At 40.1% G+C, this 130,088-nt stretch overlaps 1 protein-coding gene and 1 long non-coding RNA gene across 10 annotated transcripts; one reads left to right on the top strand and one right to left on the bottom strand.

The window, feature by feature from the left end:
• The first annotated feature begins 44,944 nt into the window (after positions 1-44,944).
• LOC108395872 (uncharacterized) lies at positions 44,945-69,176 on the top strand. Of its 2 annotated transcripts, XR_012127938.1 has the most exons (5): positions 44,945-52,379; positions 52,706-52,795; positions 55,217-55,297; positions 59,397-59,515; positions 68,977-69,176. It is a non-coding gene; the product is annotated as an uncharacterized lncRNA (long non-coding RNA). The 2 variants fall into 2 exon arrangements; XR_001852775.3 differs by having other exon boundaries at positions 44,949-52,795.
• Positions 69,177-69,383: 207 nt separating this feature from the next.
• Positions 69,384-124,435, bottom strand: MKX (mohawk homeobox). Of its 8 annotated transcripts, XR_005063563.2 has the most exons (8): positions 123,647-124,433; positions 121,346-121,612; positions 119,470-119,629; positions 111,863-112,016; positions 111,096-111,434; positions 80,058-80,114; positions 71,999-72,032; positions 71,790-71,893 (listed from the first exon to the last, which is right to left on the bottom strand). XR_005063563.2 is itself a non-coding variant. In XM_017658466.3 (7 exons), the coding sequence occupies exons 2-7, from the start codon at positions 121,531-121,533 to the stop codon at positions 71,707-71,709; spliced, it is 1,062 nt and encodes a 353-aa protein (XP_017513955.1). In that variant the 5' UTR covers positions 121,534-121,612; positions 123,647-124,430; the 3' UTR covers positions 69,384-71,706. The 8 variants fall into 8 exon arrangements, 7 of the variants coding, with proteins under 7 accessions (XP_017513955.1, XP_073085132.1, XP_073085133.1 ...); XM_017658466.3 differs by lacking the exon at positions 80,058-80,114 and having other exon boundaries at positions 69,384-71,893; positions 123,647-124,430; XM_073229031.1 differs by lacking the exons at positions 80,058-80,114; positions 123,647-124,433 and adding an exon at positions 123,146-123,168 and having other exon boundaries at positions 69,384-71,893.
• Between the last annotated feature and the right edge of the window lie 5,653 nt (positions 124,436-130,088).

Below are 130,088 nucleotides of genomic sequence, written 5' to 3'. Positions count from 1 at the left end.
ATGGTGAGTTCATCTCGTAAATCTATCAGCTTTTACCTTATACATTTTGATGCTGTTGTATATATTAGGCACATAGACATTAAGGATTGTTATGTCGTCTTAGAAAATTGACCCCTTTATCTAATGCCCCTATTTATCCATGATAATCTTCCTTGCTCTGAAGTCTGCTTTGTCTGAAATTAATATAGCTATTCTCACTTCTTTTGATTTGTGTGTTAGCATGGTATATGTTTCTCCATCTCTTTACTTTTAATCTGTATGTGTCTATATTTGAAGAGGTTACTTTTAGACAACATATTTTTGGTCTTGTTTTTGATTCTTTCTGACAATTCCTGTGTATTAGTACATTGAGGCCATAATACAAGGGATCACTTACTTCTTTTGACTTATTCATACAAAAGCATACATAATCAAATACATTATTGCTGCTATTATTTTGAACAAATTACCTGTTAGAATAAATAACAATAAGAAAAATCAAAGCCTTTATTTCACCTTCATTTACTCATTCTCTAATGCTCTTCCTTTTTTTTTGTAGATCTGATTTTGACCTGTATCATTTTCGTTCTCTTTAAAGAACTCCTTTTAACATTTCCTGTAAGGCATGTCTGCTGGCAACGAATTCCGTCAGTTTTTGTTTGAGAAAGTCTCTATTTCTCCCTCACTTCTGAGCGATAATTTTGCAGTATACCGAATTTTGGGTTGTTACAACTGAGTTTTGTATGTTTTATATTCTTCAGCTTTACTAAATGTGTTTGAGTTCTAACAGGGCTGTGTTCCTTCTGGAGGTTGTACACAAGAATTCATTTCCTTGCTTTTTCTCTGGCTTTGGGAGAATGCCTGCATTCCTTGGCTCATGGCCCCTTCTTGCATCTTCAGAGTCAACAGGACCAGTATCTTAAGTCTCTCTCTCTCTCTCCTTCTGACCTCTGCTTCTGTCATTACGTCTCCTTCTCTGAGTCAGATCTTCCTGCCTCTCTCTTACAAGGACCCTTGTGATTCCATTGGGCCCACTCAGATAATATAGGGTTCTTTCCCCATCTCAGATCCTTGAATAAATCATTTGCAAAGCCCCTTTTGCCATGTAAGGTGACATATTAGCTCATTCTAGGAGTTAAATGTGGGCATCTTTGGGGGACTATTCTACCTTCATCAAAAGGCTAAGAGGTTTGTGTGTTTGTCTTTGGGCTGGTAAGGCCCAAGAGATGGGTGGTCTCAGGAGCAGGTGAGGAGGAGGCATCCTCCGATGAGCTAGATTCTCTGTCCCTCTGCCGTTTCCCTGTTGGGCTTTCCCACTTGCTCCCCCTTCATACTCCCACCATCCCTACAGAGCCCATTTGTTCTCCTTCCTACTCCTTCCTTTCCTCATTCCTTCCTGATCCTCAACATTAATACTTGAGTCATCCAATGGGGATGCAGAAGCACACCACCCAGTTAGCACCAGTCAAAGGATAAATGTCAATATTTATACAAAGGAGTGTCAAAGAATATAAAAAGGGGGGAGGGTTCTTTATGGATCCTGTAAGGGCCTGTAAAAATCCAATTTATGTACCAGAAATGACTACATATGTTATATAATCGAAGTACCTCTACTAAATCTTCAAATGTATATGTGTTGGGCCTGCATTTAATCTTGGGTTGTCTCTCTAGATTATGATGTGAAATGCACTTTTGAGGTCTTTGATGAGAACCACATGGAAGAGTTGCCACTGAGCTGTAGAACGGGGTAGGCCCTGTGTGGCATTCAAGTGTGATGGATGACCTGCTTTTCTGTATATAACAGATGCATCTTTCTGAAACAGGGAAATCTGATGATAGAGCCCATATTTAAGATCCTCAACCCGAGCTGTTGATAGAATTAAACACTAGCTGAGGATATGATCCTTTCTCTTCATTTTAAACAATTTTTTGTTGTTAGATTTATTGATTTGGCCAATGTACTTTCTCAATACTGTGCTCCCAAAAACGGGCAGACAAGCAGAAGGACATAAAGAACAGAGCAGTAAGCAGTGGTGTCAAGTCCTAGTAAATGTCTTAAGCATTCATTTTGGATGGAGGCCAGCTAAAGTTTAATTTTGTGGTACTTCAGACAGTATATGACAAACAACTTAATGGAATAAACATTATTTCACCTAAGTTTCCAGTTGAAACAATTTTTTTCTGTCAAAGTATTTTTTAAATTAAAAAATACTTCAGACACAAAAAACAGAGCAAAATATCTCTGCATTTAAGATCCAGATTTACCAAATGTTCAGGTTTGCCTTGTTTACTTAAGGTCTTTTTTTAATAGAACAGATACAGTTAAAAGACCCCTCTATGTCTTTCCCTCATTCTCAGCCTCCCTACCTCCCTGCCTCCATAGAGCAAGCCACTCACCTCAAGCAGGTAAATATCTTTCTTATCCAGACTTGGTTCCTAGGAATTTTCTGTGTTGTCATAAAATTTTTATTTGATGTACTTGAAACTTTATATAAATGCTATATGATACTGCACCTGTAATTTTGCAACTTGATTTTGTCCCTTAACATTGCTTTAGGGATTTACTCGTGGGTGCATGTGGCTCCAGTTCCTTCATTTAAATGACAGCACTGCATTGTATTATCTTATCACATCTTATTTTCCCATTCTCTTATTGATAGGTATTGAAATTGTTTCCAATGTTTTGTTACTTCCAAAAAAAAAAAGCTGCCAGAAAACTAGTTTTTGCATATGTTTGCTTTCTTGTTTATTGATTTTTGCTAAGGTTTTCACCTTCCACCTTTTGTTTTTTTGTAGATTTGCTCTATCAGTCTTTTCCTAGCCCTTTGTATGGGGGAACTCCTCTATATCTCCTCTCAACTCTACGCACCCTGAACACTTCTGTGACCAGATATGGGGATGATTTTTTCCACCCCAAACCATTCTGTGACACCAGCTGGGTGTCCTACAATTCCATTCAGTTCTGACACTATTTACCTGGAGGTAGCATCAGACTCCTCAGGTTAAGGGCTTAGGCCCACAAGACTGCCTTCCTTCTCCCCCATCTTAGACGCCAATCACAAGTCAAGGTTGTGACCTATACATCTGATCATCCAGCTACCCATGAAGTTCCCATGACACCCCTCCTTGGGTTTGATTAATTTACCAGAGCAGCTCATAGACCCGAGTAAAACAGTTCGCTTACTAGATTACCAGTTTATTATAATAATAATAATTATTATTATTATTGATTTATTTATTTATTTTATTTAAGCTGGCACCTTTTATTAATGGTAGGTGACTAATAAATACATTACCAGTTTATTATTAAGGAATATAACCCAGGGATAGCCTGGCGGAAGTGATACACAGGGTAGGTTACATGAAAAAGGGCATGGAACCCTTCTCAGAGGGCAACACATCTCCATGTGTTAAGCAACCCAGAAGCTCTTTAAACCCTGTACTACTGTAGGGATTATTATGGAGGCTTCATTTCATAGACATGATTGATTATATCATTGGCCATTGGTGACTGATTCAACCTTTAGCCCTTCCCTGTTCCTGGAGATGGAGATTGGGGTGGGACTCAAAATGGTCCACATAGCTGATTTTCCTGACAACTACCCACATCCCAAGGCCATCTCAGTAACAAACTCAGGTGTGGTTTAAAGGGTTTGTCATGAAGAATAAAAGATGGTCCATCTCTAGGTAGAAGCAAAACACTGGAAATAAGTCAAATGACCATCAGTGGAGAACTGATTAAATAAAATATGGTTTAGCTATACATTACAGCAAGTGAAGCATCTCTATACTAATTATAGAAACTTGCAAGTGAGTTGTTAAATGAAGACAAGAAGCTGCAGCATAGTGTATGCTGGCATGTGTATAATGAACAGAATATACAGGTATGTATTTGAAAATGCATAGAACATTTGCAGAATATATGAGAAGTTGGTAACAGTGATTATAAAGAACTATGACTGCAAGAGAGGAAGAATGTATTCTTAGTCATCATATGGTATTTGGAGTGTATTCATTTCCAAATATCTAGAAATGATTTCTAGGTATATTTTTGTTATGTCTAATTATATTGTGGTCAGGGAAAATTTTGTGTAGAATTTCAATCTTTTGGAATTTGTTGAACTTTGTTTTATGTCTCAGCATGTATGCTCTATTTAGGAAACATCCCATGTATTGGAGTTGTACTCTGTAAATATCAATTTAGGGAAAGGTGATTAATAGTGTAGCTCAGGTATTTTTTATACCCCTTCGGGTTTTTGTCTACTTATTCTGTCAGGTAGAGAGGGATTAAATTTCCAATCAAAGATTTTGGATTTCTCTGTCTTTCCCTGTAATTCTATCAGTTTTTGCTTTGCTTAATCAGGGAGACAAAACCCTAACTGTGTATTTTGAAGTTACATGCATACACAGTTAGGATTTTGTCTCCCTGATTAATCAATGCTTTTAACATAATGAAATGTCTCACTTTATCTCTAGCAGTTCTCTTTTTCTTGATGTCTATTTTGATATGAGACACAGAGTCTTTTTATTACACAATATATTTTTCCATCCTTTTACTGTCAGTTTATCAGTGTCTCCATATTTAAAACGTGGCTCTTGTAGACTGCATATAATCAGGTTTTGCTTGTTTAAAAATAAAGTCTGACAATCTTTGCCTTTTAGTTAGAATATTTTGGTATATTCACATTTAACGCCATGGTTGATATATAGTTGTATACATCTCTGCCGTTTTGTGATACTATCATTTGTTGGGTTTGGGTTTTTTGTTGTTCTTTTGTTTCTCCTTTCCAGCCTAAGAGATAATCTCAGTTTCAGATTACTTCCTCAGGAAAAGGAGCCCAGATTGTATTCCTATGGTACAATCTCTTGAACATTTTATCGAAATACATAGGTATGACTGGCTCATCTTCATGGAATGGTCTAACATAAAGCAACTAGGTCCTTTTTCCTACTTCCTTTTCTTCATTCACATTACTGGACACCAGTCACCTTATCATTGGCATCATATCTTAATATTATAGTGTATTTCCTCTGCTTTTATTTACTTACTTTGGGCAAAATGGGACTAGATCCAGGATGCTTTTTTTGCATATCTACACTTTGAAGGATTTTAGTTTGAATCATATTGTGTAGTGCTAAGATCAAAATTGGTCTCTATTGAAATAATAAAGCCCCACCTTGGCTCCCTGAGTGCTGTTGCTATGCTGGTTATAGGTGGGCCTTAACTCCAGTCTCTCGAAAAGCATCTTGGGTTTATGTAACCTTTATTTTGCTCAGGTCTTTCTAAGTTTCAAGTGGAAGTATATTTGCTTTTTCCTTTTTCTTTTTAAACTTTTTCCCAAAGGTGCACTGAACTTCCCCCAGTTTTGGCAGCTCCTGTTTCTGCATGATTTAGTGAGATTTGACTTTTTTTGAATACCTATTCCTAAAAGAGAACTGTTGCTTGGGTGCACAATTTAAAAGAGCAAAATAAGACAAGATTTTCAGAGCAGTTGCCACAGTACTTTTCAGCTCTATAATCCCAGGAACACAAGATTGTCAAAGAAACACAAGGGATTTTTCTCTGGAAACCAATAACAGTAACAACAAAACCCCCTAAGATGCAAAAAAACTAAATAGATTATAATTAAGGAAGTATTTTTAACAAAATCCAGCTATCTAAATGCTGATGTTTTTGTTCTGTTTATAATAGCTCTGGATTGAAAAGGCTCAAAGGGAATGCTTCAGAGTAGAATCAAAACTTACTAATTACATCATTTTCACCTATATTCTGAACAGAGGTGCATCCCAGGTGGCTCATAAAATTCTCATACTAATAGTAAAAGGAACAAAAGAGGATCTATTTAAACAATTAGAACTTAGCTAAATGTCATCCTGTAACACTTTCTAAGCTCAAGTATTTGTTGCAAGAATTAATTGACTGGAAAATACTAGGATGAATTTAATAACATTTATTTTTCAGTAAGTTTAGGTGGAACTTATTTTTAAATTAAACAACATAACATCATTTTAGAAAAATTAGATAGTTGAGATAAACCAGGAATATGAACATATAAAAGCAGGCTTACATAGTACCGATTCCCATTTTTGGCCCCAAAATCATTACCAAAAGCAAGACTGAAAGTATAAAATTTTAGGGGTAAAATAAGACTTGAATTTCAGAAAATGCCAGCTACCATATGCAGGCATACATTATAGTTTGGATCAAGTGAAGTAAGATATATGTGGAGAGTCATAGATTTTTTCCTTTTCTGAGAAAACAGTGCAATGTTTTTGGAAGCAAGACAAGCCATTCTGGTGGTGGGGTGAACAACACTGGAAGGACCAGGTCTGAAAGCATTGGCAGGTCATCGGAGAGGCAGGCGCACTGTGGTCCTCTCTTCCTGCAGCAGATCATGAAGAAGTTTGAGTCTAGTAATGGTACCAATGGAAAGAAAAGCAAGTGGCTTTTTCTTACTATTTTCCAATCATCTGGCAGCTTCTTCGAAGGATGCAGACTCCCTACTACTTGGGGATGTCCCTAATATTCAGGGCTGAGTTAAGACAAATAATAGACCTGGAAAGAAACTGGGTCAACTTTACTTGAAGTTATTTCCTTACCTTTGGACCAACAATAGTAAGTGTGTAAGGAGAAAGCTCTGAACACTCATCAAATGGAAACTGATGCTCAATAAGAATTTTTTTTAACCATTAACATTCTTGGGAATATGGCTGGTTACCACTGCTGCTCAGACACAAATTAAAATCACAGCCTTTTCTCCCTGGTAGGCCATTCTGCACCACTAGGATGCTCTACTGCCACCAGGAGCATGGTTAGGAGAAACCAACCAAATGAAAAATAATAACATCAAAACCAGAAATAATGTTGCCAAGGGCAAAGTTCTGGGGCTCATTTGGCCCCTGATACCCACACTCCTACCATGCACTTGAGATTGCTGAATGCCATATATTACAACACAAATCTGCATCCTTCTGCTTGTTCCTCAGTATAAATGTTTTATTTTTGAACATGTAATACATTTATAAAGGTAATTTTACTGATCAGAAATAATCCATTTTCCTCCTTATTTTTAAATACAAAAATTAATACATGCTTCTTGAGAAAAACAGGGTTGATCAAAGTAAAAAGTGACAGGTAGGCTGTATTAGTTTCCTATGGCTACTATAACAAATTACCACACAAATGTTGTGGCTTAATACAACACAAATTTATTCATTTACAGTTTGGGTACCAGAAATCTGAAGTGAGTCTCACTGGGCCAAAATCAAAGTGACAGCATTGCAGCACCTCTTCCAGGGGTTATAGGGAAGAGCCCATTTCTTTGGCTCTTCCGTCTGCTAGAGGGTGTTCTCATTCCTTGGCTTGTGGTCACATCACATCACCTTTCCTACCTCCTATTGTCACCTGGCCTGTTCTGTGTCACATCTACCCCCTCCCTCTGTCTTAAAAGTTATGACACTGATTACTTATAAGGCCCGTGCAGGTGATTGGAGTAGTCTTCCCATCTTAAGATTCCCCAGAGATTCTGATTTAATTAGTCTGGGCTGTTGACCTGGACATTAGTATTATTAAAGTTTGCCAAGTGATTCTAACATGAAAAGTCTTGACCTGAAGGTGTTGCTGGGTGACAGATGGGGGTAATTAATTTCAGTTTTATGATGCCTGGGATTTTCCACATGAAGGCTCATCCCTGCTCCCTCCTTGCACTCACTCAGCATGATAGATCCAGGGTGTGGGCATCTGCAGGTTTTTGAACCCTTTCCTAACATCCATTATAAGATATCTCAGGAGGTGTATGATTTTGTTAGCCAAAATAATGATGTATTAATGGAGTGTAACTATCTCAAAAGAAAAATCAGAGATCCCTAGAAGTATTAGAACCAAACAGGCAAAGATAATTAAATAAATTTAAAACATTTATTAAAAGACATAAATGGCAGTCTATTTACAGACTAGAAAGTCAGATTCAAAGCATGAGAAGGATTTGACTGACATCCATTATTGGCTTGAAGATAGAGGGGGGCTACATGGTAAAGAAATGAGGACTTAAATCCTAGAACTTCAAGGAACTGATTACTGCCAACAACAAAAAAGCTTGGAAGCTGATTCTTTCCCAGGGCCTTGGATGAGAAGTCAGCCTGGCCCTCACTTTGATTTCAGACTTGTGATAGCCTCAGCAGAGAACCCTGTCCCCATGCTGGACTTCCGACACAGAACTGTGAGCTAATAAATGGATATTGTTTTAAGCAGCAAAGTTAGTGGTAATGTGCTACAGAGCAATAGGAATCTGACATGCATGGGTATTTATATTGTTGTATTTGTACCTTTCACATATGTTATACGTATTCATTAGTGTGACTTCATTACTTAAGGGTTTTTTGCTTCGTAGGATTTTTTTAAATTTATATAAACATAATTTTTATTGACATAAAACATTGTATAAGTTTAAGGTGTGCAATGTTTTGATTTGATACACAGATATTAAAGAAAAAACCAGCAATTTATTCTCCTAACTTAGTAGACTTTCTGAACAGGGCAGATAAGGAGTCAGGGGTGGTGGTGTGTGAAAAGAATGTCTAAATATGACTTGAATGGTGATGAGCGTGTGTATTAAAGATAAATCATGGGTTATGGGCCATGCTCAAGGTCTTTCTTATGATATGTCTTTTATTAGACTGCATAAAGCAGTCTAATAAACCAAGCAGAGATTCTAACATAGGGCCAAGAATGCAGACTACTATTTATGGAAACCCAGAATTTGGGAAATGATTCAGTCCCATCTATGTAATGATGTTATTGCTGCACCAAACATAGGGGTTGTAAGGTAAGTCTGTATGTTAATTTGAAATGTATAAACATTTCTGTTATGGCATTGTTATGTACACTGACCACAAATATTTTATTTTACGCTATGCTTAAATTAAATCCATTACAATCAAAGAAAACATTTGAACCTGGAGTGAAACTGGCATGGTTGCTAGTATCCTGAACCCACCAGGAGTGGAATTGCTACTAATAATACAAGTGATATAGGGACATAAACACTGGAGTTTTTAGGCAACTCCAACGACTCCAAAAAACATTTAACATATTTTAACAGATGTGAGATGAGTGGCATGAAATCAATGAAACCTAATGTGAATAATCAGCCACAAGATGGCATTTGAATACTGACATATTTAAAGTTTGGGACTGTACTGTAACTTAAACACATGCCTTATATCAACCTCTTCCCTTAACTGGTCACTTTCTTTCATATCACCAGGTGATAAGATTACAGATTTATTTTCTATGTAGCCTAACTATCATATAATACCTTATTTTAAAAAAAAATTTTTTTTTTTAAATCTTTTTTGATGGTTCATTTTATGTGTCAGCTTGACTGGGTCCCAGGTATTTGGTCGAACATTCTGGGTGTTTCTGTGAGGGTGTTTTTGGATGACATTAACATGTAAATTGGTGGATTGAGTAAAGAGAATTGCTTTCCATAGTGTAGATGGGCCTCATCCACTCAGGTGAAGGCCTGAAGAAGACTGAGAGAATTCTTCTGCATGACAGCCTTCAAATGGAATATCAGCTTTTCCTGGCTCTACAGCAGCCTACCGGTCTTCAGACTAAACAAGGACATTAGCTCTGCAGATCTTGGACTTGCCATACTCCATAATTGTGTGAGCCAATCGCTTATGATGAGCTTATGTATCATATCTCTCTCTCACCTATCTATTTATCCTGTTGGTTCTGTTTCTGTCTCCAGGGGAGTCCTGACTGCCCTATTTCTCAGTATTATTGACTAACTCCTCATCATAGTGAAGGTTCCATAAAGGCAAGAACTTTGTCTGCTTTGCTATTATATCCCCAGTGTCCTGTCTGGCCCATAATAGTTGTGCAAACAGTTAATTTGCTGGATGAAAGTGTCTCACTGGGGCAGCAGTGATGCGTTTAGATGTTTCCGGGGTGGCCCCAAAGGGAACCAAGATATCACCTTGAACAAACAGCACTGGGGTAAGTGGTGAAATAGTGTCACGTTGTTATGAGAAGTAAAATGGAAGACATTCTTAGAAAAGGACGTTTAAGTAAATCATGCTAAAAGGAAGATATAATCTAATCATGGGTTAAAGTTGTATGTAGGTATTTGGAAGTTACAGATGTTGATAAAAAAAATCTGAGACTCTCATTCTGAAGTTGAGACCTGCATTGAAATCTGCAGCCATAGGGTCCTGCTGGCCTGGAGAGCCTCAGTCTGGCCCACGACATTCAACTGAAAGCAGACCAGGAAGAAACTAGTGTTAATTCTGATTATAAACTTCAATTTCCTCTATTAGGAAGAGATGGAAGGTATAAAAATCAAGGTAGAGAATGAAAGGGAACTTTTAAAATACTCTGCTGCTGGTTGTCGGTCTATGAATGTGAGTTGAGATCTCATGTCTGTGAGCTCCAGATTCTATGGCAAATCACCATGTCTTAGCACCAGTGTTACTAAGGTAAAGTACATAGGTCTTTCATCGCATGCAGTCTTAACAAAGTTAAAAAAAAAAACAAAAAAACAACAACCAAATGGGAAATGTATCCTGTGTAGCTGACTTCTTCCGTGGGCTGAGCAGAGGGGTAGGGGTGCAGTCAGGAAACAGCATTCTTTTTCTGTCACCACCTGCCTTTAGTGATCTTCCTGATCTCTCTGTCCAGCCCTCGTTCACTTTCAGCTGTGTGAACCATCTCATTTTCAGATACAAGATTCCAGTCCAGTATAACACAAAACTCTTGCTCCAATTCCAAGTGTCTCTCCTTCTTGGGCCCCAAAGGCCATGGTCAGGTATCTGTTCTGGGTTCCAGGAGTGGATCTCGTCACTGGGCAACCTTCTGGGAGTTTCCAGGTGAAATCTGAAACTGCCCTCTAGGCGGAGGGCAGGGAAAGACAGAAAGAGAGGCAGGCCACTCTAAATTGGTAGGTGGCAGGTTTAATAGCAAGGGAACTCGCTTAGAAGTCTTCATCTTGGGCGGCCACAAGACGAGGATTTCTGTACCTGTCTGCCAGAATCTTAAAAGTTTATACAGAGACCTTCACTGGGTTCTGTCTTGTATCCAGTCCAGATATTCTGAACACCACACTTCTATTGCAAGGCTGTATCCTTGGAGCAGCTTCTGGGAGGAGGGAAGGCAAACAGAACACACACTCCTAGGACAGGGGAAGGGGTGGGAGCCTCCAGTTGCCCAGCTCCAGCTTTATCATATGATCCTGGCTTGGAGGGCTCCAGTTGATTGGGACATATATTTGGTTACAGTTTGGGAGAGTACTCCATCCTCATTACTCTAGATAATGCAGTGGTCACTGGGAACACATTTATCTATCAGTCTTATATAGTTGACTGTCACTGTAGATAATTTAAAAATGAAATGGGAATATACACACAATTCTTCAATTTCTTTTACTTGTTTAACATATTACAGACATTCCCTTGTCAATATGTAAATTTCTCTCATTCTGCTTATTTTAAGAGTGTACCGTAATTATTAGTTTCTATTAACTGACATTTAGGTTATTCTAGTTTTTACTCATTAAAAAACATACCTCTTTTATGCAGTTTTTGCTGTCCAGCAAGGCCATATGAGTTTGCAATCACCAAGACTCTCTGACAATACCCATTTTCTCACACCTTTGATAACACCAGGTGCTAGAAATCTTCCTAATTTTTAAAAAATCTTTTTATTTTAAGTTTAATATAAATTACACCAATTGTAAGTCCTTCCTTTAGTTTGAAAAAATAATTCAAAATAAAATTGAGGATTTTTATGTAGTATATTGACTATTTAACTCTTAGTCTATAGTGAATTGATCCTTTTTCCTCTACCACCGTTTAAGTCTGACTCTGAAAGTCCATGAGGTCAGTGTCAGTACAGGCTGGGTAGAATGTTTAAAGCTCCAGTTTCCTAAGAGCCTGCCATGTGGCATTACCCTGTGGCAGGTTCCTGACTTACAGGGGTGTTATCCACAAATAAGGGAGACTTCTATAGATAGGCAGTTGTGCAACATCTGTTAGGGGTGAGATTACCTAGTTCAAGTGGTGTGGGGGCCAGTGGGCCTGACCAGGCAGCAGGTGTGCAGGCTGCAGGGAGGGAACAGGTTCAAGATTAAGACTGTCCCAGCATGACCTTGATTGTCACTGCTCTGAGTCTTTAGGAAAGACTGAGGTAAACTTAGACTTCCTCAGGCATTGGTTGTTGGAACACTTTGCTGCCGTTAAATTGCTAGGAAGTTGAGTTCTGCCTACTCTACAGAGCACTGGTGAGGTTCTAGGTTAACACAGCTGTCTGGCCTAGATACACAGCAGCAGGTCAGTTGGGTCCAAGAGTCACTTTGCATTCAAGGCCAAGGAGGGAAACGTGGAGAAGCCGATCTTGAATTTAAGTGACTGTCCTCAGGCCGCAAAGTCACCTCACCATGTGGTTTCCAATGAGCTCTAGCTTGGGGATGCCAGATTGAGCAAATGAAAATACAGGATGCCCAATTACATTTAAATTTCAGATAAACAATGAAAATAATTGTTTGGTATTTAAGTATATTTTATGCATATTTGGGATACACTAAAAAGTATTTGTGTTCATCTGAAATTTGTATTTAACTGCGTATGCTGAGTTTTATTTGGCTATCCTATACTAGCTTGAGCAATTATTCATGCTTTTAATACAGCTTGAGATGCCCAGGACCCAAACTGTACAATGTTATATTAAGGAGCACCCAGAGTAGCAGAATGATTTCCCCTAGGGCTGTAGGAGCCCAAACTTCACAATTCTCAAGAGCAGCTTTGATCTTCCAGCTGAAACAGACTTAGGAAATAAAGGAGAAACCATCCCTGGAAGGCAAATTCCCCACACCTCAGGAGAAGAGCCACCATAGCACAGCACCAAAAATGCCTGTTTATCTGAGAGCGCTAAGTATGTTCTGGACAGAGACACTCATCACAGCACCAAGTGGACAGAAACACAGGGCCCTAAGTGAAAATTGGAAATTTAGACAATTGAGTATCCTGGCTGGGAATGAAGGCTCCTCAATTAGTGCCTGGAACTGCCTTGTTGCAGACACAGTAAGAATGCAGCATTTTAACAAATGCCACTTTCTGAAAGGGATGAATACCTATAGGTAGGTTTCTCCCTAGACATGTTAATGCATGGTGCCAAATTTAATGTCTTGATGGAAGATGTCTTTCAGTGGAGCTTAACAACTGATACAGATTCACTGGTGTACTGTTTGAACTGAATCAAGATTTCTCCACTCTCCTTTTTTCAGACATCAGTGAGTTTTTGCATGGACTTTGGCAATGGTAAGCCCCGGGTGCTGCAGACATAATTGTATCTGGAACAGTTGCACTTACGGTCTGCTAATTGGCTTACTTCCTAAATATGGTAGCTGTGAAACCAACGTTGTGAATTCTTAAGGTTCTTTGAACACATTGCACTTTTTAAAGGCAGCATGTATGAAGGGCTGGCTCAACTTCTCTGGTCTGGAATAAACTATACCCTCTACAGGTCAGCCTCGTCTCAGCTTCTGAGCAACACTCACCCCATCCCCACGCTGAGAACTGTCTAAGTGATATGGGTGTAAAATCAGGCATTAGGGTGGAGGCGGGATAGTCAACTCCTCTTTCTTTGGATTTTTAATTTATGAGAATGAAAGTTTTTGGATGTTGACATACTGTGACTTAAGATTTTGGATTTTGATCTCTAGAATTTAATCTTCAAATTTTAAGTTCTCAGGAGAAAATTCATAACATCGATGAAAAAGATTGTCCATGGAATTTTCTTTTAATGCAACGGCTCTTTCCCCAGATTGTACCCTTAAGATCTTGTGAGATCTTGCTCTAAGGGTCTAGAAATTCCTTTGGCTTTGCAGGGCTGGCTGAGCTTCAGTTAGGAGGAGGTTTATGTTCAAATTTGAGGCAACATTATATTGTTGAAATTTTATTACTTTACTTGAATAATAAAGGATTCATACAAACATGTTATTGGATTATCTCAGTATTGAAGAACCTCTGACAATGTGGCTGGATGTAACTGGGTTGGAAAATAGAATAGAGATCGAAGGTTTGGAGTTGATTACAGATTGACCCAAAGAAAGGAATTAAATGTATTTAAATGATGCCAGAGCATATTGAAGGATGCAAAATTTGCTAATTAATTTTATGAAGCTAGCATGATCTTAATATCAAAATCTGATATGAAGGTTGCAGATAAAGGTATGCAGCCAGTTATTGTTAATTGCAGTAGTTCCGTTCTCTAAGTAGCCACAAACACTGAATTAGTGAATAATGAACCATCAGTCTTAGGGAACATAGAAGGTTAGGTTCCTGCAAGCCTCTCTGGTCGTAACATTTTCATCAACACATCAATGCATTGCTTTGTTTTATGTGTGTTTCTGTTTAGAGGCATCTTGTTTAATGTCTATTGTTGATTGGTTAACATTGAATTCATGGCCAACTTGTGCCTGTAACTCATGCCTGAATGAAGCTCTTCTAATATTTTCTTGCTAAGGTACATCACAGTTTTTTTACACTCAGGCCCACTGGACATCTTAAACAGTGAAATCACCAACAAAAAGCACAGAAATGAAAAAACAGCTTTAAATATTATAAAAAGTAGATTAGTTTATGGTATGAAAACTGAAAAAAAGAATTACCTCTTAAACCTCAGCTGGGAACTTGCACATCAGATGACTCAGCTTTTTTGCCACTTTGCACATATCTGCAGCAAAAGAGCGGAGAGTATTGCTTTGGGGTTATAAATACATTTTTGTGAGTAGGTGAATTTGCAAACATGAAATCTACAAATAAGGATTGTGTACATGGCAAAATTTCCTTATTATTAGCAACCCAGTTCTAATTCTGGACTGAGAACTCAAATAAGGACAGTTATTAAATAGCACTAAAGAGCACTGGACAGGGCCTGAATAAATGGAGAGTCCCACCATGTTTCTGGATGAAAGAATCACATAAGATGCAATTCCAGTAGAATTCCAGTGGGTATCTTTTTTAATAGACAGTATTTTAAAGTTTTTTTTTTGTGTGAAAATAGATATGCTAGCCAAAGTTTTTTCAAAAAGGTAGAGAATATTAAAATTGACTATGAAAATACTGTAAGCAAAACAGGCAGAAGAATAAAACTAAAGAATTTAAGAATAGATCCATGGAAATGTAACATATGACCAGGTGGCATTTCAGTTCATGAGAGGATGGGGTATGTTTTATAGATGGCATTGTTGTGTTGTGATTGGCTTTACATATCAATCAAATACTGAGACTTGAACCTCACATAATATACACAAAAATTAATTTAAGATGAATGAGTTAAAGTTCTGGATTTTTTTTTAACTACAAATACTTTGAAAGAAAATTTAAGTATATACTTTATAGCTTTGGGTGGTATAAGTCTTTAGGAAAAGCAGAACCCATAAAGAGTCAACTACCTAAAAATAAAAATTTCTATATGTTAAAGGACAAGATTAAGAACAAAGTCAGAAGACAGACGAGTCTGAAAAAACATTATTAATACATATGAAAGACTGAGTGTTAATGGAATTCAGCTTCTACAAACTCATAAAGAAAAATAACCTAATATGACACAGGGTGTGAACAGGCATTCACCAAAGAGAAAATACCTATGAAATGACCAGGAAACATACACAAATATATGCAACCTGACATACAGAAATGCAAATAACAGTTAATTTTATGCCAATCAGAGTGGGAAAAAAGAGGAAACAAGTGCACCAGAAGTACGGGAAAACAGGCACTTGTATCTACTTGTAGGAATAAGCCTTGTTCATATAATTTTTGAAAATAACTTGGCAATATTTATTACATGTCCAGTGTCTGTGCTTGTAAATTCTCTTTGCCGATCAGTAGTAGCTGTAGGAACCCACCCTCCAAAAATCAAGGCACCACTTAAATATAAACATACATTTGTTGATTGATCACAGCGTTCTTTATTTTTGAAAAAAAAAGGAAACATCTTAAGTGCCTATCAATAAACAGTGAAGCATATCATGGAATAGTCTACATCGATGAAAAAGATTGTCCATGGAATTTTCTTTTAATGCAACGGCTCTTTCCCCAGATTGTACCCTTAAGATCTTGTGAGATCTTGCTCTAAGGGTCTAGAAATTCCTTTGGCTTTGCAGGGCTGGCTGAGCTTCAATTAGGATAGTATTACAGAAAAATTGTGTTTGTGATCTTGCATTTAGTAGCCAAACAGGTGTCCCTCTTGGGGGCCACCCACATGATCCTGCTTATGTACTTAATGGGTTCACAGCTTCTCCCCCTTTTCCTCCTGACAGGCAGAGGACATAGTATCATCCTTCCACTAAACCATTTTGGATTTCACTGGCCCTGGTGTGCATTGCTCCATACTCTTAGAAATATGACCACTTGAGTGGAACCATGTTAAAATGAAAAAAAAAAAAACACTATTTAAGAAAACCCTGGAGGCAGGGTAGATGGGGATTAAAAAACACAATATGGGTTTTTCAATAACATCTTGAACTTATAACTCTGAAACACTGTCGTTGAGCCATTAATGAAATCCACATGGCACCAGTGGCCTTGATGTTGGGCAGGGAGGAGGCAGGCTGCTGTACTTACTGTCCTTTGACTCTGCGCTTCTCCTCATGGTCTTGTGCCTTTCTGTAGCTGAAGATAACTTCTGGTGCTCCTGTTGCTCCCATTTGAGAACTGGTTTAGAAATTCAAATAACACTTGACTACATGTTCCATGCCTGCCACTGTCATCTGTGTAGCATTAGTGACTTTTGGGGTCCCTAACTCTGGCCTGCTCTCCCCAGTTTGGATTGATGAGAACTCCCTCAGAGCCTAAACCTTTAAAATCAGCCCGGAGGAACAGCAGTCTTAGGAATTACTGGAGACTTTAGAGGTTTTTTTTCTTTATTTTCCAGCTGCCCCATTTACAGACAGACTGGAAATATGAATTCAAGAAAGGAAGACTTTAAGCTTCAAATGGTTGCTGTAGACTTGGGCTCCCCTCAGCTAGCGCTTCTTGGAGTGTGGTCTGTGGACCAGTTGCTCCAAATCCCCTGGGAGCTTGTTAAAAATGCAGCTTTCATGGTTTTCAATTCATTAGGTCTGGGGTGGGACCCAGAAATCTTGATTTTAAACTTTTCTAGGTGATTTGTACACTGTGTACAATGTAAGAACAAATACACTAGGCTTCCTCTACCTGCTCAGAGGTTCTTCTCTGCGGATAAGACAGGCTAGCAAGTGCATTTGAAATGGTTACACAGCTGAAATTTAGAAATTGAGCTCTTGGGCCACCCAAGACATTTTCACTGAAAGGTGGGGTCATTCTTCCTGATCATTTAAAGGATTGTGACTTCCAGGACTGCTAAAATTAAAGCTCACACTTGTCTTATTTCTGTGCTTAAAGCAAATAGTGATTCTGCCTATGGGCTGAGAGGGTTAGATACTTTTGCACTGATGTGCTTCCCTCTGCCTGCCGAGGGTGCAGGATGCTGCCTGGCATCTGGCAAAGTAGGGAAAGCGCAGGTGAGAATGGTTGCTGTTTTTTGTGCTGGGCAGTAGATTGTACCTCCTGAATCTGATGGAAACCATGCATCTCCTACACAAAACCATTTATATATACAAGATTCATGTGCATACATTTCTGAAAATCCATGGACCCTCTGAACTCATAACTAAGAACACCTGCTGGAGAGAGAATCTTTCCTATTTTAAATGACTTATGAACTCATCAAAGGCATATTCTAGGGGATCTGGAATTTTAAATGTCTGATTTTCAAGAAAACAATGAGTAGGGTACAGTAACATTTTGAAAAATGCTGATAATTGTTGAAGCTCTGTGATGGTTATGAGGGTTCATTAATATACTTTCCTTTGGGTATTGACATTTCTGTAGTAAAATAGAAAAAAATAAACATCTAATTTTCTTCTATCCAGTTTACATTAGGTGTCTCAGTTTTTCAGGAAATCTGGGATGTCAACTGAATGTCAGTGAGTGACACTGATAAAATACAATTCCCAAATTTTGCAGCTGTAAAAAATCCTATCTCACACCAAATGTCAAACTTCCCCTCTAATTTATAACCTGTTCTACTTCCATGGGGACTACTTGCAGTCAGTTATTGCCACAAACTACTGCACTGTCCTAATGCGTGGTGGCATAAAAAAGTAAAATTTTATTCTGGACTTTGTGTCTGCTGGTCAGGTTGGCTTCCAACTGCAGGCCAACTGGGGTCACTGTGATGATTTCAGCAGTTCAGGAGTGCTCTAGTTTCTCATTTCCCTGGGGACTGTTTCCAGGGCATGTTCTTATGACACAGGCTCTAGAGAGCAAGCCTCTGCTTGCATCATCATGCTAAAATCCTGTCAGACAGAGCAAGTCACATGGTGGAGCTCAAATTCAAAGGGAGAACTTTCCACCTAGAAGGAGGAACTGTAAAGTCACAGGTCAGAGGGACTGGGTATGGAGTGGCCTAGCATCTCTACCATAGGGCAATTCCACTGGTTTTTCCACTTCTTAAAAAAGAAAGGTTACCTCCCATTGGTATGTAAGGTGGCCCAGGACTGTTCCAGGCATCTTCCCCACAGGAAGCTCCCTTAGTTTTGTCAGAACTGTGTCCAACTCTGGCTCTCAGTCTCCTAAAATTATGTCAGAAATTAGATGATTATACTATATAGTATCCAAAAAGCCTGTCAAATTGGATCCAGACATCTAAGGGATAAATAAGCATGTTAGTAGTGTGGATATATATATAAAACCCACCAAGTCTGTGTTATCAGGAAGCCATAGGAAATATGGCTGGTCCATATGAATGGACCAACTTATATTTACCAAGAAGCTCAGAAACTTGCCCTGTTAACAGATGTTGTGGGAAGTCCACTTTCCTCTGGTAAAGTTGCTTTTCTTTAAGGCTAGGCAGAAAAAGTACCAAAATTTGAAATTAAGGTGACAGATGTGACACACACACATATATAAAAAAATATATTTTTGGGTTCTACAAGCTGCCCCAGTTAATTAAAAGATTTGTAGTCACTAGGAGGCCAAATCTGAGAAAAGACCCTTAGGTGCTGCTAGTAGAAGCTTCTACACCTGATAAATTATGACCTAAGAGTTTAGACAGAACAAACACCTGGGCTAAGGCGTAGAAATGATGATTCTCTTCTAATGTAGTACATAAGGCTTGTTTGTGCCATCCATTTAGGGGAAAGGTGTGGTAGCCTAAAGATTAAAATGGCCCCAGGTCTCCACCTCTCCCTCGATCCATACCTTTGCAGTATGATTTAGAAGGGATTTCCTCCTACCAAGATGTGGAGCCTGTTTCTCCACCTGAATCTGGGCCAATCTTGCAATTTGAGTTGGCCTGTAGAATGCCCTGGAAAAATGATGTGCCAGTTACTAATCTAAGCCTATAGAGTCTTGGTGTGCTTCTGTTCTCATTCAGAACTCTTCTCAGCAGTCATGTGAACAAGCCCCAGCTAGCCTGCTGGAGGATTAGAGGCCCTGTGGACCGCCCTAACTGAAATCACCTAAGCCTGCCTTGATCAGAACTGCCCAGCGGACTCACCGAATTTGTGAACAACAACAAAAAGTCAATTTTCCTATGCCATTGAGGTTTTGTAGAAATGAATAGAGGATACGGGAAGAGTAAGAAAGCTCAATAAGAAATGAACCTGCTAAACAGAGGGAAAGATTTTCTCTTGCTGGTGAGATTAGGTGACAATGGGGACCAGCCTAAAGGGCAGGACATCAGCAGAAAGAAAATGAATTCATTAATTTTATCATGCCCCTGGATTGGTCAATGATTATATATTTCTGGACTAGCAGATTGTTTATACCACAGTATTTTACAGACTATAGTGTTGGGAATCTCAGATGAAATAAAACTGTTAAGCAGATGGGAGCTAAACTGGTTTAGGGACAGACAATGTGGAGGACAGGTGGTGAAATGGGGGAGAACTGGTTGCCACCTAAGTTCTTGAGTTACTGCACGCAGACCTCATTCCATCTACAAGAGACTGTCCAAGGGTTCAAGGGCATTCTTTCAGCTGATTCTTGATACTTGGGGGACTATTGATGGGAATCACAACGTAGCACGGCCAAGGAATGTTACAAGTGCCCATTCTTTATGGGCACTGGCATTCTAGGTAAGTCTTATATAAGTTGGCTTTGTGTTCTGAAATGACAAGTCTAGCAACATGAACAGGTGTTTTCCTCCCCAGAGAATAATTCTAAATGCTAGTTAACTTCTCTAGCTCTTGAACATAGAAGACAGAGGGTCTGGAAAGTAAAGCTGCAATTCTAGCAAGTCCAGCTTCCTCCGAGTTTTCTGTGTGGAAGAGACAGATGCTTTCAGGCAAGACCACGATACCTTTTCCACTGTGTACAAATCCAGACAGCATCCCCTGCTCCTTTCTCCACATACCACCTTACATCCCACACTGGCTTTTGAGAGAGACTGGTAAAGTTTATTACCCTGTGCACATAATTACTTGCCTTGTATCTCTACCTGGGCTGCCTAAAGTAATTTGGGAACAATATATTTCTTGTGTATTTAAGGCACTTGATGCTTTAAAAATGCTTTTAGGATCTTAACTCATTTTATCTTAAACATGAAAATGATTTACTAGGATAGAAAGGTCTTATTATTATTTCATATGCAAGGGAAACAGACACAAGAGCCCAGGAGTATCCCCAGGAGTCTGGTGACTAACCCCAGGCCTGATCCTCATACCATCGACAGACAGGCAGCTTGTATGTGTGATGTTAACTCAGCTGATAAACCTCTTAACGTTGCTGTAATGTCCAAAGATTGCTGCAGAAGACATGCAGCACCAGCATCTTCCTGGAGTGGCTCTATTTTATTTCGCTCATTCAAAGCTTCTGATTGGATGCCTTAAAGTGAGTGATAGCAGAAGGGAGGAGAAAAGCTTATTTTCATGCTGCTGAGTCTATTGACAAGTAATCAGCTCCACTGGTGGTGTTTTTGTTGACCTTTTTCCACATAGAGCTCTCAAGAAATCCCATTACTATTGATCTCCAGTTTTAATGCTATAATGATGATGTTCCTGTTCACAAGGGAAAGGATAATGTACGCTCTGAATTGTGTGAATACATATGAACATATTTATATACTTATCTTCGTTGTCCTAGCAAAGTTTTGATGCAGTTAAAATCGTTTGCTAATGTCTTGCCTAAACGTCCTCCAGATGAGTCAAATAACATACTGTAAATCAGACTTTGCTTTTGTTTGTTGGTTCGTATTTGGTTTTAATGTGCTAAGCATTTTGGATTAGACAAAAGAAATTACTACAGAAGAGGTTTGTTCTCTTTCTCTTTTCTCCCTTACCCGCTCCCCCTTCCAAAGAACTCTTTTTCAATGTAAGAAATCCAATGCTTCCTGTGTCATTGTTTGGATTTCTCTCCCTACGACATTCAAACCGTTGTCTGGCCCAGGAGAAGAGTCAAGGAGGCTCCCTCCAGACTGGCAGCCAGCTGTCAGTCTCCCCTTTCCAAACGGAGAAGTAAATTAAAGCTGACACTTGGAGTATGTGTACACCCGCTGCCTTTAGATTTGTGCTCCCGCGAACTTTTTTTTTTGCTCTGTTGCAAAAAGATTTATGACCCCCAATTATGAATTCTGACACTCTTGTGCTACTTAGATTGTTTTTCACTTTTTGATGGCTTTGAAAAACTTTCTTTTTCAACTCTAAACCCTCAAGGGCAACAAGGGTCCCTTTTGAAAGAGGGTTTGGCTTCTGCCACCCCCTACAAAGGCTGTGTTTGCATGGTTTGGGCTTAATCAGGGCCCGGGATTGATGTATGGATAGTAACCTCGGCTGCTGCTTTATTTACTCTTTCTTGGCCCTTTTCCAGAGAATTGAAATGAATATATAAAAAATGTGTTTCTAAATAAAAGCTGGCAAGCAGCGTGTCAGCCTGGAAATAACCTTTTCAAGACATTTCAGGAAAACAAGGGTATTTCATTATTTGAAGTTTATTTTAAAAAGATAACAGTTGATGAATGACTTGGCTGGTATCATGGCATTGGCTCAGCAAGTGAGAAATTGATTTTGCAAAACAGAAAACTGACATGAACTTCATGTACAATTCATCCAAACCGACATGGGCTGATGTGGGACCCTTTGGTTTTCTCCTACCAATGCACAGCTCATTGCATTTCTTTAGAAGAAAGGCAGAAGAGGGTATGGTCTCCTTGGTGGAGCAGCTGTAGAACTTGGAATCAGCTCAGGCCCCAAGTGTCCTGCAGGAAGCGTGGAGACAGGTGCTTTGCCTTAGAGAGAGGGATATAATGAAGGACTTGAACACCATCTGCCATCTAACTATCCAGGCATATTCTGAAACTTGGGCAAGATCCTCAGCTCTCTCCTTCCTGCCTCCTTCCCTCAGGCCCAGCCTCCATTTCCCATCTTTTCGGTGTGTGGACCCAAGTCTTGAGTTGTGGGGTGGTGGTGGTGGTAGTGATGGACCCAGAACCTCACCTGTCACCAGAAGGCAGGCACCCCTTGGGGTGGGCAGCAATGTGTCAGGTCACCAAGAACTCCTAGAGGGTTGGAATTTGTTTTTCTTCTTTTCCCCAGAAAATTGTGAGGGAAAAGTAAAATACTTATTGACAAAATATTTTCAAACATTAAAACCTCTAAATGTTAAACCTAGGCATATTATGGAATAGGAAGCTGAACTGATATAACACTTCACATAGCCCCCAAGGAACAGGCTGCTTTCCTGGGGGTCTCCCTCACTCCCCTGAGGTGTTAGAGGACTTGAGGGAGAACTTTGAGAAGCAGTAGTATATAACACTTGCTGTGGCTTCTCCCCCAGCCCTGTGGGGTGAACAGGGTTGAAGTAAATTTCCTTGCTGAAGAAAAGAAAATATTGGTAAATGAAGCCTTACAGGAAAGGGAGCAAATCAAACAACTCCCACCAAAGGAGCCACCTTCCCTCCCCTCCCCCTCTACTCCCGGTTTCTGTGCTAAGTTACTGTCAAGTCTCAGTGCAGAGCTGTCACTGCCGGGGCCATAGTCACTAAGTCTGGATTCCAGGTTCTGGAAGGATTGCTCTAACCAACAGGATCTCTGCCTAACTTGTTTCCAAGATGCCCCCAACTGAAGCAGTCACCATGAAGCACTGTTTCGAAAATCCCCACTAATCATACCAGGGCCCTTGAAGTTGTGACTTTCAGTCCATGCACTAGATGCCCCTCCTTTTCATTACACAGTCCCATAAAGCCCTGTATGCAAGAGTCCGTGATTTTTTCCAGGTGCCATCTTGCTTGCTTAAACCTCTCTGAGGAATTCCCCTGAGCCCAGGACAACATCCAAACTGCTTGCCATGGCCTGTGTGACCCACATGATTTGCCGTGCCTGTCTTCCCACCCATCCCCTGCCTGGCTCCCCAGGTCCCGCTAAGCAGACCAGAAGTTACCTCTCATTTTCTGTGATGTGCCCAGCTCCCTGTAATCTGAGGACATGTGCACTGTGTGTAAAGTTCAATACCCAAGATCTTTGCAATGCTGGCCACTTCCTGTCACTCCTGTCCCTGCTTGAGCATCACGTCCCCAGAATTCTGTTCTCCACCAGCTTCAGCTGCCTGCCTCTGACCTGCCCCACCCCGACTCTGGGGCTGTATTAGAAACATACCACCCTCTTTTACTGTCTTCATGGAACTCAGTATCTGAAGTTAGCTAGTTCACTGAATTGTTTACGTCTATTTTAGTCTCCCTTCTCCCACCTCAGCTCCCATCCCTGAGTTTAACACCATGAGGGCAAAGAGGCTTTTCTGGCTTATGTACACAGTATCCACAGGGCCAGGCACAGATCCTGTTACACAGAAGGAGCACAGTGAGTATCTGTTGAATGAATAAATGAGTGAATGAATGAATGAATGTGCCAGCAGGCACTGTGCTGGTGGCTGAGGATTGACAATGAACAAGAACTGTCACCCACCTACCTCTATGTGGCTTGCAGACCAGTGAAGGATACAGAAAATTGCATGCTCATGGCACACACTGTCCTATGGTAAGTGATTTGGAGGAAAAATCTTGGCATAGGACAGATTTTAACAGGACACCGGTCTAATGGCAGAATCTAGGGGGGCTTCCCTGGGGAAGTGATACAATCTGAAGCATAGGGAATTTTTCCACTTGATAACTCGATGTTAATTTGGTAATTAGCCTGGCTCCAAGAAGGTAACAGTGAGAGAAGGAAATCACAGGCAGTGAGCAGCCACCCAGAATAGCTGCTGCATCTCACCAGGTCCAGTGGTCATCAGTTTCAGCAAATGTTTGTACACGTGAATTCACAGATTTTTCTCCTTTTGTTTCCTTCTTTCTCTCTTTTTTATGTTTTTTGTAAAGTATTAAACTCTCCTCACCCAACGTACCGATTTTTTTCAACCTACATTTGCTTTCTGCCCCCCTCCCATTGTTTCCAACACTAGTACTTTAAAAAAGGTCTCTTCTTACACATTTCCATCTTTTCTATTTGTCAGATGCCCATGATTTCCTGCATGTGTTGTTGGAGGGTAGCTGCTTTTCCTTCGTCCAGTTTGGCTCAGCTCTGTGCGTCCTAGCTACACAGTTATACACATGCAGCCTTGTGTCAGGCTGGAGCACCGAGTGACCCCCAGCATCTGTCATTCAGGGAAACTGAGGCCAGTGCAGGCCTGAGCCATTCGCTTTTTTTTTTTTTTACAGTTTGCTTATTTTATTATTGCATACCTGAAGAACGTTGTGAATTTTTTTTTGAGAGGGCATCTCTCATATTTATCGATCAAATGGTTTTAACAACAATAAAATTCTGTATAGGGGAGTCACTGCTCAATGCACAATCATTAATCCACCCCCAGCCTAATTCTCGTCAGTCTCCAATCTTCTGAAGCATAACGAACAAGTTCTTACATGGTGAACAAATTCTTACATAGTGAATAAGTTCTTACAAGGTGAACAGTACAAGGGCAGTCATCACAGAAACTTTCGGTTTTGATCACGCATTATGAACTATAAACAATCAAGTCAAATATGAATATTCATTTGATTTTTTTTTTCCCAGAGTATCAGGTCCACTATGACCCCATATTTTTTTTTTTTTTTTGAGAGGGCATCTCTCATATTTATTGATCAAATGGTTGTTAACAACAATAAAATTCAGTATAGGGGGGTCAATGCTCAATGTACAATCATTAATCCATCTCAAGTCTAATTCTCATCAGTCTCTAATCTTCAGAAGCATAACGAACAAGTTCTTACATGGTGAACGAATTCTTACATAGTGAATAAATTCTTACATGGTGAACAGTACAAGGGCATTCATCACAGAAACTTTCGGTTTTGATCACGCATTATGACCTATAAACAATCAGATCAAATATGAATATTCGTTTGATTTTTGTACTTGATTTATATGTGGATCCTACATTTCTCCCTTTATTATTATTATTACTTTTATTTGTAATAAAATGCTGAAGTGGTAGGTAGATGCAAGATAAAGGTAGAAAACATAGTTTAGTGCTGTAAGAGGGCAAATGTAGATGATCAGATGATCAGGTGTGTGCCTATGGACTAAGTATTAATCCAGGTTAGACAAGGGCAGCAAAACATCCACGGATGCAGAAGATTTCTCTCAAAGAAGTTGGGGTGAGGTTCTGAGCCTCACCTCTGTTGATCCCCAAATTCTCACCTGATGGCCCCCCTGCGACTGTGCCTGTCTTAGGTTGTTCCTCCCTTGAGGAATCTTACCCGTCTCTGGCTAACCAGTCATCTTTCGGGGCCATACAGGGAAATGTAAAATTGGTAAGTGAGAGAGAAGCCATATTGTTTGAAAAGGTTAGCTTTTTACTTCTTTGCAGATTTATGCCCTGTGGCTTCTATGCCCAGCACTTGTCTCGAGGTATCTTTATCACCTGGAGGAATTATGATACTCGGTAAATTCGATATGAGGCACGAATTCTGTTTAAGGGTTGTAATTAGGAAGAAGGAAGAAAAGCTATAGATGTAGCATATGGAAGGAAACATGGGAGGATTGATTATTTCTTTGACATATCTTCTTGTAGAGTACCTTAAGTATGTATAGGTTTTAAACAACTAACTAATTTGCACACACATATAATAGGAATACGGTGACATAAACAAAGCAAATCTATAATTACCATCCATCTCCAGTGAAGCCAAGAAAACCATTTAGACACCCTAGGCATTTGTGAAAATTTGTCTATGATATGATGGATATTGTCCAACTGTACTTGAACAGTCTGAGAGAAATCAAACAAATTAAAGCAGCCCATTTCTGGGATCTGTTCACATCCCATATGTTCTTTTAACCGTAGATAGTCTATAGTCATAAGATTTTGGAGTGCTACAACTTGCACCCCTCCCAACTCCTGGTTGAGTTCCAACAGTACAGATCCGGTCAAATTTGTTGTCTCACTGTATGCACATGCCAGCCTAGACATCTCCCTCCTCATTCCTATGGCAAGTCCAGGAGACGGTGGGCTGGATGCAACCACAACCGCAGCATCGTCCGGATCCCTGTGAAGGCTTTTTGATGATCATCCCCCCGCACAAGTCCTCCAGAGAGTGGTGATGCTGGAAGCTCCTCCTCATATCGTATCTTAGTCATTTTCTGGGTATCCAAGCCAGGCCTTGATTTTCTGCATAGAAACAAACAGACCCTTTGCCCACACTTTGACATGCCCTCTATACCACTGTGCAGAACTCATTGGAGGTCAGCACACAGGGACTGCTTTTTTTTAATTTTTTTTTTTATTAAGAGAAAGGAATATTATCAGAAAAGAGTACCTCCATAGCTGATCATCTGACACCCTTTAAGTGATCAACATTAAGGATATTTAAAGCATGTGTTGATCTTTGATTTACCAATAGTTTTATCCTATCAAGGAGTAATCCCCCTTTTCTTTCTTTCTTTTTTTTTTTTTTAATTTTTAATCTACACTTACATGAAGAATACTATGTTTACTATGCTCTCCCCTATATCAGGCCCCCCCTAACAACCACATTACAGTTACTGTCCATCAGCTTAGCAAAATGTAGAGTCACTACTTGTCTTCTCTGTGTTGTGCAGCCCACCCTCCCCTTTCTCCCTCCCCCCCATGCATGCTAATCTTAATACCCCCTTCTTCTTACCCCCCCTTATCCCTCCCTGCCCACCCATCCTCCCCAGTTCCTTTCCCTTTGGTACCTGTTAGTCCATTTTTGGGTTCTGTAATTCCGCTGCTGTTTTGTTCCTTCAGTTTTTCCTTTGTTCCTATACTCCTCAGATGAGTGAAATCATTTGGTATTTCTCTTTCTTCGCTTGGCTTATTTCACTGAGCATAATACTGTCCAGCTCCATCCATGTTGCTGCAAATGGTTGGATTTTTCCACTTCTTATGGCTGAGTAGTATTCCATTGTGTATATGTACCACATCTTCTTTATCCATTCATCTACCGATGGACATTTAGGTTGCTTCCAATTCTTGGCTATTGTAAATAGTGCTGCGATAAACATAGGGGTGCATCTGTCTTTCACAAACTTGATTGCTGCGTTCTTAGGATAAATCCCTAGGAGTGGAATTCGTGGGTCAAATGGTAGGTCTGTTTTGAGCATTTTGATGAACCTCCATACTGCTTTCCACAATGGTTGAACTAATTTACATTCCCACCAGCAGTGTAGGAGGGTTCCCCTTTCTCCACAGCCTCGCCAACATTTGTTGTTGTTTGTCTTTTGGATGGCAGCTATCCTTACTGGTGTGAGGTGATACCTCATTGTAGTTTTAATTTGCATTTCTCTGATAATTAGCGATGTGGAGCATCTTTTCATATGTCTGTTGGCCATCTGTATTTCTTTTTTGGAGAACTGTCTGTTCAGTTCCTCTGCCCATTTTTTAATTGGGTTATTTGTTTTTTGTTTGTTGAGGCTTGTGAGCTCTTTATATATTCTGGACGTCAAGCCTTTATCGGATGTGTCATTTTCAAATATATTCTCCCATACTGTAGGGTTCCTTTTTGTTCTATTGATGGTGTCCTTCGCTGTACAGAAGCTTTTCAGCTTACTGTAGTCCCACTTGCTCATTTTTGCTGTTGTTTTCCTTGCCCGGGGAGATATGTTCAAGAAGAGGTCACTCATGTTTATGTCTAAGAGGTTTTTGCCTATGTTTTTTTCCAAGAGTTTAAAGGTTTCATGACTTACATTCAGGTCTTTGATCCATTTTGAGTTTACCTTTGTATATGGGGTTAGACAATGGTCCAGTTTCATTCTCCTACATGTAGCTGTCCAGTTTTGCCAGCACCATCTGTTGAAGAGACTGTCATTTTGCCATTGTATGTCCATGGCTCCTTTATCAAATATTAATTGACCATATATGTTTGGGTTAATTTGTGGAGTCTCTAATCTGTTCCACTGGTCTATGGCTCTGTTCTTGTGCCAGTACCAAATTGTCTTGATTACTATGGCTTTGTAGTAGAGCTTGAAGTTGGGGAGTGAGATCCCCCCTACTTTATTATTCTTTTTCAGGATTGCTTTGGCTATTCGGGGTCTTTGGTGTTTCCATATGAATTTTTGAATTATTTGTTCCAATTCATTGAAGAATGTGGCTGGTAATTTGAGAGGGATTGCATCAAGTCTGTATATTGCTTTGGGCAGGATAGCCATTTTGACGATATTAATTCTTCCTAGCCATGAGCATGGGATGAGTTTCCATTTATTAGTGTCCCCTTTAATTTCTCTTAAGAGTGACTTGTAGTTTTCAGAGTATGAGTCTTTCACTTCTTTGGTTAGGTTTATTCCTAGGTATTTTATTCTTTTTGATGCAATGGTGAATGGAATTGTTTTCCTGATTTCTCTTTCTATTGATTCGTTGTTAGTGTATAGGAAAGCTACAGATTTCTGTGTGTTAATTTTGTATCCTGCTGTATTCCAATATCAGTTCTAGTAGTTTTGGAGTGAAGTCTTTAGGGTTTTTTATGTACAGTATCATATCATCTGCAAATAGTGACAGTTTAACTTCTTCTTTACCAATCTGGATTCCTTGTATTTCTTTGTTTTGTCTGATTGCCGTGGCTAGGACCTCCAGTACTATGTTAAATAACAGTGGGGAGAGTGGGCATCCCTGTCTTGTTCCCGATCTCAGAGGAAATGCTTTCAGCTTCTCACTGTTCAGTATAATGCTGGCTGTGGGTTTATGATATATGGCCTTTATTATGTTGAGGTACTTGCCCTCTATTCCCATTTTGCTGAGAGTTTTTATCATGAATGAATGTTGAATTTTGTCAAATGCTTTTTCAGCATCTATGGAGATGATCATGTGGTTTTTGTCTTTCTTTTTGTTGATGTGGTGGATGATGTTGATGGATTTTCAAATGTTGTACCATCCTTGCATCCCTGGGATGAACCCTACTTGGTCATGGTGTATGATCCTTTTGATATACTGTTGAATTCTGTTTGCTAATACTTTATTGAGTATTTTTGCATCTACATTCATCAGGGATATTGGTCTGTAATTTTCTTTTTTGGTGGGGTCTTTGCCTGGTTTTGGTATTAGGGTGATGTTGGCTTCATAGAATGAGTTTGGGAGTATTCCCTCTTCTTCTATTTTTTGGAACACTTTAAGGAGAATGGGTATTATGTCTTCTCTGTGTGTCTGATAAAATTCCGAGGTAAATCCGTCTGGTCCCGGGGTTTTGTTCTTGGGTAGTTTTTTAATTACTGTTTCAATTTCTTTGCTCGTAATTGGTTTGTTTAACTTTTGTGTTTCTTCCTTGGTCAGTCTTGGGAGGTTGTATTTTTCTAGGAAGTTGTCCATTTCTTCTAGGTTTTCCAGCTTGTTGGCATATAGGTTTTCATAGTAGTGTTTAAAAATTCTTTGTATTTCTGTGGAGTGTTTCGTGATTTTTCCATTCTCATTTCTGATTATGTTGATTTGTGTTGATTCTCTTTTTCTCTTAATAAGTTGGGCTAGAGGCTTATCTATTTTGTTTATTTTCTCGAAGTACCAGCACTTGGTTTCGTTGATTTTTGCTATTGTTTTATTCTTCTCAATTTTGTTTATTTCTTCTCTGATCTTTATTATGTCCCTCCTTCTGCTGACTTTAGGCCTCATTTGTTCTTCTTTTTCCAGTTTTGATAATTGTGATGTTAGACTATTCATTTGGGATTGTTCTTCCTTCTTCAAGTGTGCCTGGATTGCTATATAGTTTCCTCTTAAGACTGCTTTTGCTGCATCCCACAGAAGTTGGGGCTTAGTGTTGTCGTTGTCATTTGTTTCTATATATTCCTTGATCTCTATTTTGATTTGTTCATTGATCCATTGATTATTTAGTAGCATGTTGTTAAGCCTCCATGTGTTTGTGAGCCTTTTTGTTTTCTTTGTAGAATTTATTTCTACTTTTATACCTTTGTGGTCTGAAAAATTGGTTGGTAGAATTTCAATATTTTGGAATTTACTGAGGCTCTTTTTGTGAGCTAGTATGTGGTCTATTCTGGAGAATGTTCCATGTGCACTTGAGAAGAATGTATATCCTGTTGCTTTTGGATGTAGAGTTCTATAGATGTCTATTAGGTCCATCTGTTCTAGGGTGTTGTTCAGTTCCTCTGTGTCCTTACTTATTTTCTGTCCCGTGGATCTATCCTTTGGGGTGAGTGGTGTGTTGAAGTCTCCTAAAATGAATGCATTGCAGTCAATTTCCCTCTTTAGTTCTGTTAGTATTTGCTTCACATATGCTGGTGCTCCTGTATTGGGTGCATATATATTTAGAATGGTTATATCCTCTTGTTGGACTGAGCCCTTTATCATTATGTAGTGTCCTTCTTTATCTCTTGTTACTTTCTTTGTTTTGAAGTCTATTTTGTCTGATATTAGTACTGCAACCCCTGCTTTCTTCTCACTGTTGTTTCCCTGAAATATGTTTTTCCATCCCTTGACTTTTAGTCTACGCTTGTCTTTGGGTTTAAGGTGAGTTTCTTGTAAGCAGCATATAGATGGGTCTTGCTTTTTTATCCATTCTATTACTCTGTGTCTTTTGATTGGTGCATTAAGTCCATTTACATTTAGGGTGACTATTGAGAGATATGTACTTATTGCCATTGCAGGCTTTAGATTCGTGGTTACCAAAGGTTCAAGGTTAGCTTCTTTAGTATCTTACTGCCTAACTTAGCTCGCTTATTGAGCTGTTATATACACTGTCTGGAGAGTCTTTTCTTCTCTCCCTTCTTATTCCTCCTCTTCCATTCTTCATATGTTGTGTGTTTTGTTCTGTGCTCTTTTTAGGGGTGCTCCCATTTAGAGCAGTCCCTGTAGGATGCCCTGTAGAGGTGCTTTGTGGGAAGCAAATTCCCTCAGCTTTTGCTTGTCTGGGAATTGTTTAACCCCGCCATCATATTTAAATGATAGTCGTGCTGGATATAGTATCCTTGGTTCAAGGCCCTTCTGTTTCATTGCATTAAGTATATCATGCCATTCTCTGCTGGCCTGTAGGGTTTCTGTCGAGAAGTCTGATGGGTTTTCCTTTATAGGTGACCTTTTTCTCTCTAGCTGCCTTTAAAACTCTTTCCTTTTCCTTGATCCTTGCCATTTTAATTACTATGTGTCTTGGTGTTTTTCTCCTTGGATCCTTTCTGTTGGGGGTTCTGTGTAATTCCATGGTCTGTTCGATTATTTCCTCCCCCAGTTTGGGGAAGTTTTCAGCAATTATTTCTTCAAAGAGACTTTGTATCCCTTTTCCTCTTTCTTCTTCTTCTGGTACCCCTATAATACGAATATTATTCCTTTTGGTTTGGTCACATAGTTCTCTTAGTGTTGTTTCATTCCTGGAGACCCTTTTATCTCTCTCTATGTCAGCTTCTATACCTTCCTGTTCTCTGGCTTCTATTCCTTCAATGGCCTCTTGCATCTTATCCATTCTGCTTATAAATCCTTCCAGGGATTGTTTCACTTCTGTGATCTCCTTCCTGACATCTGTGATCTCCCTCTGGACTTCATCCCACTGCTCTTGCATTTTTCTCTGCATCTCATCCCATTGCTCTTGCATTTTTCTCTGCATCTCTGTCAGCATGTTCATGATTTTTATTTTGAATTCTTTTTCAGGAGGACTGGTTAGGTCTGTCTCCTTCTCAGGTGTTGTCTCTGTGATCTTTGTCTGCCTGTAGTTTTGTCTTTTCATGGTGATAGAGATAGTGTGCAGAGCTGGTACAAGTGGCCGCTGGAAGAGCTTCCCTTGTCGGTTTGTGGCCTTCCTCACCTGGGAGAATTGCGACCTCTAGTGGCTTGTGCTGGGCAGCTGTGTGCAGACAGGGCTTCTGCTTTCTGCCTGGTTGCTATGGGGTTTATCTCCGCTGTTGCTGTGGGCGTGGCCTGGCTGGGGTTGCTCCTCCAAAATGGTGGAGCCCCATTGGAGGGGGAGCGGCTGGGAGGCTAATTATCTCCGTAAGGGGCCTCTGTGCTCCCTGCTGCCCAGGGGGTTAGAGTGCCCAGAGATCCCCAGATTCCCTGCCTCTGGTCTAAGTGACCTGTCCTGCCCCTTTAAGACTTCCAAAAAGCACTCTCCAAACCAAAACAACAACAGCAACAATTAGAGAGGGAACAGAAAAAAAAAAAAAAAGGAAAAAACACTTGATTTTTTTTTTTTTGTCCTCAGGTGCCGGTCCCAGGCACCCGCTCACTGGTCCTGCTGCCCTGCCTCCCTAGCACAAGGGTCCCTGTCCTTTCAAGGCTTCCAAAAAGCACCTGCCGACTGGTCCCGCTGGGAAAAACGCGCGATATTCTTTGTCCTCAGGCGCCGGTCCGAGGCACCCGCTCACCAGTCCCGCCGCCCTGCCTCCCTAGCACCAGGGTCCCTGTCCCTTTAAGGCTTCCAAAAAGCACTCGCCAAAAAGAGAAAAAAAAGGGGAAAAACACGCAATTTCCTCTATCCTCAGGTGCCGGTCTCAGGCACCCGCTCACCGGTCCCGCAGGGAAAAACGCGGGATATTCTTTGTCCTCAGGCGCCGGTCCCAGGCACCCGCTCACCAGTCCCGCTGCCCTGACTCCCTAGCACCAGGGTCCCTGTCCCTTTAAGGCTTCCAAAAAGCACTCACCAGAAAGAGAAAAAAAAAGGGGAAAAACGCGCGATTTCCTCCGTCCTCAAGTGCCGGTCCCAGGCACCCGCTCACCGGTCCCGCCACCCTGCCTCCCTAGCAACGGGGTCCCTGTCCCTTTGAGGCTTCCAAAAAGCACTCGCCAAAACAAAAAAAACCGCTCCGGTTTCTTTCCACCCGCCGGGAGCTGGGGGGAGGGGCGCTCGGGTCCCACCGGGCCGGGGCTTGTATCTTACCCCCTTTGCAAGGCGCTGGGTTCTTGCAGGTGTGGATGTTGTCTGGATGTTGTCCTGTGTCCTGTGGTCTCTATTTTAGGAAGATTTTTCTTTGTTATATTTTCATAGCTCTATGTGTTTTTGGGAGGAGATTTCCACTGCTCTGCTCATGCTGCCATCTTGGCTCCGCCCTGCCATTCACTTTTCAAAAAGATAATAGATAAATCAGAACCCAACCCTGCCCTGCCAGGTACATTTTTTTTTTCCTTAAATTTATGTGCACTTCAGAGGAAATTTCTTTTGTGACTCTCTTTTTAATGAAACCAGCTCCTGAGAATGGTGGTTCTAAGAGCCATTTGGAGCCCAGCAAGTTCTCTGTGCCTTTTTACCTTTCCCCGAGCAGGGCCTCATTGAAAGCAAATTCAGCAGAGCCTGGAGATTTAAGAGCTGCTTCGGGTTTCAGATGCTCCCACCTGGGGACACCCCTTGTTCCCTAACCCAATCTCAGGGTGCTGCAGCTCTGGGAGGCTTTTTCTGTTCAGCTGTCTCTATCTCAAAGTGAAGGAAGCACTGAAGACCTACTCCTGCCTTCCATGTACTGATTACCTGTACATCTAAGGAAAAGGACTCCCTGTCCCGAGTCAAAGACAGTCTCAATTATGGCCCATTAGAAAACCCTTGTTCTCTAGACCAACCGTTCAGCTTCCAGCTGCCAGACTGACACGTGTTCCTCCTCAGCCACCTGCCAGCCTCCAGCTGGAGGGAGGACAGTGCGCTGGATCCTGCATCTGAGGGGTGTGCTGTGTGCCATGTACCTGTGGTCCCAGGCTCTCAGGACACAGAGTAACCCCATACCTCTTCAATACAGAGAGTAAATGCCCCTTTTGGGGACTAAGTGGTCCATGCGAGGTGCTCTCACCCTCTACAGCAGAAAAGAAAGGAGGAAAATAATTATCTAAAGCCTGCATACTTTGAATAATTAAATATAAAATTGGTGTTAATCTGAAAAACTTAGATTTTCAGGTAAAAGGATCTGATCTTACAGGCAGTAATTATCACAAACCCAAAGATCCTGTTCTGTGAGTAAGGGTGCTTAGGAATCAAGAGAAAATGTTCTGCGATGAACAATTTTCCTGAGGTAGTCCCATGAGTAAAGATTGCTCCTTGCCTTAGGTAAAAGCTAAGATGGAAAGAAAAACATATGTAGGCAAACAAAAAGCTAAAAACAGGGTTTTGGAAATGAGGTCGTTTTAGACAGATGGATGTAGTTTTGAAATTGTTGTTTTGAAATTGTTTTTTAACAATTTTAACCTGAAATTGTGCTTAAAATTTTGCAGGTTAAAGAATCCTTTTGCTGTTGGTTGTGTAATGAACGACCTGTTAAGAATTCAGCATTTATTTTATCAAGAGATACATTTGATCAAGTAGGTTAGGAGTATTTTTTTTGCCTATAACAAATTCTTCAGACTGAGACTCTGAATTCAATCCAAATGAAAAGAAAAACGGGGTTCTCATCCTTTAGGGGACGGGACGTGGCTTGTTCAACAGCATAGGTATCCCCTGACTTATAGGAAGTTCAAATTACGCCACTGTGCTTTTTAAATAGACCTATGTTAGTACCTGTTTTCGCTAACGGAAAAAACGCAAAGAGCAAAAATTGTTTTCAGTGTTGGGTTTGCAGGGAGCATTACACCAGCAGCGTGCACCCCGAGTGGGGAGAGTGGCGCCACTTAGCACCTCCCTAGGGAACTACACTCAGCATCTCAGCCTCAAGTCCCAGTAGCCTGTGTCATGGAGCACCTGTGCTTTATCTTGATCTATTTCGTGCATCAGTTATCAAGATGTGTCCTAGGATTTCAGAAAAGCCTAAGACAGGTCATTTTCTGGGTTCAGGAATGCTCAAAAAATTTTCCATGTACATTAATGCTAACTGCTTGATCACCTTACAAAAGGTTTCATAGGGACATTCTACTTACAGATAGTGGGGAAAACCTGTCTCAGATCAAGAACTAAGGGTGCAGGCAAATAGGACAAAAGGGATGATACATGTTCTTCAGACTCTTGGTTCAAAGTGAAGTTATGTTCATAGCACTATGGATAAGCCTGCCATTCTTAGCTTTAGATCTTTGTAACATTTATAAAATGAATGGAAAGCAGGTATTTCTGAGCAGTTCAGTTTCCATTTTTAATGGATTATTAAAATTCTACTGAAGTTCTACCACACACTAGAGTTCTCAATATATGTTTCTTGTTAGATGGACTCAGTATGTTTTAGCTTGTTTTTGTTAAAGGTATTTACATGGCCTACAGTCAAATGGTGGTGGTTCACATTTTGCTTGATGGAAACATCACTGAACTCATTGTTTTTATGGCAAAAGATTGGTTTCGATGAGGTGGTAGAGAACTTCACTTCCAATGTGTCTGTTTAGCAATACATTTGCCAGGCACTCATATCTTCCGGAGAAGACATAAAACCCATAAAACCCTGAGGCCTGTATCTGGAGTGTCAGCGTGGTGGTTCCTGATCTAAGCTGGGCTGCTTCACACGTCGTCATGCTTGCACACCAGCGAGGGAGAAGGTCAAGCGTAACATTCTTTCCAACAGAGGCAATGGAGAGGTGGCTTTGCTTGCTGGAGGATTATGTAGGAAATCGAGATGTCTGGAGGTCATCGATGGTAACCGGAGGAGAAAATTGAAACGAACAGGCTGCTGCTTCCACTCAGTAAGCCTCCTCTAGGAGATTATTTACAAGTCTCAGAGTCCAGCTCTGCTAGAACTCAGCTTCATGGAGTCAGAGAAAAGCTGTAAAATAAGCTTAAATCAGCCCATCCAGCATTTGAAAAGGCAAGGGATTGTGGAGGGGGCAAGGGTTAGAGGAGGAGAGAAGAAAGAGGACTCATTCCAAAAGCCACCTAATTGATTCCTTTCCTCTTTGTCATCCTCTCCCTGGCTCTCATCCCTTTCACAAAGGCTGCAAGTAGAGCGAAGGGGGCTGAGTAGCCAAAATGGTCGCCACTCTGGACTTAGGCCGCCATTTTCCCTTGTATCAGGGATGTCCAAAGCCACATTCAAAATAATGTGCTCAGCAGCACATGCAAAATAATAACCATAAACCCAGAAATGTGCTGTGGAATTTTCTCCAGTTCTCTTAACGAGCTTTGCAAAGCTCCTCTGTCAAGGAGAGTGGAGAATGTGTAATTTCAAACACATTTTTAATAGTTTCTCTTGGCTCTCTCCAAAGAAGAGGGAGGCATGCTGACACAGCTCTAGGAGAGGCAGCAACTTTACTAAAGTAATGTTTAACAAATCACCCAAGTGCTGGTAGCACTTGGAAAGCATAGGGAGCTGCCTGGCAAATTGGGGCTCATTGGTCAGAGAGCAGCTCTGGAGTTGGATGTGTGGCTCTAGAAATCAAACCAACATGGCAGGTGGCAGGTACAAATGAAGACAGGCACCTTCACAGCTCTTCGTCCCAATCATTTTCAAGTTTACGCACTTTGCAGAGGAAACTCTTCACCCAAGCAGGATTTTATAAAACAGAGAAAAGATATAGGAAGAGTAGAAATGGTAGCAGGTGCGAGGCCACCAAGGAGCACCAGTTGGGACACCTGGAGCTCTGGGTTTGGGGCTGTAGCTGTACATAGATACCTGGTGCAGCTCATCGTCTCAGACACCTTGAAGATGACTCAGAACTCTTGGATGCCAGCAGGGAGGTGTGTGACTCCTGGGCTTCTCTTGCTCAAGAACCCCAACAAGACTTATCCAGAAGGATGTGAAGAACTGACCAGACAACCTTGTACTCAAAATAAAAACAGTGATGTGAAATAAGAATTCTACACCCTCCTGCCTCTTTCCATTTTCCCACCAGTATTTATAAATTTCTGACTGTGGTTTATTAGCTGAAAATCAGAACTCATGATAAGATAACAGGTCAGATTATTTGAAATCAAGACAATTTTGAAAAATCTGTGAGTATGGTTTCTGTAATAGTGGTTTTATTCAATGAATCTACTGATGGAATTATACTTTCCAAATTAGGAAATGCCACTCTGGTTGAGAAAAACCTTTTATCTTTTATCTGGTGACTGATAATGGAAAGTGTACTCTCATGCTCAATTTCACCATGTCATCTATTCTTTTTTTTTTTCTTTCATGTCATCTATTCTTAAGGGACAGTAGAATCAGGGACTAATTGAATCAGGGGGCCCAAAAAGTTGCTAGGGGTCATCTGTTCCAAGATGACAAGGCTGTGGCTTGAGATGACAAAATCAATGGCTGGGAAACCCAGGGCCCCCTTTCTAAGTTCTAAGTGTTATTTCTACCACATTCTGCAGCCTGTTGTGATCTGCTTTATTGGGCCAGCTCTGCCTTAAAGGGTTCTGCTCCCTGCCGTCTCCTGCCCCCAACGCAGTGTCTGCAGTATTGGGCAGCTAGCTTCTGCCTGAACTCATAGACTTAGCAGCACTGCTGTCCAAGTGGGCACCTCATGGTGAGTGGCAGGAGGAGCGGCAAGAAGCCACGAGCTCTCTGCAGCCCCATTCTTCTCCCTGCGCCCTGGGTTTATCCTCTCAGTCTGTTTTAGGTCATCTGTTTCTTCCCTGACAAAAACATCTGGTTGTTTCAAAACTGAAATTTTCATGCATTTCAGCTCATGCAGGAATGTTGAAAAGCTGTTCTGAAAAACATAGCTCTTCCCTGGGCCAAACCAGTTGGGCTGGAATGAAAATTGTTGTTATAAATCTCCACTCTGCCTCTTCAACAGCCCCAGAAGGTACAAAATAGAATGTTTCAGGAGGCCAGCCAGATGGCTGGAGGAAGACCTGTGCGTGAAGAGTATGGAAATACCCCTTTCTCTCCTCCCTCCTCCCACTCTTCTTTCCAACGATTTTGGTGACTCCTGGCAAGAGGACCGCATGTCAGGGTTCTCTGTGTTCACAACAAATTCTTTTGTGTCCTTAAGTGGAAAAATATTTTATGGCATGGCAGACCAACTGCTGGCTGTATGAGTGATTCACAAAGAAAACTTAGCAATCTAATGATGTGTGTCCTCGCTGAGACCCAGGCTAGGAGAGGGATTAAAAAAAGATGGCCCAGAATCCAAAGGCTAAGGAGGAGCTTTGGAAATCATTGAAGTTACTAGGCCACATTTTCACGGAGAACTTTCCATGGGGGACTGTGGGAGTTCCTCTTTGGCTTCCCATTTTTTCAAACCCATTACATGGGTGTACTTGTCCACAAGGTTCAACATCCACCCCCAAATTCTGCACACGAAACCTCCTGTCCACTTGGGCTCTGTTTACATGTTTTCTCACTAGTTCTAGGCATGTACATTCTCATCAAGATGGTTTATTATAACTCTTGGTCCTTGACATAATGAGGTGCTATAAATAAAGGCTCTCAGTGCTCCTAAAATCAGAGTACATGGACCAGAGGAGAACTGGGGAATCATCTAGTTCAATTTACCATCTATGCAGGGTTTCTTGCCCTAAAATACCCATTAGCAAATGTCTGATTTGGTTTTGCTGCCACATGGAGCTCACTACTTTTCAAGGCAGCCCATATCATTGTTAAAAGCTGTGGTTGCTAGAAAGTTCTTCAGAAAATTGATCAAGTCTCCCTGTCACTCCTGACTTCCTTCTGCAAAAACTCCTTCTTGATGGACTTTTAAATAATTTCCCCAAACTTTCTTTTCCAAGCAATAAATCTTATTTCTTCAGTCATCTATCATAGTTTCTAGAATTCTCCCCATTCAGGCTTCTATCTCTGCTTACCTTCCAGTTAGTCTTCATCCTCCAATCTTTTTCATATGAATTTATGCCAACCTGAGCCTGCTCCATTCCCATTCTCTGTGATCTATTTTTGACGACTGATGTTAAGACTTTACCTCTCTTCCATGTTGAGGTTCATTTTATCACATTAAGCCAGTATTTGAGACGGTTGATGGCGTTTTGAATCTTGAGTCTGTCATCTATGGCCCTGGCACTCTTGATTGTTTGTCACTTGCAACATTGATATTTTCTCTGTTCATGAAAGTCACAGATAAAAGAGTTCAGAAACAATTGGCTAGCTGTTAGCAGGCCACTAATCACTCTTCAGATTCAATTGTTCACCAATTTTGAACCCAGCTGGCCTTGATATTCCCCCGATTTTCTGTAAAAATCTTGTGGGTGTTTGGTCACATGTGGTACAATAATCACAGAACGTGTCCACTTCATTTTCCTGGTCTATAACCCGGAGATGCCATAAAAAATGGAACTAAACCTAGTGTAGGAACCTACATTGACATAACAGCATTATTACCTATAAGCCTGCCTCATGAACCTATTTGGTTAACCACCTTTGCTGCTGTCAGCCTCTTTGACTTCCCTCCTGGGCTCCATTGCTTTTTTGTTCAGAGTAGGAAGATGCCTTTTGTTGACCATCAAGGAGCTTACCTAACCCATTCCCTGAAGCCTTGCCAGGCTGCTCTTCAAGACCACATCTGCAATTTTACCTTCAGCCTTCCACACCTCGGCTCCAAAGAGCTAGGACGGGGAGTGTGGCGACACCAGGGGCTGGTGTGATTACCTCTCCTGGGAGGCTGCTTAGTCTGTGCCGCTGGCCTGCTCCTCACAGTCTTCTTGTTTGGGCCTCTGACAACTCTCCCTGTGCAACAAACTCGCCAAGCCCACAGCCCAGCGGCAGCAGGCTGGCTCTCCTGCTCCACTGAGTGGGAATCCCACAGGGCTCCCAGGCCAGGCCTCCTGCAGCCAGCACTGAGAATGTCTCAAGGGAGTTTTGCCTTCCAAGCCCTTTTCTAAACCATGCTAAGCCAAGTCAACCCAGCTGGGGTTTTAAAAACCTCCACTGCTTTCTTCTCATCTCCTTTCCCACCACTCTTCATTAGCAGTGGGCTGGAGGACTCAGTTATTTGCTCACTCAGCAAAGAGTCGTTAAGTACCTATTATGTGTCATCTGAGGGTTCAGAAGTGAGCAACACACCACAAACCTGCCTTCAGGGAGTCACTGGTTCAATTAGAAAAAAATAGAAACAGCAGCATGAAAAGGGTATTATGGGAAGGACAGGGCATCCCTCAGTTGGGAGGGCAGGGCAGTAACATGAAGGTGACGTAGGAAGGGTGATTACCCAAGTGCACCTAACAGACTAAGAGCAGTAAGCTGTCCCTGGGGACCATGCCAGAGTTATGGGCCCCAAAACTCTCCTGAACCCACCAAAGTTTTAGGGTCCTGTCTGTATCTGGGAAAGGGGTCTAACAAGATCTCATTTCATTAGCCCATCTCAATTTAAACTCTGGGGCTTTTTAGCTCAGGCTATCACAGGCCTTTTTTTTTTTATCTACAGAATATTTATCTAGCTGCAGGTGATCTATTTTTGTAGAAGAAAGGTCTGGAGAGCTCCTGTCTCATAGCCAGGGCACCGCTCTCCCCAAGTATTCCCTTTGTCTTCAAAACACCAGCTATGTCCAGACATGCCCTGAGGCCGCCTGTTAGAATTCCTGACTCTTCTGTCCCAAGGGCTTTGGATTTCAGGGAAATGTAAGCAAGGCTCTGTTTCTGTGGCCCAGCAGGATCAGTGGAGGGCACTGGCTTCTAACCCAGTTTCCTGGGGTGTCAAGTTCTGGACGGGCCCACCTTCTGGCACATGGACCCCCAGATACTGGAGAACCTGAGCAGCCAGGAAAAAGGAGGGTGAATGCCATGCTATGAGAAGCGCTTTTCTCAGCCTTGTGCCTTCTGAGTGCCAGCCTCTGCCCCTGCCTCAGTCCCCTCCCCCCACCAGACAAGATGCATTTTGGTGCCTGTGGCTGTGCGGCCCTTCACTCACCCTGCCAGGCGTCCCTTAACTGCCCTTCCCAGGCCACACCAGGACTCTTTTCTTCCAGAAGCACCTCGAAGGGGAGTGAGAGGCTTTGCACAGAAACTCAAGAGTGAATGCCATGGAATGCATCTGCAAAAGTGGAAAATTTCCCTTTTGTCTTCTCCCTAAACATTTGAGAAGAATTAACGTTTCCCCCAAGGGAACAAACTTCACATATTGAAACCAAACTTTTTTCCTTCTTGTAGTCTCCCTCTCTCAGTCTCGGATTCAAAAGGAATGATTTCCTCTAAAATAGAGCCACTTGTGCTCCTAGCACAAGGGCAGACACTGCCCACCTGGAGCCTTGGGTTTGAATTAGGGCGCTGCGGCCCCATGTGCCTCTACTGTTCTGAGCACATCTCTGGCCTGTCACAACCTGTATCCTCCTGTAGTGCCAAGGCCTGGGAAAGGCAGAACCTGTTTTCCCCAGAATATAAAATGAGGAGCCGGGTTCTTTGAAAATGTTTCTGTTTCACAATTCAAGTAGTTTTCTGTCAGGAAATGATTACCCATTAGGCCTTTCAGGTGGAGGAAGGGGGAGGGAGGTGGGAGAGAGGCTCAGACAGCCGAATTGAAGGGGCTGCTCTGTCCTCTGCCTGCATCAGGCTGCCTTGGGCAGAACTGCATCTCCACGCCTTTGGCTTGCTCCTCAGAGTCTGCCAGGATGGACCAACCAAGGCATGGCAGTGCCTACTCTCACAGTAGAGAGGCAGCTATGGCTCTGCTCTGGGTGGTAGGGCCATTTATGCCACCCGGGGTGGGGCTCCCTCAGAAGGGACAGGGTCCAGCCTAGCTAGGCAGAATACACATCTGTAATGAAGCCAAGCAGCCACTGGAAGTCAGCAGCTGGTGTCATTTTAGGACCACAGGGATGGGTGAAAACCCTGGGCGTCCCTAGGCAAGTCAGCCTCCAGAAAAACAGGAATGGAAATAGAGGGCATGGGGCTGGAGAGAGGCGGGACCCCCATACATATGCATGTCTGTGTGGCGTGTGGTTCAGCTTGAATGTTAACGCACATATGCAGGGTATATTGGAGATGTTTGCGAACATCCCCAAAGGGTGGAGAGCTCAAACACACATTTGGAATTTCCATTGGAAACACATGCACAATTAACAAAAATGAAAGCGTATCTTAGGAAAACTGAACTTGCACCTAAATAATTAGCAAGCTGGTTCATGTTGGTTTGCTCAGTTGCGGGGCTCATGTCACCAAACCCTAATGCTGAGGCGGTGGTGGAAGTCTTGAAGGCTTTCAGGTATTTAGCCCCATGGAAGGCTTCTCAGATTCATGCAATGGCTGGGGGGCAGAATGGAGGCTGGGCTTTTTATATTTAACACCATTCAATTCCCAAGGTGTCCAGTTTGGGAAAGGGGTTTAGGGAGAAAATACTCATCTTATTTAAAAATTTTTTACTGTATACACACAGAGAAGTGTGTCTCTCAGCTGAATGAATTTTCCCAAACTGAAGGCACCTGTGTTATCAGACCTAGATCACAGGAAAGCGGCCACACCCAGTAGCTTCCCTTCCACGGCTGCTCTCTCCCCTCATCATTTTATATATATATTTCATTCATAGTGTCATCATATTTATTGAGCTCTTACTGTATGCATAAAACAGTATCAGGTTCAGCAGAAGAAATAAGAGGTGAATTAAAACTCTTATTCCATAATCTAGGGCAGGCACACAAGGTGAACAACCATGTCATTTATTCAGCAAATATTTGTGAATGAGGCAGTCACTGGGAAGTACAATGAGAGAAGGACAGAGTTCTGGGGAGGCTGTCACAGGGGACTTTGGTGGCACAACAGGTGAATTTCCCAGTGGTCTAGGGTCCTCTGGAGCTGTCCTGGAAACAGTCAAGCACAGATATTGCAAAGACTTCTATTTTTTTAATTTTTTAATTTTGTTATCATTAATATACAATCACATGAGCAACACTGTGGTTACTAGATTCCCCCTTATCAAGTCCCCACCACATACCCCATTACAGTCACTGTCCTTTGTCACAGTAAGATGCTATAGAGCCACTACTTGTCTTCTCTGTGCTATACTGTCTTCCCCATGCCCCACCCCACATTATGTGTGCTAATCGTAATGTCCCTTTTCCCTTATCCCCCACTTCCCACCCATCCTCCCCAGTCCCTTTCCCTTTGCCAACTGTTAGTCCATTCTTGGGTTCTGTGAGTCTGCTGCTGTTTTTGGTCCTTCAGTTTTTTCTTTGTTCATATGCTCCACAAATGAGTGAAATCATTTGGTACTTGTCTTTCTCTGCCTGGCTTATTTCACTGAGCATAATACCCTCTAGCTCCATCTATGTTGTTGCAAATGGTAGGATTTGTTTTCTTCTTATGGCTGAATAATATTCCATTGTGTATATGTATCACATCTTCTTTAGCCATTCATCTACTGATGGGCAGTTAGGTTGCTTCCATTTCTTGGCTATTGTAAATAGTGCTGCGATAAACATAGGGGTGCATATGTCTTATTGAAACTTGGATCCTGCATTCTTAGGGTAAATTCCTAGGAGTGGAATTCCCGGGTCAAATGGTACTTGTATTTTTAGTTTTTTGAGGAACCTCCATATTGCTTTCCACAATGGTTGAACTAGTTTACATTCCCACCAGCAGTTTAGGAGGGTTCCCCTTTCTCCACATCCTCACCAGCATTTGTTGTTCCTACTCTTTTCTATGTTGGCCATCCTTACTGGTGTGAGGTGATATCTCATTATGGTTTTAATTTGCTTTTACCTGATAATTAGTGATGTGGAGCATCTTTTCATGTGCCTGTTGGCCATCTGAATTTCTTCTTTAGAGAAGTGTCTGTTCATATCCTCTGCCCATTTTTTAATCAGGTTATTTGCTTTTTGGGTGTTGAGTGTGAGTTCTTTATATATTTTGGATGTTAACCCCTTATCAGATATGTCATTTACAAATATATTCTCCCATACTGTAGGATGTCTTTTTGTTCTGCTGATGGTGTCCTTTGCTGTACAGAAGCTTTTTAGCATGATGTAGTCCCATTTGTTTATTTTTGTTTTTGTTTCCTTTGCCCAAGGAGATGCGTTCTGGAAAAAGTTGTTCATTTTATATTTAAGAGATCTTTGCCTATGTTTTCTTCTAAGAGTCTTATGGTTTCATGACTTACATTCAGGTCTTTGATCCATTTTGAGTTTACTTTTGTATATGGGGTTTCATTCTCTTGCATGTAGCTGTCCAGTTTTGCCAACACCAGCTGTTGAAGAGGCTGTCATTTCCCCATTTTATGTCCATGGCTCCTTTATCATATATTAATTGAGTATATTTGGTTGGGTTTATATCAGGGCTCTCTAGTCTGTTCCATTGGTCTATGGGTCTGTTCTTGTGCCAGTACCAAATTGTCTTGATTACTGTGGCTTTGTAGTAGAGCCTGAAGTTGGGGAGCATAATTCCCCCTGCTTTATTCTTCCTTCTCAGGATTGCTTTGGCTATTTGAGGTCTTTTGTGGTTCCATATGAATTTTAGGATGATTTTCTATAGTTTGTTGAAGAATGCTGTTGGTATTTTGATAGGAGTTGCATTAAATCTATAGATTGCTTTAGGCAGGATGGCCATTTTGACAATATTAATTCTTATCCATGAGCATGGAATGTGTTTCCATTTATTGGTATCTTCTTTAATTTCTTTCATGAATGTATTATAGTTTTCAGAGTACAGGTCTTTCACTTACTTGGTTAGGTTTATTCCTAGGTATTTTATTCTTTTTGATGCAATTATGAATGGAATTGTTTTCCTGATTTCTCCTTCTGCTAGTTCATCATTAGTGTATAGGAATGCAACAGATTTCTGCATATTAATTTTATATCCTATTACTTTGCTGAGTTCAGATATTAGATCTAGTAGTTTTGGAGTGGATTCTTTAGGGTTTTCTATGTATAATATCATGTCATCTGCAAACAGGGATAGTTTAACTTCTTCCTTGCCTTTCCCCATCATTATATTTTATATTACTTTTTTCTTTTCAGCCATTGCATATGATAATAATTTATCTTGTGCCACAACTTCAGGGTAAAGCAAGCCCAAATCAGAGAAGTTGCTGTGGTCCCCCATGCTCTCATCAGGCTCACCTGATTATGTCTCCACATCCCTCAGGTTCCCTACTACCACCCAGAGTCTGGATCAGATACCATCTTTTTGAAATCTCCCTAGATCTCTGCTGCTGCACTTCTAGTGGCCCTTGGGGTTCATAAATTCACTCATTATGTTGTCTCTGTCACTTCAGGCTGCTATAATGGAGTATCATAGACTGGGTAGTTTGTAAACAACAGAAATTTATTTCTCACAGTTCCAGAGGCTGGAAGTCAAAGATGAAGGTGCCAGCAGATTTGGTGTGTGGTGAGGACTTGATTCCTTGTTCACAGACAGTTGTCTTTCTGTGTCTTCACATGGTGGAGGCAGTAAAGGGATCTCTATGAAAAGGGCACTAATCCCAGTCATCAGGGCTCCACCCTCAAGACCTGTGTGCTTCCCAAAGACCCCACCTCCTAACACCACTACCTTGGGGGTTAGGATTTCAACATAGGAATTCTGGCAGGACACAAACATTCAGTCCATGCTGTACATATTCAGAGCCAACCAACACCAGGATCTCTGCTCACAGGGAGCTTAGCCATATCTGGGTGGAGAAAGACAAGTAGATAATAGGGTGTGGTCACTGCTAAGGCTGGAGCCAGCACGGGGGAAGAGAGAGTCCCCAAAGATAGTGCTTAGCTTGGACCTAAGAGGTCAGGGAAGGTCATAGAAATAGATCACACTGGCAGATTTTTATGTTTTGCCCAAGCAGGGACCTGAAAGACTGACTTGGCACCATCCAGATGAAGAGGTGGGTGGTAAGGAGAATGGGGTTCAAGTGAGAAATGCATGTGCTTAAATGGGAAAGGGTGGGAAGTGAGACAGGAAGGATTAGCTGGGATCAGCTCATGAAGGTACTTTATGCTCTGGGTGACATGTGGCCCCATGTGCTGGGGACATTCTCTACTACACCTGCTGGTCTGGCATCATAAATACCCTCTCCTCACCTTCTCTCAGTAGTGATGAGTTTGGACAAAACAATGATATGGTCACCCCACTGAAGCCATGCCAAAGAACCTGAACTCAATCCTGAAGGCCCGGGGAGCCGGCGACAGGAAGGGAAGACACACAGTCACATTTGCATTTTAGAAAATACTACTTTGGGTGCAGTAGAAGAATGTTTTGAAGAAAAGAATACTGGGGGCAAGAGAAGGTCAATGTGATAGTGGTGGATGAACCCCAGACAGGTGGGAAATACTGGGGGGAGGAACCGCAAGGACTTGGTGATTTTATTTACTCTGGGCTCATTAGTCATTCAGAGTGCCTTTGAAGACTTAACACTAACTTCTGCTGGCAGCCTGGTGCTCAGGCCCCAGCAACACAGAACCCTTTGAAGGGCAGGAAGAAGAGCTAGGGAGCCTCCCAGCCCAGTGTCCTCCCTGCCTGCAATGCAGAGCTTTCCTGCACTGAGCCGGGTCCCAGCAATGGCTTGGGTTGAGGCCAGGGACAAGGCTGGGTCAGGGTGGTGCTGGACTGGGGTGCTATACACAGCCTTGTGGGTGCAGGCTCTCTGCAGACTTCACCCTTTGACTGGAAGATGGGTTCACATCCTGTAGGGTTGGGGAATGTTATGGGCTTGTGAATAACATTTATAAATATATTTTGTCAACACATCTAAAGCAGAAAAACTTCAGTCAGTGCCACATGTGTTTCCATGTGTGTTGTGACTGTAGAGACAAACCAAACGACTCTGTATTGAACTTGTCAGAATATAACCAAAAATTCTGCTAATTACTTCAGCATGAAGCCTACTGAGAACTCTCCCTTAATCATAAGAAGCAGGTCCTATTAGCAAGCACTGCGGCTCAAACACTACTTTATTGTGTTTCTTGGACAACTGCAAAAGCTTATCTTTCACTGCAAGGTTTTCTCATTTTTGGAACCTCCATCCCCATAACAGTCATCATTATGAACTACATCAGGAGTGTGGTGCTAGGAAAATACTGTGTAAAGAGATTCCTGAAATGGGAATGGACATTCGTGTTGGAGTGGTGGTTCTTGCCAGAAAGTGAAATGCTAGCAAATGAATTGATTTTTCTAGGCCGCTGGCTTCATTGCCCAAGAAAGCAGCAAATGTAAAAATCTGCCAGTGTGATGGTGCTCTTTAGCATGTTTGTTTTATCTCTGAAAGGCTAATAGTAATGACAGAACAAAGTTAAAGGAGCTTTTAGCTCAGGAAGAAAAATTAAGAGGTTTGTAATGCTTACAAAGAAAAACATTATTTCTCTTTAGTCTTTTTTTGCTTCCCATATCAGCACCCTTAGGCATCTGCACAGTCTGGGGAAAAAAAAATCTGTTAAAAAAAAGTGAAAGCGATGAAAGAAAGTAAGTTCTCAGAAAGAGAGAATGTATAATTATTTATATGGATCTGAGAGAGCTTTCGTGTAGAGTCTGTAAATGTTTATATTTGGTTTTTAAATGAAGTATGGTAAACCCCATTTACTATTCAGAAATCCTAATTTAAGAGAGATTTTTTTTTTGTTTTGTTGTTAGTGGGAAAAGGAGGTAGAAATGGGTTGGGATAGGAGTTTATTCACATTGCATAAAAGTTCTTTCCTTTGCAAAATGATTCACTGAAAGCTTCCTTTAAATAACAGCTCTGCTGGTGCATTTAATGTACCAAAAAAATCAATTTTAAACAGAATTTTAGGAATAAAGTCTGTGTTATGCAGTGGAAATGTATAAGGCATTTAAAAATAAAAACAGACTGGGATGAATATTAGAATAAATTTGCATTCCTTGAATAAACTCTTACTAGGCAAGTATCAGGATGTGGCCCTAAGAGTGTGATGGGCAGATCAATGTGGGGGGAGAAAGTTAAAGGAGTAATTTAGGTAGGATTAAGGGAGGGGAGTACAGATTTATGTTTAAAAATTGGACTTGAAATAATCTAAGGAATGAATTTTTATAGGAGACCTTGCTTCAGTAAAAGCGAATTGATGGATTTCTAGTTTAGTTCAAGATACAGATAACCTTCCTTGCATTTAAGCTTGCAGGTAATTTCCTTACCACTTCCAAATTCCCATTGAAGTAAACAAACTAAATACATAGCAGAGAAATCTGCCCAGGTATTTACCTGGTTTCTGCAAAAGCAAGTAGGACAGAAAAGAGCAGTGAGGGGAGGAAAGGTTGCCCCTAATATTTTTAGGTTGCTACCCCTAAAGATTGCTAAGGTAATATATACATAATGTAAAAAAAGTATTATTAGTACTTTGGATCCAAAAGCTTAGATTATTTCAACAGTAATTTGGAGCTGAGGGCTATGAAGTAAAAAGATATTAAAATGTCTTGTTTGGGAGTGAGGGAAAGTGAACAGATACGATTTCTTGCTTGGTTGTGATCAATAATTTAGGTTCAAATGTTATTGAAAGAGAAGTTCCTATAGGTCAAGACTAGGAATATATATAGAGAAAAAAATCGTAGCATAAGTTATGTCAAAAGAAAAAAGGAAACCTCTGTCTTGGCCCTTTCAACACAGACACAGGAAGACTGGAACTCCCAGTTGCATGCGACTACTTTGGTGCTGGTAAGCGGAAGGTCCCGAAACCACACACACCTTTTCTAGCACAGCGTGTTCGTGAGTTGTAGACTGGAATACGGGTAGAGAACTAAAATGTGGCCTAAGACAAAGTCAAGATCCAATGAGAAAGAAGTCAACTTCATCTGGTGAAAGAATCATCTCCTGTGGAGAAAGGAGGCTCCTGAGAAATTTTTCATGTCAGGATGACCAAAGCTTTTTAAGAAGATGCCTCGTTTGATGCCATGTTTTCTTGCACTGCTATAATTTACAATCCTTTCTTCACCTTCAGGTTCAGTAAAAGCTTTGTAGAAGCTTTGTGGTGACTGAGGAGGTTGACAGAGAATAAAGGAAAAAGGAATCAGGAACACACTGGAGCCCTAGTGAAGCTGTGGGTATCACACAGCTGTGGCAAAGGCTGCGAGGGATAGTGAGAGGGTAAGATGCATAATCTAAGCAAAATCGACCATGAAAATGTAAGTCTTTATAAACTGGCCAACATGTTAGAGCAGATGTTAGATTTCTCATTGAGTGTGGTAGAGAGAGTCAGTGGTTTTTTTTCTTTGTTTTTAGATAGCAAAGAGCCAGTGACATCTGGGGTGCACAGTGTCTACGTCATTAGAAGTAAAGAGATAAGTCTATCAAAAAGTAAAATGAAAAATACCCACAGTTCAATCAAATAAAGCAGTTATCACAGGAACCATGACTAGTTAAGTGTGTTATTTAGTGACAAAGATTCAGAGACTTGTACTTCACGGCAGGATGGAGTGGGTCACAGTAGACCCATGTCCTTACTACAATAACTAGACAGATCCTGAAATTCTCCAAAGTGATATATTTAAAGACATAGGAGAGTCGTGGAAGCAAAGAGCACTAGATAGTTGGAATTCCAGTTCGGAGGTGATGTGACAATTACCAGCTACTTGCTTCACTGAGCCCATTTGCCAATTTGGTTAAAAAAAAAAAAAAGAGACTGACTACATGCTGTTTATGAGAGACACACTTTAAATAAAATACTGTTGGGGAGAGACTTGCTTTATTTATAAGGATATAGGAAAATGGAAAACTAGTAAGAAAAAAATATGCCATATATACACACCAACCAAGATAGCTGATATAGCTGTATTAATAGCAAACAATAGGACCTAAGGTAAGAAATGTTAATAGAGACAGGAGAATTTCCTTAATGATGAAGGAGCTGACTCATGAAGAAGACAATAATTTTAAATTTGTATACACCCAACAGTTATAAAAGATACAAAGCAGAAGTTGAAAGAACTGAATGAAGATAGAAATCAAAAATCCACAATTAGAGCTGGAGATTTTAATAGACCATTCTCAGTAACTGATTATAAGTGATGGAAATATGTAGCGAAAAAAATTAACAGAAACATGGAAGAACTGAACCTAACAAATATAAGACATCACAGCCAACAACTGCAGACCACACATTCTTTTCAAGTTCACATGGAACATTACCAAAGTAGACCATATGCTGAATCATAGATTAAGTCTTAAAAAAGCTCAAGGGCTAGGAACATATAGAAAACATTATTTAACCACACTAGAATTATACTTGAAATCAATAATAGAAAGATAAATAGGAAATCTCAACTTCAATAACACATGTACCAAAAGAAGAAATCACAATAGGAGTTATGAGATATTTTGAGCTCAATAATAATACAAATTTGGCATATCAAAACTTGAGAAATCGAGTTTCTGACTAAAGAGAAATTTATAGTTTTAAATAAATATAATAGAAAAAGAAAAGTTCAAAATCAATGATTTAAGCCTCCTAAGGAAATTAGAAAATAAACCCTAAGTATATGGAAGGAAAAAGAAAACAGCGTAGATAGCAAAGATATCTCGGAGATGAAATCAGCAAATTGGAAGTACAAACCACTTCAGAAAACTATTTAGCAATATCTACTAAAGCTAAACATTTGTATATCCTACCATCTAGCAATTTCACTCTTGGGATGTATACCAAGAAAAATGAGTTTTTATATTCTCCAAAATAGGATGTATAGGATATATATATGTATATCCTATTTTGTGTGTGTGTGTGTGTGTGTGTGTATACACACACACACACACACACACACACACAAGGCATGAAGGATGGATCTCTTCCCTAACCCTACATTGTCATGTCACTACTTCTCATTTTCTGCAGAAGACTGGAGGTTGTCTCTGGAGAGTGTGAATCTGCCAGGTTATGGATTTGGGCATGCCCAGCATAAACAGAAAAGTGGGAGTGAGATACCATATTGAAAATAAAGGCTTAGTGAAAGTCGATTTCCTCAGTGGTGAGATCTATGACTTTTCCTTCACTTGGGTCTCAGAAAACTAATGGGCAGCATGAAATCTTCTGGAAGAGAAGTTAGTTCCTTTCTGAGGACACTGACCAGCCTAAAGGAAAAGACTGCTCGTGTCCTTTCTTGCAAGAGCCCTATGTTCTTGAGGCTTTCAGGCAGTCAGCTGAAGAGCCCAAGGGATTGGTCTTCAACGATCTGCCCCTCACCTGGAGAGCTCACGACTGATAACCTGACCTCCTCCAGGGCCCACCACCTCTGGATTACCCCCTGTTTGAAGGAAACAGCAAACTTTTAAAAAAGACTATTTAAAAAGATAAAATTGCAATGATGTTAAGGGCACCCTAATTAAATAAATAAATCCTGATACAGGTTTTTTTTTTAACAAAATCAGATAATTCTGAATTTCACCCAGAATAATAAATATAAAAGACAATAATTTTTAAAGGGTAAGGGAAATAAGGGAAGTGGACTTACCATACAGGATATTAAAATTCATCATAAATTTACCAGAAGTGGCAATTTACATCAGTAGGGAAAGAGTAGATTGTCCAGTGAATTGTACTGATAAATCATTAGAAAAGGAAAAGGGAAGTGACTTTTATTTCTTTTTCAGTGGTTAATAAGCAAAGACTTCATGAGAGCCAGGCTCCCTGTGTCTGAGTTGGTGGCCCATGTGTGTTCTGTAGTCAGTCTAAACTAAGATGCTTGCTGCTTTTCTTTGTCTTTTTCAAAGCTCAACTGAACAGTGGCATTTGGTTAAAATAAAAAGACAAAAGTAAAAATAAACTTGTTTGTCCTTCTTTCTTGAAAGGAGAGCAAAGATGACTGAGATGGGTGCATTCTCACCTCAAGGGCCTGAGGGACACTTGGAGCTTTTTGACATGCACTGTTTGTTTTCAATGGGAAATTACTCAGAATATAATAAGGAAATATTTTGCTGAGTAAATAGATTCGTTTATGTCTTGCGGCATGGTGGTTAAGAAGAATCCTGGCCTTTTAGCTCATTTGGCTGAAATCCCTGGTCAAAGAGAGGGATTTCTCTTCTCACTAATATTTCTGTCTTGTCAGAGGGGTTCTTTCTCCTCCTCCTTTTGAAATCAGATATTTTAAGACACTTGAAATCCAGGGAGGGAAAAGAGACTTATTCCACTGTGATGGGGAAGAAAATTATGTTTTGTGGTCACAGCCTTTCCTGGACCTCCTCTACCGCTCTCCAGAGTATTCGAGTTTTGTCAGCTCAGAGCCTGGATTTGTGATGCAGAATTGAGGCAACAGGTAAGACAGACACACGACCAGGTGAGTGAGGATGTGGAGTGAAGTTGCAAAGGACAGGTTACCCGGGAGAAAGAAAGTTGGAGATGAAAGGAGGGCAGAGGGAGGATGGGGAGTAGCAGGACTTGGGCCATGGAGAGCATTTAGACTGGGAGCTGGAAGGGAAGGAGGAAGAGGTTTCTGAGCTCAGCTGTGCTTCCTGTGCTGAGTACTGAGAACAGACAGGACCCAGCATGACAGGCTGTGCCCTCAGTGTGTAGTTCTCTCCACATTTCATGGCAATTTTCCCCCAAGTAAAAGTTGGAACTGATTTCATTTATTTTTTTCAGCGGACTGTGATTCTTTGAGTCAAAACGTATGTGCTGAAGCTACGCCAAGTGGGTTCCAGTTATATTTGGGTTACGCCACAAAAGCCAAAGGTTGTATCACGCTTGGCCCCGAGTGCTGGCTTTTCTCTTGACTTGCCATGTCTTTTTCTCTCAAATAAGGGTTCTCCCATTCCTTGCTCATGCTTTCTGCTTCAGGCTGTCCTTCGCTGATTCCTTTAATCACACTGCAGGTAAAAATACGTTTTAAAAAAAATCAGTCTCGACTATGACCCGTGTCACCTCATCTTTTGTCCTCATTTTCTGCCTCTGAAAAAACGTTGAGTTTGGGAATGATTATGCCTTTCAAAATGACCGCAGCATGTTTGCTACCAAGTGGCTACCTATGGACATAGCAATATAATTCTGAATCACAAAACCCTCATCTGCAGTGGAAATGTTCAATACTGGGCCCTTGCTTCCTTACATATCCTTCCTCTGCCTCCAAAGACACAAGCACTCACTTCCTGGCAGTTATTAAGCCCTACACATTGTAGTCAAGCATTCATTCAACAGCCAGTTACTGAATGACTATTAAGTGTAGGGGCTTCAGCAACAATGCAAAAAGATGTAACAAAACAGACAAAAGAGAAATCCTGCTTTCATGGTGTTTACAAATCGAGTGGATATATATTAGATAGTGGCAAATGCTAAGATTTAAAATGAAAGCAGGGTTAGTAAGGATAGGAAATAATCAGGGTGGAGGAAGCTGAAAACTTCAATGGGATGGGCAGGGGCGTTTTCACTGGGAAGGAGGAAGCTTGGACACCTTTATCTAGATCATCCAGTTTGTTGTCAAACGTTTGTGCACAGTACTCTCTTATTAATCCTTTGTTTTTTTGTAGAGTTGGTAGTAATGTCCACACTTTCATTTCTGATTTTAGTAATTTCAGCCTTATTTCTTTTTTTTTTTCTTAGCTGTCTAGTTAAAATTTTGTCAATATTGTTGTTCTTTTCAAAGGGACAACTTTTTGTTTTGTTTATTTTCTCTACTGTTTTTCTAGCCTCTCTTTCATTTATCTCTGCTCTTTATTATTTTTTTCCTTCTGCTAGCTTTGGGTTTAGTTTGTTCTTCTTTTCTTAATAAATAAAGTCAGGTTGTTGATTTGAAAGCTTTCTTCTTTTTTAATGTCAGTGGTTACAGCTATAGATTTCCCTTTTAGCGCTGCTTTCACTGCATCCAACAAGTTTTGATATATGGTATTTTGTTTTCATTCATCTTTAAATATTTTCTAATTTCCTTGTGATTTTTTTCTTTGGCCCCCTTAGCTGTTTAAGAGTGTTACATAGTTTCCACACATTTGTGAACTTCCATTTTCCTTCTGTTACTGATTTCTAACTTCATCTTGTTGCAATTAGAGAAGACATTTTATGTAATGTCTGTCTTTTTGAATCTCTTGAGTCTTGTTTTGTGGACTAACATATGGTCTATTTTGCAAAATGTCCCATGTGCACTTGAGAAGAATGTGCATTCTGTTGCTGTTGGGTGAAATATTATGCATTGGCTGCCATAAGGCTGAGGACTGGGGACTCGGGGCTTGGGGCTGCACAGGCTCTGCCATGCTAATTGTTGATTGTGACAGAATTACCCTCAATTTAAAGGCCTAACCTTTGCCTGGAAGCTGCAAGCCTTCTAGTAGACTCCAAAGTTATAAAATAGTTGCATCATATTCTGATAGTACATTTGTTATCTAGGTGGAGAGATGGATTTCTGGAGATTCCTACTGCACCATCTTCCCTAATACCACTATCAGTTTTTATACTATTTCCAGCACTAGCATCCCCAAATCAGGCTAGGAATAATGCTTGATTACTGTCTGATTCAGCAAATAAATCACTCACATCATGAATGTTAGCTGATATTTTTGTTCATTTTGATTAAGAAGAAAGTGAAACAACATAGAAGTATGACAGATCGTCACTTGTTTGGTGATGATGTGAGAGATTTCTTTCTCGAATTGGATAATAGTTTTTGAATACTGGGAGAATATTTCTGTGATTTTTTTGTTATTCATAATGTAACATGAAAGACACAACACTCTCAATTTTAACATTTAGAATCTGCATTCTTAACATTTCCTTCTCATTTTCTTAAATCTAGAACAGATCAGAAAACTATTTCTGTAAAGAACCACATAGTAAACGTTTTGGCTTTGCAGGCCTTGCTGTCTCTGTTGAAATGACTCAACTTTGCCGTTACAGCCCAAGTCAATGGTAGACGATACATAAACAGGGCTGTGTTCCAATAAAGCTTTATTTATGGGTGCTCCAATTTGAATTTTATGTAATTTTCATGTCATGAAATATTATGACAGTGAAATGTTTGCACATTCCTGACCACTCTTCTAACTGCATGCCCCACCCTAACGTTTTTCCATGCCCCCTGTTTGTAGTTCTTCATACCACTCCACACAAGCTGAAATTAGTTTGCTCATTTATATGTTTTCTTGTTTACTCTCTTTCTCTTCACATTAGAATGTGGACTTGATGAGAAGACAAGAGACCTTATAATTCAGCTTCTTATCTCTGAGCACCTCTAACAGTTCCCGGCATCTAGTAAGTGCTCTTAACTATTTTTTTAAAGAAAGAATGGAATTTCAATAATAAATCCATGTCCACCTTACCATTACCTTCGTTCTGGTATTTTTATGAAACAGAGTCAAAGAATATTTCACATTACAAATGATGTGGAGAATTCCTCACTCCGTCTTACTCCTAGGAAAGAGCCATGCCCTGAGAGCATGTTCAGGTCAGCAGGAGGTCCTATAGCTCCTCACAGAGCTAAAGCAGTGTTTCAGGCAGGGCAGCTGTATAAGGCAACGCTCTGTTGGAAGTTGGTTGAAAAATATTTGCAAGAAATATTTTCCTTAGTGTTCATGGCTTAATGGAAAGTTGTTATTTTAAAGGTGCTGTACAAGGCCCGTCGTGTTCCTAGAACAGCTTCTCTATGAAACGGCTCTAAATGCGTTTCAGGCGCTCTGGGGACCTTTTTGATAGAGACCAAATTTCACAGTTCCTGACTTGACCATGTTTGCTCAGAGAGACAGCCTTGTTTGTCCTGCTTGGTAATTGTGAGGCATGGCACCCTGAGAAACCATCCAGGCCCGCGAAGGACTTCGGTGCGTGCAGGCGCAGGCTTCTGGTGCCCTCTCCGTGGGGTTTTAATCTGTCTGACTGTAGGTGGACCTGCTGACCTATAAAACTTTGAATAAGTGTCATTACAAGACACACTCTAATAAAAACAGTCCATTTAAAAGCTAACCTGTGTCCCAGGCAGGATCTTGGAAATAACATCTGGAAGATTTCCAAATGGAACATTTTCAGTGTCATACATGGCAGAGTTTATATAGGAATGTAGCACTGTTAATTGGACATTAATAGTACTTACATCAACAGCATTGTTACAGATGGTAGGTAGCAGCTGCACCCCAGAGACATGTAGTTGCTGATTTTCCGCAAGTGTCTCAAACTCATCCAGTTAAAAAAAGTAAAAGCAGATCTTCCCTGAAGCTCCTCTGAGCTGGTTTCCCTTCAGTGTCTGCTACCTTCCTCTGGTCACCCACACCAGGAAGGCCTCGGTTTCAGTTACCTCTGCCCCTGACACCCCACGCCCAACCGACGGCCCTGCCTGGCACTGTAATTTCTCCTGACCAGTCTGTTTCTCCCATCCCTTTGCTACCCTCGCTATGGGCTGCTTCGTCTCTAGCCTCGACCTTCTAACTGGCCCCCCAGTCTCTGGACTAATTCTCTTTGACTGGTTCCACTCACTGTAACCAGAGGGATTTCTTGCTGAGACTCACATATGATGCTGATACCTGTGTTCACTGGATGCCCATTTCCTGCAGCATAAGGGCTGAACACATTGGTGTGTAAGGCCCTTCCCAATCTATGCCACCTGGCTCAGATCTCAAAGCGTGCCCTCCCCGCTGCTCAGCCCTCCCCACCATTGTGCCCAGCTTCTTCTATTCCCAGGCTCTGGCCATGCTCCTCCCTCTGCCTTAAAGGCCCCCTTCCTCTGGGCCTCCCTTGGTCATCAGAGGCCTAACCCACTTCTGCAGTTTCCCTTGGCTCTCACTTCTGATGTCCCCACACTGGACAAGGGAGTCATTGGCGGCCACAGCTAGGGTGTGGGAGCCCAGCCTGTAGCACTGGGGGTCGAGGTCTCTGCAGAAGCAGTCAGGACCTTCCTTCAACAGTATCTTTAGGAGCTAGGTCAAGGTCTCCCTTGTGTGGCTTCAGGAGCCCTGCCAGGGGGTGGCTAGCGGTGGGCACTGTAAAATTTCTCAGGCAGCAGGATCAAGCAGAGGCCAAGGCATGAGCAGTTGGTTGGGCTGGGAGGCCACTGAGGTAGCCACGGCACACAGGGGCCCATAGTGGCAGAGCTGGGCCCTGATGATGCAGCTGCAGACCCGGAAGGAGGCTCAGACACGAGGGAGCTGGCCTGGTAGGGAGGCTTTGCAAAAGCAGACAGGATTTCTACTGCCAGGAGAGCCCCCAGATCCTTTCTTCTGTTTCCCCGTTAGTGGATCACACCAGTTAAGACATCAGATAGTTTCCAAGAGGAATCCTTTGGCACAAATGCTTGGCTTATACAGAACCCTCATTGTTCAAAAAAGAGTAGAAGGGAAACAAAAGTAGCCCACAATGCAGAGGTCGCTTGTTCTGCTTGCTTAGATCCAGGCCCTGTGATACTGCTCTGTATCAAAGGCTTTCTCATTCTCCGGAGGCCCAGATGAGGGACTGGAGAGGGTGGAAGGAAGAGGTCAGGATGTCCTCTCTCTACTTCAGAAGGCCCCCCACCCCCACCCCACAATGGCTGTGTCCGCCTGTGGCTCCAGCTCCCACTAGACACGACAGCCTCTTCCTGCACAGCCTCAGGCAGCGGAGGGCCCAGCCTCGCCAGGTAGCCTGGCTTTGTGCCCCCAGCACTGCGGCTCCCAGTCTCTCCAGTATCCCTGTGTGGCCCCTCGTCTCTTCTGTCATCTCTGCAGCCAATTTTCTGTATTTAACTTACCTGTTTAAAACATCCAGATTGTTTCTGTTTCCCTGATTGAACTCTGACCCATGCGGGAGAAACTCTTAATATAAGAAGAAAAATATAGTACTCAGAAGGCAGAGGGAACATAAACGTATAAAAGATTTGTTGCAGAAAAAGGAGACCGTTTAAGGCAGCATCTGCTATGGACTCAAAGATACGTAAGAAAACATGGACTTTACAAAATAAGACTGAAATCAGTCATGAAGCTAAGGTTTTCTTGAAAAGCTAAATGGGCTAAGAAAGGAATCCAGTTGGATAGAAGATGAAATAAAAGATCTGACTTGGTATGTCAGAATACTAAGTTAGTAAAATGGAACACAAGCTTAAGGAAACCTCCCAAAATAAAGAGAAAAGGAGGAAAAAGTATTCTGAGAAAGGAAAACAGTTTTAGAGGCCATCTTTGTAAACTTAGTAAAGAGTTTTATATTTTGGTAAAAACAAGATGGAAGATTTATTATAAAGCTGAGAGGGCTTTGGTTAAATTTTTTAAAAGTTGGATTTTTAAGCAAAATATAAATGTGTGTCACAGTTTGTGCCAGGAATTGTAACAATCAGTTGTGAATCGGAGTCACTCAAGGACTGTTAAACAAAAAGACAAAATTCATGACTCTGTCCTCAGAGATTTTATTGAGGAGGTCTGGGACAGGGCCTGAGAATCTGTATTTTAAATAAATGATCTCAGTTCATTTTGACACACTGGTCAGGACCAAGGTTTTAAAGTTACTGGTTTGAACGAAGAGTTAAATACTGCACCACCTGGTATACCCTAAGGGCATATTCTGTGGGGCTTGGGGGGGCGGTTGTGGGCTAGCACAGGGCATGATTTCTTTTAACTGAGTTAACTCTATTGAGCAAAAATTAGTAACTGGGTACAAATGTTTGGGGAAGAAAGAAGATCATTAAGAGAATTGAGCAGGAAAAGGCAAAGAAAGACCAACTTCCATAATGAATTAAGGCCAAATACTCATAAATTAGTGTTAAAAGGAGACTCTCCCAAGTCTGGCCCTGCCATAGACAACCTCTACAGGGTCATGGCCTCAGGGACTCATGGAATCCCTAAGACACTCAGACCTAAACATTGGCAAAGAGGTTCTTTCCTTCACACCCTTGAATCATGGATGGAGATAACCAAAGGGAAATTGGTGTCTAAGATACTGAGTATAGAGGTAATCTGCCTTGCAAAGTAGAGCATGCAGCCCAGAGGTCACAGTTGCATGAGGGATGCCCAGCGATTAAATCTAGCCCTGTTTGAGACTTTGTTTCTAAGTGTCAGTTTGAAATGCCATATTTAACAACCACTATTCAGGAGTGGTCCCTTAGACATTAGGTGCTGTGATGTCTAGACCAAGAAAAGCCATTTCACACCTACCTAGGTCCATGCACTTGGTTCCAATTTCCTGCTGTAAGTTCAAGCTTCTTTTCCAAATCACTCCATCTTTCCAGGGATACTCCACCTACCAACAAGGGTGCAATCCAACCTCTGTAGATTCTCTTGTAAAACCATATTAAAGCACACACACTCTCGTCGTTTTCACTCTATGAGCCCAAATACTGTAAAGAGGAGTTTCCAGAAAGGAGTGTTCACACTGTTTGTGTGTGTTTTATGTTCATTTTTAGTACCAGAACACCAACTTCAACTCAGAGACAAATGACCAAGTACCTACATAAAAGGAAAAAGGAGAGAGAAAAAAGGAAAAAGAAGAAGACAGGGCAGAGAGGTAAAGAGGCATTAATAAGTAAGTAAAATACAAGTGTGGGGCCCAAGAGAGAAATCGCACGCTCATGTCAGACATTGCTGGGGACAACAATGGCGGGAAAGAGAAGGGAATGGAATTCCAGGGATTTGTTGCAGCTTCACTCTTGAACTAAGAGCACAGCACAGGAAACTGTCAGCTCCGTTTTGCTTTAACATCATCAGAAGCCTTCCCTCTGGGTGAGATGCTCAGTCCCCTGGCCCCTTTCTCTAAGGCCTTAATGAGCCAGCTCCAAGGCTGTCTCTCCGCTGGTCAATGGCAAAGTATGGAAAATTCCAGACAGTGTGTAAACAAAAACCTTCCAGCGTATCTGGCTTCAGAGTGCATGATATATGATGGTAGAGTTTTCACTAGTAGTTTTCCTCCGTAATTATGTTTTTCTTAGACTAACAAGGCAGGCTCCTTTATGCTGCCGCACACTGTGGCTTCTGCAGCCCACCCTGCCTCAGAAGCTCGGCCACTGTGTTTCCTGCCAGCTTCACCTGCTCATGAGAAAGTTCCTCTCATGGTTATTAACATATTAAGCAGATAAATGCAATTCTTTATTTCCTGTGTCCCGTGGAACCTGGAATTATTTGTCATGAATAGGTCAGATAACTTTAATACGTATGTTGGTATGTTATCTCTCTCCTGCTGTTTCTATGTGACAAATATTGTTTCCTGAGAAATCTGAAAATGCACTTTATACGGACCAGGGTTGGTCAATTGGCAGTCAGTGGGCTGGACTCCAATCCTGAAAGCAAATTCACTAAACATGAATTCAGGTAATAACCAATTTCCTGAATTAATAGGAACTCCTCACACATTTCGATTTTGCCTTGGTTTCTGCAAGGCTCCCAACCCTGCCCGCTCCTTTCCTTGTTACTGCCATTTTGTATACAAATGGGTGGTTTTCCTGTGACTACACAAGATACTTACTGTCTTTTCTATCCTGGAAGATTTAGCACCTGGCCTGGGATTTGCTTTTTTAGCCTTATCTGTAACTGCTTCTATAGTATTTATAAAGAGGTGCTGTTCATTCTTCTTCAAACAATGTTTAGGGCCTTGGAGGGAAAACAGAAGTTCCCATTGCCAGGATCCTCACCTGATCCTAATCTACTCACCCACTGTGCACGTGCAGTGCAGTGATGTAGTACTTAGCTTACTGCACACCCTTTGCCAATGAGCCATCATTGTCTGTGTAGCTATATAAAGAGCTCCGCCCAGTGCTCCCCTTGGGCTGCCAGAGGCTGAGACAGATTCTGGACATGCCAGATGCAGATGTGATTCTAGCACTCAACCTGCCAAGGAATAAACCTTGGCATGAGACCTTTTACCCACAGTGTTCCTTTGTCTTTATTTGGTCTCACAGAATCCAAAGTGAACTGGCCCAGAGCTGAAGTCCTCCAGCATGACAGGCCTTCCTTATGTTTGCTTATGTACGCCCTACAGCTGCTCCATAGCCCTGTCCTTGCCATGTGCCTGGACCTGTGGTGGTGAAACTACAGCAAACTGGCCCACCTGGTTTAAGGGATTTAGAGTGCAGGCAGAAGTCACACTGGTTACCAGCCCAGTGGGTGATTTGGAACACTGTTTCCAGGTATCTGGCCTGCTTCCTAAGTGGACAGTGGGGCCAAGACTGTGGCTCTTCATGGCACTGCCACTCAGTAGGCTGACTACTCTGTCCAGGTGATCTTCTGTTTCCCCTGAGGGGCTGCAGAGGGACAGGAGCCATGGTGGTCTCTGCCCAGATGGTCTTCACACCAGCACAGGATTGGGGGAGTGTGTCCTATTAAACCTTAGCTGGTGGTGTTGAGAACTGTTATGCCCACCTTCCCACACTGAAGGGAGTGCCACACAGCCTTGGAAGTGACACAGAGGACTTGGGGGAGGGTGGGAGAGAGGCGCCAAGGTGTCCCCTCCAGGGGAAGCAGGGTGGAGAGACTTCAGAAGGTGATGGAGAGGAATCCCTCTAGACAGAGTCCAGGCACCTCTGCATTCTGAGTGAGGAGAAGGCTTCCGGGGCAGGACCCCAAGGATTTGCCTTTATTCACAATACTTTCAGAAGAGGTAAATGTGGAGGAAGTGAATGTCCTAAAGTTACTTCCCTGCATCTTTTTTTAAAGTACTATATGTCTTTTAAAAAAAACCATGTAAACCACTTTTAAGTGTACAGTTAAGTGGTATTAATTAGTCACTATGTGCATCCATCACTCCCGTCTATTTCCAAAACTTTATTACCACAAACAGAAACTCTGTCACCATTAAGCAATAACTAATCATTAACTTTGGGTATGGGGGTGACCTTTAATCTACTTTCTATCTCTGTGAATTCACCTACTCTAGGTACCTCACTTAACTGGAATTGTATAATATTTTTCCCTTAGCACTTGGCTTATGTTACTTAGCATAATGTCTTCAAGGTTCATCTATGTACTGTGTCAGAATTTCATTCTTTTTTATGGCTGAATAATATTTGAGGTTTCTTTTCTAACCACTGGATTTATCCTACTTTGGGTATCTTTGAAAAACACAGGACTGCCTGTAATGCATGAAGTCATGCATGTCATCAAAGCCTTTGTCTTAAGAAAAGACAGCAGGGCTGGTGGAGAAGCAGCCCCAGCAGCTCGGGCTGGGGACGGAAAGAGTTAATGCTCTAAGGAATCTATTCTTTGCACAGAAGTCTCTTTCCCAAGAGGAACTGACTGTATTCTGCCTTTTTGAGTTGGGTGAACTTGGAAGAATGACCCAGTAAGGAATTAACTATATGGAGAACAATGATTCAGAATCCATTTTAATCTTTGCCTACACCTTAAAGGAAAATGTTCCTCATTTGTGGTTATTTATAGTACTGTAAATCAAGCAAATGCCATGAAGTGCCAATAAAATTTTTAAAAAATCAGCCTTAAATAGCTAAACTCTCAACAGCAGCTCATAAAGTGAGGCTTGGCAGTTGTTAGGTAGTTATGGTTAAATTGACAGTCCTTTGGGGAGTTGAGATATCCAAAAGGCAGAGGTAGTTAAGAGGATAGTGATAAATGGTTGGGCTTGTTGGTTGGAGAGGTTTTATAGCTCACATTTAAGCTTAACCGCCTGTGAGAAAGTGAACAGGAAGTAGAGGTTATCACTTCTTCATAGCCACCCCACCGAGGGGGTCATGTGACAGACTAGGCAAGGCAACAGAATTTATTTAAAGGAGGGAATCTGTCTAGGTAACATGAAACTGTCAGGCAGAAAGAGAGCAAGAAAGAGCATGTGAGGGAGTTGTGCAAATCTAGCAAAGGTACAAAAAAGAAAGCAAAAAATTGAAATATCAGAACAGGAATTTTAAAGACCACAATAAAGAAAAACAGTAAGAGTGTAATTTCCCTGAGACTTCTGGTAGAAGATGGTAGTGCAAAATGACACCTACTCCACTCCCTCTGCCAGAGCCTCCCACAAATACCAACCTGAAGAAAAACAGGGCAAGCTTCCATCTTTGATGAAACTTGGTTTGGACCCAACCACAGGATATGAGGAATATCTGGAGTCAGTTGGACAAAGAAGTAATCTTGAGAGTGACTATATTTCACTGTGAGTCTCTCCAGTTCCCGCCTGGAAGTCCTGCCCATTCTGGAGATGGGAGTTATGCCCTCACACAGACAAAGGGTAGATCTGGAAGCAAATATGAGCACGGTGTGGTTCTGAAGCACATGCCTGGAGCTGCCAAAGACATTGCACTCTCCCCACTTCCACAACCATTCCAAAAAAGAGTAGTAATAAGTGTAAAGGACAAAAAGTGAGACCAGTGCATACTTTTCAAAAAGCCAACATAATAAGCAAAGAGCAAATGAAGAACGTGCGTGAGAAGAAATTTTCCAGGACCAGAATGTTCTTCAAAGATATTGTTCTATACAGTTGACCCTTGAATACTGCAGGGGTTAGGGGTGCCAAACCCCCATGCAATTGAAAATCATGTATAACTTTTGACTCCCCCAAACTTAATTACTAATAGCCTGCTGTTGACCAGAAGCCTTACTGATAACATAAACAGTTAACACATATTTTGTATATATATATATTCTTACAGTAAAGAAAGCTAGGGAAAAGAAAATGTCTTTTCCAAATTGTTGCAGTTCTCCAAAAATTTTTCCAATATATTTATTGAAAATAATCTATGCTTAAGTGGACCCAACACAGTTCAAACCTGTAATGTGCAAGGCTCATCTGTATACACAAGGAAGCTAAAAAGGAAAGACATTTTAACAAGCAAGCTCAAAGAGAATACGAATGATGTAACCATCACAGAGAGGAGAGAATAAAGACATGAAGAATTAGCCTCCTGAGGGCTGGGAAGAAATATAAGATAATTTAAAAATCAAAACAAAACACAGAAATGTGAAAACAACAAAAGAAAAACCTCATGCTCCTAAAAACAGGTATGAAAGACTGACATAGGAGATTTAACTAGAATTCTACTGTACTCTCTTAGTGTATATTATTGGTGTACCCATCAAAATGCCTGATATAGGATAGTACGTAGAGTTGAATCAATGAATAAGGCTAATTGGCAATTTTGAAGAAGAGAACAGACAAAGGGAACTTAAGAAGTAATTTAGATAGTAGAATTTTTTTCCTGACATAAATTAGATTTCAGTTCATAGGTCCAGAAGACACAATGCTCCAGAATGCTTTGGACAGATTCCGGTTAAGTTACTGAATGGGCCTTCAAGCAAAAAAAAAAAAAAAAAATCAAGCAATGTATTGGAGGGAATATAAGGCTGGCATCCGAGTTTCCTGCAATGATTATCTAATTAGCCAACTTGTAGTGGTGCATAATTAATAACAAGAAGATCCCAAACTTGTATATCGATTTAGGTTCTCAGGAATGTATAAAGGAACAAAAAGCTTCAATCTGAGGGAATTCGGCATTCCTGAGCTCATCTGATAAGAAAAAAAACAAATAATGACAAAATCTTTTCAGTCAAAAGAGAAATCAAACTAGAGAACTCAGGAAGGGCAGGGCAAGTAGTATGCCAAAGGACTCACTAGAGTCATTTCTATAATTGTGGAGCCAGGGTTTCAGAGACTGATTTAAGTGGCATAAATACTGACAGTGTAAAAGTAACACGAAAATTATTTATTTATTTTTAGCATTTTTTAAGAATCTAAAACTTTTTAAAACTTTACTTTTTATTGATGTACATATAATAAAATGCACAAATCTTAGTATATGGCTTGATGAATTTTGCCATGTGTGTACACTCACATAATTGTCACCCAGATCAAGATATCAAATATTCTAATTTTTTTTCCTTCACCTATTTCGATCAATCACCCCTTCCCTCTCCCCTGGGGAAAGCAGCAGTCTGTTGCGAGTCCTTTTTTGTTTTCCTCATTCATTTTTTGGTTTTTCAGATTCATATGGTATTTGTCATTATCTGTCTGACTTATTTCACCTAGCATAATATCCTCTATGTCCATCCATGTGGTCACAAAAGGTTAGATTTCATTCATTTTTATGGCTAAGTAAGAGTCCATTGTATATATGTACCACATCTTCTCTACCCATCTATTGATTGATATTTAGGTTGCTTACATATAATGGCTATTTTAAATAATGCTGAGACAAACATAGGCATTCACACGTTTTCTTTAAGTAATTTCCCAGAAGTGGAATTACTGGGTCATACGGTATTTCTATTCTTTGTTTTTTGAGAAACCTCTATACTGCTTTCCATTGTAGCTGCACTAATTTACATTCCCACCAACAGTGTAGGAGGGTTCATTTTCTCCACATTCCCACCAACACTTATTATTTATTGTCTTTTGGATGGTGGCCATTCTGACAGGTGATACCTCACTGTGGTTTTGATTTGCATTTCACTGATGATTAGGGACATGGAGCATCTGTTCATGTGCCTGTTGGCCATCTGCATGTCTTCTTTGGAAAAATGTTCAGATCTTCTGCCCATTTTTTAATTGGATTATTTGTTTTTTTGGTGTTGGGTTGTATGACTTCTTTATGTATTTCAGATATTAGTCCCTTATCAGATATATCATTTGCAAATATTGTCACCCAAACAGTAGGTTGTCTTTTTGTTTTATTGATGACTTCCTCTGCCATGCAAAAGCTTTTTCATTTGATGTAGTCCCAGTCATTTATTTTTGCTTTTGTTTCCCTTTCCTGGGGAGCCATATCCAGAAAAAAATTACTAATGCCAATGTTCAAGAATTTGCTGCCTGTGTTTCCTTCTATGAGTTTTACGGTTTCTTGTCTTATATTTATGTCTTTAATCTGTTTTGAGCTTATTTTTGTGTATGGTGTAAGACAGTGGTCCAGTTTAATTCTTTTGCACATGGCTGCCCAGTTTTCAGAGCACCATTTATTGAAAAGACTGTCCTTTCCCCACTACATATTCTTGCTTTCTTATGTATGAAATGACCCATATAAGTGTGGGTTCATTTCTGGGTGCTCTATTTTGTTCCATTGCTGAATTTGTATATTCTTTTGCCAATACCACACTGCCTTAATTACTGTAGCTTTATTGTAAGTCTTGAAATGAGGTAGAGTTGGTCCTCCAACTTTGTTCTTTTTCACTATTTTGTTGGTTATTCTGGGCCTTTTGTCTCTCCATATAAACTTTAGAATCAATTTGTTGATATCCACAAAACAGCTTGCTTGGATTTTGATTTGGATTGCATTGAATCTATAGACTAAGTTGGGAAGAACTGACATCTTGACAATGTTGAGTCTTCCCATCCATGAACTTGGAATATCTCTCTATTTAGTTCTTCTTTGATTTTTGTTCATCAGTTTTGCAATTTTCCTCATATGTCTTTTGTACATATTTTTACGTTTATACATAAAATTTCATTTTTATTTATGCCAAAATAAATTGCCAATGGATACAAGATTTAAATATAAAAAATAAGCCATAATACTTACAGCAGAAAAGATGGCTGTGTCTTTTCACAATCTTGGCACTGTCTGTGTACCAGGGACTATTATGCTAAGTGCTTTATGGAAAATAACTAATGTAATCCTCACAACAAGAGTAGGAATAAGGTATTATTATGATCTGTATTTCACAGATGAGGAAACAGCTTAGCCTTGCCCAAGACTGTAGAATTAGTAGGCAGATGAGAAAAGATTTGAACCTCAGCAGTCTGGCTCCAGAATTTGTTCTCTGAAGCACTATACTACACTGCCTCTGTGATGACCAAGTATATGCAGCACCCCTACAAACCCTATGCATACGCACATATGATTTTAAGCTTCTGAATTTAAACATATATAAGTGTAAAAAAAATGTAAAGCAAACTGAGAAAATATTTACAACACATTATGACGAGGCAATGAATTTTAAAAACGCAAATAGCTGATACACATCGCTAACAAGCAGATGAAAGGAAGGCAGACAGACATGCAAAGAAATACCAATGTGCACAACGTCACTCATCTTTAAAAGGTACAAGTTAAAACAATGATGAGGTGTTTCTTTTATCTACAACATTGTCAAGTATTGAAAAGTTTAATAATACTCCATGTTTTGACCATGTTGAAGAAAAGGACACCCATATCACACTTTTGGAAGTGTAAATTGGTAGAACTTATAAATGGTAATTTGGCAGCATCCATCAAAAAATTTAATGTACATATCATTTATTCTACTTCTAGGTATTTATTCCATAATGTATAGGTAGCTATAGATGCATATGCACATGAATGTTCACTGCATCAGTATTTATAACAGTGCTATTCAGATATGATCTCCATGGTGATGACAATCCACCAACTGCTTGTTATTAGTCTGCGAGGAGATAAGGGACCAGAATATAAGTCAACTGTACATCTAAGAGCACTGCAAGTTCAAGGGACAAATTTTTTTCTCATAGAAAGATCTTCTTGATTAAGAAAGTATGTTGATTTATATTCTGGTGCAAATTCCTTATCACGATGTGAAATGAGTTTCTCGAAGTATACACAGACATCATTAACTGAGGTCATCTTTGGGATGTGGGGTTGGGATAGTGGAGAGGTAGGGCATGGGACTTTTAATCCTACATCCTTCCATACTAGTTGTTACATTTATACCTTTTCTTTTTTTTACATTTATACCTTTTTAAAACATGAATTAAAATATAAATTTTTGTTTAAAAGTCATGAATAAAAGTCAGATTAGACTCACTGTAGATCACATGTCCAGAAACCTGCTTTGGGCTGAAATTTGTTTGAGAAGACCTATTGAGATAATCTTTCTGTGATTTTTCTATGGAGTCATTTGTGTAAGGATGTAAAACCATGTCAGCTTGCTTCTTCAAACTCATAAATTGGTTTTTCTCACGTTAAAAAAAAAAAAAACTTTATTATGAGCAATGCACATACCCCCCATACCAAATTTTCTGTCCATTTCTATGATGCATCTCAAAGCTAGGAAAGGAAGTCAGTGTTCTATTCCTGCAGTGTGACAATCGATCACCTCATTCTGATCATAATTGTTATAAAGAAGTACAAGAGCAAAAGACTGTGCCCCAAAAGGCCCAAAGGTAGTAAATCATAAAAAATGTAGGGGTCCTATATGCTCCATGGGAACCACAATTTATATTGCCAAAAATTATGGGATATTAGGCCTTTCAGAGTCATGTGGAACACATTAATAAGCATTAACATTTGTACAGTACTGTGCAATTTGCAAAGCACTTTTATATTTACTGTCTTTCATACTCCTTACAACAGATTTTCGGAGTAGGTCAGTTTCATAGATGAAACAGTGGGTGTAGAGGGCTTGTGCTTATTCCCCAAGTCACTAAGGAGTGAAGAGGTGCAGCCAGGTTGTGCCAGCCCAAGTTCTTAACACCACCCCCGACGGCCTTCCAAAGCATGGCCAACTGAAGCCGCCTCAGACAGAAGAGTCTGGGCAGCCTGCTCTTATTCTTTGTGTTTATTTGCATGATGTTTTGCCGACCATGGCTGTTGCCACTGTTTGTTAAACACTGCTACTTGGAGCAGGCAGGGAATACAGACAGCAGCTTGAGTTCTTAGTCATCTTGAACAGGATCAGGCGGGCTGTTTTGTTGATCTGAATGAAGGATGCTCTCCCATGTGAACTGTCTTCTTTGGCATTTCTTTCTTCCCTACCTTTGTTCTACTTGCTGCTTTCCTCCAGGAAGTTCAAAGTAATGATAATACAGTGATCTTCCTTGAGTTCTCTGTAACTCTGAGACCAACTTTTACACCAGTCTCTCATGCCATCTTTCTTTTCCCAAGGCAGTTCGTTAAGCTTTCCATATTCACATTCCATTTCTATTTCTACTGTCCTGCACAAAAACCCTACACAGAAAAATGATAATTATGTGATATTTTTCATTTATTGAGTACCTATTAAATGCCAGGCACTGTGGCAGACACTTCACACATTGTATATGTATCTAAACCTTGTAGCAAACTCTATAGCATCTAACTCATTTCTTTCACTTTGCAGATGAAGAAACCAAAGCTGAGAGTGACTGAGTCCGGATCTCACGGCAGCGAGTGGCAGAGCTGGAATTCAAATGAAAGTCTGTGTAGCTTCGGAGCCGAGGTTCTCCCAAGCACATAGCACACACTAATAATGCTTACTGTATTAGCTACTGAAAAAGATATTTAGTGAAAGTGTACATTTTAAAGTTATGTAATTTACAAGTTGGCATCATACTCTCTGTTCCTCAGCTCTTAAAAGGTGGGTTGGGGGGTCTAAGGTAATGAAAACCAAACCTAATACAAACACGGGGCTCCCATATCATATCCCTTACCGACCCTGAGGAGAATTATGGCACATAATAGACCCTTCTGTTCTACTTTTTTCTCCATCTGGTCAGCTCTCAAAGGAAAACAAAATTCATATGATCATTGAGGTGCAGATATTAACTTTTATTTTAAATCTGTCAAGAACTCCTGGTAGTTATTAATTTTATTAAAATGATTACATTTGGCAAAATAAAGAATAGAGGTAATTCTATTTCTCTACAACATAAATTATGAGTTAGATTCTCAGCAGCTGGCTCAGCATTGTTCAAGATATTTTTTAAAGGATTGGGGGGGACTTTCATTTCCAGAAAATGTTAAAGCAGCAAAAGAAAAAATAAGTTAAAAGTAACTGCAATTTGAGATATTGTCAAGGATGTGCTAATTATAAAATCTTCTTGATGTGTTTATAGGCCAGACTCCAAGCTTTTGTATTAAAAAAAAAACATGTGCATATCTGTCCTATACTGACTTGTCATCCAGTTTATAACACAGAGCAAATTTGCTGACTCTTTTTCAAAATATGGCAAAAATGAATTGTGACTAATTCAAATAAACAACCAGCATCCATTTATCTAACTGAAATATGTCAAAACAAAAAACATTTTTATTAAAATACATAATACCAGAATAACTTATAGTAGTATGAAAAAGAGTGAAGTACTCGTTCTTAGTATTCATTGACAGGGTCAAATTTTGGCAAAATTGTTTTAGAAAGAGTCCACAGTTTTTATTGTGGATCTGTAACTACTTAATGATATAAAGTCAAAGAACTCATACTCCATCTGCTCATACAGTCATAACTTACATTTCTTGCTTTGCACTTACTGTTACTGCAAATAGCAATTTAGAAAACAAAGTAAAAATATATACATACAAAATATTTTTATATCAAATTATCTTCATTATACTAAATAAACACAATCCCCCAATGCTATATTACATGAAAAAGTATCCTACAATTCATATCAAGATTGATATTGTCCATACATCAAACTAGAGCAGCCTATGGTTTTAAAAGCAATTTGCAAAATAAAGAAAAATGTCACCACATGGCTGCACTATTGGCCTTCATTCACACTCACAGAGATGCTTTCCAGTTTAAAAAAAAATTACAAAATAGATTACATACCCAGAAAAAAAATCCCACCATAAAAGAATCAAATCCTCTTTACTCTGTTGCACATATACTGTGTTGTATTTGGCATCTCTACTGTTGCTTCAAGTTTCAAGTCTTTCCAAACTGATTAGAATATTATTGTTTGACTGAAAATGATATTCTTTCTTGATATTGATTATTCTCCCTCAATGGTAGTCTAATTTAGAAACAAAATGTCGTTTCTTTTAATGCACTTCACTTAATTTTTACTTTAATATCCTACTTGGCAAAATCCAGAGACTTTTCAATGTTTTGTTTTCCACATGTTTTAAACTTAAAAATCAATTTTATGTGCATATATGTATATTCACATACAGATACATTTCTTTCACTGTCTTGTCATTGCAGTATAAATTGTCCATCAGCAACTGCTATTTGGAATGAACCAAATAAAAGGTTTTTAGCCATTGCATATGAAAAACAGTTCCAATCACAAAAAACACTGAACTAATGCAAACAGGATTATGTTTTAAAACTAAACTATTGGTTTAGTTTTATACAGGGAAATTTCACGTTATTTATATAATGTTTTTTAAAACTTCAGCAAAACTTGAGAAAAAGAAAATCCAAATTAATTTTAAAGGGCATTGTGGTGTTTTCCAGCAGTGCTTGGAAAAAGTTTTTCTGATCACAACATACTCACTTAGATTCTTCTTAAATGTATAAATTATGTGAACACTGCACCTTTCATTTTGGAAGTTTGTAACGTATCAGATATGCAGGCAAGATACATGCATAAAACTCTCACTCTGAGAAAGCACACTAAACAATTTGAAATACTGTATAAGTTTTTTAAAAGGAACATTTCATTTGGGCTGAATAGATTTCCGAGTTTCAACATGTGAATTATTGAATATGTTTCAAGGGCTTTCAGAAATTACGGTTTCAGTCCTGGAATGGCTGGGTCAGTCTGGAATGATACACACAGGCTAATAGCGTTAGGGTGTTGTCATTTTGAGGCATAGCTGCTCTACTATGCCCACGTTGTAGCTTACTTTTGGGAAGCAAGGCACTTACTGGGATGGCAATGCAGACATTTTATGCATAGTTTGAGTAACATAAAATAAGTTAATATTTTTGATTAAAGTGAGTTTTTAAAATAATTTATATGTCTTTTATAGAAGCAACTACATGACATATTTAGGATAATTAAAAATAAGAAGAGGTTTGAAAGGGAGTGATTTTTACTCCTGTTTTGGCTCTTAAGATGAGGGTTTATAAAAAGACACTGACGTTCACAACAGCTATTGCTGTGAAAATTCTACCAACTTAGAACTGCTGAAGCAGTGGTACTTTGACGGTCTTCACTTCCGCTATATGTGACGACTTCTGGATTATGCAGCTGGTGGTTCCCTGCAGTTTATCTTCACTCTGTGCAAGATTGGTTAAGGCCATAGCGGCATTGATTTCCTTCCAGTATGTGTCATCTTTGCTCGGTCCCTTTCTATTTGCTGCACTGGATTTAAGCAAAACAGAAATAAAATGATCAAACTCACTGCAGCCTATGTAGAAAATGCCATCAGTGAAAAGCACGAATAGCAAATAAAAACATCCTGCTCACCTGTCACCCTTACTGGATCCATTTTCCAGAGTGTCTGTAAAGAAAAGCAAAATGTTGATTACTTTTCTTCTGTTTTTTCTTTGTTAATCTCAGGAGTTTCGTCATTAATTGCCAGGAATCAAAGTTCATCAGGAAAGATAGCTTAAGTTAAGATGCACGGAAACAATCTCTTTGCAGAGAAGCAGGAATAAGATGAGGTAATAAAGTATACAAAGTGGTAGATTTTATATACAAAAATCTGAGATTGATTTATTCTGAGAAATTGGGCCTTTTTCATGAGGCAGCAAATGGCCTAGGGAAGACAGTGATAATTGCCCAGGGCCAGGTTCTGGTCTGGCCCCACCACGCACCTGCTGTGTACTTTTGGGCAGCTTACGGTGCCCCACAATGTCTGGGATGCAGTTACCTCAACTATAAAATATGGAGTTCCTAGAAGACCTTCAGGGTGTGTGCCTTGCTTAACACTCTATGATTTCATGGGAATCAAACCATCTCAGCAAGAGGACTGGCAAATAATTCCCTCTGGCTAGTTAGCAAATGAGTAACAGTCCCAAAGCAGACAGCAGAGGGCTCACTGGCTCATTGAACTAAGCAGACACCAGTCTTCAAGCTTCAAACCAACTCCTCCTCCTGCTGTTGCAGGAAAGGAGCAGAGGGTGTGAACTTTGCTTACACACTTTTGCCTCTGTGTAGACTTGCTGCCCACCATACATCAATGCAGAGAAGGACGAAATGGGCTCTGGATCTTGATGAGATTTCACGAGGCAGCTTCTTTGGCTAAAAGAATATGGTCTCAGGAACAAAAAACAGGCATGCCAGAGGGAAAGGCATAGAGAGGGTAAAGAGGGGCCACCAGCCTGGCCAGGATGTGGGGACAAAGGAGTGAGACTGGGACTCCCCAGCAGCCCATGAGGCTCCAAACTTGGTTAAGTCACCACCACAACACTAAACATTACTGGGTAGTTAGAGATGAGGCTCTGACAGATGCTGGAACTAGAAGACACTTGAGAAGAACATCAACATGGCCATCATATGGCCCAACCAGGGCAAAATGTCCTAAGTGAGAAGACACAGGCAACAGGAAATAGTGCCATGGCCATGTAGACAAGGCAGCTAAACTTCAATGCCCACTGTGAAGGGAAAGAACTGGGAAAGGCTGTTAACACACTCTGAGTCAGGCCTTCTGGGACAATAACAGATCACTGTGAGTCACTATGACTTCTCTGCACAACCCTTCCAGAGAGCTAAAAAAACAACAGAAAGCCAGCAAACAAAACAAAAGCACTTAGCAAATAAATGACAAGGTTGTCATGAAGAAGATCAGAGATGTGTGTCTGGCCCGAAATGGAGCAACAAACATTCGTTGCTTTCTCTGGCCTCCTTTCATTTTAGGGATCCTTTGGGGGAAACAGTTCTGTGAGGACTTGGAGCCTGGACAGCCTCTGCATCTTCTGGTCCCTGTGAGGTCTGCCTGGGTGATTAGCTGCATCTCTGATGCTTTTGGTAATTAGGAAATTATAATCTTACTTATGTGAATGGAGGAAAAGAATGACAACTTTTAATTCACAGAACTCTGATAAATCCTAGTTTACAGATAATTTCCTAAGTGCCAGGCACTATTCTAAGCACTGTGTGTCTTAGCTTATTTCATATTAGTAACTGTGTGTGGGGACAGCAGTCTCTGCAATGTCTGTTAAGTCATTCTTTGTTCAGTACTATTATCTATAAATCTTTGCTCTATAATGACAGAGACAGGGTACTAGCAGAACAGAGAACAAGTCAAGGCCTTTGTTCAGGGGAAGGAAAGCCAGCAACATTGGCCATTTTACAGAGAAAAAAAAGAATTAGGCCTTTGCTCAATTTTGCCCACAAATTGCAACAATTCTGTTGCCAAAGTGAAGCAATAGGTTATGGAGATATTTATTCAATGGAAAGACTTGGCAACAGCAGAGTAAGTTCCATGAAGCTTAAATAATGTTAGGGAAATAACAAAACACAATTTAGAAAAGGGCATGTAACTGATGGCTGTGTCTCACAAAGTGGTCTCACTATACAAAGAGGACTAGAATCAGTCCCTACTTGAATGGTCAACCTGAGAGGGATCTCTGCACAGCTGACAAGAAGGAAGCCTCCAGCTGTTAACTGTACATTGGGTTACAGCACCCAGGAATGCCATAAACCAGTGGAGTCTGCACGTGAAAGAGTGTATAACTAGAGTCCACCCAGAGCTTCTACTGATGCTGAAGAATGAGCTCAAATGTCCTGCAGCCCCAAGAATGGCTGTGGCTGCCTCCTTGAACTTGTTCCACTGAGAAGTTTACTACAGCCAACTGTGAATTATAAAATTCTTTCTTTTGGGTATATGTGTTTTCCACTTCGGTGCCTATGAAAATACCTTTGAAGTGTAAAAACAGAGACTCTGGTCCCCATTTGGGTATTCTCAATTAACTTCACAAAGTTCAACAATGCACTCAGCCTTGCTATTCAAAATTATTCGGAATTCAAAAGATTGAATCTTGAGTTTTATTTCTAAGGCAGGCAGGGCCCATTCAGTGTCATCAGGTATGGATTCAGGTTCCTTTCCAGCAACAGAAGAAAAATCTTCATTGAAAGTAATGAAGAGAAGAAACATTTTGCTTCTCTAGCAGCAGTCAGTGTGAAAGAGCTGGCAACAAAGCTCGGTGTCAAAGATTTCGAACCAGTCAGAAGGTGGCTACAACCATTTTGGAGGGTCTCTGTGCCCAGGGTTGTTTTGGCTCAAAACAGAAACCAGTGTCAGGAGGGCAGGCTCTTCCTGCTGCTGTTGGTGGGTGGGCTACCCGCCTGGTGCCACTAGGATATTATGGGCCCAAGAGCCACCTCCTGGGAAGTAGGGGGTTCTAGTCCCAGAAGAACTAGTAAAAGGAAGGTAGCAAACAAGGGCCCTTTTTACTCTAAAACTTTGGCACTTTTGTAGGAAAGTAAAGGACTATAAAGGTGTGGTAGTTTGGGGAGTTTTTTTTTTTTTGTATATTCATTATGCTGAGATAAAATTAGGGAAATACCCCAGCTATTTTAGAGAACTGATCATTTGGGGAGAACTCAGGAAATGTATAATCCATTCATTTATTAAGTAATTGTGTTAAATGTGAAGTGTTTTATCTATGCTCGTTTCCTTTGATGTATAGACTTGCTGGTTTTTATTTGGTTCAAGTATTTTGTGTCTTTTCAGCAAAGTCAGTAAGGAGCTGAGGGGTCTACTGACCCATCCCCCGTGTCCAGGAGGTTCACATACCATTCTGCCCACTGTAGACAGGGGGTCTCACCGACTCCCCTCCAGAAGTGGCAGCCAGTAACTCAAGAAACAATTTGACATGGGGAAGAATTCTGAATGCTGCTGAAAAAGGAAATCATTAAGTCTGAGCTAGAGCAGACATTTCACTGCTATTAATTAACATGCACAGACTTAGGGTCTGACTGGCCTACATTCAGCTCAGCTGTATCTCTTACTCTGCAAGTAGCTTGGCTCAGCTTCTCCCAAGTCTGAGCTAAAATGCCTTTTTAGCTTCTAAGGTTCCAAAAATCAGCTACGCTGTCAATTACCATAAAAGCAACTGGTTGGCAGGAACAACTTACTGAACCAGCCAAAAGACTGTGTTTTAAGACCAAAAAAGAAAAGGAAAGAGAAAAAGAGGTACGTAGTTAGGAAAATCTTGGATGCTGTAAAACCCAAACCATGTTGAAACTTAAAGTGGGGCTGTCCTCGGTTTGGACATGTGTTTCCTTATAAAGTTAAGTAGAGAAACAATTATAAAGAAAATCTGGTTCTACTGCAACTTGAGATGTGTAAGCACAAAGCTCGGTGAGCAAAGTGTCTCCTCAATTTTGATACCTGCATTTAGAGACACATTAATTCTGATAAATATTCCTGAAGCCAGAGTTATAGTCATAAAAAGAGACAAAAAATATGGCCAAATCTGTTTCTCTAAGATTTTTTTCATTTTTAATCAATTAGCCCTTAAGAATGTTTAAAAATGTTCCACAAAATACTACTCACATCACTGAAATGTAAATAAAATTAAACATGAGTATTTTTAATTAAATAATCTAAAAATCATATATTATATATTTCCTAAATTAAAATGGAGAGAGTCAGAGCTCCAGATGGTTGACAGCTAAATTCCTCACACAGTGTCCGTTTGGGGGCCATTAATGGTGACTGCAGGTGTGGACAGCCAGGGTTTGGTGTGTTTCTGATTTCAGAGGTCTTGAGCGCCCCCTGGAAATCAGACCAGTTTCTGGAGTTACTTACATACTTGGAAAAACTGAGATAAAGAATAAGATGTTGGTAAGCAGGGCTGACAGAAAACCTCACTGAAGATTCTCCTATCTGAAAATACCCATCACTCCAAATTTGCAGGACCTCACATGAAATGAACCACGTTGTCCCCAGGGCCCCTGCTCCCATCTCCAGGCTCTATCTCTACCTTCCCACACACTAGACCCTGTTTTGTTTTTCTCTAACATGAAAGTAACACAGCTTCACTGCAGAAAATCTGGGAGAAAGTGTCAAGAGAAAATAAAGGGTATTTAGGGATAACTAATAGGATATTTGGATATATGGCCTTCGAAGCAAGTTTACATACTGTTTTTTAAGTGGCGTCATTCTGCATGTTTTACAACTTGCTTTTTTCACTGAACTTCTACTTATGCTTTACCCTTTGTTAATAAATAAAATAATGATCTATCATTTGGCCTTCCCTGGTGTGGCAGTGGTTTTTGCCTGTGGAATAGAAACAGCTTGAAAGAATTCAAAATCCAGCTTCATCCAGTTTAAACGTGAATACTGAGAGACTTGAATGTTACCAGAAGGGGTTATCTTTACAGTAACAGTTATTAACATTGATTGAGTGCTTATTGTCATGCCAGGCACTATGCCAGGGACTCTACAAAAGTTATCTGGGTAAATGCTTACAATAACCCTTGAGACAGCACTTTGTTTACAAATGACACTGCAGTTCAGAGGAGTCCAGAACCTGATTCTTTTAGGCAGTGGGGGCTGTGAGACCCAGCTCCAGGTCACCAACTGTGAAGGTCATGTTTTTAACAATTGCATTCAATTATCAACTATCTATGTTGATAAAGGCGCCTTCAAGACAATGGCAAGGCCTAAAGCATTGTTTATATAAAAAGCCTGTAAGGCGATAACCTACTACAACCTGACACCTTTTCTGTTCTTTTTGCTAGCATTTCAGACCATGGACATACAAAGAGAGATGTTTTTCTCCATATGATTTAATTTGCAACATCAACAAATTTGTCCAAATCACAGAGTAGGGAATCTAAGCTCTCTTGAAATTTTCCTTACACTTTAGAGTGACATTTTCATAAATTTCTATAACCATTCCTCTATTGCTCTGAGGGAATTACTGCTTAATAACTTCTAGACAGCTGTGGCTGCCTCACTTCTAGAGGACGCTTTTGTGATTATCCTCTCTTTCGGGTAGTGAGAGCTTTTGAACGAGGTAAGGTAAAGCATTCCAAGTGGTATTTGCCCCTTCAGGAAGGAGAAAAGAACACCCAACCACCTGGAATGTCTACCATCTGTTGATGCCTAAACTGCTGCTCATTCCACCAACCAAAAGTAAGTCCTCCTTTAAAGCTTCGGCTCGACAGGAAGGGATGGCAGTGGAAGCCTGGTGACTATCAGGGGGGTGCTCCCAGAAGAGTCCCTGGAGGCTGTTTTCAGAGCCTTGGGCAAGATGTGCAAGCTTTCTGAATAGTGAGAATTATAACATGAAACCCATCTCATCTTCATGGACGGTTTAGTATTTTTTTTCCTATTATAAAATATTAGCTATATTATTTATTATGAGGCCTTAAAGAATGGCTTGCAAAATCATTTCAGAGCTTGAAAATCTCTTCCAAAAGTTAAGGCAATGTTTCCTCCATCCATGACTTCCACCACCTGGCCAAAGATGCCTTTCCTTCCTGCTGCCTCTCACGTGGGCTGGCCCCTCACTATGGCTAATGAGGCCCAGATGTCCTGGATACCCAGGATCCCTACCTTCAGCTCCCTTTCTGCCCATGCATCATCATCTGTCTCCTGCCAGAAAATAAAAATGAGAAGCCACACCCATCTATTCAAGACCAATGGAGAAGAGCAACCTGGTCAGGATGGGGCTTAAAGTGACATCTCAAAGCTTTCAGGATAGGTTATATTTCCCCGAGCAACAACAGAGCATCTTAACTGTTCCGAGGGTGCCCATCTCGGTGGGAGTTTTCACCTCTGTGGGTGACCTGATGGGAGTGGTGCTTGGCTCCTTAACAATTTGGGACTTGTAGCCTCAAAGGCTTCCCTTATTATGCAGAACATAGGAACTTTAGACTGGGGGCTCCTAATTAATTCCTAGTTGTACCTTTGATCTGGTAAAATGCACAGTTCTGCCGACCTCATTTGTCTGAGCTGGAGGACTGAAGGTGTAGGAAGTGGGATTTGTAACTTGAAAGTAACTTTTCAGATAAGTAGAGTACCAAGTATAATGTTTTCAATCTTTTGCACTGACTGTATTAAACATTATTGATGCTATGTTACTCTGTACCATCTACCATGATTGCACCTTTGGGTTTCAAGGCTCTGCCTTCCCCAAGTCTTAAACTATCAGTCTGAAACTTCACTTTGAAAATTAGAATGCATTCTATGGGGAGAAAGTTGGTGGGGAGTGATGAGAAAGGGGGTCTGGAAATGTTAAATATTCTCATTTCCATCCTTAGCTCATCGTTATTAACCACGAGGCTGGTCTAGTGGAGACATCCAGGCAGGGTGGTGCAGTAGTTGAAGTCTAGTCCCTGGCACCAGACAGCAGGACCGGATTCCTGCTCTACTGTTAATTAGCTGTGTGACAGCTGGCTTGAAGTCTCTGTGCTTCACTGTTTTCACCTACACAATGGGGCTAATAGCATCAGACTCACTGAATTGTTATGAGGAACACATGATTGAATATTTTCTGAAACAAGACAGCTTGAGCACATATATCAAGCACTATATAAATCCTTAAAAAAAACCAAATTCACCTCCTCCTTATAATTTTTACATCTAGATTATGGGATTGAATGCAGTCACCAGAAAAATTACTGTTCAGAGATTTAATATAAAAACCATTATGTAAGGACAAAATATTTTAACTCTGGGCAAAGCCCATCAACCCAGATTAATGGATTAAGTGTGCAGAATCTATCATCTTCAAAGACAAAATGGCTTTTCTGATGCTATTTTGTGCCAAAGTACTATAACATGCCAAAACAAAGAACACTGGAGCCACATTAAAGAGTATCTATGAACTTTAAGTGTCTAATGGATTTGTTACTTCATTTTCTCAAGGGAAATACTGGAGATGCTACCCAAAATGTTTCATCCATGAAAACCAGTTTTCCAGCCAAAGTCTCCGAAATTGACTTCCTAACTATGCATGAATAGCTTCTGTGTGTGCCTGTGTGTTGCATGGAGCATTGTTTATAAAAGTATTTCTTTTTACATGCCAGTTGGGCTACTAGTTCTGAAAACTGGATGGATTTACTGATTCTTGGTTATATCTTAATTTTGTCCCGAAGTCCAAATGTTGATATTCATCCTCTAAATTCTTCAGTGGCACAAGGGCTATATCTCCTGAGATGAACTTTATGGTTGACACACTACAGTTCTAGAAGGATGACTTGTTTAAAAAATATAAGCTGAAAGGTGTTAGGTTACAAAGTACTAATGTGACTTTCTTCAACAAAAAGACCTTTTAAATGGAAAAATGTACATTTGTAATAATCTAGAAATTGGCTGGAAAATATGGCTCTAACCATGTTATTTTCAAGCTCTTCAGTATCTCTGAAAAACCATAAAAAAAGTAGTTTTCCTTTGATATATGAACCGTAGTGTATCTTTGAATTGGCTTGCATTTTTGCCATGCTTTTCAAATTCCTCAAATTACTATCTCCAGAAATGACACTTCAGACTAGAAGACCTTGGTGTTAAACCTGTCTGACTGCATTAACACCAGAAATGACAATTAAAAAGATGACATTCACAAACCTCTTGGATCTCTCAGAAGAGTAGGAAATGACAGTTTCTCCACTCACAGTTCATCTGCTGCATTTATTAATAGAAACGAAACATATTTTAGACAGAAGATGAACAGTATTACCAGTCCTTCCACATTTCAAATACATTTCAATGCTCTTAATACACTTAAAATGTTAAAACTGTGCTCAGCATGTTAGTGTTTTTTGTTCACACATTTCTATACTTAAAGGTTCTATGATTTTTCCTCCTTTAATTTCAGAAGCAGTCATTTAAAGTCTAAATCGGGGTTGAGAGGGACTTTGAAATTTGGGAAGACAGCATCAAAGGGCATGAGGATTTAAAAAGGAACTAGACACAAAAGTGAGGTAGAACGCTTTGCCATGCCTCCACTATGGCTGAAGGGCTGAGAATATCCCTAGTTGACAGGTCTTCTGGTGACCTGTTATGCCCATCTCTACTCTAAACCTTGCCAGAGGGATCCACTCTAAATTTTGCCCAGGAATCTACATCTCAGACCATTTATCAAATTCCAGTGACATGTAGATCCTGTTCCACTATTACTATGTAAATTTAGAATAGAAGAAATTTCTAGGAAAAAGTAGGGGATAAATTATTTAAACCTAACAACTTGATCTGCTAGAGGGGAAAGCAAAATTTTGTAGGTCAAAACAACCTTTTTACAAAAGGTGTCTAAGCACAGGATGTGTCCTAGGACCACAGGAAAATAGCCAACTTGATAGGTGCATACGTTGGGTGGGTTATTTATGCACATTGTATCTAGGTGTTTTCACCTATAAAATGGGGATAATAGTAACAACCACCTCCTGGCATTGATGTGAGGATTAAATGAGGTAATAGGGGTAATGCTCCTGGAACAGTGCCTTGGCATGTGGTGTCACCATTCCTGAAGTGAGGAAGAGATGCTGCCTGTCATCCCCCACTAGTCACACGTTCATGGAGGCACTAAGCCCCGTATGGAGTTTCCACTCTCACCGCCTAGCCTCTAACCCATCTTTTTAATGTGCTGTAGAGAAGTGAGTAAATTCACAGGAGAGCTTCTCGAAAGGGCAAGTTTCTGGATCCCAACTCTGAGACTGCTTACGTAGGTCAGGGAGTGAGAAGGCTGAGGAAGGTGCATTTGAACAGCTGCCCGGATGTTGTGATGCAGAAGGTAAAAGGGCTGCCCCATGAGAAAACCTGCTTTGCAGCATTAGAAGTAGATTGCTTTTAGTATAGGATTCCAGAATGCTGGAATTCCGGGGTGTGCACACTCAAGTGTAGCAGCACAAGGCAATATTGCGTTGGTACTTTGCAAAAATCTTTATGGATTCCCAGTATTTCAACAAGGGTTGAGAAACAGTCTGAAGGCTGTCTGTATTTAACAAACTAATTTCCTGATTCCACCTTCCTGTGAATAGCACATACAACATTTTTGTAGGAATATGTTGTTCAGAAATGTGTGACTCCAGATTCAAAAATACTTTTCATTGTCTATTTTTGATTAAACATGAATATAATACCACTAAAAAAGGGTGTTTTTTTTTGCAGAGGGGGCAGTGTGTGGTAAACTATTTCACTTTGCTTGCATTCCTTTCCCCAGTTATTATAATTTTTACTAGGCTATGACATACAATTCAGGGAGAATCATTACAAATACAAACTTGAGGATAAAGGAGCCCAAGATTTTCATTGTACTACATTACAGAATCCTTCAGAATAATCAAATCACTCATTCTTCTAATTGGAACAGCTATGGTAATAATATACTGTTATAAGATCTGTGTTTTCTGTTTTGAAAATAAATGTGTTGGCCAGCTCTATATTGCTGTGATGGTGGGGCCTTTTATTTTTATAAGTCTTGTATTTTTTTGTATCATTCCTTTGGGAAAAGAGAGTGACAAACAGTCATCCACATGGGGTCATCAAAAACAAATTATTCAACCTAACACAGAACCTTTTCTTTCTAGGGTAGGATAATAAGCTTTTATAAACTAAAGTAAACTTAATTTCTGCTGCCCTTAGAATGTTTTATTCAGGCCAGCCTTAGAAAGAACAGAGCATAGTTTTATTATACATTGACACAGCGATGAGGTTTTGCAAGTGATTTTTGGTTATTTTTAATGTTTTTACAGCAGCCCTGAGGGTAGCAGACTCTCCAAAGAGGATCTCTAAAGAGAACTGGAGATGAGGGGTACAGAACCACCATGCAGACCACTTGTCTACCACCATGACCAGAATCACTAAAATACAGATTTGGTGGTCATAATGTTGAATCTAGTTGTGAAAAAGGATAGAGAGGGTCCTGTCTAGGCTTGCTGATGGTAGAGAGAGCAAGCACCCTATGATCTCAGATTTAAAAAAAAAAATGCCAGAGTTAGTGACTACCAGGAAAGAAGGAGTAAAGAGTTCTTGCAAAGTCATTTAATGGAAATTTGAATACAGAAGAATGGCATTTTCATATGATTTAAATATACTTAAATGCAAGCAGCTGCCATACATGTTATCTAATAAATGTCATATGAATTTAGAAGTAAATAAGACACCTTAAAAATAAAAGAGAAACATACTTACACACAGAAAGGGACAAAGAACCTAATACTTTCTTGGGGCTAAAAGCAATCCTCTGTTATTCCTTGTATTTTCTACCCTTGCCCATTCTCTTTGATGACTTTAGATAGAGATGCAGTATTTTAACAATTGATAATATAAGCCAATATAAAAATAAACAAAAGAGAGTCAGAGAGGGAAAGGCAGAAAACTGTGCAAAAAATAAAAGAAAGCAAAAATAACATTTCCAGAACAAACCATACCCACTCTTCCACACTTTTGGTTTGGGTGACGGAATATACTACAAATACTCAAAAGTGATTTAAAAATTAAATCCTCCAATTCTCAATACTCTTGCTATTCAGAAATAGATGGTGGATAAGCAATGAGAAGAAGAGAGTAGTTACTGCCTTCAATCAAAGTATTATACAGAAGAGCCTGTTCTCATTCACAAGAATAAACAAACTACATATTTTCATCATGGGAAGCACCAAAAGTTTGCTTTTTATTAGGTGGTGGGGGTAATAACAGCCAGGACAATCACACATGCCTTGCAGTACTCCCAAGCTCTTTTTGCAGGCATGTGGCCTTCTCCCCCCACTAATAGGACATGATAGTTCTAGCCACTTTTCCACACTCAGGAGGTGGAAACAAGAAGGGTTGGTACAGGCCAGCCTTGGATTTGAGGGCAGAGTTTCTCACAAGAAACCAAGAGCTGGGAAGTCCCCTGACCCTAGAAATGCACCACAGCACCACTGCTCATGACATCCTGTTACCTGAGATGTATGTCCAGTTGGACAGACGCCCAGTTAATGCCTATGTCCAGTCGGACAGATGCCCGGTTAATGCCTGACTGCAGTGTGCCCCTCTGTTATGCATACAGTTTGCACATGCGTCCAAAGAAAGGAGCTGAAGGCATCTGCCCAACAGAGGAGGAGAAACCATCCTCCCAGGCCACCCACAATGGGAGCTGAACACAGGACGTTATAAAACACACATAAAGTGAGCCGTTGTTTCGGGCTTACAGCAGCATTTTATTACACAGCCCTCAGCAGAAGATGAGAATAGGAGGTGGAAAGGCCGAGTTGGTCAGTGAGGCTTTTTAGAAAAAGTATTTACTTCATTTTCCAAACTCCAGGGAACTGGATACATTATCCAGTTGATTTAGGAGGTTTATAAAAGTCATCCTATGGGATAGAGTGTTTATTAGACAATGTAATACACAGATTCTTCCTTGGACAAGAAGGTGCACAAAAAAATAGTTTCAAAGTGAAAGGAGCAAGGAATCTGTATTTGTGCTGACTTACAGGAGCTCATAGAAGATAAAGAAATGAAAGATGAGCAATGGTGAAAAGCCCTGGGTAAAAATGCATTAATTATTCACATGATTAATCATTGTAATAATCAAAATAATTGGCAGAAAGTGGACCCAGAAATGGGAAAAAAGATTATTTTTATACTGACAAAAATAGGAAGTAATGGGAGTTGTTTTGGGCAAGTGTTGGACGCATGTATCAAAAGGTTGCTTTAGAAATGGGAGTTAGAACTCATATTAATTGAAGAATTCAGATGGAAATTCCATGCTAACTTTAGCAGTCTTTAAGACACAGAGAAAGAGAATAGCCAATTAGTTACTCTAATTCCGATAGCTGCTTTTAAAAGGATTCTTGTCTTTTTTTTGGTTTATCTGGAATTGAGAAATATGAGTGCACCTGTTCACCGCTAATCAGTGCAAACTGTGAAGGGTGGATTTACTTAATCACCCTTTATTCCCCCAACAGTGAGGTAGCTGGAAAGAGGATTTGGAACTAGAGAAGCTTGGGGTCTGAATCCCAGTTCTGTTGCTTATTATTAGCATGTGGTTTGGGGCAAGTTACTTAATCTCTCTGAGCCTCATTTTTTCTCATTGGCGAAATAGATACAAAAATACTGAACAATGAGGAATGTTGCAGAATTTAGAAATAACCACGGTAAGACACTAGACACCCAGTAATAATAAACAGCAGCTATAATTATTCTACAATTGCAAATACTCCTTCTGTAGTGGCAGCAAACTTTGGTGAATGTGTAAGATTTACCTTGAATTGGAACAGATAACAAGTAACATAACAATTCAAAATAATTTTTGTATTTGAATTGTCTAAGTGAGGTCAAGGGCAGCCATGTTATGTCTAAGATGCTCTAGTGTGGAAAATTCTCAAAAGAGCAAGACTTCAGATTATGGAGATTTCAGTTTTGCAATGGCTTGGAGGTCACTTTAGTTGCTTAGTAGCCATTATATGCAAAACATTGAGATGGAATCTTTGATGAGAGGAGTGAGAATGAGCAAAACAAGGCAAACTCCAGGATTATGTCAGCAACTGGTCTTCTGCTGTTCATTTTTGGGGTTAGTGCAAGTAACAGCTATTGGATTAGTACTTAGACATAAAATCCACACAATCACATAGGTATGTTAGGGTGTTTACTCTTAATTGCTTAGAGGAAGTTTTAAATGTGAAGGTCCTTACTCAGGATACAATATGGCATTTGAATCTGGAGGAAACAGCTTTGGAGATTCCAAGTTCTTAAAGCTACTTCTCTAATCTTCGTTATTAAGAATTTTCTATGAAGAGCTAACTAACTGCACACATATCATTTTCCCTATTTTAAAATGTGGAAACTGAGACTCAAGAGAAGATGACTAGCAGGTTCAAGGGCAAATTGTTAGTAAATAACAGGGCTATACTAGAAGCCATGTCTTCTAATTTTAAGTGTAACAGAATCTGCTCTTCTCCATGTTGTCATTTACTTATTCATGAGTTCACTGGTTCATTCAGCAAACATACGTTGAATGCATCCTAGATGTCAGGCTCTGTGATAGGCCCTAGAAATACTCATGACAAGCAACTCACAGTTTGGTAAATAAATGACAGCTCATTGTGGAGATAGAGGGGAGGGGGCAATGGCAGGGGCATGGGGATGGTGGTCGTGAAAGAAACTCCAGAGGAGGTGATACCCTTGGGACAGCAGGGCAGGGGCCCTGGGCAACTGCTTCCAGCAGCAAGCAGCCCCCTCCATTCCTGTTGATGTGCCCAACCAATATTATCACGAGATGAGTGCCAAGACATGGAAAAGAGGGGAGAGCACAGGCCTGAGGTGATGAAGATGGGGGAAAGCATTCCAAGAAAACTAAGAAATGAAAATCTTTCATACTAACACTCCTTATCAATTGCAGACCCCATAAGAAAAAGGTTTCTGTCTCCTTGGCAACAGCCCAGCCAATGAGAGATTGTCACAACTCAGCCAATGAGCAGTCAGGACAGGTGTAGTTTCAAAATGGACTTTTTGCTTAGTCTCTCAATTTGGCCCTTTTCTCTATAAAAGAGCTGTTCCTCTCCTTCGTTCTCCAGATTTGCCTATGGCTTTGCTGTGTCTTGCATGTCTTAAATTACAATTCTCTGCTATTCCAGAATAAACCTATTTTTGCTGGTAATAGAATTGACTGTTTTATTTTTAAGGTTAACACAAGTCAACAGACCAGCTGTATGACAGTGCAACATCATGACGTCGCACCACTCCTTTGGGAAACTCTTTTTGGTGTGGCTGAAAGGAACCTCTGACAGAAGTGGGGAGTCCAGAGGTTCAGGAAGTAGCAGTGGGAACTACAAGGCAAGATTTGAGAGCGATAAACAGGGCTGACTTAATTAGACGGGACGGGGAGCTGGAGGCATGGGTCTGAAATCCTCCGCGATTTTCGCCTTGGAGGACAGGGTGGGCGGGGGTGGCATTCTCTGTTAGGGAAGCAAAGAGAAAGTGCATGTTTCCCTTTGGACGAGGTAGGTCATAATGAGTGTGATTCTGATGTGTTGAGAGTGCTATGTGCTTTGAGTGTGGACGTCGATGTACTCTTAAGAGATGTTTGATGCCACCCCTTGAGCAAAGCAAGAGGAAACTGCACCGCAGGATTACTTTTAGAACTATTTTGCAATTTTCTATTCAAAGCGTTCATTTTCACATGGAAATTCACCAGCATATTGGAAATAGAGGTATACAAATAAATAAGGATGGGTCTTAACTACAGAATAATATTTTAGCACATAGTTCTAAGTATTTTCCCATATGCTCAGCTAATCTTATTCAAATGTGATTTTTGGGAAAGTGTAAAATACCAATGTCTTGAAAGATGAGTTATTCTGAAATCTTTATTAGTCACACACCCTTCACACATACTGCATTTACTTTCAGAAGGAATATGCACCCGAAGGGGGAAGGGAGAAGAAATAGTTTCCTTAAGTGAAGGAACGAAAGGAGCAGAGGATCTATCTGGCTGCTAGTCAGTCAGAGAATATTGAAAAGCTCTACACTTCAAGACAAATCTCTAATAAGCCGTCTTTTACCAAAGTTCTCACTTAAAGTCACCTTTTGACATGAAATACTTAATACGAACTTATTTCTACTGAAAACTGAAAGTTAACGACAAGACAAAGTTTCTTTCCTATTGAGGACAGATGCTTTTTAAAGAATGGATAAATCATAAAGTTCATTTTCTAGTGGTTGTGGAACACAATTATAGTGTACTGAAATGGCACAAAGACAAAAAAAAATACAAATAAACAAAGGTTTTCGTTTAGAAAGAAACTCCATTTAAATCGGCTCTCACATATTCAACTCCCTAAGGAAGGAATTACTCCCTCAGGAGGGTGGTTTTTCGCTGCGTGCGTGCATGATGTTCATTTGTTTTGCATCTAAAAATTAGAACATAACAAGCTTCTAATCATCACTTGTTAATTTGAAACAAAAAGAATTCTTTTTTTCCATTCAAAGCAGACTGTAGTAAAGAAACAGCATTCTCCAAGGTCATACGCTATTGGCAAAGCTCAGAAAAGCCTTGTAGTCCTACTTGCTTATGTTCAGCTGTGTTTACTTAGCCCTAACATGACAAAGTCTGCCTTTGATTATACTGAGCAGTCATCTACCCACAGATAAATCGATATTACACAAACTTCTTTTGGAGGGAATGACATTTGGCTTCCATAATTTTGGAATCATTTACTATATACCTCTAACGTAAAACAACAAAATGATCCACAATATGTTTCTGGGATTGAAGCATAAATATTTCATTTTACCAAGGGAGCTGTCTGCATGACCTTTATGGATTTTAGGGGATTTACTAACAAAGTATGGTATTACTTCGGGAGGTGTGGAGTAGCTCTGCACCAGGCAGTTTTAGGCAGCATTTATTTCAATCTTTTCAATAACCATCAAGACTTCAAGGAATTTCTAGTAAACAAACTGTCACTTAACGAAAATAACTCTCCATCAGTTTTTGCAACAAGTCTCCAGAACAGATTATGCATATAAAAGTAAGAGGTAACTAAATTATTTCCAGAGACTACATCTTGGAGTAATGTTTACACTATCAGTAGAAAGCAAAAGCTCAATGTTTTACCACTATGTCTTATGCTAAATGCAAAATTTTGCTTTTGGAATTATGTAAACCACTTCCAAGGCACAGAGTCTGTTCCTGATTACCTGAGCATTGATTCTGGTGCATCATATTTACTTTGCTTGCTATTATACGTATAACAAAAGATATACATACTTTCCTTTCCAAACTAAGATCGTGTTGAGGGTAGAAGTACTTTTTATATTCCCCAGTGATCAATCAATAAACCAGTCAATCAACAAAATCTTTCCTTATTTTGCTAACAGCTGGTAATACAGTAGTGAACAAGAGGGAGATTGTCTTTGTCCTCTGAAGTTTATCCAGTAAGAAAAATGGTAAACTGAACACATACTGTCATTTTTTTAAGTTGCTCATTCATTTTAATTTATATAATCATGACGAGTTTTCTCCCACTGAAATGGACATATTTTATTCCCTGACTCCTGTTTTATTATTGAATTCACTTAAGGATGAGCCGGTCAGCTGGAGTGGTGGTCTATTGAGGTCGCCACAAGTCTTCTGCTTTGCCAGCTCCCTCTAGTAGATAAGGCTGTGTCTGTACTGGGGTTAGTTGTTAACGTGATTCACTTAATGTTTTCTATTTTGGCTTTCATTCTAACTTACTAAGTCTGCTTTGATAAGCACTCTGTAAACTAATGAAAACAAGGGTACTGCTACTCTTGAAGCAAATACCACTGACATTTAATAAGCAAGGGTTTACAAAAGCCTTTCCCTCTGACTCCATGGATGAACCTTATGGTATATTCCTCCACTGTTTTCTCTCATTGTGCTTTTGCTTTGAGAGTCACAAAAGATGACTTATAAGTAAATAAAGGAATATGTTTTCAAATGTGTGTGCCTTTAAGGTCAGCAAAGAAATCTATAACATGTGCTGGAGACGAGAGCATCCTCCTCATATCAATCCCCGAGAGAATACATTAAGGCCTCATTAGCTTTTAATGCAAAACTGCATTCACAATCATTCCAGAGAGGGCAGATTCCTCAGATTCGACGTGTAGTCAGAGAACCGAATCCAGGAAAATGAGGGAGTATGAAACTCTCTTCTGAAGCCCAGCCACATGACAAAGGCAGAGGCATCTCCAAAGCCAAGAAGTCTGATGCTGCTCGTAAAAAATCACATTCACAGCTTGATAGCTAGGTCCTAAGAGTGTTGTCTTAAAGAGGAAGGTCAGTAGGGTTAGAAAACACAGGGGACATACAATGGCACACACCTGACTTTCTGGGTATGGGGGTTGAGGCGGGGGAGAGCTGATAAATCAAGCTTAAAGTAATGAAACCTTCTAAGCTGTGGATCCACTTGCTGGGTGGTTTCTTACAAAGGGAAAGTAGATTTGCAAATCTTACCAGATTGGACCAAGATTATCACTCTGCACAGAACCTAGTATGGAAGCTCCTTTTTAAAAAGGAATAAAAAAATTGTATATGCACAAATTACTTAACATGCAGTCAAGGCTATTAGGTGGCAGTGTTATGTCTAAGAAAGGATGAACAGCCATTGATATTTTCAGACATGCAATTGATGGTCCAAGACACAGAATCTAATACAGAAGGAAATGTTACAATCGCTAACTGGAACTAGTATACAGAAGATACACAGTTGAATCAAGCTTGTATGGCCCTCTCAATGCTGGCCAAAGTTGGAGGGGGGTGCAGAGAGGAACGCTTTCACAACCAAAAATCTTGATAAACACAAAATAACACCACCTCAGTGTACACACACACACACACACACACACACACACACACAGAGTCAGGAAAGTCTGAGGCACATGAATATTTTTTATTTCACTTTTTTACAAGAAGGCAACCAACATTTTCTTAGCCTTCCAAAAAGCTTCAGGTTGGAATACATTTTGGTTAAATGTCAGCAAAGGAATTTGCTCATCGTTCAAAAAGCACTTTTTCTTTCCAACCTTGGAATATATGTAGAAACTGGGTTGTGAATGGAATTACAAAAAGGCTCAGAGCCACAAAGGGAAATCCAGTTTTACCATTCCTAAAAGAGTTTTTAGAGAAGCATCCTGTGCAGGAGGAAACAGGAATAATGAAGGATATTTATATAGCACAGCTTATCAAGTGCTTTCACAATCATTATGAACAGCTCTGTGATGCAGGTATTTTTCTTTCACTCATTTTATAGACAGGGAAATAAATTAGAGAAGTTAGATGATGTCCCCAATGTTTCTTGGTTAGTGATAAAGAAAATAATCTGAACACAGATTTTCAAACTCTAAACCATAATCTGAAGGCATGCACTGAAACCCAAAGGGCAGCTTCATCCGTAACAGGAAAATATTACTACACGTATTGCCGCAAGTGTCAGAAACAAGAATGTGCACTATTGTCACTATTTAACACTGTACTGGAGATACAATTCAGTGCAATAGGCCAGAGAAAGAAACCCATGGCAAAAATTTCAGAAAGGAGGTAAAACTATCACCATTTTCAAATAATATAATTGTATTACAAGAAAACAAGAAATTCAACTGAAACCCTATAAAAATGATATGCAAATTTACAGTAGCAGCAAAGTACAATATTAACATACTGAAATTAATGGCATTTTCATATAAAAACAATGCAGTAACCAGCTAGAAAAGTGTAATGGAAGAAAGGACCCTACTTTCAACAGAAAAGATTAAATACCTGGGAATAAATTTGACAAGAAATGTGCAAGACCTACTTAGTACATTTGAAACATTAATAATGGCCACAAGAGAACACATGAAAGTTTTTGAATAAGATGATCGTATATCCTAAAAATGTCAATTTTCTATAATTTTTCATAAATGTAACCCAATCCAAATAAAAATAAGTTTTTTTTGAGTAAACAAGTTGATCCTAAACTAAATAAGGAAAAAGAAACAAGCAACAATAGCTAGAAAAACCATGAGAAAAGGATTAATGAGGGAGAATAAGCCCAGTCAGATATAAATATTTTAAAGCCTCAATAACTGAAATAGTGTGGGATGGGAACATTAGTAAATAGAAAAGCATAGAGGAGAATAGAAAGATGAAATAGATTCATTTTAAAATGTGGTATTTCTAACCAGGGAGGGAGGAGAAAGACATACAGATCAGTATGTGTAATTACATTTTTTAAAAAGGCTACATGGGGAAAAAGCAGAAGGAAAATCAAAGCATATATATAACTAGGACAAAATATTTGTTATAAATATCACAATCCAATCTCTTTACTCCATAAAGTGCTTCAAATTAACAAGATATCAACAAGAGATTTATAGCAAAAAGAATATGAATATATACACATAGAAAAAATGGAATTTTGTGACTGGCTTATATCACTTAGAATATTTTCATGGCTCATCCATTTTTTAGCACTTGTCAGAATTTCTTTCCTCTTTAAGCCTGAGTATTACTCCATTATATGTATGTACCGCACTTGTTTATCCACTTATCTGAACAGATACCTGTGTTGCTTCCACCTTTCAGCTATTGTGGGTGTTATGAAGGTGGGTGTATAAAAACCTGTTTGAGTCCATTTTCAGTTCTTTCGGATATATATCTAGAAGTGGAATTGCTGGATCATATGGTAATTCTATTTGAGGAACCACCATATGTTTTTTATAGTGGTTACACTATTTTATATTTCCACTAGCAGTGCACAAGGGTTCCAATTTTCCCACATCCTCACCAACACTTGTTAACTTTTTTTCTAATAATAGCCATCCCAATGGGTGTGAGGTGCTATCTCATTGTGGTTATGATTTGCACTTCTCTAAAGATTAGTAATTTTGAGCATTTTCAGATCCTACTGGCCATTTATATGTCTTCTTTGGAGAGATGTCTATGCAAGTCCTTTGCTCATTTTTTAATTGAGTTGTTCTATGTCACTGAGTTGAACAGTCTCTACCTTTTATATAAAATGGGGGAAAATAAGAATTTATATTCATATTTGCTCTCACATATATAAAGAATGGCTGTAAGGGCACATTAAAAGGTAAATATCTTAAAAATGTAGTTAGATGATATCCCTCTATTATATATTATACAGTATCCTGTATTTCTTTGTAATATTTGACCCACTTCTTTGTTCAATGCTTGTCTTGTGTTATATGCTGTTTGCTGTGTTCAATGTTTTAGTTCCAATACATAATAGAAAGGATTCTCCATGATTATTTGTTATTGACTGACTGACTGCTGGAGAGAGTAATTTATCACATGAACATGTAACATAATTAGGGTACTGAACTGTCAGATACAAAATAGTCATTCTGGAAAGCAGAAAGAAGGGCCAAGGGATTGAAAGATTGAGCTTAGGGCTACATTATGAGTTTCATGTTCTGGTACTTTTACCTTGTGGATTTAAATCAAATGGAAAAAAATATCTCAAAGACTCCTTTCCTAAAATTACTAACCACTTTTTAAGATCATTTTATGCCATTTTTTATTCCTGTATCACATTCTTCACTTTTCCTAATAACACATGTATAATTCTCTCTATAAGGAATACAGGCATGAACCAGAGTGGGTTTTCTGGATTAACTGATTTGTTCTTTTTTCCCTAGAAACTTCAATACCACCCTCGGTTTCTAGACAGGCCAGGGGAATCAAAAGGGCAAGTCCACTACCATGGGCTACTGAGTCCAGAGCTGACGTCCACACCAGCTGTACTGACCTAGACACAGCCCACAGTGGTCACGAGAATACTGTGTGCCTAACCACCAACTCTGCTCCAAAGGGCCCCAAGGAAGCTCTGAACGCACTAGTCCCCAAGAAGACCAGAAACCTCAAAGCTGTGGGTTCCAAACCTACGGTGGGGATGATGGTTCATTCTTAGGGGATCCCTGAAACCCCTAAAATTATAATCAGGTGTAACTGAAGAAATAAATTGCCATTTAACATCACCAGTGCCTTATAAAGAAGCTGACAGTTCTGACCTATAAGGCTCCTTAGGTTTGCTTAGCATCCTGGAGAGTGGGTTTGAACATTCAAAGTTAGGCCTGCAAGAGTTTGTGAGCGAAACTGGAGAGAGCTGGATTATACTACATTACAAAAGAGCTTGGTGATTTTGAGGCAACTGGGGCATCAGGGGGTGAGTAGGAAAGGGTGAAAGGGGGAAGCCTGAGGCTAATGAGATGCTGTGAGGCTGGGGACCTCACAAGGTGGGGCAGGCAGGGAAGAGTCCCGTGGGGGATGGCTAGAAGACATACAAGAACAGGGAAAATTATTGCTTCTGTGATATAAGGCCCTCCATGACTGCCTCCAAAATTTCCATACACCCTTATAACATGTACACATCTTCTGAGAATAGCGGGCACCTGTGGCATTTGAGAAAAGGGGTCCATTTTATATCTGAATCAATGTGACATCAAACAGGGACCACATGTGTGGATGGCAGCACAGCCCATAACCTGAATGCACTTTGGAAAGTACACTGTGCCACATGCTTTGAAGACAACCCTCGGGCAGAGTCAGAAATCTTCAGAAGGGTCTGACCTCCCACAGCTGAGTAATGTGGCCAAGAGAATCATATTTATACCTAAAAGATCAGCGATGCCCCTGCTGCTATCTGGGCCACTCAAGTATGGGGTGGGTGTATGGGTCTCTGGGGACAGAGCCAAAGCTTTTTACCCAACTTTCAAAGCAGTCTATGGACAACAGGAGGAGGAGCTCCAAGTAAGCAAAGAGTCACTGTTTTGGAGTGTTCTACTCCATGAACGATTTTTTTATTCTGACTATACTTAACCAGGATGGAGAACACTGTAAAATTAAGTGGAAAGAGCCTGAAGAGGAACTGAGAGATTCAGCTTCTCTTTCTGTCTCTGCCATTAAGCAGCAGTGCATCAGTGAATCACTGCTCCCGACGATGAGAGAAATCTGGAATAATTATCCTTATTTTTACCTAGTAGAGTTATATAATGAAGATCAAATAAAATAACAGATGTTCATACACTTCCTACAGTACCTAGAGCAACACAATATATTATTACATCTAACTGGCATAGATTTGCTAACCTAAAACCAGAATAGTAAGTACAAAAATGACCTTAGTAAAAATATTTTTATAATTCAATCATGGATATTATCCCCTTTTCCTGCCATAATAAATAATGGCATTCTGCTTTAAAGGATATTTTTATCATTCACCAAGCTTTTGAAGTTTCACTGTGTTCTAGTTCCACTTTACAACTTCTATTTTGTGATTCTCCCTACCTACTGCCTTGCTCCTCTGCAGGCGAGCACATCAAATTCGTGCAAAGGCAAAAGAGGATTTGTTCAGTTTTTCTATGCATGGCAATGGGCATGACATTTGATCTTAACACATGGATTAAGTCATTCATGTGCAGAGCCCAAAGGGAGGAACAGCTCCAAAAAAACAACCAGCTTTGCTGGTACTGCAACATCCAGAGATTCAGTCACTTCTGCTAGTTATAATTTATAGTCTGGCACTGAGAAACCCAACTGCAGTCTCTGTGGTTTAAATAAAATGTATCTACAGCAGCTTGGAGCCATGTTTTAAAATGTTCCATGTTATTTTAGTTCAAGGACAAGCTTTTAAAATTAAAAGAAAACTTTGGCTTTAATTATAGATTAAAAGTGAGGTTTTTTTTTAAAGGCATGCTGTTGAGTCCAACTTCTGAAGCATTCGAAATAAAAAGAAATTAGTTTTCCTAGAGTAAAAATCTTCATAGAGGAAGATAAAAACATAAGATGAAAGCATACACTCCTACATAAAGACAACATTTTGTGGTTTTGAAACTATGATAGTCACAGTTCATCTACTGAGTATTATATTTTCCAACAACTTCAGTTACATTTTTATGACCAGGGTACAATATTTTAAAAGGCGTTGCTGCTGACACAATGACAGACCTAATAAAAGGCAGTTGATACTGTTTAACCTTAAATGTAAGAAAGGCCTAGTTTCTTAGAATCTAAACTCAGTTTCTATTTGGAAGTTGAGTAATGTTGTCATTACAACAAAAGGATCCATTGCAGGATTATTTTAGAATATCAAGTGTCTGTGCTGTCCTTAAAACTTGATTCAATTTAAATCTAATGTTATTGGAGTGTCTCTATTCTGAAATGCAAGGCACAACTTTATTTTCTGCGGATTTAGGTAGAGTGAGTGGCCTGAAGCAGAAGCCTAAGTCAACGTACCCGCAGAAGCAGTAAGTGAAGGTCTAGACCCCAGGCTCCAGGCAAGAGCTGCTTCCTGCGCTGCCCTCAGCTTTCTGGGCTACTCAGGATGCTGCAGAAGGAACCGGAAGGCAGTCCTGTCTGCTTTCTCAACAGATATGCTGTCCTGTCAAAGGGAGCAGCTCCCCTAGTAAAGGGCCCTATCACCTTTGTTCTGTGCCACACTTTTGCTCTTTACCCTCAAAACATTTTTGGACTCGATAGCCCTCAGGAGGGTTGCTTCAGGCAGGTGCTTGTCTCCCTCTGGTCAGTGTTCTGTCTCTGGATTCCTTCTCCTCTCCACAGAGATGCCCTGTGCGCCCTCCTGGGATTCTAAGGCCAGCCTATAGAGAAGGCTCTGTCCTAATCATTCCCAGTTCCAAGTGTCCATACCAGACTCTGAAAGAAAATGACCTGCAGTAGGACAAAGGAGGAGATTAAATAAATTATGGACTGAAGGTTGTAGTCAAAGATGCCTGAGCCACAGGCTGATCCTAGTCTTCTGGAAAGGATTAGGTTGGCCCGGAGGAGCCTGAGAAGACCCTTCAAACTCACACATTCACTCCCTGAGGATGTACAAGTCCTGTTTTCAAATTACCCTGTAGGAAATGGGGATGATAATGGTACCTGCTTCATCAGGTTGTTATGAGAATGAAATACAAAAATGTATGTAAGTGCTTAGCATGATGCCTGGTGCTTGATGAGTCCTCAGTAACTACCTGTGATTATTTATTACTGTCATTATTATGTCCTGGTGCAAACTGTTTTGACCATGCTGTTCTCATCATCTCCCAGAGAGCTGTCCTGAGATAGAGGCCTCCAGTGTTTGATTGAGAGAAGAATAACCGTGAACTCCGGAGGACTGGTGAGGCAGAGTGCCTACTGCGATGGGCTGCGACTGAGCCTAGCATAAGGACACAGGCTATCTTTGCAAGTAGGTGAAATGAGTCAGAAGGTAGAAAAAGACTTATAGAAGGAGGTGGAAGTATCTCTCAAAGACAAATTACCATCTTTGTAACTTTCGTCAGGTTTGGGAAAAAGTACAAGACTGTGGTCAAAAGCAAGGTTATAGAGTCAAACAGATATGAGTTTGAATCCTGCCTCTGTAACATGATAGGTTATATGGGCAACTTCTGCTATTTAAGTCTGTTCCCTCATCTTCAAGATAAGGATTGTAATACACACATCACTGAGTTATTGTGGGGAGAAAATCTAATAACATATGTAGTAAAGCACAATGCCAGGCACTTGGTCAGTGCTCAATAAATGGCAGCTGTTATTTTATATGTAGTAAACGTTCATCATACATAGGCAACTATTTAGTCATCTGCCTTAGAAATACATATGTAAGCTGTCATATTAAGATGCCTGCCTCATGTTATAAGATAAATGTATATATCCTTTAGCGAAGCAAGACTAACCAAATGAATAAAAAGAATCCATATGTGTTCTTTGTGCTCATAGGTAAGTAGTAGATATTAGCTGATTTATTTAGACAAGATTTGACTACTCAGTTAAGCATCTAAAGCAGTACAGTTTTTATATTTTATAATTAAAAGATCACACTAATGAGGATGCTTATTGTCTAAACATCTGAAGTTGAACAGGGCAAAACCTTCTCCAAATCACTGGTAAGTGATTTCTGCTGGGATAGACAGAATTTTGTTCCCATGGCATTTTCCCCTTCGTGTCACATCTGTGAATGTATTATGTTACAAGTTAAAGGTGACTTTGTGGATGTAATTAAGATTACCAATCAGTTGACCTTAAAATGAGGTGACTTTCCTGGATTATCTGGGTGGATTACCTGGATTATCAGTGCAATCATGTGAGCCCTTAAACACAGAGTTTTCTTCTGGTTGGAGACTCAGGGGAAGGCTGAGAGACTCAAGCATGAAAGCGACTCCATGTGCTATTGCTGGTTCTTAACGCAGGGGGCCAGAGAGAAGGAAGGGGCAGAGGCAAGGAAACAGGGACCTGAGTCCTATTATTACAAGGAAATGTGTTATGCCAATGGCCTAATAAGCCTGTGAGTGGGTTCTTTCCCAGAGCCACTAGGTAAGAGCCCAGTGTGGCTGACACCTTGATGTTGGCCTAGTGAGAATCCAGTTGTGCAGGCCAGATTTCCAACCTCCGTAACTGTGAGATAGTGAAGGCGTTGTTTTAAGTTGCTAAGTTTGCAGTAATTTGCTATGCATCAATAGAAAACTAAGATATAGGCATAAAAACTGTTCTTTGATTTGTAACCACAGTCATCAGCTTTGAACCTGCTATGGTTAATTAATTAAAAAACACCAGATTCCACTCCTGACTGGGGCATACAAACTGTCAGTTCCTGGCACTATATGTGCCATGATCTCAAGCTGGCCTTCTGGTATTTCTCTTGCCCTTGCTTTCAAAGGCTTCACTTAATATTTTCCCAGAATAAATGCCTGGATATGCTGCTGTCCATTAGCATCTCCAACAGAGGGTGTACAGGATCCTTGGAAAATAAAACTCTTCAAATCCCTATATTCCAGGAAAGGCTTGTAAAGGGATATGCTGCAAAAACTGGCTAAAAGTTAGGTCTGTATATGAACTGTTTATGCTGTCCAATGGTGAGACCAAGTAGTGATAAAGCCCTTGACCTCGCTGGAATGATCCTAGTGCTTCAAAGGATAGGCCAAAGCACTCACTGTATAACCCAGGGAAAAATCCTCCCAGTGTAACAGATACTGCCTGATACAATGACAATAAGGTCAGTGCAAGCAAAGGACTCTGGAAAAGTGAGGTGTGCCAATAAAAGAGGTGCTGAGCTAGGAAAGACATTAGCAACAGTGGCCCATTTTAAATTAAGTACTGTATAAATAACAGTTTCCACATGTTGACAGCTGGACAATCAAGCATATCCCTGAGGGAAGAAAGAAAACTCAGAGAAAAGTATTCTGTGGTCAGCCCACCACAGACCAGAGACAGAGAAATAGGGAGAAATATTCAGTCGGCTCAGCAACAGTTGAACAAACAAAGAAGAATCTGGACAGCAGAGCTCTGAACAAAGACAATGCACTTTACTCACAAAGATTTTTTAAAAGAAAGAGAAAGAGGAAGAGGTAGCAGGAAAGGACAGAGAGAGACACACAAAAGGAAGGAACAAAAGAAGGAAAGACCTAAGGACATTCGGGGAAAGCCAAGATATTTTGACATTTTCAAAATAAACTGAATATGCAAATTTTAATAAGTAATTTGTTAATATAATATTTCTGAAACATGATAACCCTTTCCTTCCCATGGTATCTTTTTATTTTGATGTATAACTTTAATCAACTACATTTGTAGCACTAGCTAAAAATTATTCAGTACTACAAGTACAAAAGGGTGAAAAAATATGAAGCCCATGATTATTTAATGCTTCATTAATTGATAATTTTGCTTGAAGGAAAGATTGGCAAAAAGGAATGGAATTTTTAGCTCCTTGTTTTTACTTAAAAATTCCCATAAGTACTCACTCAAACAAAGAACTTAGTTTTCCACTGCAAGGAAGAAAAGAAAAGTTAGTTCTAACATGCCCCGCTACATGCTTAACTAGAGAGGAAAATTGTATCCCTTTGGATTCTAATCACACCACAAAAGTGTAGCATTTATTAGGTATACAAATGCCAAAGACAACTATATGATATTATTATAATTATAAGCATATTTAATTTAAATTATTTGGCTCTTTATTTTAAGCACTGTAGCTTGGAAAGTCTTACCTATCATCATGTTTTATGTACATGAAAACTATCAGGAATTTTCCAGGAGTTCCCATGTTCCATCCTCTATATAATTACTCTAGATTTATTACTCCTTTGATACTCAGATTCTTGCATAATTCTGAATGGGTGCAAAACTATCAGAAACAAAGGAAACATCTTTTATGACAAAATCTTTTACTACCAGTCTGTATTACAGAGCTCCCTTTGAGATGGTGCACTGAACAAGCTTTATTTACTTCTATCTCAAAAGTCCCACTAAAATTACAGAATGTAAATTTAAAAACAAATAAATACTTTGCAGTGCTCAAAACAATAAAGGATATCAATGCCATATCAGAAAAGTTGAGAAATTCATGAAAGGTGAAATGCATATGGCAGCCAACTGGTGAGGAAATCTAAACAGATTAGCACAGCTCAAAACAGGTGGAGGCCAAGACCGTGGCAGAATGTGAGCAGCTTCTCTCAACAGGGTACAGGAGATACTCCAAGTTCACAGTCAGAGAATCAGCAGGCCATGAGGGGAATCATGAAGGTTACCAGGTAAAGGACAGACCATTAGGAGGAGGGTAAGAGGGAGAATAAGAGCATAAAACTGTTACTATTTGAAGGTTATGTGATTGTATATACTTTGACAATCCAACTGAATATAAGAAAAATATATAAAACTCAACAGATTTCCTATGTCAGTGTGATAGCTATTATAAAACATAACAAGAACTCATCTATAATAGAAACGATAAAAACAACAGAATAAAACATCTTGTAATTAACTTAATGAGAAATATGTAAGCCCATATATAAAGAAAGTATAAAAATTCATTGAATGTCATGAAAGATAATCAGAATAAATGGAGAAATTTACCATGTTCCTGAGTAGGAAGACTTGATATAGTAAGTATAAAATATTCCCCAAATATAAGTTCAGTGCAATCCCATATTAATTTCCAATGGAATTTAAAAGATAGAACTTATCAAATTTATTCTTAAATTCAACAGGAAAAGTAAATTCAGGACCCTAGATGAGAATATTTTGAAAAACTAAAAGTAGACATACCATGCCATATCTCATTTTAAAGCTACAGTTGTGGAAACAGTATGCTACTGATATAGGAATATTTTTAAAGTTTGATGGAATACATTAGGGTCTAGAAATCTGCACCTATTAAAGAAGTTACAGTATAATAAAGAGAGCATTTCAAATCAGTAAGGAAAGTACTCAGTAAATTATGTTAGTGGAAAAAAAAGGAGACCGTTCATCTCATAGAACTTACAAACAAATTTTAGGTAGCTGGTAAGTATATAAATGTATGTAATTAAAATAATTAAAGTAATAGAATAAAACGTAGAAGCAAACTTTTATAATCTTGGGACAGATCTTCCTAAAAATGACACAAGACATAAACAGCACACAGATGTATCGCAACATACATCATCTCCCCTCTTAGCCTCCTAACCCACCCCCTCAGGGCCCAGTACTCTCCAGGGGCAGGCAGTGTCCTTTGCCAACCACTAGGGGAGCTTTCTGTTGCCATACTCCCTGATGCTCCTTTGAAATGTTGGTCTTGTTGCTCAGAGCCCAAGTTCTGTTTCTAACAGAGATAAAATGGTTTGCATTTAACTATGACTTTCTGTAAACTGTGGCTTCTTCTCTCCCTTTGCATTTCATAGAATGTCAGATTATCAGAGGTATAAGGTACTTACAAATTGTCTTGTCACATGCCCTCATTTTACAGCTAAAGTAACCAAGGCCCTGGCTAATAAAGGCACTTGCCTTAGAACACATACCCAGTTGCTAGCAGTTCTGACTGAGCATGGAACTCTTGATTTCTAAGGCAACGCTCTCTGCTCTTGCCACACTGTAAGTTTGTGGGGCCACATCTACAAGTGAATGACTGCAGAGAAAATCTGGGCCTAGAAAATCATTTTCCAAACCAGAGATGAAGCAGCGGGAACTGAACTATGTCAAATGCAGCGGGAATTGAACTCTGTCAAAATGTAGATTGAATTTGTATTGCTTCAACTGAGTCTCTACTCAGACCTTTATGCTATCATTTTAATTAAAGCCCCTGAGAGACAGGATGAGGTCAACTAGGACATAATTCATTCACCTTTATGCTTCTCTTCCGAGCTTCCTAGTAGCATTTCACTGAGTGTGTGTGTTAGGGGGTGGGGATTAGGAATGGTATTTGGGGGTGGGTAGTATGTCACAAAATCATAAAATTGAGCTTTTTTGTATTTACCTAGTGAGAGGAAAGTTATTGTAACTATAAATTAAATTTTACTGTTTGATCATAGTAACTGAAAGCGGAACAGTCCTCAAACACCTTTCAAGATAGTTGAGAATTACTATTCCAGATGATTTACATTTATACTTTTACAAGCACATTTTAAGAAATAAAATAAAATCTTTTGAAAGAAAAAAGTACACAGGTTAGATAAACCAGCGGCCCCATGGGTTATGAGTAAATCTGAATTGGTGCCATATTTCTGAAAAAGTCTAAAGAAAAGGAACCCAGGAGACACAATAAAAACTAAAACAAGACCAACTGCACTACTGACAAGGTTGTGAAAAAACTTCTTGATCAGCCGGATAGAGTTTAGCAGCTCAGAAGCGAACTGAAGGAGAAAAAAACCCAGTTGGAATAAATGCAACCAAGACAAGGATAAAAGAAAATGCAAAACAATTGCACTCAGCCTCGGCTGCAAACTAACGAAGGCTATGTGGGTTTCCAGCAGCCACAGTGTGTCACAGGCATCTAGCTTTGTGCTAGGCTGAGACATCACAGCAAAGACACTTGGCACCAAGTGACTTCTGGCCCAGAATTTTACATTTAGAAATATAAGACCCAGTAACATTTAAGGAATTCTCCCTCTTGCCAGGTAGCCATCCTCTTGCCCTGAAGCCATGTGACAAATGATCCTGAATACCTCTTTGTTCTTTACACATCTGTTGTCTAAATCAGTGTAAAAACTGGAAAGAGAGACTCTGAATTCTGGCCTTTAGCAAAAGGGTACATTTTAGTGTCATAATGATAGTCTTGGCAGAACAGGGAATTCTTAGTTGAAATATCCCTGCCATACTGAGAGCTTTGTCCACCATAACGGGAGTCTGGCTCAGTCGAAGGGACTATCAGTTCTAAATTCTAAATACACAGGCAACAAGGTGAAAACTTAAGTAGCAAACTGTTTCTTAGAAATCCCACTTCATGAATAGTAATTTCTGACAACCTTTGTGCTTTAAAAAGGTTTCATTTTCATTTGCATTGATTTTCCATTTTTATTTTTTATTACCAAAATATTGCTCTCAAAATCACTATTTAAAAAATTTTGTTCTTTTAATGTAATGAAGCTTGACCAAAGGCAGCATTGCTTTTGTGTGCAGTGTACATACATATCATGGTACGAAAAAGGGTACACATTCTTTCTTTCAAAGTGTTCATCTTGGTCACTGCACCATGTTCAAAGCACTGAAGCCAGTGGGCAAGAGGCTGTTTTTAACCCTACCTGCCATTCAGGGATTGTGGAAAATTCAACATGCTCTTGAGAACATTCTGGTCACAATGCCTTTGCAAAGGGGCTGCCCAGATCTGTGAGACAGTGAAGGAGAAGCTTCAGCTTTGTTTCCTCTGGGTACACCGAGTGGTGAGCCTGACCTGAGGAAATGCTGAAGATGAATCTGACTCTTAGTACCTCGGTGTATCTTGCACCATAGTGTCCTACTGTCCCGGGGGGACAGAGGCCATGGTTTGACTCTCCTATTGGAAAGACCCCAAATGCAAATTGTTGGAAATGGATGAGTGATGCTGTGGCATGAAGCTGTGGCTAATTTATCTTCCCAAGCCACTTTCCACTTGGATTGTTATTAGTACTCAAGTTTTTCCAACCACTTACAGGTAATAACTCAAATGTCTCCAGTGTGTGCACAGGCAGAGGGAAGATAACCCCAGTCATTTTCAAAAGCTACTTTGTTTTCCTAACTATGTTCAATTTCTGTTGCTATTAACAGAACTACACACCCACACACAGACACACACCCCAGAAGTATTAACTGCTGGGGATCTTCTGCAAACCATTCCTATTTCCTCTGTTACCAAAGAATGATCCTTAGGTACTGTATGCCTATTACAACCTGCAATCTATAACCATGTGTAAAGGCCTTTCCACAGAAGCCACTAACGGAAAAACTTTAAAATGCACACAAACCTAGCTAAAGTTCTCAAAAGTTCAACATTAATGACTTAAGTATTTTTTAAGCAAAAGCCAATTATCTGAAATTGCCAAAAACAATCAGATCCACTATTCCAAGGACAGGATCACATCTCCAAGCAACTGATATCCTCAAACCCAAACAATTTCAATGCCTAGTGTAGAACCTTAAGCAATTCCCTAATCAGCAAATTCTGGGATTGAACTAGAGGATTCTTAAAGTTCACTGCTGGATTTATAAAAATCCTTGACTATTTCCCTCTTTAGTAGAATGAAAATGAGAGAAATTGGGTAACTAGGCTGTCAGAGAAGAAAGGGAGGAAAGGGCTTTATGCAGCTGTTCCTTAAACATGCCACCCTTCATCTTAATGGAAAACAAGAAGAATTCAACTTTTGTGAAAGAAATTTGGGACAGTGAACAAAATTATTATTTTCTGCTTCCTCAAAATTCACAATTATAAGTGCTATAATTTCTACTAGAAAACAAGAACATAAGCTTCCAACATTTAAAAGTACCAAGATTCTGGACTGGAAGAAAATACATATTTATCCTGAGTAAAAAGACATATTTGACATAGAAAAATACCTCTTTAATTTTAGAAACAAAGTAGGGAGTCGGAAGGGAAAAACTAACTGCAACTCACCAAAACAGAAAGGAAGAAAAGAAACCACTTCCTTATTCATTAAATAGAATGGCTGGTTTTCTTCACAGACAGTAAAACCCTTTTGACATCCTTTTAGTCCCAGGCTGGAGAGGTGTCATCAGGTCGTATTTGGTCTTGTCGGTATGTAAAGAGTTTACAAACCTAACTAAATTTAGAATTAGTGGGAGTTATATACTTATATCCCTTATATACAGGAGAAGGAAAAAAAAGGCCCTTTTATGCCAGCTTTGAGTTGGGCTTGAATTTTTATGACTTATTTAGAAGGCTTAGGGAATGAAAAAAGTATCTTAATGGAAATACTGACACTGGCTTAAATATAGTGACATGAACAAGCATTTCTATGAGGCTGCACCAGGATATGACCAACCACTGTACCAAGTTCAAAATGCAAAGTATCCAAAAATCAGTTACAGCTGATTGAATGCCAGTAGGACAGAAAGGCCAGAATGTAGAGAATACCCTTGCAGAATCAAAATTTCACATTGATAAACTTGTTTTTAACAGAAAAATATGTAAAATGCCTGGGATCTTTTATACATGCAGGAGATAGAAAATGTAAAATTTCTGCACAGACTTTCTCAAATTCTATCATAGGATTAAAAAGTCATTCTTAAAAAGTCAAAGCTGTCATGTCAACCCTGAGGGTGAATGTGGCAGAAGAGTTTAAATCAGTGAATCTAAAACTGTGCTTTGTTTTTTAAATCTCCCCTACGAGGCTGTGTGTTAGATATAGACAGACAATACATATTGTTATTTAGTAAAGTAAAAATTCATAAAAGCTCCATTTATTTCTATTTCTCTATCTGCTATGCTTTTTTTTCTTCAGTGGGTTTTTTAAAACTAGGCTTTTCCTTTTATTACCCTTGCGTGTTCCTGAAAGTTATTCTTTTATTTCATAAACAGTTTAGTTTCATTTTATGGTACGTTTTTATGTTGACTCTCTTAAACATCTCATAGTTCAAAGCCTGCATTTTATTTCATCTTTTTCCTCTGATTTTAGCTTTTTTGCATTAGCCTTTTTATTTTTTAACCCATTTAAACTCTATTCAGGAAGACTTTCTCTTGTCATGTTCACTGACACACAGACACAGATCGATATATACATACGTACATTAAATAGTCTTTTATGATTTAAGAGAGGCTAAATCATTAAAACACTAACTCACTCATTTAAGAAAGTTATGAAGCAAATATGTGAAAGACAGTCATAGGTGCTTAGTGGACAATAAAATGAATAAAACACTATTTCAGGGCCTCAAAAAGCTCTTCATATGTACCAGGCAGTTCAGTATCAGCCCAAAAGAAGAGATGGAGGCAGCTAGATTTCAGAAAACTGTTTGTCTACATTCACACAAACTTGTAATCAGTGTTGCTATCATTCTTAGGTACATTGGAGGAAACACAATGTAAAAGGACACAGAATGTCAGGATCAAACACAGCCCTAAAAAATGTGCACATTTTCTAAAGCAAGCTTCTGCATACTTCGGCTTTGTTTGGAAGCCTTGGTGCTGTATGCAGCTGTCAGTCTCAGCGCCTGTATTAGGTTCTTTCAGGCTCTCACATGACTTCAAGTAACCAACAAAGAAAAGTAAATGAAAAGCTACCCCTGCAGGTGCCAGCAAACTCCTCATGCCAATATTTTCTTTTTTTGTCTGTCATTAATCTGTGTTTAATAGTAGGTGGAACCCTCATGCAATCTCATTTAAGTTGTGCAAGTGAATCCATAAAGAAAATTTAATTGAAAGAATCAAGTTAATCTGAGTTTAGGAAATGATACCATGTCAATTTGTTCTTTCATTATCACTGGTAAATAATTAAGAATCTGTGTTGTTCAAAATATCATGGTGAAGTTTTTCTAATTCTGTAGGAATCCCATGCCTACCCAAAGCTCAGAATTTCTATAAATCTGATTTAATAGATTATTGCTTTGACAGTAAGTAATTAGGAAGGCACCATTCTTTATTCAAAGGCTTTAAGGGGCAAGTTTAGGATTGTGGGTAATCCTAAAATTACTGATTTGAAAGGGTGTAACAGCACATAAAGAGCAAAAGAAGGAAGGAGTTCAGAGAAGAGAGGATGTTTAGCCCCACATGCTGTGTTAAATATTTAAATTTAGGAGGACAGAAAATTCTGTATTTTTTAAATTGGTACTTAGATTTCTATCTGGAAATTTCACTTATGCAGAATACCTCATTCCCTATGGCATTGGTAGGTGAGGTATTACTGCAGTAAAGATACAAGACAAGAAATTGGATAACCTTTCAAGTATCCCTTAAATGCTGCCAACAGGCTGGTGATAGAGAGTGTTACTGTTCTCTGTAGAAGCAGATCAACAGTCATTTGCATGCCAGGAAAAGGATGTCTGGAATAATCTAAAAGGGCAAAGCTTCATTCTTTCACTTACAAACAAGGAAGTGACAACTTGCATGTCCACAGAATCACACACTGTCTTTAACAGGTGACTTGACAAAGCTTTCTCTTGGCTACCAGGAGGCTTTCCTTAAGCTACCCTCAAATACAATACCTAACATTGATGAAACATATAAATTAGGAGTGATCATTCACTGTTGAGAAAGATCTGCCAAGGAAGCTCCTTAAGTCTTTCTTCTGATTCGTTTAACTCTGATTTCTATGATGAAGAACCTGGTACAAAACACGGGTAGAGAGCCTAGAATGGGATTTGTGTGGAGTGGCTCATAATAAATATTTTTATCTGTGGAATGAATGCATGAAAACAGCACTTCAGCTATGAATGGAGTGTATTCCAGAAATGTACCTGTTAAGTTGGCTGTTTAGAACTAAGGGTGCATTTCTTCTAAGAAACTCTGCTATAAATTAAGGTTAAACTCCAGGCTAATCCAATAGTTTATTGAGCCCATGAGCATACCTGGGTTTTACTACTGATAATACCAACTTAAATTCTAACATACCCAAGTGTGCAGAGAGAGAAAAAAGAACCTCTCTCCCCAGAGTGGGGTGGGGATCATCATTAGCCAAGAAGAAAGTGTCTGGAAATGGCATTGAGATTTTGTCATTTTCCCAAACTTTCTATTCCTTAGTTTCCCTTCCCTCAGTAACCAAAATCCATAGTTCCCTCATTTTGGTCCAACTGTGGCAGGCCATCCAAATGGACTTGACCTCCTAAAGAGTCCCATGTACCAAATAAATGACTGCTTTTTTCCCCTCAGTCAAAATCTCCATTTTTTTAGGGATATTCACCTCAGCCAAGTGGAGGGGAAGTTTATCTGATTAATTCACACTAACATAGAAATGAGTTCTATCCACCGATATGTTTTTCCTACACCAGATGTGTATAATTAAGAGAGATTTTAGACAGTTTAACAAGATGATGCTTAAACATTCAGCCTGTGGGAGCAGGTTAAATTTATGAATTATATACTAGCAGAGCAGTGGATCTCAGAGAGTAACCATTCAAATGTACTAGCCACTTATATGTTGATCATTTGTAAGCTACAAAAAGAACCTAATAGGGACTTGTCTCCAGCCAAGCAAGACTTGCCATATTTCTCCATCAGTACTTCTTAGAAACCCCGCCTCTCCCCTTCAGTAAATAAGGAAATTTAAAAGGCTTGGTTTTGAGGGAAAATCAAACTGAAATCCAGGTTAGGAAAGGTACCAATGAGGACTCACTTTGTAAGGTGGCATAGATGGCAATGGTTCTTTCACAGATGGTCCCACCTAGAGAGTACGAGCTGATGCAGTAGGAATGGAGGTGGGTATTGAAGCTAGAGTCCCTATCGTGACACCTTAGAAAGCAAGGTGTAATAGGAATTCACTCCATCCAGTATCTGAAAATTATCATCCATAACGTAACATGATGAAAAGGATTGTAATTTTAATTTAGATTTTAATTCCATGGATGACACAGAGTGACTAAATTTTCTTAAGTATTATTTGATTGTATTTAGAAGCAATGATCTTACTTCTAATAGCTGCTGTGAGAAATGTTTTAAATAGTATTACTATGCTCCTGCATGATGTGGAAGAATGTAGATTAGAGAAATATTTAATGTTTACATAAAAATCAATAGGAAATGCTTGTATCTACTTTGATAGTGTCTAGTAATATCTTCAATTAGAGCATTACTTTATAATCTACCAGGCTGTCCTTCCTAGAATTTAACAAGAACAAGTGAAAAGAAATTCAGTGATATATTATCCTTTCACACACCAACTCATTCATTTGGCTTTTTGATTTAATGAAATGTACTATGAGATAGCAACTCTTAGGAAAATGGGTTGGAAAAATGGGTGAAATTTCTTAGCATAGATAAACCAATAAATTATATTTAAAGGTGACCTAGTCTTGAAAAAAAATTTTAAAGTTGAAATCTTTTTACTACAGGAAGTGGAGTCAGGGAGGGAAGTGGCATTTAATAGCAGACTTAGAATTCTGATTTCTATTCAGGTATGAGAAGAAAGATAAAACTAGAGGAATTGCAGGGATTCAGAATAAGCCTATAAGCTGGAGAAAAAGGTAGCAGTTGCTCAGAAAGTATTTACTGAAATGCCCCATTCTGCTATTTGAGTACGAGTGGTAACCCAGCTACAAATGTAGTGAAGTCCTCACTCAGCTCCCACACTATATAGCCATTTACTGCTTTGGTGTGAAATTTAGCAGACTCATCGTGTACCACCAGTCTTTAAATTCTCCATCCACAAAACCAAAAAACTTATTCTGTTTTTCTTTAAAGTTTATCCACATGCATGGAAGACCAGAAGTTCATGTGTCCAGGCTGCTTTCTCACTGCTTACAAAATAAATAGGTTTTTATTTAAAAATAGAACTTGGCAAATGAATAGTCCATTGGAATGCCTTAATGAAAATAAATGGCTAAAGATAGTTAAACTTTGAAAAGCATCAACTGAACAGGCATGCCATTCCCTCTTTGATTTTCTATTTTGTCATCTTTCAAAAGAGCATGTGTTTTCAGACGACCCATCACACTGGGTGTATTTCATAAACATACGGTCTTTTTTTCCCTGGGCAACAGAAAAATTTGTAAGAAACTTAAAAAATGGTCCTTCAATTACCCCACCTCATTAAAATTAATTTTCATTGTTACTAAAAATTTTTCTTGTTCTTGTCTACACACGTGTATTGTATTTATCATGTCTATAACATGATAATTGTATTTAGTGTTTCCACAATTTTACATTGTTTTTCACTTAATATTATATTATCAATATTTCATGTTTCATATTCATGAAGCATTAGGATCATAAATAAAATTTTGACTTTCATGTTACCTGGTTTGGGATTAGGAAAACATTTACTTTTTAAAAACTGAGTTATTTGCAATATTTTTATATGTTCCAGAAAAATGTATAAAGTATGGGAATTAATTATTTTTCAAAGTTTGAAAAAAATTCAATGAATCCATCAAGTTATATGTTTTGGGAACTGGGTTTGCTAAAACCTTTAGTTTTTCCTGAATTAGTGGACATTTAGAGCTTTTCTCATTATTAATTTATACTTTAATTTGTGTGGATAATTCCAATTTATTTCATATACTCCTTTGCACACAGTATATTGTGAAATAATTGTGCATAGTGCACCATAATTTTTAAAAATATTTTTTGTCTGATAACTGTATTTTGATTGCTATATCTCCTTTTTCATTTCCAACTTAATTGGTGTCAGTTTTTGCTTATTTCTTTTACTATTGCTTTCAAAGGGTCAACTCTTGATACATTTTTCAACTTTCTAATTTACTGTTTTTTTGTTTTATTTTCAGTCTTTTTTCGATTATCTGTACTTGAGCGACCTGATTTCTTTTTTTTTCTCTGTAAATAAACATTCATAAAGCTCTGAATTACCTCCAAGTTCTGCTCAGGTAATGTTAGTTACATGTTAGTAGGTGGTTTTAAAATTTCTGTTATTAGCTAAGTAGTCTTTTATGGCATCTTTTAATTCTTCCTAAGTCCACTTATTATATACAAGATTATTTTTGTATTTCAGACTGTTTGGAGTTGTTTTCATTATTGGAGCTGGAAATAAAAACAGTATATGAAATTGATTTAAGTTTTTAAAGAGGTATTGAGATTTTCCCTGAATCTTCATAGATAATGTATTTTGTACACATTTGGAGATACTTGAAAGTTAGATTTCTGGCTAAATAATCTGAAGGGCATATTAAACAGACCAAATTTAAGTTCCTTTACAAAGTCATACTGTTAACATATCAAGGTTCTTGATATAGGAACTGTATGTTATAACATTTGTGTAATATTTAGCATAGCACCTAGCATATCATAACTACTCAATAACAGATTGGGGGCAGGATGTGTAATAATAGTCATAGTAGTCTAGATGTAGTCATTATGCTCTTCCTTCCTCTTATACAGACTCAGCTGCACTGCTGATCTGGAGAAGGCAACCATCTCCATGTTTTTGGTTTGGGTCTTTTGTATCTGTGATATAACATGGCTGGACAAGATGCTTTCTGAAGTTCTTTCCAGTCTAACTAGAGTATTATTTTATAATCTATCAGGCTTTTCTTTCCTAGAATTTAATAAGATCAAGTGAAAACACTTCTAAATCTCATTTTTAGGACCCAAACTCTATCTACACTGGATGTAGGTCACACATACCCTTTGTTCTGAAGCAATTTGCTCAAACACTCTTTATGAGCAAAACTCTTGGGGAACTGAGAAGATGGGAAATTTTGCCAAATTCACTATTCCATCTGAAAGTTTTGGACAGGTAGAAATAGATTATTCCATTATTTCTGGAGTAAAAGTAAAAATTTCAAAGCTATTTATTAGTCCTATTTTGTGCTTTCCAGGAATGAAAGTAAAATTTGCAGAGCAAAAATCTATACTTTTCCTTCACAAAAGGCTTGGCACCCATGCTAATTTCTATTCTTTTCCCATCACTATTAGCAATCAAAGAAATTAAGAGAAAAGATAGAATACAAAATATTTGCATGGCTCGCTGTAATCCAGGACATTCCTCTATTATAACTGATTCATAAAGGTCAATAATATATTACATCTTCTCTAAGGAGATATACATCTTTAAGATATTTATCATTAAGATAAAAATTATTATTAAGAATGCAATTCTTATCATTATTATTATAGAATGAAAACTTCCCAGTAGATTAACATCTACTAACATCTAAAACAAGAGGAAACTTTCAATCTTTCAAAATTATGGGAAATATGTGAATAGTTAGCTGGATGCAAAGGCAATAAAAACCATGCTTTTATGCCTGCGAAATAATTGCCTTGCTGCAGTTTTGTTTTAAAGAAGGTATCACAAAAAACACAGACTTACCTGTGCGATAAACAAAGTTGCCTTCAGTTTCTGACAACGAGGGAGACACCAATTCTTCCTCAAATTCATTGGAACTAAAAGATCCTGAATGGCTTCTTTGTCTTGTCTTTCCCATCATGGCAGCATTCGTGGCCATGACACGTCTCAAAGAGTCGTTAAGGTAACGGTTCAGCAGACTGCTCTTGTATTTGGGGGGTGACACGTAGTCCTCATGGGCCTGAGACTCTGGCCTCCCTCCAGCTTTTATGACTGAGCTCTCACTTTCAATCACAGGAGGATGGTGAACTGGATTATTATAGCCCTCTTCATTCATGTGGTTTCTTGCAGGGTTTTCTCCATCTAAAGGGGAAAAATATCACTAGGTAGTACTTACATATATTTTTCCCTAGTCACCTAATTGTTATATTTAATCATTAAATCTATGTGTAAAGGAAGAATATTTAAAGCGTATAAAATTATCTGATATTCAAGATTACTTTTTAAGCAAAGGAAAGCAGGAATCTATGTAATCTCTCCCTATGGTATTTTCCTTTTAATGAATTCCACAGAAAATGTTATTCTGAAACCTGAGAAATCTATAAACAAGAGGAAACTGCCATAATTCTGCTGGTCATTTATAGTATTGCAAAAGTGAAGTTACCTTACATAATTAAAGAGAAATGTGTGGCACCATCATGTTTTGTGGGACCAACCTTAAAAGTAGCAGTTGTGGTGAATTTCTTATTCAGAGGCAAAAGAAAGAAAGCAAAATAAAAATATTCACACACCTTCAGAACACGAATCATTGCTGCTCACACTAAGCCGCTCAGCATTTCCTTGAACATACTTGTTGTACAACTTGATTCTTAAAGCCCAGCTTAAATCTGGCTGTCGAACAGTATTCTTAAGCCGACGTCTTGCATTAGCAAACCAATTTGACACCTAAAAAATTTTTATTTTTCAATTAACAAAACAAAAAATACCACCCATCATATAATTACTTTTCCATAAAGGGCCTAAACCTTTCTCAGCATCTCTGATTATTAAATAGTCTCAGGTTGTGATAGTGCAGGACATTCATTCATCTACCACCCATGCTGAGCACTTACTACAGAGATTGAGCACTTACTGTGCTCTGGGAATAAACAAAGAAAGAATGAACAGATCTTGCCATCAAAATTTCAGTCCAGTAAGAGGAAGGAGATTACATAAATAATCCTCATACAGGAAAGGTGATGAATAGCTTAAGAGGCATTAAAATAGAGTAATAAAAGAGTCCAAAAGAAGGAGGGGTTACTTGCATATTGGACTCAAGCCTTCATGAGGAATTTAAGCTCAGCTTTGAAGCAGTACATCAGATATGATGGGCAGGTAGTGTGTACCAAACACAGAGGACACAGGAACAAATATAAGTCAAATTCCAAAGGCACTGTGGTGGGTGAGGAACGGGGAGACCGCAGGTGACCTTGCATCATCAACCTGTGTTACCAATAGAAGGATGGTGCCATTTTGAGAAAGAAAGCAGAACTGTGGGAGGCTAAAATGATGTGTTTGGCTTAGGGAATGTTCAGTTTGAGGCAGTAGAAAAGCATATAGGCAAGATGTACAGCAAGAAAATAAAAATGGTATCTGAAACTTAAGTGAGAGGAAGATGAGGTCTGGGTTAAGTGCACAGAGATGACAGCTCAAGCTGTGATAACAGGCAGAAGCAGTGATGGTCAAGAAACAAACCACAGAAAGCTCCAGTGATTAAGGATATAAGACTATAAGGAGTAGTTAGAAAAACAAGCAGTGATAGAGCAATCAGACAAGGAGAGGAAAAAAAGCAAATCACACCCAAGCTTGAAGCTGAAAGTCAAGTGCTTCCAAAGCAAATAGATGATGACAAAGAAATGAACACTGTAAAACAAGGCAAATTACTTCCATCATTTTCTTTTTAAGGTGCTTCTGGATTTCTAGAGGCTAAAATGGAACTTGAGGTTTCTTTTAACATCAGGCTATCATCACAATATATACATTAAAAACCTGAAAGGCCAATGTTTGCCTTTAAAAGAATGAAATGTGGAAAGACGATTACATCTTTCTGCCAATTTATTCCAGAATATGACCCCCACATCAGTATAATGATTTGTGTGGCAATGATTACACTGGAAGGTTTTTTCTTTTTTTTTAGATTTATATTATAAATACTCAAAATCTTCATATTGTGCAAGCCCTAATTATTTAATTGACTGATGGTGAATCCTATTTTTTTAAAAAACAAAACTGCCTTTTTCTTTCTCTTTGTCCCCATGGGTAAAGCATCGTAGTTGTTCCCAATTTACACACACACACGATACATAATGTATATTCAATATTACCTCCTTTGTGTCTTGAGCAATGATAACTGTCCTCTTAAATTCATATGTAATATGATGCTTCACCACAGAATTTAAAAGTCTTAGTCTTTATCAACCCCTTTTCTCATCAACTGTGCTATTATTACTCTGATTTAGTCTGACTTCAAATTTTGTCTTCTCCAGCCTCTAGACAGACAACTTTTGAGATTATTCATCCAACAAATATATATTGAGTAGCTTTTGTGCTTTAGCCACAGTGTTAAGTGCTAGGAACAGATAAGCTTTGTTCCCTGCACACAGGGAAGGAGAGCAATGAAGAACTTCCATGATTGACTGTGATACATGGGTGAACGTTTGTTTTGGAAGCATGAAATGCCGGGGGCATTTCTTCACTACATTTCTCAAGCCTCCCTCTATTTTCCAAGTCATGGCCAGAATGTGTTTGCTCAAGTCCTCGTTACTAGTAACTGGGAATTTTAGAACATTCTTTTTTCAAATTTCCCTATCTTCCATTCTGTGTACTTGAGTGGATCTTAACACCCACCATCAAATTTAGGTGTTGATGGAGCATTATGATTTAATCACTCAACTTCTTCAAATCCTCATTAATATTTCATCCTATAACTGGGGCACAATGAAAAGAGACCTGGTTCCCTGTTCTGACTTTGCCAAAAATATGCTGTGTGAATTTAGAAAAGTCACTCAACTTTCTGAACTTCAAACCCTTCATCTATAAAATGCATTAGATGGTTCCTAACATCCTTGCCAACTCTAAAAGCTAAGATCTGTGAATACAACCCATGCTCCTCTATAAAAGTACTAATTCATTCCCTTTTAGTTGATCCTAACTATCTTCTGCTCTTGACCACTAGTCTGTCTAGCAATTTTATTATGTTGATGTCCTTCTTTGCTCCTCTCATACACAGGACATACAGCAACTTACTCTATGCCTATGTCACTTATATTTACTAGACTCCAACTCTAAAACTTTTTTACTTTCTTTACTAAACATCATATAATGCAGATAACCTTAAATCTTGACTGATTTTAAATCTTAACTAATCTTAAATCTTAATACAGCCACTAATACAGTGTAAAATCCAATTCTTATGCAACTCTTTGTATTTTTATTAAAATGTAATGGTCTTCTAATTAAAAAAAGCATTATACACTATAATTCTAACATACAAAAATGGGAACTTTGTCATGGTGAAGGAATTTTTCATATGTAGGAATCATATCTTACGTTTTATAAACTTGTAGTTCTTACCATAGTATATTAGTTACACATTAGGTTTTCCAGAAAGGTTTGCTGATGTCTAACAGGCTGTTTCTAAGCTGATTTCAGAAGTTTGACTGGCACCCAATCTGCTATTTACTCTGCCAGATTTTATTACCAGAAATGTACAGTACAACCTAAGGGCTGGATATAGTTCAAGGTGTTTAATATCTGCTTACATTAGATTGTGCAAACAGCAGACAAGTGGTTGGTTAACAAATTTGCATACATACTGTTTTGCAGTTTTTTCCTGATGAATTAATGCAAACCCATCTATTTCACTGAAGGTAAAAATACCAGTTTAAATTTTCTACCTGTAACTTACTATGATTTCTTCAGGTTGTCAGGCAAATTCTCTTTAAATTCTATTTTATATGAAATAGGCCTTACCATGGCTAAGTTATAGGCCTTACCATGGGTAAGTCACCCTTACCATGGATAAGCACTTTAGTGTCCAACTCAGAGCTTTAAAAACACCTTGTTTATAGTGCAAGCTTGGAGAGTCAAATGTCTAGAAGTTGGAAGAGAAAACTAAGCAATTTTCATCTCTAACAGAGGTGTTTATATTCATCATATTGACAGAGCAATCGTTTTAATAAACTCAAAGACATCTGTCCACCTTTGAACATAGAGAATTAACAAACTTATTCTTGGTTACTCAGCTGAAATATTGAGAACCTCATTTCCACACCAGCTAGCATAATACCTGGAGTAATACGGAAGGACAAATCTGAGATTTTGTTCAATATTTAACAGTTGCCATAATCCTTGCAGTTGATCACTACATACATATCCCAGCAGAAGCACTTAATACCAAGCAAAAACAGAGCTATGTCAATGTAGGAAACAAAATCTTGTAACATAGCAATTTTAACCAATTGATACATGGACTTACCGTAGGAATTTGAAACTTCTACTCTAAGAGGAAGCATTAACATTCAACCATTAAAATGTAATCTCAAACTCCACTTGCAGTATACTCTGTACTGTGATCATGAAAGAAATCATTCCAAGGAGATATGTCACTGTTAAGAGTCCAGAAGTCATTTTTTTACATCTACACACATGAACAATGGGAGACATTGAAACCAGACATAGCCTCAGTATGTCCATCTTTAAAAAAACTTCTTCCAAGGTAATTATTCCTTGGTAAGCTCCATTTCCTACACTAATGCAAAAACACAATTGAATACTACTTTGTATGGTCAGTGATAAGGCTGTTTATATTTTGAGAGAACACAGTATATTTTTATAATGTTTGAATAGTAGTCAGGCAAAGAAACCCAGCACAATGAAATATCTTGGTTGGTTAAAAGTCAACACACACACACACACACACACACACACACAAAACCTATCTGTTAATTTTATAAAAATGCATATATCTCATTAGGAAGTAAGGTGCTCAGTTAATAATGCATGCGAGAGTCCAACATAGTAATAGCACATTAAGACAAGTGCCAAGTCTAGTGAGTAGAAAAAAATGAAAGTTGCATGAATAGTTCTTTTTGCTTCTTATTTCAGGGACAAATAAAATGTATGTGCTGATGAACATCCTTAGAGTTTCTATTTATCAGAAAAAGTAACTTTTGTGGTCGTAAAAATAATTTCTTTAACTAAAATTTCAGCTTCCTGTTTCTAGGCTTTCTAGAGATTGCTGAGCAGGTTTTAGGCTCTTCCTTATCAATTTACAAGTAACAAAATAAGGCAAAAATAATCTTATAAAGTTTGAGTTAGACATGTAACTAAAAGGAAATAGTAAGTGTAAAAGAAATACTCAAAAAAAAATATAAGATGCTCTTGCAGTTAAGAAATAGAAGTTACGATAACAGCTTATTAATATAAATTATGAGAAATAAATAGGAAGCATTGAAATAAACAAGAAATAGGAGCTTAGAATGAGAAATAAAGGGAACACTACGTATTAATCTACAGACATAAAAATATGACATACATCCAGAAAATAATAAAATGAGTTATACTCATGCTTTTTCGGTAGAACCATCTTATAGCATTAAAGGTAACAAGCTGCTCTGTGTCTACTTCCTCCAATGGGAAGGATTTTAAAACTAGAGTATCTGACTCAAATTTCAAGACATTCTCTGGTTTTCAGAAAGGTGTTTTGGAAAGCTGCATGGTAATTATAGTGGCATTCCCCAGTTAGAACCTATTCACTCTGCAAGCATGTACACAACTTACTATATGGGAAGTATGGTGCTAAGGATGATAGAGGGGAATGAAGATCAATGACATGATCTCTCTTTTCAAGAAGGCTGACTCTGCAGGTGAAACGTGTTCACTGGGAGAACCTGACTTATTAAATAGGGGTCAAATTTGAAGGGATCAAGAGCTTTATTTAGATCACATCTTTATACATATTTTCCCTCAGAAGGGTAAAATATTGACATAATTTATTTAGTTTTCCATAGAGTCAATTTGCTTTGGATATTTACTGTATATTTGATTTATATATAAATATATGTATATATGTAGTATATGCTATATACATGCACACATTTATATATTACATATACTATCTATAACACACATAAAACATATAGCATTATATATAACATATAAACACATACATATCATACATATTAACATATAGGTAGACATATGTGTATGCCTAATTGAAAATAAATGGACCCAAATTGGATGTATATAAAGTCCCTTGGGTTTTCTTTCCCATTTATCATTTTACAGTTTCAGAAACAAATTTCATTTATAATAAAATTTGGAATCGAGTATATATCATTTATTATAAAGTTATCTTTGCCCCATTTAAAAACCACATGATTTTGTGCATTTTTATTTTCTGAGGACTAGTGTAGGAGAAAATGTAGTGAGAAAAATTTTGATTATCTGAATGAAAGTTTCATGTAAATTAGAAAAATGTAATAGCCTTGTCAAGATCTTAATGCAAAAAAGAATTACTGTGTTTGAACTACTGTTATAGGCAGAAAATAATTTGATTTTGCATTAAAGTTACAACTACTTGTATTGCATTGCAACAAAACTACGGCTCCCGAAAATTTAAATGTCTCTGCTACTGAAAATGTTACTTTTCATTACTAAAAAATGTTCTGCATATGTCATAATTATTTTTTGCTTTCTGTTTGAAAGAATGACAAGTATTAAATATGAAACTATATAATCAACTGAAGTAATCTAATGTTTTATTGCTGACAGCATTGATAAATTCAAACAGCTCTATAAATTGGTGTATTTTTCAAATAAATAGCATCCTGTTTAAGCTAAAATCTGAACATATGCATTGATTTTCAAAAGTCAAGTTTTTCTGACTGAAATAATTTTTTTAGAAACTACTTTTATAAATCACTGAAAGTTCATGGTTTTATGTTAAACAGATATTAAGCCAAGAAAACTAATTTTCCCCTCCAGTGCTGCAGCAAATCACTATTAATACCATAGCCCGTAAATATGAAGCAAACAGATGTTTTTCTCTACAATCGTATTCTGAAAATAAGCAGACAAATGCATATTATGGTTTAATAAGCCTACATATAAGTCAACTTTCATGTTTTGTCAAACTCTCCAGTAATTCCTAAAATGACAATCTGAAATACTTTGGAAAACAACTTTTAATTAATCTAACAGTTAAATATTCTTTTATTTTGAGGTTCTCCCTTACTCTACATTCAATGGAATGACCAAAATTTCACAAATGCAGTGATGTAGTTCTACAATAATATGTGACTTGTCAGCTCATTTAGCTCCTCCTTCTCTTTCTGAAGAACTTTTTTCTGTTTGCATGTATAAAAAAGTTCATGCCATTACATACATTCCTTAAAGAAAACTGGTGTGATGGAAACAGCATTTGATCTGGAATTACATTATTTTCAGGCCTATGCCTACCCCTTACTAACACTTAACTTTCACATGCCTTGGTTACATCACATTTTTGTTTATATCAAATAAGATTATGTAGGGAAAAATCTAACCAAATGTAGTGTTCACTAGAAAAGAAATAAACTTGCACCGTTTTTCTACACTTCACAAACTAGCCCAACCATTTGAAATCTCCCTTTTCTTAATCCCAGTAGAAAGATACCAGCAGCAAAATTTTGCGGTTCCTAGCTAATGCCCAAGATGCCTCTAACTAAAAAAAAAAAAATCTAAATTCCACCTCCTAGCTCTCTCAATAATGGCAATTTAAAAAAATATCCTGCACTTGGCCTTTAATATGGGGCACTAATGAGGGGTGCCTTCTGCATGGTTCTCAAAGGGTGGTCTAGGACGTGCAGCTTCTGCATCACCTGTAGAACTTGCTAGAAATGCAAATTACCTGCTCCAACACAGACCAGCTACTGAATCAGAAACTCTGGGGTGGGGTCCAACATTTTGTGTTTTAACAAGTCCTCCAGGAGATTCTCTTGCACTCTCAAGTTTGAAAATTTCTGCGGTTAGGTCCATCTGTATTCATCTACATAAGGACCATGAGTCCAGATTCCCAGACACTCCTATTAGCTATGCAGTTGACTTTTTATTGCGCTCCCTAACAAACCGTACAAACCCTCTCGGAAAGGACATCAGCATGAGAAAACCCAGAAACTCTTCCCACCATAGCATTCTGCCCCTGTGCCAACCCCTATCACTCCCGGCAGCAGAAGACAGCATCCGGACCCGCCTCTCTCTGCTCCACCCTTCCCCATGAAGGGGCGCCAGGTGGAGATCTGTCAGCACAGACACAAAGGGCGCCCGCTCCTCATCAAGTTGTCCGGAGACCGTCAGGGGCTTAGTGGGCCCAAATTACCTGCACTAGAGTCATCTGTGAGCCGAGCGCCAGGAGTATCTTCTCAGTCTTGGTGGGGTACGGGTTGTCACGGTGCTTGTAAAGCCACTGCTTAAGGGGCCGCGCCATGTCTTGCAGTGCCTGCCGCTTGTGCCTCACCTTCCCGCCATTCTGCCGGGCCCTGGGACACCGGAGAGTCAGAGGCCCTAGTGAGCAGCTCCATTTGGGCGCTGCCCGCCGGGATCTCCTGGGTCTGAACGCATTTTGGCCCGCAGCCCCTCGTCCACGGGGAGTGGCCGCTGACCCGTCCTCTCCCCCACTCCCTGCACCCTCGGGCACCCAGCCCACGGATGCGCGACCACCCTGCGTGCCCCGAGGTGGAGTCGAGGCAGGGATTCATCCGCACAACCTCTGGAGGGGACTATCCTTTTCTGGGCATTTTTCTTTGAAATTGCCTGGTTGTCGCTGGGAATCATGCATCGGTGAAGGATGCTAGGCTTATCTTGAAAAGGGGAATATCTTGAGGCCTGTAGCCAGAGATTAAAGGTGTAGGTGACGATGGTTAAGTGATTCGAAGGAAAATGTTATTCAAGCTACAGATCTGAGCGGAGGGGCTATCACCCTTTCCTCGTCTCCCTGCACCGCGCCCTTGAGTGGCCCTGGCCTGACAGACCCGGTAGAGGCTGCTGCCGGCTTTCGAGCATTCTTTGGGGGAACTCATGCCTGTCTCTCAAGGCTTCCTGTCGCCTGTGATCAAAAGAAAGGTCGCCCCACTGGACGGCAGGAATAAAGCAAGGGAGGCAGCTGCCCCATTATCCTTGTTTTCTTGGAACTGGCTCCTATTGCCCAAAGCTTTAGTGCAGATAGAATGCAGAACCTAGAAAACACTCTAGGGCACTTTTCCTGACAAAAGGGAGAGTTAAAATGTATGGAAGGCTCGGTCCCATGGAGCCGAACGTTGGGCGCTGTGCTCCCAGGCGGCTCCGGAAGGTGTCGCCGCGCGTTCGCCGGCGCGCCCTGCAAGTCTGGGAGGCTCGCGCGCCTGCGCCGCAACCTCCAAGGCTTTGCCTCTGTAAACATTTGAAATGCAATTCCATCCGAAAGGACTGGTAGTAACATTTTGACGAAACCTAATCTCTATTTTACTAAACAGCAACGCCACAGAACAAGCAGCTGATGCAATCTTTCAGGTGGAGACAGGCAGGACGGCCGCCCCTCCCCCCGCGTGGCGCTCCTGGCGCAGGCGGGACGCATCTGCAGCCGGAGCAGCTGGTCCACCCGCAAGCTCTCGTCCCCCTCGCCCCCTAGCAGCCTCCCACTCGCTAAATCGAAACCCGGCTCGAAGCGGGCGCCGCTGAGCCACGCGTGCGTCCAGCGCGCCCATCGCAGAGGCAACCTTCCCAGCACTTTGGCCGAGGCAAGGCGAGCTCGAGGCAATGGCTAGGCCCTGTCGTGACAAACGATGGGAAACCCAGGGGACTAGCCTGAGCAGGGAAGTCCCGATTGCTTGTCCCTGCACTGTTCTACGCATCCCGCTCCGTCCTTTCTGCCTCGCCCTTAGCCGCACTTCTGCACCCGCGGTTCGTAGAGGAACAATTAATTCCTGCCCTGAGGTCCAGGTATCCGAGCCAAGGGGCAGTTTCGGGGATCCTCAGCTTCCAACAAGCCTCTTTAGAGCTGTCCTGAAGAATCGACCCCCCCTCTCCACGTCCCCATATTTTGAGAAACTAATACCTTAAAATGACAATGCGCAAGACCAGGAGGTGGAGACCTGCCTTCCCGCGAAACTCCCGGCCCCTAATCCTCAGGCCTGGTTGCCACTTGCACATTAGCGCCGCTCACCGCCCCCACCCCTCCGGGCTGCAGGCGGGCAGGGGCCCCGGGAGGGTGCACATACCCGGTCCTCCGGTGTCTCAGGCCGAGGTTGTCCTTGAGAGGCGGGCCGTCCGGAATGCCCACCTCGGGGCGGGCGTGGGGACTGTCGAGGACGCCGCCGTAGGGCCGGCCGCCCCGCTCCCGCTCCGGAGCGCAGCGGTCCTCAAACAGCACCGCGCCGCTGAGCTTGTTGAAGACGATGGTGTTCATGGTGCGCGCCGGTAGGGGCGCGCGGCGCGGCCGCAGAGCCTCGGAGCCGGGCCGCGGAGAGCTCCGCAAAGCTCGGGTTCTAGGAGATGAAGATGCATCACGTTACTCGCTGAGAGTGCTCACACCCCCCGCGCATCCCGAGCCCAGAATCTGGCGGAGGAGCCAGGCTGCGGAGCGGAGGGGAGGTGCGGCATCGCCGCACCTGGCCGAGCGAATCCATGGCTCTCCCCACTTGGCTACACCGCTTCCTCCCTCCGCTCTACGCACTCCGGCTCAGGTCCCTGTCCTCCTAGCCCTGGAGATCGAGCTCCCAGGGAACCTCAACCAGGAATAATTTATCTGCGGAGACAATGGAAGGCAATTCCTAAACGAGCCTTCCGTCTCAGTTTTAATCTGGAAAAAGGACAACCCGGACAGCGGAGCGGGATAGGCGCAGGGCCGCGCGCTGTTCTTGTCACAACGGAGGACTAAAGCATCTCGGATCTCCCACTCGGATCGTACGGAGGGATTGGGATGAAGGGAAATTTTGGGGTTATACGAGCGACAGCATCCACAAGCTCCAGTCAATGAGTCCCAGGCCATACCAGGATTTCGAGGATTTTCATGTTTTCTAGATCCTGGCTGGTTTGGCGAAAGCGAGTTAAGCTCCTTCGGGGTTGGGGTGAGGACAGGGACTCAGCAGACTCCAGAGGTGAAAAGTTAAGTGGCGTCGGGGGACAAGTGCACCACATTATCCCCCTCCTTCCAACTTTTCCTATCATCCCCCAGACCGCTCCGGAACGCGCGGGATCAAAGGAGCCGGATCGCGGCTCCCCACCCCCCACCCCCGGAGCCCGCCGTCAGTGATGTCCTTTTTCGCACCGCCAGCTGGGAACCCTTCCATACCCGCCCCTTTCCAGGGTGTCTGAGAACTATTTCAGAGGCTGCTAAGGTGATAGGGGCGGAAGGAGACAGCGCGGCTTCTGCGCTCTCGGTTTGCGTAGCCCCGCGGGAGAACGCTTGAGCTCACCTCCCAGGTCACGGCGGCCGGGATGAGTCCGCGCCGCCGCGCAGCCTCCGAGTTTCCGCCCCGAGGCGCGCGGCCTCCTCAGCCCGCCCCATCTCGCCGCTCCGAGACTCAGGGAAGCTCCGGGTCCTTCCGAGCAGTCTCCGCTGTGCAGCCCGCGCCCCTCACCCCGCCCCGCCGGGGCGCGGGCAACCAGCCCCTCAGACACGCGCCGACGCCCCCCGCCCCGCCTCCAGCCACCGCAGCAGCTGCCACGCGGGACACGGCGGGCCAAGACCCCGCGACTAAACGACGGCTGCCGTCAGTAGCGCGGGAGGTAAAGCCAGACCTCTTCCGGCTGCCTCGAGTACCCGCAGACTGATTCCTCCTGCCCCGTAGACAGGTATGTGTGTGGGGTGTGCACACAGCCTCCGCGATAAGTGTGAAAGCACACTTCCGTGCTTGCTGCCCCCGTTCTAAGGTCAGGACTCGCTTTGTTTTCTTTTTAAATGAGCGCGCTGGGCGCCTTGCGTTCACGCCGCTCTATTTGTGAAACACACCCTTTCCCGGCCCTGCCGACTCCCTCCACTCCAGCCCCGTCCTCCGGCGAGGTTTGCTATCTCTCACCCCTCTCCAGCCGTCCCCAAGGCCACACAGACGTCGCAAGCAGAGACAGCCCCGGCCCCGCCCCCGCCCGGGCCAGGCTGGGTCTGCAGCAGAAGACTGTACGATAGGAGGGGGCGACGAAGGGCCGGGAGCTGGGAACCGACTCCAGGGGTCGGGGGCGTGCGAACCGCCGTCTGACCCTCCCCGGACGTCTCTCGGGCCCTGTGCTCCCCACTTACCCTGACCCTGATTCACTCCGAATTGTTGCTTGGCTCCCTCCCAGCGGCACTTACCCTGCCCAACGCCCGCGAACAATTTTAAAGCGAAGGCGGAACGGCCAGGTGGGTACCCAGGCCCCTCACAGACCCTTGGGCCAGCCTGGGTCGACACCCCCACCCCGGGCCTCTCCCCGGCGGACCTCGGAGGCAGTGGGGGAAGGGCGGGGACGGCCGAGGCGCCGCGGGCCGAGGGAAGGAACGGCCTTGGGCCCCAGGCGGGGCCGCCGCCCCCCGAGGGCAGTACCTGAGGCGGTGGGGCCGGCGGCCGGCGGTGGGGCAGCTGGCTCTCCTGCGTCGAGGCTAGGCGCACTCCCATCCCCGCCGCATGTTCTCGCCGTGGGCTCCAGCGCTCTCACCGCCGCCACCGCCGCCGTCTCGGCTTTATTTACCCGGAGGGGCGCGCGCGGCCCGGGAACAGGAATGCTGAGGCCTTCTCATGTTTCCTGACTGCCCGGCCCAGCCAGCGAACATTCTGCGGGCGCGGCATCCACGTTCCCGGGCCGGCGAGAGGAAGCCTCTGCACCCGCCCGGCCGCGGTGACTGCTCTTAACCCTCGCGGAGAGGCCCCCGGTCCGACGAGCCCCCCAAGCAGGCCCGGCTCTCAGATCCAACGGCCTCGCGGGCGCGGAGCAGACGGGCTATTTCCTTCGCGTTTAGGGGAGAAATTGTAGAAGGCGCGAGTGGCGCCCGGCTTGAGCTGTAGGAGCTGAGAGGCTACGGTGCAAATCCCGTGTCTTAGCTGGCTCGAGTGCCGGAAATTTCACCCTGCCTGGCTAGGCGGGAGAACACTGAGAAGGGCCCTTTATTTTCATTGAGATTAGCTGGAGTGAAGTTAGAGGTCGGGTTTGTGCCCATAACGAGTGAGTTTATTACAGGAGGTGCTTGCGACCCGGGAGCCTGTGTTCTGGTGTCACTGGGCTTCTAATACCCGGCTGTCTCAAAGCCAGACACACATTCATCTCCCCTGGCCAGCGCGGTGGGGCTGCATTCGCCGCTGGTCATAGGGGTGGAGGGAGGCAAGGCTGGAGCGAGGTGCCCCAGGTGCCCAACCGTCGGTGATCCAGGTGTGGAAGAGATGTTGAGCCCAGGGCCAGGGATCCGTCTAGAGCAGAGGAGATGGAACTTGGAAGAATCCCGAGCTGGGACACAGTGCGAGGAGAATGTCTTTCATATTCAATGATTGTTGATAACTTGCCTTCTCACTACTACCCCAAGTATGAGACTAGCGAAAGCTGTGGCTTCCGTGCAATGGGAAGCACAGAGTGCCGGCGGCCTCAGGGCGCCCAGCACGAAGCCGTCCTTTTTTTTTTTTTTTTTTTTTTTTTTAAAGAGCGAAAGTAGATTTCTGCAGAACTGAAAGTTTGACATCACTAATTCCTTTCTTCTCTAAAGGTGGCTGGCCAGCTCTGGAGCAGTGGCCCACCTACGCTCTACCGTTCTTTGGCCTGGAAATGTTTAAAATACACACCAAATCTATTACTTCCAAGACTAATCACACCCCCGAATATTCCATTATGGTATCCCCCCAAAATACGCGACAGGTAAACCGGGCAGTGGCACAGTCTAAAGCACAAAAGAACGTAGGGTTACATTTTTGCGCATCAAGCAGAGAAATACTATCATTAGACCCCGTTTCCCGTGGTCCTTGGTTCTCCTTCATTGTGCAGGTTGGCGGTTGCAGCGCTTGCATCTTGTCATTGGCGCTGCTGCACTGGTGTTGCAGCAGTGTGAGTCAGTACAGACACCGTTCTACAGATCTCACTCTAGGTACTTAAAGGTTGGGATACATTATAAAATTTCAGCCACAGATTTGCAGCAAATGAGCCTAACAGTACAAATATACCTAATGGATAATTCATAGGAGGAAAGAGATCGGTTCTCTTTTCTGGTCTCTGTGACTGATGGTGGTCACCAGACTTTGTGGTGAAATCAGCTGCAACATGCCCTCTGACACATATTTAGGTCAGTTGTGCTAGGTAAGCAACAAACATGTATGTAGTCGCTTGCAATTCCATAGTGTGGGAATCTACTGTCTTAACAAGCTGTATGATGTAGTACAGACTAGTTTAGGACAAAAAAATGTTGTGGTTTTAGTCTTGACAGTATTCACAAAATTTTAAAATGCACTTGGAGTACTTCGATTTAAGATATATTTATTTACATGTAAGATTTGTTCTATCAAAACCTGATACAAAATATGCAGCAATAAATCTTTCTGTTAGTTGGCATAGGAATAATATACACCTTAATCTCAAGTTGAGTTACTGAAAAATTAATACATAATTCCTTCAGACTACAGTTTAGTAATTAGAATCCATTTAAAAATGAAACAGCAATGGAGAGTCCATTTTAAAATGAAATAGTGTGGAGCATCCCTCTGTAATATACAGATGAGTATGTATTTTGATGGACCAAAATTTTATTTTTGCATGTTTCATCCTCTTTGCAAGAGTGAAATTCTTCTTAGTTTTTACCCACCATTCAGAAATGTTTATCATTATCTTAAAACAACTTTTTCTAAAATGAATTTTACTCAGCTTCTTGCATTCTATTCCAATCTCATATAGGGAATGCTGTATTATAACCCTCAGAGGTAAGGCTTTCAGTTTTAGAAAGCACTACCAGAAGATGAAGAAAGTGTTTTAGTTGGTGGTGGATGGCAATATGCAGGGGAAAAAATTTAGGCCAGAAGTCAGAAGATTTAAGCATTAATCTCAATTCTGATTAACTTGATGTTGCGTTAGCCTGAATTTACTTAAGTATAAAATGAAGATATTAAGTTTTCCACAGACTTGCCTTACATTATTATAACATGTTTTTTAAAATGTGAAAGACATGTATTCTTATTGCTAAAGCTAGAAAAGGTTGAGAACATTTGGCAGAAATTTTACTCCATTCTGTTGGACTTAGTTATAAATATAAGTAACTTTTACTTTCTAATAAAAAAAGACTTCATTTTAAGCATTTTGATATTTTACCAAGAAAAATGATATTTCAGCACAAATATTGGTCAAAGTTTTTGAAAATAATGATTGCTTTAAACACTCTTTTCCAGTTAGTACCAGTAGGCAATGAAATAAATTATAAAGTGAGGAACAACTGTCACTTCCTGTCCAGGTGGTATAAAACAGTGAATTTGTGAACAAATAGCAGGTTCACCTCGCACTTGGCCAGTTTGGCTTGTAGAGGTATTGGAGTGCCTAAGTGGAACAGAACAAGTGGTGAAAAGACAGCTGCAGAACCAGTGTGAATGAACTAGTAGAATGGGTGCTCCCACAATATCACACAAGGCATTTTTGCTTTTTTTACAATTTAACATTAATTGCATAAATAATATAGAATAAATTCTCTCGGAGAGGGTCTTTTCCATAAATTCACTCTCCAACAATCAAAGAACAGAGAACAAGGGAAAGTTGCTCTTCAGCCAGCCCACCTAATCACATTCCTAGGAGGCTATCACTAAGAAGTGGATATGGCAGTTTTGATTTGCGTTCTTTCAGCCTTTTTCTGTGCATTCACACACAGAAATACAAACTATAGTTTTATTTTATGAGCTTTTGAAATAGACAAGGCCATACTTTATAAAAGTATATATGTACACACAGAGTATTAAAGTAAAACTTGCTTTTTCATTCTATGATTTCATAAAGAACTTTCATATTAGTACATAAAATGGGACTCCATCTTTTCAACTATTATATAATGCTCCATAATCTTTTTTAGCCATTCCTCTATGAATGTTTCTGTCTTTTCAATTTTCACTAGTATAAACATTAAGCACCCTTGTATATGATTCTTTCTACATGTGCATAAGTATTTCTCTCAGACTAGCCACACAGAAATAGAATTGTTAAAACGCTTAAAGGGCTAAAGAAAACATGATTTGAAAATTTTAATGGATACTTACAAATTTCCCTTCAACCTATACCCCCCAGAGTCCTTATTTCCTATGTTTGTTTTTCATGTTTGCTTATATGATGAGTAAAGCTATGTCTTATTGTTTGGAAACTTTCATTTACTCATAACCCATTTGTATTTCTTAATTGAAGAAATTTGCTTATATTCCTTGTTTATGTCCTTATTACATGACTTAATTAAATAAATGTTCTTTCTAAATCATTTTTCCCATGATATATATGTTTTGTATATTATAAATATGTTACCTGATGTAAAGTCAGCTTTTTACATATTTTGTCTTTTGCCTTATAGAAGGTTTAAAGGTAAATATAGTCAATAGGTCTGTGTTTTCCTTTATGCATTCTGTGTTTTGTGTCTTCTTTACGAAGACTTTTATTTTCTAATACTCTTTAAAATATTTTCACTTGGTTTTTTAATCCTTCTGGAATTAATTTATATATGTTGTGAGGTAGAAATCTAATTTGATTTTTGTCTTCTCCAACTGAATGGCCAATTATTCCTCTGGTATTTATTAAATAGTTTCCCCCCATGGATTTGAAATAACTTTTCTCATATATGTGGTGAATTCCTTTCCATATGTAGGTTGGTCTAACAAGGCTTTGAGAGATGTTGCAGAGCACCCACCAGCCTGTAATAAATTTAATCTTCAAATTTTTAAAACCATCTTGCACTCCAAGACTTCCAGTATGATTCTGTTTTTAATTTCAGAACATGTCAAGTATCAAAATAGTAATGTGCATGGACTGGTTATGGTTCTAATTTAGAAGGCTAATTCAATACTGTTCCAGGATGAAGTTGCCGTTTATTCTGCTGTGGTCCTGCTCAGAAGTAGAAGAGCAGTTTCAGGTAGCCATATTCTCTGAAGTAGAGTATGGCTGCACAAAGCTTTTCAAACACATCACATAACCAAGGGCTAGCTGACCATGTCCATTACAAGGTTATTCGTAAAAGTGATGAGTCCCTGTCACTGGAACAAGGATGTGGCAGTGGCCTACTTCTACTGGTCAAATAACAATCTAAAGAGCAGCAGAGCCTCAAGAGGAAAGGACCACATGGGTGAGAGCTCCCCAGCCTGAACTCAGCAAACCTTTTCTGTAAGGGGCCAGCTCATAACTCTTTCAGGCTTTGTGGTTCATGAGGTCTCTGTGCAACTCTGCCATTGTAGTGCAAAAGCAGCTAGAGATAATACTTGACTATGAATGAGTCAATGAATGAGTCTAGCTATGTTCCAATAAAACTTTAGTTAATGGACATGTAAGATTGAATTTTATTTTTACTTACTTATTTTCATGTGCCACAATAGATTATACATCCTTTGATTTTTTTTCAGCTATAAAGATGTAAAACTGTTCTTAGAGATAGAAACAGTAGGCTAGATTTGACCCAAGGCTGTATATGCTGATTCCTGTCCTAGACTACTCAGCTCTGGGCTGTTATGGGAGACAAACTTCCTCTTCTTTAAGTCACTGTATTTTGGGGTTTCCTGGCTAAGGAATTAGCCTGTACCCTATTTAATGCACACCTGTAGGAACATGATCTTAGTTTTATAGGTGGGCTTAGGAAAAGTGCTTTTTAGATGGCAGAGGCTGCCACAAATGAGAACTGGAAAGGGATGGAATGACAAAGCACTATCTCCTCTCCTCCTGAAAACATTTGGCACGTGTTTAGAGGATTAGTGTAACTATTTTTACGATATTTTTGATGCTATGTTCTTTTTAAATTTCAATCACTTTTTAAAAAGGTACCATATACCTTAAGACACACTATTGATGTTTGTATATTGATGCTTATGTTTTTTGTAAGTCATGGAAAAGGGTGATTAATTTATAAAGATTACTATTTTCTGGTTCACTCCCTCTCCCCTAAAATAAAAAAATCCCACAAAATTTGAACAATTTTTTATTGTTTTCTTTTTTAATAGTCAACAATAAATATTTATGGGGCACCTGCATACAAGTCCTGTGCCAAGAACTGCATCAGAATTGATTTAAAAGACACAATTCTTGCCTAGCTTACAGACCTCTTAAGAAAGCACCAGAAAACAAATATACCTCATCTCAAAAGTGTTAGGGTGTCTGATATAAAGATTGCTTGACTCCAGTAAATCTGTAAATCATCTGTAGAAATGCATGAGGGAGCTTGAAGACTAGAAGGGCCATTTTATGTGTCTGCTAAAAATTTTGCAACCATCTTACCAACATCCTTCCTAAAAACATGCAAAAAGATCATTATTTCAGAAATTTGAGCCTGATTGAAAAACAGCATTTTCGCCTCTTACATCAGACTTTTTCAAGTTGTATGCCAAAAACCTCTGAGTTTCGAGAGAGAGTTTTAGGGCTTTCATTGAAAAAAAATATGGTAAGAGTAAATACACTGAAGTTACTGCATGATCTTTTTCTCCTCTTTCCCTTGCCCAGGCCTTCTGGAACTTGCCTCGGTCTGGTCCTCCATTTTAACACTCTTTTGAGAAAGTGTTGAAGGGAGGTGAAGGAAGAGAGAAGTTACGTGCGGCGGTGACATAATTCTTGAGGCTTATAGAGAGAAGACACCACTGCTCCTCAGAGGAGACTAATTCCTGCCAAAGTGCCTGGGTTGCAGAGCTTTAGGCAGGCTGGTGGGAGGGAGTGATCAGGTCTGCACCTAGTCTACACAGCAGTCCTAACCGATTTGCCATCTCTCTGTCTGATAGCCGCTTGACCTCTGTGAAGTGTGCTTTGTTGTAAGCTTCCACAAATCCAGTGTAGAAGGGAGTTTGGGCTCTGAGAGAT

This window comes from Manis javanica, chromosome 2, assembly GCF_040802235.1.
Source record: "Manis javanica isolate MJ-LG chromosome 2, MJ_LKY, whole genome shotgun sequence".
NCBI lineage: Eukaryota > Metazoa > Chordata > Mammalia > Pholidota > Manidae > Manis > Manis javanica.
The sequence above is the reverse complement of the archived record's forward strand: the minus strand, read 5'-3'. Positions and strand labels throughout refer to the sequence as shown.

Coding starts and splice junctions, on each gene's coding strand:
- MKX (XM_017658466.3), bottom strand. CDS start 121,533: ATGAACACCATCGTCTTCAACAAGCTCAGCGGCGCGGTGCTGTTTGAG. Junction 111,435..111,862: donor CAATGATTCGTGTTCTGAAG/GTGTGTGAATAT, acceptor TTTCCCCTTTAG/ATGGAGAAAACCCTGCAAGA. Junction 71,894..71,998: donor GGATCCAGTAAGGGTGACAG/GTGAGCAGGATG, acceptor GCTTAAATCCAG/TGCAGCAAATAGAAAGGGAC.